Here is a 121,896-nt window from a genome sequence, read left to right as displayed (position 1 = left end):
ATTTTTTTGGGTATCCTTCTGTTGAACTGTCTGTTTAAAAGTAATTGAAGCATCAGACAAAAAAAGCTTTTGAAAATAATATTATATTTTGATTTAATATATTTGTAAACCTGAAGAGTCGGTGCCAGAGCCTCACCAGCCATGAACCTCTCTGCAGAAGCTTATATATAGACATCTGAGTTTTTTGTGCCCCACCACTTTTGTACATATAGAAACGCCACTGGTAATGTTTCACATTGCTCCACATGATGCCTTGACTACAAAGTCTTCCATGTTTCTACGTTTCTTCCTCTGCGTCACAGTTTCGGGAATATCAAGATCATTGCACAGAGCCTTGGTCTTGTCATAGACCTCATGTGCTTTCTCGTTACTTTGGTAATTTTTCAGTGTTTTCTCAACTGCTGTTTTGTAATCCACTGCCTGCACCAAGTCAATTGTTTCTTTCTGCAGGTATTTGTGCAGGCCCTGAGTGGTTGAGAGCAGTGTCTGGAACATGACAGCATGTAGATGGTACTGAATATTCAAAGCTTGCTTTCCAGTCCCTTTGCTAGAGGGGCTGAAAGGCTCCCTAAAGTCTTGATCAAAGCAGGAGGTCTTTGACATGCCCAGCGAACAAGTTGTTTGTCTCCTACCTCTAGCTGTTTCTGAAATGTTTGCAATCTCTGATGGTGGACAAGAGATGTGGAGAAGAAAGAGTAGAGACACTCCAGGAGATCAACGCAGGTGTGTGAGTTTTGTACACCAGTTTGTATAAGTTTAATGTTTCACACTGCTTGTGAAAAATATACTACCACTATACGATCACTGATGTTTTGTTGTTGACTGGACACTTATTTTGTAAAAGAGATAGCATGAGAGGATCTCTTAAGCAATGCAGCTCCTTTTTATATGCTGTCCATTGAAATGCAGGAAAGTAATCACCAGGTCTGAGTGATCTGTTGCCGAGGGGACACTACACCGGAGTTACATAAGCAGAGATAAAGTGCTATTTTGGGGGGAACTCACCTCCTCTAGGGTCCCCCAGGAAGATTTATTTTAAATGTTGAAGTTAAAAGCATCAATCTTGTGCACTTTGAGAGCAACATTAAGAGATATGGATACATCTCTCAACACCCATATGTCATACAAAATCAAAGAATCAGAATCAGAAACGGGTTTATTATTTAAAAACACTTCATTTTCCAATTAAATCATAAACGATGTCAAATTATTAGAAGTTGTTAGTAATCAGATTAAACAGAAACAAGGGATGGAAGGAGGAAATAATAATCCCTCATCTCTTGCTGTTTGCGGTTGAAATGATCTCTTTTGCTGGCCAAACATGTTGGATGGAAAGCAGTGATGTCTCACTTGCCTTGGCCCTGTATCTGCAGTCCCTAAATCAGTCATGTTACCCATTGACTCTTGTCTGTTCTGGTGTTCCTGTTCATTGTTGTCTCCATTGTCGTTCTTGTCTGTTGTATCTCCTTCTTGTGTGTCCCTTTCTCCTGTTCTCCATCCTCTACTCCGTTTGGCTCATCTGTGATGACTGTGTAGGTAAACACAAACAAGTATGTAAGTCAATCAGTTTCCAGCTCTGTCAAATAAATGAATTTCAAGATACACACATTTGTCTTCATTAAAATGAGTGTCACCACACTGTCACAAAATGTAATACTAACCAATTGAAAATAGTTACATGTACATTGGAAACCTCTTGTAGATATCAATGTTAGAGTAGGTATCTGCCAATAGGACAGAATCATTCCTATACAAATGCAGTTTGAGTAATTCACTTAATATATTCACTTACAACTTTAATATAGTCATTTTCACTTAATACTCTAATATAGTCATCTTTCTGCATTCAAAACTAAGGAAAGCTGTACAATTTGACATGATAATGAGGAAAAAAGGCCTCCGACAATGCAGATCATTTTTTGATCATATCAATTTTAAGATGGGAGTCAAGGCTTAATATTTGGGAGCATAGTGTCCCTTGCCCCTTTCAGGAGCCCCACTGGATTGGCTTTGATCTGAAATATATTTGTCTAAAAAGCTTGTTAGCTGGCTGTCCATCTCATAATGTTCACATAGAAACTAGCTGTCAATAGGAAATATCAATCATAAGAATTATATTTTCATGCAAAATCTGTCACAAAAAGAGGTTGCACATTTAAATGCAGGTGTTGTTATGGCAACGTCAGTGGCCAGACAGCCACATTTACTGCTGCAAATACGTTCAAACATGCTGTCAACTGTAAGGAAATATTTGTATGTATTCATGCAAACTGTGAAGAAGCTTGAAAATGATTTGAGTAAGAAAACTGTGAACTGTTTTTGGGGCCTGTGAACATTTGGTTTTGTGAGGACAAAGGAAGAGGGGGAAGGTGTGGAGTTAACATACAGTCATCTCAGATCCCTGTGATAATGAAGCTGAGCCACTGGGATTGGGGAATTTAAGCAGCCAATCACTGGTCTGGAAGGGAGGCGCAGATAACTCCTCCTTTGGTCAGCGAGGTATTTAGACAGGAACCCCGCTGTGTTCTCTCTCTCTCTTCTCGTGCTGCTTGGACTGGAGGTCTGGCGGCCTGTGGGCAGGAGCCAGGAGTAGGCCAACTCCTGACATTACACATATGATACGATATGGTTGTGTATGGTAATGTATTTGATTGTATTGCATTGTATATTACCATTAAAGTGGATTATTGTTTAACGGTTAAGTGTATGCTTTGGATTTCCTTCATGTAAGATAACAGCTTGTGTAGGGACGCGGGGAGATTTGGAAATGCGGCCTAGTTATCATTTATATCTCCTAACAAATGGTGATCTCGACGTGCCGAATAAACATGAGCTGTGGAAGGATTCAGGCGACCAGACTAGGTCGGGAACAAACACTTTTAGACGCCTCGGACAGAGCCCGGCGTTATAACTGGAGATCAAGGAATGCAGCGAAACGCGGACTTGGTTCGCCTGCAGCCCGCTATAGTATTAGCTAAAGAAATGATGTTGAACAAGGCTTATTAAGCTGAACATCGTCACAATTGTTCTGCTATGTATCGGTACTTATTTTATTTTATTAACGTGTGAATGACAAGCATTAAGAATAACAACAAATAGCTATTTATCTTGCATATTATCTCGTTTGATTATGAATGTAACGTTTATATAGTGGAACTACACTGTTTTATCAAAACCAAAGTGCCACGCAGTAACTTGGTAGGCCCATGCATGTATTTCAGCAGGAAATGTGCAACCTAGATTACATTTACCAACACAGACTATATAGAAATATTTGTAAAAGTTGTTCATGCGTTACTAAGTGAATATGGCATTAACCCTCCTGTTGTCTTTGGGTCGGTTTTCATGTATTTTTGAATAAAGGTTTCCTTTCGGTGATCCAGACAGGCTGGACCAGTGGGTGCTGAACATCCGGAGGAATACATGGACCCCCAACGTTTCTTCTCGCCTGTGCAGTGCACACTTTGAGAGTCATCCCTTCAGCACGGACTCATGGGTACAGATCCTTTTTTAAAAACAAAATAACTTGGTTCCATTTGTGAGTGTAAATTGTTGTTACTAATTAAATACATGTTATACATTATACAATGCTAAATAATTGTTATGGCACAGCTTGCACATCAGTGATGAGTAATGTTCTTTTTATTAAAGGCCAAATTAAGATTTTGCCAGTTAAGTAAAGAAAAATAGAAATCGATTTGTTTGCAAACCATCACATTTCTCTTCAATTTATGCAAAGACTCTTTATCATAGATAGAGAATTGCCATTTCCCCCCACATACTCTATGTTAAAAACAGATGAATTATATTACCTTTTTTTTTACATTATTTTAATAGCAACATTCATTCATCTGTTGTCATCTTATAACTTATTTATCTTAACAGCTATCACTGTAAAAAATAAATGATTTAATTTAATTTTACTATACAATATTTATCTTTACATTCTGTTCTTGCATATGTCTTATTATATTTACGTGTATATAGATTTCTGCCTGCACTAATTTATTATTCTTAATTTAATTTTGAATTTCTTTTATTGTTTTATGTCTTATATAACTGTTGCATTGTTGGAGGAGCTCGGGACAGATGATTTTCATTGCCATTCCCACACTGTAGCCTATGTGCTATGACATAAATCCTTTGAATCTGAATCTTGGAAACACGTAATTGTTGAATGGATTAACTGCATAGTTAACATGTTGGCCCTCTATTGTCTTTTATAATGCACTCTTACATTTAAAACAACATTATTCAAAAGAAAGTTGAATATCTACAGACCTCAAAAAGTTATTTTATGTGTTTTTGTTTATTATTTTTATTAGGGAAGGAGATGCCTGAAAAACACTGCAGTGCCCACCATTTTCTATTTCACCAATGGCAAAGAACAACAGCCTGAAAGGAAAAGCAGGGTGAGTAACAATGACGAGGTAAGTGACACTCCTAGTTCGACTGTTGACAGCAATGAGGAGGTTGCAGATGTCGACCATGGTAGTGGTGAAAACAGTCTTGCTGCTGATCAGAGCAATATCATTATGATACAAGGCATGCCTGAAGAAGCCTTTGTTGTTCCACATGTGGAGCATAATGACATTCCAACAGTCAATGCTTGTGAGGAGGATGTTGGTTTGGGCAGCAGCAGCCAACAAACAAAACAAATTGGAAAACAGGCAGACTCCGCCTCTGTTCACTCTTACACTTGGGCTTTAAACTAAGACGGGTCATACTGAATAGTTTGTGCACACATTTCTAACATGTGATCTTTCTTTCATGTAGGACGCTTGAGGGAAGTTGCAATGCCTCGGCCAATGGGATGTCTTCTCCACGTGAAAGAGATTGAAGGCATAATTTATAACTTGAGACAATTTTCCAAAAGTTATGACTTGTATTGGCTTAGGCAGTAATGGATTACATCGAACACGAATCAAGATCGTATTGAGAAAAATGAAAGTGTAATCCTTAGTTACATAGGAAGAGATGTAATCGGATTAGTTTTACTTTTTTTAATAATAGGGAAACTCAGGATTACAATCTTATTCAAAACCTAAAAAGAGCAGATAGTGGTTGTTGTAAAATGATCAAATGGTATCTCTTCTCTGGAAGCCGTACTGTTCTGGAGGATAATACTTTCATTGTGAATCTCTACACCTACTGCCTGAATCTGCTTTATGGTATTATATCATACATTTTAAGTAAAAAAATCATATTCATATTTCTTCTCTCCTGTGTTTATTTGCATTACATTTGATATTGAAGTAATCCAAAACAAAAAGAAAGTTATCAGGTTACATTACTTTTATATCTTGATACTCACATGAAGTTACTGGTTGTGTTTTTGGCAAGTAGCCCTCCCAAGCCTGTGCATAAGTTATATCATTTTAATTACTGATACAGTTGTTGCACATCTTTAATTTATTTTGTAGTGTACTTAAAGGGATAGTGGAAATTGAACCCGAAATAGTTTCGTTTTAACTTATATACAAGCATAATTACGTACCAAAACAATCACACCTGATTAAAAAAATATAATAATTGCCTTACGCATGTTAGAAGCACTTTATTGCAGCTTCCCCGAACTTTTTTAGAAACGAAATGATCGAGTCAGCCAAACCGGAAGTGAGGAAAACTCAGGAAGACGAAACAATAACAAACCATGTCGTCTATGCAGAATGAACGTGGAAGGGCAAATATACCAGACAAAGAAGAAGGATTGTACGAGGTATCCAGTGATGATAGCGAGTCAGAAACATCCTCTCGGCTTTCCTGCGAAAATGTAGTTTTAGGAACTGAATCTGAATCCGGTTCAGTAAGCGACGATGGTGAGAATATTGAGCCAGACGATGGACCATTACGTCCTTATTTGTTCGAGCCCGAGGTGATGGAGTTAGTTCACGGCATGGGCAATGGCGAGGATGACCAGGACCAGGTGCCAGATGATGCACCCCTACGCACAAATAATCTTGACTGGTAGGTCCCTAAGCATAGCTCACGCTAGGCGCTATATTATATATTGCAAAAGTTGGCATGCATGCACTGTAGGCCTATGGCTATGCCCGAGGATGACTGCATGTAGGGTACATTTCATAACATACCAGGGTCAGGTTAACATAAATTATCTTGTCACATTTATTATTGTATATGTAACAGCCGAGAGGAGTCACGGGCACTGAGGATGTAAGACGTGTTTCTCCGCTGCTCCTGAGAATGTGACTTAATTTCATAAATCCTGCACAATTTTGGTATTTTATTGTTGAAATTAAATAGAACATAAACTAAGGATTCGTCGTACGTGACTTTTGTTAACCAAAACAACCGAAATGTCTTCTGCTCGCCAAAAATCCGAAGCACAGAAAGGAGACCGCAGCAAAACCTCGCCTTTGCCTGACCCGGCTAACGCTACTCGAGGGGTGGCTGAAGCTAACGCACTCGACGCCGAACTTTTACAAAGTATGATGGACTCCCTGAAAGCCGACATTTTTGGCAAAATTGACTCTTTATCTTCCAGCCTACGCTCCGAGATTACCTCTGTCCGAAAAGAACTAAAAGAGTCAATAGGACCATTACAAGCTAAAGTCGAGCAACACGGGCAAACTGTGCTTGAGCTTGAACGAGCTGCTACTGACCATAGCGGCCGGATAACGGAGCTGGAAGCTACAGTTAGCAGGCTAACGGCTCAGGCTAAACATGCTGATGATCGGTGCGAGGACCTGGAGGGGAGATCCAGAATGAATAATATTCGGCTGGTGGGCATATCGGAGGGATTGGAGGGACCTCGTCCTACTGAGTTTATCGCCAAACTACTTCAGGAAATACTTCGCCTGGATGAAAAGCCCCTGCTAGATCGAGCTCATCGTACACTGCGGGACAGGCCCAGAGAGGGAGATGCACCCCGACCATTCGTCGTAAGAGTTCATTACTTTCACATTCGCAATGAGATCCTACGTCGGGCCGGGGAACTGTCTCCCCTCCTCTGTCAGGGTAAGAGGATTTCTATCTTTGCTGACTACACCTCCACCGTCGCTAAAAAACGAGTTGCTTTTGGAACTGTCAAGCGTCAGCTGCACTCATGTCCGGGCATTAAGTTTGGACTTCTCTACCCAGCGGTGCTCCGAATCACGCTGCCGAGCGGAGACACACATCGGTTTGAAGATCCTACAGCTGCAAATGACTTTGTCAATACAAAACTCAAGAAAGCAGTCACTCCAAATGCTGTGTGACGGAGCAGAGCCGGCTCCTTGTCGCACTTCTTTTTTTTGTTCATGACAACTTGGACTGCATCTCCCAGTAAGTCATTGTAGCTTTCCATGATAATTAGTCACTGACAACATGTCTAAACGTGTGACGAACGTACTAATGTTCTGTTTTATTTTGTGCGTGTTTACTCTTGTTTTACCCAGTCACCTTTCTCTTTGGGTAGCTTAGGCTGTGTTAGTAGTAGCCTAGGATGGTAGCTACGACGGAGCGTTTAGCAATTCCTATAAGGTTTGATCGGCGTGTCTCGCATGGGGAGGCACTTCTGCCAAGGTGGGAGGGAGTAACATGGTTCTTTTACCACAACGGGTTGTTCTATATTGTGTGTTTTGGTTTTTTTGGTTGTTTATTTTTTGTGTTTTTCGTGTCGGCTTGGTCTATCAACATTGTACATGTTGAAATGCTGTTATTCGTTATACCTCATTCTGCTAAATATGTTATATTATGCTTCACTCTTTGCCTCTTAAGATGCTTCTATGGTTTCACCTAAATTAATACAACAAGATGGAGAGGGGCTTCAATTTTGTACCTGGAACTGTAGGGGCCTTAACAATCCTGTTAAGCGCAGCAAAGTTTTGCACCATCTCAAGCACCTGGGTGCACAGATAATTTTTCTACAAGAAACTCATCTTAGGGTCTCTGATCAGAGCAGATTAAAGGCCAGTTGGATTGGCCATACCTACCACTCTTCTTTCACGGGGAAATCTAGGGGAGTAGCTATTTTATTGCACAAGTCAATTCCTTTTGTGTGTTCAAATGTGATGGCAGACCAAAACGGGAGGTACTTAATTGTTAGTGGTAAAATTAATTCTACTCCAGTGCTTCTTGTCAATGTATATGGACCAAACTGGGATGATGTGTTTTTTACACATTTATTTTCCATTCTACCAGATATATCCTCACATTTCCTTATTTTGGGAGGGGATTTCAACTGCTGGCTGGATCCTCAACTGGACCGATCATCGACCCGAAATTGTAAGCCGTCTAGGTCTGCCAAGGCAATTCAATCCTTTAAAAAACAATTTGCCATTTCTGACCCCTGGCGTTTTTTTAATCCCTCTGGAAAGGAATATTCATTTTTCTCAAATGTCCACCACACTTTTACTCGTATAGATTATTTCCTCGTAGACAATAGAATTCTTCCTTCTGTTAAATCAATTTCCCATAATGCGATAGTCATATCTGACCATGCCCCAGTCACTATGAGGATACATTTCACAGGGTCTGATAAAAACCGTGCTCCATGGCGTTTCAATAATCGTTTGCTTTCAAATGAAGACTTTGTGGAATTTGTTTCTGGACAAATAGATCTCTTTTAGTATAAACAAAACTCCTGATGTGTCCGCGTCACTGTTGTGGGAGACCTTAAAGGCATACATCAGAGGTGAAATAATTTCTTACAGCGGCTATGAGAGGAAAGTGAGGAGGGAAAGACTTAATAATTTAACGAAACGTATTGCACAGCTGGACGCAATTTATTCTGCTTCTCCTTCTCCAGATTTATACAAGGAGCGCCTCTCTTTACAAACTGAGTTTGAGGTCTTAGCTACGGATCACACAACAGAAATGTTACTGAAATCTAGACATACTTATTATGAACATGGGGATAAGGCTAGTAGATTGCTAGCCTATCAATTGCGACAGACATTGTCGTCTCACCAAATTCCCCAGATTAGGACCTCTTCAGGCTCGACGATTGATCCTAAGAAAATCAATGATGAGTTTAAAGATTTTTACGTATCGTTGTATACTTCTGAAAACACATCCGACTCTTCACACTTGGATAGTTTCTTTAACTCACTCCATATACCCACCGTTCACCCTGACTGTGTTGACGATTTGGAAAGAAATATTACTATTGAGGAACTGGCTACTGCAGCCAAGTGTTAAAACGGGGTACAAAAATACTGGACTCAAATGCGACGGCTCAGATTTTAATGAAAAAATAAAACAAAGTTTTAACAAAAAATCACTCAAGCGAGGACAAAACAAAACTTCTCGATTTTAAACAAAACTCTTCTCTCTGGTTTTAACGCTGGGTCTCTGGACATGGAAGCACACTGAAACAAGACGAACTGGCACAAGACAAAGGGAGACAAGGACTATTTATACATGAGGGAATAGGGACCAGGTGGGAACAATCAGGGGCGGGGCAGACACTGACGAGGACGGAAAATCACCCAAAGTGAGGAATTAAAAGGACCTGAAAGGAAAGACAAGAGGTAAGTACAAAATAAAACAGGAAATGGGAAAACGAGACATGACATGAAATAGACAGACAAGACATGAAGTAACAAGAAAACGTGACTCTACATAGAAACCTTACTAGACTTGGAATTACATACCTGACTAAACATGAAGTGACAGACGTAAAACAAACACGACTAACACAATTGACGAGACACCACAGTACCCCCCCCCCTCTAGGGACTGCTCCGGAAGTCCCAGGCCCTCCTGGATGATCCTGATAAAAGTCAGTGATCAAACTCCGATCTACAATGAAGCTTGCAGGGACCCATTGTCTTTCTTCGGGACCGTAACCAACCCAGTCCACGAGGAATTGTTTCCCTCGACCACGGTTACGGACTCCAAGCAGTTTCTTAACAGTGTAGACAGGACCACCATCAACCATCCGGGGAGGCGGTGGGGGCTTAGAGGCGGGCACCAGAGGACTCTCTCTTACAGGCTTGACCTTCCCCACATGAAACGTAGGATGGACTTTGAGCGACCTGGGTAGACGTAAGCGCACAGACACTGGGTTAATCACCTTAGACACCTGGAAAGGACCCACGAACCTTGGGGCTAGCTTTCTGGACATGACATGAAGGGGTAAGTCTTTGGTAGCCAGCCAAACGCTTTGTCCAGGCCTATAGGATGGAGCAGGTCTGCGATGCCGATCCACCACCTTCTTCATCTGGCTGGCACTGCGAAGGAGAGCACGACGAGCACCTGCCCAGATCCGGCGGCACCGACGGACCATGGCGTGTGCCGACGGGACCGTGACCTCACCTTCATTGGCAGGGAACAAGGGTGGCTGATAACCATAAACACACTGGAAAGGAGTAAGTCTAGTAGCTGCGGTGGGCAGTGTGTTGTGAGCATACTCGACCCACACCAGGTGCTTGCTCCACGACGCCTGGTTCTGGGAAACGAGACACCGCAAACAGGTCTCCAGCTCCTGGTTGATCCGCTCTGATTGGCCATTGGACTGCGGGTGGTAACCCGAAGACAAGCTGACGGTGGCACCCAGGAGATGGCAGAACTGGGGGCCTCGGTCCGATACGATATCCCTAGGAAAACCATGAATGCGGAAAACTTCACGTAACATGACCTCTGCCATTTCTTTGGCAGAGGGGAGCTTGGGTAATGACTTTCCTGTCAGACTACCGTTTGGACAGAGAGCCACAAGCAGGTGGTATAATGTCTGAGACCCTACCTCCACCCTACAGGGATAAAAGCTAGAAAATGTCATGTATGAGTATCTACTAATCCTAGAAGAAAACACATTGTTAGACATGATATTCAGGGAAAAGGAATGTTGGAAATAATAAATGTCAATTATTGAAAATCTTAAACTAGTCAACAAACCATGTTAGTAAACCCTGCTAATAGGAAGCTAAAACATGCAGGAGGAATAGCAGCAGCTCTGGCAAAGAGAATAGGTCCTAGCATGAAAGCACAGAGTGATAATATGATAAGGACTATTAAACTGTCAGAAGAAAAGGTGGTGATCAGATGACCCACAAATACTGGTTGTTTTGCAATGTACTTTGAAGAGAAAACCTAAGTGGGAACTATCAGCAGATATCAAACCCCAACAATATCTTCAAAACTAATATGAGGAAGTTTTTTTGCGAAGCTAAAGCTCAAATACTTTACCAAAATCAACTAAACTATTCTGCTCAATGAAGGAGCTTGCACTTTTGGAAAAATAAAATCTCCCCCTTTCTCTGCTCCCGAGGTGCTGCAGAAAAACCCAGCACACAGGGTCAGAGACAGGGTCAGAAAATCTGAGCAGACCACAGAGCGACCCATTAAAACTTTTATGGCCTCAGCACAGAGAGGAAGATCTGGAGACTGTAAGCAGGCTATCCACCCCCACCCCCACCCAGCACAAGGGGAATAGTGTTCCTCTCACCAAAGAACAAATCACCTCTTAACCAAGTCAGATCTAAAATAGACATAGCTCCAGTTGTTAAGAAAAGAGGGAGATTCAAAAAATTATCATAACACCAGAACAAAAATATCAATATCAAAAAACTGAGAGAATAAGAATGGAAAATGGAAGAGGATGATGTCAGATCCAGATGTGAAGTTTAGGACCACAGGTAGTAAGCCACACAGGGAAACATTGAAACCCTTAAAGAAAACCGCTGCTCCAAAGGTAACACTGTTTACAGAGGGAGTTTGCGAAAAGGTGACCAAGCAGCCACTTGGGCCTTTATAATGAAAACTAATTCAGGTGAAGTACTTTGCAAGCAAAAGGGTGCAATACCAGGTACAGCACAAACTGCTGAGGCAAAGGCCATTTGTTGAGGGACTTCTTTTTGCTAAACAACGTAAAATAACACACATCCGTATTGTTACTGATTATTGTTACAAAGCGGGTAAAGAAGAGCTTAATAACTGGGAACAAAGGCAGTTTACCAATGTGAAAGGTGAAGCACTTACACATGCCCTTCAAGTGAGGGTCTTATTACAGAGTTAAAGGCAGGCATGTACCTGGAGTGGAATCATGTCCGTAGCCATACAGATAAGATCAAATTAGACTATCAGGGAAATAGAGAAGTTTTACCTTGCTTAAAGCCGGGGAAGAGTTAACCACCTGACTTCCATATTCCCTAGAATATGGAAAAAGGGTAGAAGCATTCACGTACCCCCTGAAGAAGCTCCTCAGGTTGTGCGTGAACTACACAGCAGTTTAGGCCATGTGGGCTTAGTTCGAATGAGAAAATATTGCCTCAACAATAAAATACTCATACCAAAACTGCGAATGCACTTACAACACACACGGTCAACATGTCTTCAATGTGCAGAGGTGGATGGGTTCAAGAAAATTCATCCGGAACACCTTAAAATTATAAAGGAAGAACCACTAATCAGTTTTAGTGCTGACATAGCAGGTCCTTTTCCAACCCGCACTCCCAGTGGGAACAAGTATTTCCTTGTGATCTGAGATAATGGAGGGAGTCATAAACATGTCTATCCTCCGACCAGAGCAACTGGAACACAGTGTCTGCTGAAATGGCGGAACATATAAGTATGTTTTTCCTAAAAACTGAGAGAATAAGAATGGATAATGTAACTCACTTTAAAAATAAGAAAGTTTTGTCACCCTTGCAGGATAAAGGGATTCACACCTATCTGGTCGTTACCATATCAGGCGTTAGAGCAGCCACAGAGTGGAGTATACAAACTGTAAAACAAATTGGGACATTCCAATCAATTTGACAAGGCTGAATATATTCCTATATGTATGGAAAAGCTACCTAGGGCAAAGGTCAGGTCATATCGAACTATCACACCTTTTCTGATTAAGTTCAGAAATCGTGTATGGGTGACCAGAAAGGGGCGAAGTCCAGAGAAGGGTTAGCTTAAAATTAAATCAGACGGTTTGGATACAGTGAAGTCAGTCTCTGGGAACGTAGTTTCACTCCAGAAGAGAGGACTCACCCGAGCCAACTGAGTTTAGAATCCAGATAGGAATATGACTGCGGCCTAACAAAATCCACTGTTGATGCTATCAGTCTCACATCACATGACATGTTTTGCACACACCCGTGGCAGTTAATGTGCTTTCTTCCACAGGAGAGGATGGCTTTTTGTGGGATCTTCCCGCAATAATCTAGAATTTGTCTTGGTAAATTCGGTGCCAAGGGATATTTTATAGAGCAAAAGAGGGAATTTAAGTCTGAGTAACAAGTAATAGCTCAAATGCAAAGGATTTAGCAGTAGAACTGTTAGAATCTTTAGTGAATTATGCAAAGAAAGATGGCAAGACGAAACTCTGTCTATTAGCATATGGATCATTGGAGCTTGAATGGAGAATACCTCAGTATCAAAGAGGAAATGGGAAATAATCGTTGTATTATTTTTCTCATTGTTTTTTAATTTTACACTATTAGTTTTCTTTTCAGTTATTTTAATCGTTATATGCCTACACCCTACAACAGTATTCATTTAAATTAGATTTTTTTTTTTTTGAGCACATCTTCCTCCTTCTTTTTTGCTGGTTTTCACACAGCATGGAGGTGCAGGGCTGTCAGGTCGTTAAACTGATAAGAGTAAGTTATGGCCCAGTGCTTGAGAAAACCCTTGGGGAAGTTTTAAACTGAAAACAACTTTTTATGAATCAGAGAAATGATTTATACTTGATCTTAGCTATATTGTTGAGATTAATACCTCAGCAATCTACCAAGAGGATTTGAACCTCCCTAGCAGGGAAACTTCAGTCACAGTGCCTCAAGTGAAGCCAAGTCCTGGACCCAGGAAACCTGTGCAGCATGAAGCCAGCGGCTGAGTCACCTGTACCCCTGCCAGTGGAGGATGATGTTTCTTCCAGCTCTGAGGGACAGGCTGCATCTCTACCCGCTGAGCCACTCCGATCGCAGTGGATTTCCCAAAAAGGGACGACTACCTGATAACTGCATGGTCAGACATCAGACGCCAGGTAGCAGCAGCCCTACCTACCCCTGACACTGGTCCACTTCACTACGTGGGTCCACGTCAGCCACTGCAAGGTCGTAGTCACAGGCCAGGAGAGACGGTAGAAACAGACGACAACAAGTGACGTGCCAAGTCACCACCAGCACCACACTCACACTGCACACACAGGATGCCATGAGCGAGGGCCAGCTAAGCTGTTTCATATGCCTCTGGTTCCTCGTTTGTGCTATCATTGTGTGGGGCCTCATTGACCTTGTCACAAAGTCATGAGCGATTATTGACGAGGTCTAAAAAATCCACAACAACTGTCGACCGAGTTATCTGGCTTTCGTTTGGAGGTGTCATCCAGGGAGGAACCTCAACCCCTCCATGGTCAGGGTCAAGGATTTACATCAGATAGCAACATGGATTTAGGAGTCTACACTGGAACAACAGATACTGTAGGCCCCCCGTTCCTGCAAGTGTCAGGCCGAGTGGGGGTGCGCACAAATCTATGATCATCATGACTCTTTTTACTCGGGTGCCTGACCTGTGATGACGAGAACATTCCAGTGAGGTACTATGTTTTCGGCGTTCTCCACACCAGGTTCATCAAAAGGTCGTCCTGATTACACATGCTGAAGAACTTTTCATGATATTGATGCTTGAAGTTTTACGGATGTAATATGTATGTGTTTTTACGATTTTATCTGGTGCTGTTTGATAACTTTGCGTTTTAAAAAGAGGGTGTTGAGAACTTCAAAGTATGAAGTAAATACTTTAAACGACAGTTAGTTATAAATCATATATGATCAATCATATTCTTGTATGAACCCATAATGAGAATGCTTCTTGATGGTTTTTGAATATGTAGGTATGCTTACAATTTTATCTGTTGCTGTTTGATAACTTTGCGTTTTAAAAAGAGGGTGTTGAGAACTTCATAGTATGAAGTAAATACTTAAAACGAAAGTTAGTTATAAATCATATATGATCAATCATATTCTTGTATGAACCCATAATGAGAATGCTTCTTGATGGTTTTTGAATATGTAGGTATGCTTACAATTTTAGTTGTTGCTGTTTTATAACTTTGCGTTTTAAAAAGAGGGTGTTGAGAGCTTCATAGTATGTTGAATACTTAAAACGAAAGTTAGTTATTATCAAATATAATCAATTATATTCTTGTATAACCCACAATGAAAATGCTTCATATTTTAGGTTTTTCTATATTTACAGCATAAACAAAACAAAGTGGTTTGTTAAGTTGAGTGTAAGGCCTATGATTTATGCCCTGCTCTCTGATAAGAGAGTAGGCAGGTTCTTTCCTCTCCTCTCACTGCAGGGAGGGGGGCTCCAGACTTAAGCAGAAACACATGGAGGCCTCAAAAAGGTGGTTATGTCATAGTCATAGAATATGTCTAGTCATGTTTTGTTTTACACAAACTTGGGAAGGTGTGTCTTATGCCAGAGCCAATAGAATATGTTGGTTGGGTATAGAGGAGGTGTTTGTGGGTTTTCTATCCGGTTTTTTGAGCATATAAAGACTGGCTTTTTTGGATTTTCGGAGGGGAGAGGGGGGGAAACCCCTGGTATACTCTCTCCCGGTAAGCTCTGTCCTTTCAGAGCTGGGTTAGACGGCTCTCGGTAAGGTTTTATGCCGGAAGTTGCTATAACCAACGGAATCCATACATGGGTTTTATGCTGGTAGTTAATAGAACGAACCAGAATCCATACATGGACTTTTGAATGAATATGAATTAAGGTTTTAGATAAAAAATATATAACCCCATTTTGATATGTTTTGTATGATTATAATGTGTTAAAAGGTAAAGACTCTGTATTAGTTTGGACCTATTTTTCTTCAAATAAACTGATCCCACCTTTTGGACTGGGACAACTTAAAGGACATCTGTGCTCTCCTCTCCTGCTTCAAAGGTAAGATTGCACCCTGCCACACACATGTTTAGGTAGGAACACACCCCATTTACTGATACCAAAATCCTTCGGGATCGCTTAAACAGATTAAAAGAGTTGTCTGAATAGAAACAGCAGTTAATTGAACCTGGTTCTTCGGGGAGTTAATAGAGGTGAGATCTTGCTGACGTTTGGTGGATCTGAGCCAAGCAGTAAACTTACATAGACTCAGTAACTTCGGTCGGGTCAATTAGTGAGGTCAGAGTAATTTACCGGAATAAATTAATCGGGGCATCACCTAGAACTCTAAACAGTAGCCATCAGCACTGAGAATGGCAGCATCATCAAAATCCTCGTGGTGTTCAACTATGTAGTCAAACAGATCCTTAAAGGAATGGTATGCTCATGACACTCATTTTTAAATAATTATCATCCGATAAAACAGACCAGTCTCTGCCAGTCTTCTTCTTTTTTTTTTTTTTAATCCGATGACATTATCAGTGATTTTAAACTGATTATATACCGAAATAACATCAACACTGTGGGCGCCACCATTTTCCGGACGTGACGTAAACCATGCGTTTGGTTTTCGAAGACACGTTGATCTCCATGTTATTTACTGTAGTTTCTCTCTTCAAATATGCCTCACTGTATCGCGAAATATTGCCACAATTCTGATAGGAACAATCCACGGAATGCTCGGTTCCATCTGTTGCCAAAAGGTAAGCATAAGAAGTACATTCGGAGGCAGTGGCTAGCGAAATGTGGCCTGCCCGAACCGAAAGATTCCAGTTTTTTCCGGCCCCATAAAATCGTGATTCTATGGCCAGGGACAACGAAGCTGAGTATGCTACACTAGAGAGGGAATCGCTAGCAAGGGTGGTACTACATGCATACATATAGTATCTTATATCATCTTCCCATTATACACACATGCATTTCCAAACATTTGGAATACCTATGTTGCAAATGTATTATCTTTTCAATTTACACACGGCATCTATTGCACGTCTGTCCGTCCTGGGAGAGGGATCCCTCCTCTGCTGCTCTCCCTGAGGTTTCTCCCATGTTCCCTTTAAACTGTGGGTTTTCTTCGGAGGTTTTTCCTTGTACGATGTGAGGGTGCAAGGACAAAGGGTGTCGTATTGTCATACTGATATGTATGGCTGAATTCCCCCATCCAATCTCTTCACATTGGTCAAAACTTCTTCCTCTGCTGACGAGTCCGAACTCAAATACTCCGCCATGTTTCCGTGTGTTGACAAAGTGAACGCATGGATGACGTCACGACCATCACGTGACTACTGAAAATGGCAAAAATGGCGGCGGCCAGACGGAATATAAAGGTTTTGATAAAAAAGAGCTATAAAATCATTATTTACCGGGGAATATCGCTGATTTCTTCAGGGTATGGTTTAAACATAATGTTTCACTAAATACTGAAGTTTTGATTAATTATCTAATGAGTGGACCATTCCTTTAAGAGCATCCTTCTTTTCAAAGACAGTGCACACCAATCTTGATGCAAAATTCCACCTGGTTGGTGCCACTCGTGGCAGTCGCTTCTGGCATATTTCATCAAGCAGCTGCGTTCGTTTTGGTGATCTAGAAAAGAACGCAGCCAAGCCAGAAAGGTGTGAGAAGAAAATTCTGCATTCTTTAATTTTAGCTACACCTTGAGATAAAACCAAATTAAGGGAATGTGCATAACAGTGTATGAAAAGTGCCTGTGGGATATTTTCCTTGACCTTGGCTTGGACTCCGTTCAGCCCCGATGCCATAACGGCAGCACCGTCATAGCACTGGGCTACAAGTTTGTCCATGCATCCATGTTCCTCCAATAAATCAAGGGCCATGGCTGCTACATCCTGTGCCCGTTTCTTCCCTGTCACATCCTCAAATTTGACGAACCTCTCTTTTACACCACTGTCTGTTACAAAACGAAGAACAAACGATAACTGTGCAGCATTGCTGACATCTGTTGTTTCATCCAGCATTAAAGCTACGAAGGGTGCTTTACTGATTTCTTCTTTGATGGTCTCACCCATCACTTCGGCCACAGCACTTATCAAGTCGTTCTGTATTTGACTCGAGGTTCCAATGAACACCTTAGAAGTGGACAAATGGTAGTGCAAGTCTGGATCATATTCTGCTATGAAAGTAAGCAGCTCCAGGTAATTACCTCGATTGGCTGATTCTCTGCTCTCATCATGGCCCCTGAAAGGTAACTCCTGTTTCCCAAGGAAAATCACACAGTGGATCAGACGTTTCAAAATATCCCGATTTTTGTTCACCTTTTCGTTGTGAATGATCGTTTCTCTACGTCTCTGTTCGTCCAGCTGTAGATCAATCCTTGTGTCTCCAAAAGTCTTCATGGTGACCGTTGCCTTAAGATGCCCTGCTGTGTTTTGGTGTTTTTGTGCAGCCTTGGTTAAACAGCTCAGATTGTCGTAGACTTTCCAATTCCATGCCCCCTTTTCGGTCCCAAAAAGCAAGCACTCCCAGCAGTAGAGCCTTTTGTGACTAACTGAGCCCGTAAGCCACGGGTATCTTTCCCAGTTGCTAGCCTGGAAATGGCGAACATAGCCTTTAGCAACTTGATTCAGCTCCAGATTTTCAGGCGTTGGGCGCCCTTTTTTTACAATGTCCGTCTTTTCAGTGAATTGTCGTCTTGAAAAAGGAACCGACAATAATTCCGCAACATCTTCTTCACCTGTTGCCATGTCAACGTTAAACTGAATAAAACAGAAAATGAATTATTACGTCCCATCAATAGTATATCCTGTGTCTCGCACCTGTCAGAACTAACGGGCCTTCTAGCATACCCTGCACCGTGGGAAACTCCGAAAGAATACGCCCATTGGCTACAAATCAATATATGATTGGTTGATCAAACTGTCAATCAGAGTGTTCGCTCTCATTCAGTTCAACGACCAGGGCCTTCTATCAAGGATACAGAATACCCACAGACGCAGAAACAGATCTGATTGGTTGCATTTCTTTTCTAAAAAATGCGTAGTGCAAGGTCCGAGAAGGACAAACAAAACCACGTAACACTGTTTATTACAGATCAACAGAGATACGATTCTCATTTATAAAATGTATTTACATTTTATTAAATTGTATTTATATAATTAAATCGATAAATGTCTTTTTTTATCTGAGTTATCAGGGTATTCTCTGAATACCTTGAAGGCCCTGACGGTTCGCCACTGGCTTACATGTTGACATAACTTGTAAGTTTACTGACAGGTACATACCTTGTTCACCTGGCTCAGGTGGTGGCTCTGGGGTTGTTGTGTGAGCCATCACTTGAGAATTGCCGTCTTTTTTATTAAAGAAATGTCTAATGTCCATCTTCAGAATCTCCGCGTCCGGGGCTGACAGTTTAAAGTTTAAACATTGTCACAGACACAGAGGAGAGGTACGTACCTGTCAGCCAATAAAACACGTTTATTTCCATGCAACTCTCTGATTGGTCTGGTGGCGTCGTCTTGCGTCTGTGTTGCATTCACTGAACATGGGAAATTACAATTCTGCCGTCCGTCCTATAGGTAAAGTAGGTTAATGTATAATATTATTGAGGGAGAATTTGTCCGGGGCTAAAGACAAATGTCCCCAGGCGACGCCCCTAATCACGGTCCCTCTCTCTCCCTCTCTATCACACTAAATGCGCTCTTGCAACACACACACACAGAGCCGAGTTTGAATGACACAAGCACACGTGTATTTCCATGCAACTCTCTGATTGGTCTGGTGACTTGCCTCTGTTGCATTCACTGAACACGGGAAATTGTAGACCTGCCGTCCTCTCTTGTGTCATGAGGTTCACGTAAAGCACGGTTAATGTATTATATTATTGAGGTGTCTCAAATATACGTCAATCAAGTGGCACCTGCTAACGGGGTGGTGGATGATAGGTTTACATCTAAAAGCGTATTTTTCAAACATTTTAATTTTATTTTTCTTTCTTTTGTTACTTTTCTTTTGAACGGTCCGCGATCTACCCGCACCACACTTGCGATCGACTGGTTGGCGACCACTGATGTAGACAGACAGTCACCCTCTGTGAGGCAGAGTCAGATCCACATTTGCGCAGCGTTGCGTTCACAATACATCATTTAAAAAAAATCGCCAGACCAGCAGGCCACTTTTCATTCATTTCATTTCAAACCTTTATTTATTCAGATTGGTCCCATTGAGATCATAGATCTCTTTTTCAAGGGAGACCTGCAGCACTTAACAGGCCAGGCCATCGTGAAACCTCCAGATCCTCCCGATGGCCAGTCCGGGCCTGCCTATTACATACAGTGGCAATGTCTCAAGATTTAGCAAAATACACCTTTTTGAACATACAGTAACACAAATACTAAAAATCCACATAACAATAAAAAATCAAAAAGGGTCGGCACTTATTATTATTTATTAAAAAAAAGAAAAATTATCATTATTTATAAAAGATAAATAAAAGCGCCGCCGCTATTTGTATATATGTGGGAAACACTGAGTTATATGGCTTCCTTTTTACTCTATATGGTATGTAAGGCACCTAAAGCTGAATCTTTGTTAACCCTTGTTGTAGCCTACTACTGTTAAAAGTTATTATCGATCATTGATTTTAGACCATGCAAGCTTTTTTAATCACATAAACGTATATAGTTGCACACCGAGGTGTGCCCGTCACCAGACACACAGGATAGCCTACCTCAGATGTAACGTAATGTTCTTCCCTTTTTAGAAATTATAGTAAACCGAGTGCAATTAAGCTGGGTTTTCACATGTATGTACAAACAGTTGGGGCTTTGTTTACAAATGTGGTTTGTGTTCCAGCTGCCGATCAGCTGTGCGCAGCGGCTCCACTGCACCATGTGTGTCTCAACCATAGACTGTATATGGTCTCAACGCCACCGCAACAACTCGACCCACCACTTCAGACCCGGCGGCAGACATACGTCTCTGGGCGGGCATTTGATGTACCAGGGCGGGCCCACCCCGAAACTTACATTTCCCGGGAAAACTGAATTGTGAAAGAGCTGACATGCTGAAAACCCAACGCCTGCAGGGGGGTCTGGGGAGATTCTCCCCCAGGAGATTTTTTGAAATACTAACATAAAATACACATTCTGGTCCTCTCTTGAGAAGAAAAATAAATAAATCTATTACTACACAACATATTTAAAAAAAAATGAATGCCATTTCAGTTTTTTGTTACTTTGTTCTGAAAGCTGAACCTGCTGCTCCTCACAGAGAGAAGAGGGAAGAGGCTGTGTGAATTACTTTACATTGTGGATAAGGGTTGATAGCCCCCATTGTTCCGTGTGTCAAAATGAAAGACAGCCCACACATCAATCATCAAACCGTGGGGTCTTATTTAATTACGTGTTGATTTCTATCAACACGTAAATACAGCAAAAATATTCTCCGTCGGGACTTCCTGCAACAACACCACGTCGTTATCTTGATTCTGATTGGCCAGAAGACATTATCAAAGATGTTCTATTGAGTAGATGATCACTACGTGACAAAAGTTTTCAAACCGTTTCTAGTCTTCGGTATTTCCAGACAAGTGACTGCTGAAAACAATCTTACTAATGGCGCGTTTCCACTGCAGCGGGTAGCTCGCCTTAAGCGTGCCGAGCCGTGCGGGGCCCGTTTTTGGTTGCGCTTCCACTTGGCCTTGTTTTGGCCCGGGGCTACTTTTTCACCTTTTTTCTGGCCCGATTAAATCGTGGTTCTAGGGCCAGGAACAACCAGGCTGAGTCGGGCTGAGTATGCTAAACTAGAGAGAGAATCGCTGGCAAGGGGGCTACAACTACAACAAGATGAACATATTTGACTGTGATTTAATTGTAATACACGTTTCAAAATGATGCCGAAGTAACAACATACTGATACCGGTTAGTAAAAACCATGAATTAATGCTTTGACAAGTCTGCAGACAGACGGCAGGCGAAAAACTCTTTTAAAATGCGTGCTTTCTAAATGGAGCTTGGCTAAGCTAACGTTATATATGCTCCGACCGTCCACACTCACAACAACGGCCTATAAAGACATAAATAAACCAGCGACTGTATTCGCCATGACACAGGCAGTCTGTGGTTTGTACTTGTTTAACGTTTGTCTAGTTTCTGAACAGATATGAAGAGCTGTGAGCTCTGAGTGCTAAGAGCTAACGGCTGTGTTGTTTTTTGGGGCGCTCATTGAAGATGACGTCACGGCTCCGCCTACACTGCGTTACTATAGTAACTGCCCCAGTTCCTAAACTGTAATGGAAGCGCAGCATTAAAGTGAGCCGGGCCTAATAAGGCCTAACCAAACCGAGCGAGGCCTGCAGTGGAAACGCGCCATAACTGCTGTCTGTGCAATTTACTCCGCGCGAGTTGGCGGACTTTATTTAGCTTACTTTAAAATCATTTTTCATGGTGGGGCTAAGCCATTTATTGGTATGGCTGTAGCCTACCCAAGTATACCCTGGCGCCGCCACTGAACATAATAATAAAACAATTAAAATGTTGTATTCAGCCCTGATTAAAACAGCGGGCCCAAATCCTGGATGGCCGGGCCAAATCCTGGATGGGCGGGCCCGGCCCCATGGGGCCCGCCCATGACGCCGGGTCTGCACCACTTAAATGAAATAAAACAAATGTGTTGTGTTAAATCAGCTCTACGATTATCCAAATATATGGTGTTCTTAGTTTCCATAGCTCCTGTGTTTTACGAGCGACTTATCAAGTCTTGGCAAACGGCATAAAACACGATTAAACGTGATAGTGTAGTGCCGAGAGACGGGAGTCGGAGGCGGGGTATCAAAGGTACAAGCTAGACTTTTATTTTACAAATGTAAACAACTTCATGCCCGGGAAGCGAAGTCCGGCGGAAACAGGAAGTCTGGTTCACTAAAATGTCCGTGCGGAACAATACCTCTATGGAATGCCATTTAAGCCAATATTAAATAAATAAATATATACATAAATAATTAAATAAATACATATATATATAAATATGCCTATGAAATAAATTATAAAATAAATAAATTAGGCAATACATATGTATACATGTACATTTAAATACACATTTATTTATTTCATGGGACTTTTATTTCATAATGACACATTTATTTATTTCAAGAGACTCGTATTTCATAATGACATATTTATTTATTTCAGATGACTTGTATTTTATAATGACGCGTTTCTTTATTTCAAGAGACTCGTATTTCATAATGGCTTATTTCATATGACTTGTATTTCATGATCAGACATTTCCATTCGTTATATGCAAATGAACGGGGCGTGGTTAGCTCACAGGTCCAGAGACCCAGACCAAAGCAACAGCACCACACTGGCTACTCGAGAAGAGCAAGAAAATGGAGCAGAAGGACTATAAGGCAAACTACTAAATGAAAATAACAACATGGAAGACGTCGGTGGGCTCCAAGACTTAACTGGTTCTTATCTGGTCTGCTCTGGTCTTATCTGGTCCGCCCAATGCTGCTCTTCTGAGAGCAACCGCTCTGACAGCTCTCTCTAGTCTCTACTGGGAAACAGCTAAAAGTCCTTCTGGAGGTAAGCAACGCTACACAATTACACCCAGTCTGAGAGTAAAATATGTCTCGAAGGTTCGTTTTGCTTTCTGACAACGTTAAGTTAATGTTAACGTAACCTTACGTTTGCTAGGAGGCTATCGTTACGAGCTAGCTGTCTTAGCTAACAACAGTTAGCAGCTAACGTTTTCTGCAGTTTGTGTTGCCCCTGAAAAACGTGATGTAGTTATTTAAGGGTATGTTAAATTAACGTTATTTTACAAGTTGAGAGAGTTAAGTTGTGTTTAAAATCGTCAATGTAATGCACGTTAGAGGTTTTGTGTTGGACATGAAGTTAGCTAACGTTAGCTAACTCCACCAGGTTAGCATGTTAAGCTGTACTTTCTGTGGCAGCTAGCCTAATACAAAGAGGGGTTTTGTGCTTCATTGCAAACTTTTCTTTGTTAAAGGAATGGTCCACTCATTAGATAATTAATCAAAACTTCAGTATTTAGTGAAACGTTGTGTTTAAACCATACCCTGAAGAAATCAGCGATATTCCCCGGTAAATAATGATTTTATAGCTCTTTTTATCAAGACCTGTATATTCCGTCTGGCCGCCGCCATGTTTGCCATTTTCAGTAGTCACGTGATGGTCGTGACGTCATCCATGCGTTCACTTTGTCAACACACGGAAACATGGTGGAGTATTTCAGTTCGGACTCGTCAGCAGAGGAACAAGTTTTGACCAATGTGAAGAGATTGGATGGGGGAATTCATCCATACATATCAGTATGACAATACGACACCCTCTGTCCTAAGACCCTCACATCGTACAAGGAAAAACTTCCGAAGAAAACCCCCAGTTTAAAGGGAACATGGGAGAAACCTCAGGGAGAGCAACAGAGGAGGGATCCCTCTCCCAGGATGGACAGACGTGCAATAGATGCCGTGTGTAAATTGAAAAGATAATACATTTGCAACATAGGTAGTCCAAATGTTTGGAAATGCATGTGTGTATAATGGGAAGATGATATAAGATACTATATGTATGCATGTAGTACCACCCTTGCTAGCGATTCCCTCTCTAGTTTAGCATACTCAGCTTCGTTGTCCCTGGCCATAGAATCACGATTTTATGGGGCCGGAAAAACTGGGGGGAAATACACACTAGCCGGTACTACGCTATATGGAAAGGCCACCAAAAACTGTCCTGGACGCTAAAACGGGGCTAGCCGCTGCAATGGAAATGCGCTATAACATACCTTATTCTTACTCCGAGCACTACTTCTGCTCCTCCGTCGCTTCACACTTGCAGAGGGCGATTTCTCTACTGGCCGAACTGGTGTCCTGGTCGGTGATGACACCAGAAAGACCGATGGTACTGCATCTCCATTGAGTAATGGTTGTTCTTTAAATCCCATGTTATGTTTGATCATACTCTCAGAGTAGTCGTCCGGAAATGTGAAATGTTCGCTGCATACACGAGCCTGTGGATCTCTCGGTTCGGGCCGGCCACATTTCGCTAGCCACTGCCTCTGAATGTACTTCTTATGCTTACCTTTTGGCAACAGATGGAACCGAGCATTCCGTGGATTGTTCCTATCCGAATTATGGCAATATTTCGCGATACAGTGAGGCATATTTGAAGAGAGAAACTACAGTAAATAACATGGAGATCAACGTGTCTTCGAAAACCAAACGCATGGATTACGTCACGTCCGGGAAATGGCGGCGCCCACAGTGTTGATGTTATTTCGGTATATAATCAGTTTAAAATCACTGATAATGTCATCGGATTAAAAAAAAAAAAAGAGAGAGAGAGAGAGACTGGCAGAGACTGGTCTGTTTTATCGGATGATAATTTTTAAAAAATGAGTGTCATGAGCATACCATTCCTTTAATCTACCTGAAACTGCAGGGACAGTTTGTTTCTACTCAACTATACAGACCATTGTTGAGGAGATTCAAAACATACTGTACATGAGTTGGGTCCAACATATACCTTGAGTAATGTTACTTTGCTGCTAAAAATGAAACATCATTATCAGATGAGGACATCACCAAAGTGTGTGAGCCTGTCAGGGGATTTGATCTGTTCTCTGCATGTCCTAAACACTGCTCTGGTATTACTTATCTTGTAACATGTAAGTCTCCCGCTCTGGTCATCTTTCAGGCTTTGCATTTGAACTCCTATGACTGGTTGCGGACTTGAAGGGAACGCCTTCCTGACATCCAGGAAAAAGGTGAGATTCTAATACATTTGAATGCCAAAAGCAAGTTATTGTTTTTAACTTTTTAAATATGATTGTTTTGGGGCATTTCAGTTTTATTGGACAGGCAGTAGAGATCTACTGGAAACAGTGGAGAGGGAGGAGATGATATGCAGCATACGGCCAGCCGGATGGTTGCTGCTCCGTGTGGAACGTGTCCGATCAGGTAAAGCACGTTGGTACCCAGTTATTTATGGTGTTGAGTTTGAATTTAGCTTTTGGAATGTAATTTCCAACTGTGCATTGTAAAGACTGAAAAAACAGCCTCAGGTTAAGCTTGACATGATTTGGTCTTTCCCTTTAAGAAGGTGTTTGTCCTCCTGTGCTGTCTTATTTCCTTATCTTTCTTTCAGGTGTAACATCTACCAATGGTTGTACATGACAGAGACCTCCTCCGCCTCTTTGCTGTCTTACTAGTCAATCCTTCTGATCAGGTCCTTTCCTAAATAGTGGTAAGTTTTACAGTTCAGTGTACGTTAATTTAGTAACTTAATGCTTTACCGCTGTTGAATAAATCCTATATTGCTAGTCATTTTATTAAAACTACGATTTGTAAACTTTTTGATTCCAATTACAATAATCTTTTTGTTATAATTGTAAAACATATCTTAACATCCATCAGCAATCAATACAACAAATCATCCAACACTAAATAGAAGAAATCTGGACCTATTTCTTTTGATACAGCAGCATGTGTTGGGACTGCTCATTGATGTCATCAAGAGCCATTGAGTCTACCTTTTGTAGTCGGCCTCTCAGAATGTTTATCATTTATTTGTATTTTAACATTCCTATAATAATTAGTTTATTTATTGTTTTGTTCTTTATTTTTGTTGTGAGAATCACTTTGCAATTATTGTGTAAGTGCTATATAAATAGTTATACTAATATTATTGTTGTTACTATTATTAAGAATGTCTTCTTTGTTTTCTTTATTCATCGCTGCAGAAAGGATCATGCCAGCCCACATCAAACACCTGATCAAGAGCTTGTGAACCTCCCTGCTGCAGACGCCTGTGTGATATTCCACTCTGACTGGAACCCTCAAAATGACCTGCAGGTACGATATATATATATATATATATATCTGCTCTGTCCATCCTAAAGATAGTTCAATAGGGCTACAACAACAACAACAGTCTTTCCGTTTATTCCCTCGGTTCTTTAAGTGTATATTATTTTCCCACTTAATGCTTAAAAACGTTGAACAGCAGCTGCACATGATGCTCTTTTGACCCCTCTTTTAATTTTTTATTTCAGGCTCAAGCTCGGTTCGTCATCGTTTTGGCCAGTCTAAGGCGGTGAAGGTGTACCGTCTGATCACTAGAAACTATGAGAGGGAAATGCTGGATAAAGCTAGTCTGAAGCTCGGGCTGGACCGTCCCGTCCTGCAGAGCATGAGTGGCAACAACAACGGGGTGAGAAAAAGAAAATCTGTCATATTTCTAGATGCCAAGTCATGTTTGGGTCAGTCGCTGTTGCAGTACGCTTAGTTTATTTTCAAAAAGAGTTTTCTAAATCCACTTGTGTAAATGTCTAAAAAGTGTAAAATGTGTAAAAAGTATTTCTGGGCCAGTCGACGTCACAGACTGATAAGGAAATTGTAGTACCGCCGTTTGGACACAACGAATATTTTCCTCAGAGTCCGGCGCACTTCCTGGGGGCTTTGTCTTGAGGTGGAACATGCTTGTTGCCAATAGTGCAAAAAGAGTTTAGCATGTAAGGGCGGTAACACGAGCTATTTGTCTAAACATTTAGCAAAAGTGCTCCACATTCAGACGGAGGAATGCACCGGACTGTCTTTCTAGTAGCTCTGTAGCCCCATGCACGAGTAACGTTTCCACGTCAGGTGTTCTGTATGCTAGCAGCAACACACAAAGTTAACTCAATGATACAAACATGGCTTAATGATTAGAGGTAACTGAGTTATTTATTTTGTTAAAGTTTCAGCTATTCTGTTTACAGTTCTGTCATCACATTATTGAATATGATTTGTTAAAACATTGTTGTTTCTTATTTTCAGTTTGCTTCAAGCTGTGGCTGTACGAGAAAGACGTGGAGGACCAAGAGATGCTGGCCAGATTGGCAAAGACCGGAAGATACATAATAGAGAAGATAATGGGAATTAATAAGAAAAAGAAAAACATTTTTTATAATTTCTATGTTGCTGTTTACATTTTGAATTATATTTGTTATTTTTAAATCAAATGCATCTATTTTAAATCTGTGTATCTACCGTCCAATTGTTTTTCTTTATTAAACACGTAAACGGAAGAGCGTTTGAGAGGCCTTTTTGCTTTTTACCTTACTAAATGGTCAGTGCAACGGGGGGGCGGGGCGAAACTCACGGAAGTGATTTCAAAACAAAAGCGGTGATAATATTATAAACAAAGGGAAACGAGGTGAATTTATCGATCACAACGAAAACGGCCAAGACACATATTGAGCCCAGAAAATGGATGTTACTAAGGGCTGTAAATATAATAAGCCTATGTCTAAAATGGACAACATTGTTAGGAGATTTAAACTATAGGCTACAGCGATTCTACACTGCGGTCAACTCAGCCGTCTCTCGCGTTTTTTATCTTTCAAATCAGCTGATCTTCATTCCTGCTATATTTGACCAGTGATACAAATATGTTTTACCACAAGTTCTTAAGGAAACTGACACTGTTGGACTCGGTACTATTTTGACTTCTACCAGAAATAAAATGAAGTAGCCTACTTTTGCTGTGTAGCTACTTTGTGAGTAATCCTCTGTCAGAGTCCCCTCCTTAGTAGGCTACATAATGCATGTTTTCTGCTATCTTTGATGAATGATAAAAATATGATTTTACCATTAGTTCTTAATTAAATTGATACTGTTTGACTTTGTATTATTTAGCCTGCTACTTACAATACATTGAAGTACTTTTACTGTGTATTGTTTGAGGAATACTCTGTCAAAATCCGGCCACTTCTGCTAAGTTTGATGAGGGAATTATTTTGTGTTGCCATTAGTTCTTCGTGAGATAATTGATCCTGTTGGACTCAGTACGACTGAAACTACCCCCACAAGTACTATGAAGTACTTACTGTGTACTTTTCCAACAATCCTCTGTCAATGTCCCCTCCTGAGAACAAGAATGCATGTTTCTCTGCTATTTTGAATAAACGTTAAAAAAAACTTTCTTCATGAGACTGATATTGTTGGACAGAGTATTTTAAGAGGATGGTAGACTTGATACCAGCAATACTTCCAGTCAGTACTCCGGCAGCAGCATTTTTACCCCTTGGAAAGTCTTTAGAGTCTGGCCTGGATAGCTGGTCTATCCTTCAGCACACTGACACACTCTGTCACTCTTGTTGGCCTCTTATGAAGCTGCTGTCTTTTAATATATGATTATTTCTCTGCTCCTAGTTCATTCCTCGCAAATTCTGCACAGAGAGTGCCCTAACTTACAGCAGTTGAAAAGATTTGTGAAAGGATAAATTCTTCATGGGCTTCAATGGCTTTAGTAAAGGGTGTTTTATGGTTGCTTGTATTATCCTCAGATAGTGGTTTGTTTAAATAACTAGTGACATTTTATAAATATTGCAAAAAATGGCTACAAAATATATAACCTGGCCGGCTTAGCCAGTCTGTATTTCTTCAAGCACCACAAGATTCATAGTTTATAAAGTACAATTCTGGGTCATTGATTGTGTCATTTCTCCAAACACATACAGTAAAAATGGTGCAGGAAAAGGACTTTACATTGTATTATACTTAAAGACAGGACTATTCAGTTAAGAGAAGAGAAAAAGGAAAGCAAATTGTCATAATGGGTGATGTAACCTTAAACAAATCAAATCAAGTTTTATTTATATAGCACATTTATAAACGATTTTTGGTGGAGCCAAAGTGCTGTACATATAATCAAAATAGCCTACAGTAGAGACACTTTACAGCAAATACAACAGCACAGATTGTTCAGAATATCAGTATGAGAAAAACGACACCCTCTGTCCTTAGACCCTCACATCGTACAAGGAAACAGTTCCGGAGAAAACCCACATTTTAAGGGAACATGGGAGAAACCTCAGGGAGAGCAGCAGAGGAGGGATCCCTCTCCCAGGTCGGACAGACGTGCAATAGATGCCGTGTGTAAATCCAAGAGATAATACATTTTACAGCGTAGGTAGACCGAATTCAAAATGTAAACAGCAACAAAGAAATTATAAAAAATGTTTTTCTTTTTCTTGTTAATTCCCAATCTGGCCAGCATCTCTTGGTCCTCCACGTCTTTCTCGTACAGCCACAGCTTGAAGCAAACTGAAAATAAGAAACAACAATGTTTTAACAAATCATATTCAATAATGTGATGACAGAACTGTAAACAGAATAGCTGAAACTTTAACAAAATAAATAACTCAGTTACCTCTAATCATTAAGCCATGTTTGTATCATTGAGTTAACTTTGTGTGTTGCTGCTAGCATACAGAACACCTGACGTGGAAACGTTACTCGTGCATGGGGCTACAGAGCTACTAGAAAGACAGTCCGGTGCATTCCTCCGTCTGAATGTGGAGCACTTTTGCTAAATGTTTAGACAAATAGCTCGTGTTACCGCCCTTACATGCTAAACTCTTTTTGCACTATTGGCAACAAGCATGTTCCACCTCAAGACAAAGCCCCCAGGAAGTGCGCCGGACTCTGAGGAAAATATTCGTTGTGTCCAAACGGCGGTACTACAATTTCCTTATCAGTCTGTGACGTCGACTGGCCCAGAAATACTTTTTCCCATTGACTAACATGGGGAAAGAGACGTCTGTAAATCGGTGGATAATTTTTTTGAAACTAAATAAACTACCCAGTATGAACTATTGTATAGCCCTAGAATCATTAAGTCCTTAAAGCTGTAAAATGCACTAAAAGCCGAATCTAGATTTATTCTCTCTCTCCATTCATTCTAGTGAGCCGAGAGTGTGTGCTCGGGGGGGCGGGGCTTAAGGGGTGCTTAGTTCTCTCCGCCATGTGTTTGTGTGCGCACGCGCGTGTGTGTGTTGCATGCATGTAGCAGGTTCTGTGTGTAAACTGCCCACCCCCTCGCACACCGACAGGGGAGAGAGATCTCTCGTCTGGATTGGAAAGATCGAAAATAAATCATAGACGCACTTTGTAGTCTTATTGCATATTAGAAACGGAGTTGGCAACAGTAAGACTGCGATATAATGTTTATGTAGATATAATACATATGACATCTATTTTTTAAATGTCTCCAGCACCGATAAAAAGATCGATAACGTTGGACGTTAACGGTACCACGGTCTTTCATAATTCAGCCCCGGGGCCCATTTAATACCAGGGCTCGGTACCCATCCCTAGTTTTAATTATTACATCATCAATATTACATTTCAAATAACCAAGAACTTGGTGTCTCAAAAGCTCAAGTGGCTAGTGCTGCTATGAACATACCTGGTGATGGTGATGATGGTGGCTCTTCGCTGCAGGATCTGGTCCATGTCCTCCTAGCAGAAGCGATGGCCTTCGTCGTTCTCGTCCATGATGGCGGCGTAGGCTCCTTTCCTCAGCAGGTCCTCGATCTCCTTCTTGGAGAACTGCTGGACCGGCTAAAGGCGACGCAGAGAGACATTTACACAAGTGGATTTAGAAAACTCTTTTTGAAAATAAACTAAGCGTACTGCAACAGCGACTGACCCAAACATGACTTGGCATCTAGAAATATGACAGATTTTCTTTTTCTCACCCCGTTGTTGTTGCCACTCATGCTCTGCAGGACGGGACGGTCCAGCCCGAGCTTCAGACTAGCTTTATCCAGCATTTCCCTCTCATAGTTTCTAGTGATCAGACGGTACACCTTCACCGCCTTAGACTGGCCAAAACGATGACGAACCGAGCTTGAGCCTGAAATAAAAAATTAAAAGAGGGGTCAAAAGAGCATCATGTGCAGCTGCTGTTCAACATTTTTAAGCATTAAGTGGGAAAATAATATACACTTAAAGAACCGAGGGAATAAACGGAAAGACTGTTGTTGTTGTTGTAGCCCTATTGAACTATCTTTAGGATGGACAGAGCAGATATATATATATATATATATATCGTACCTGCAGGTCATTTTGAGGGTTCCAGTCAGAGTGGAATATCACACAGGCGTCTGCAGCAGGGAGGTTCACAAGCTCTTGATCAGGTGTTTGATGTGGGCTGGCATGATCCTTTCTGCAGCGATGAATAAAGAAAACAAAGAAGACATTCTTAATAATAGTAACAACAATAATATTAGTATAACTATTTATATAGCACTTACACAATAATTGCAAAGTGATTCTCACAACAAAAATAAAGAACAAAACAATAAATAAACTAATTATTATAGGAATGTTAAAATACAAATAAATGATAAACATTCTGAGAGGCCGACTACAAAAGGTAGACTCAATGGCTCTTGATGACATCAATGAGCAGTCCCAACACATGCTGCTGTATCAAAAGAAATAGGTCCAGATTTCTTCTATTTAGTGTTGGATGATTTGTTGTATTGATTGCTGATGGATGTTAAGATATGTTTTACAATTATAACAAAAAGATTATTGTAATTGGAATCAAAAAGTTTACAAATCGTAGTTTTAATAAAATGACTAGCAATATAGGATTTATTCAACAGCGGTAAAGCATTAAGTTGCTAAATTAACGTACACTGAACTGTAAAACTTACCACTATTTAGGAAAGGACCTGATCAGAAGGGTTGACTAGTAAGACAGCAAAGAGGCGGAGGAGGTCTCTGTCATGTACAACCATTGGTAGATGTTACACCTGAAAGAAAGATAAGGAAATAAGACAGCACAGGAGGACAAACACCTTCTTAAAGGGAAATGGAAACACTTTTCAAACTGCTTTCCATGCGACAATATTACCATTAGGAAATGTATTGATCTAGTCTATTTCCAATGTAAACGATCGAGATACGCGAATTTACTTTTTGAAATACGTGCCTAATGACCATGGGCGCTGCCATTGCTCCGGGACTTTTCCAGTGACGTCACTGATTGGGTACGGCTTCCTGGGCCAAAGCTCAATAACAAACAACATGGCGTGCAATGCACCAGTAGTTTACATTACAAGAAAACGGTCGTCGTCAGGAGTTTATTGTATTGCCCCAGGCTGCACAAATGGATTTTATACAAAGAAGGAAGAAGTACATTTCCATAGGCTGCCACTAAAGGATGAGAAGCTGCTCAAAGTCCAGTCTGGATGCCTGGTTCAATACAAAACATTGGATTTGAAGCCAGGATCTGTTCCCACAATATTCGATTTCTCAACGTATGCAGTCGGGAACACCGACCGTCCCAGCACGTCGGCCGCGCAAGACAATGACAGTGTCAACAAACGTGAAGTTCGAGCCACCAAACGAGTTGCTTCAGCTGCCGAGAGAGAGGTAAATATTGCAGCACTACCAGATTACTAGCTCACACATGTATTTACTGACACAGTGTGACCTTATTAATTAACGCAATCGCGTCCAAACTAAATGGTAGCTATTATGACGTACAATAGAGAATTGGGGGTGTTCTATAGCTCAACTAATTAAACTGGCATACACACGCTCATCTGTCGAAAACAGCCCTAAAAAGGCTAGTATTGCTATTGATGGATGGTATTGCAGGACCCAGAGAGCACAGAGCGGACAGCAGATAACGGAATTGCAGTTGTATTGCTTATAGATTATCAGAACATTTCAAAGGGGACACAGCCCCATTGGATATTAACCTATGGATTAACTACATCATCGTTTTTATCGTTGTAATGCCATTGAAGACCAGATTAGACCAGACAATGAGGAAGGTAAGCCGTTAGCCTGGCGTATGTTAGTACCTAGCGCCACTTGTTTTGATGTACGTTTTTGTGGATAACCTCGCGAGTTTGTATCTTCCAGTGTTGAGGTGGGCACCGTTAGATTCTGTGTCTCCTTGCGATCATAAACGATGTGTTGGATGTGCGGCTAGGATAAGTAATAAGGGAGCTATCGGTGCAGTAATAGGTTAGCATTTTCGCTCGGGGCTAATTCAGAGGCTCACTGTTAGCATTGTGTTTTTTTAATTTTTTTATTCCGGATCGTATGCCACTCTATTCGACCGAATCGGTTCATAAGCATAGGCCATGGGATGCCTGGTAACTGTAGATGCTTCCACATCAATGTCATCTCCCGACGAATAGTCAAATTCATCGTTCAAAACGTCGATTTCATTGCAAAATTCCTCCATCGCTGCCATATCTGCTACGTTGTGTTGACTTTCGGTGGAGCGAAAACACAGCCAGTGACGTCACCATTTGGGACTCCCCTAATGGCGGCGGCCTGGTCCCGGAATTCCCCACCCGGCCGGCGGATAATTAATTTTCTTTTGGCGAGTAATATCATATACAATAAATATTACGATCAATATCCATTGTAAAATGAATAAACTACCGGAATATTATAACTGTAATTGGTGTTTCCTTTCCCCTTTAAGTAAAAGACCAAATCATGTCAAGCTTAACCTGAGGCTGTTTTTTCAGTCTTTACAATGCACAGTTGGAAATTACATTCCAAAAGCTAAATTCAAACTCAACACCATAAATAACTGGGTACCAAAGTGCTTTACCTGATCGGACACGTTCCACACGGAGCAGCAACCATCCGGCTGGCCGTATGCTGCATATCATCTCCTCCCTCTCCACTGTTTCCAGTAGATCTCTACTGCCTGTCCAATAAAACTGAAATGCCCCAAAACAATCATATTTAAAAAGTTAAAAACAATAACTTGCTTTTGGCATTCAAATGTATTAGAATCTCACCTTTTTCCTGGATGTCAGGAAGGCGTTCCCTTCAAGTCCGCAACCAGTCATAGGAGTTCAAATGCAAAGCCTGAAAGATGACAAGAGCGGGAGACTTACATGTTACAAGATAAGTAATACCAGAGCAGTGTTTAGGACATGCAGAGAACAGATCAAATCCCCTGACAGGCTCACACACTTTGGTGATGTCCTCATCTGATAATGATGTTTCATTTTTAGCAGCAAAGTAACATTACTCAAGGTATATGTTGGACCCAACTCATGTACAGTATGTTTTGAATCTCCTCAACAATGGTCTGTATAGTTGAGTAGAAACAAACTGTCCCTGCAGTTTCAGGTAGATTAACAAAGAAAAGTTTGCAATGAAGCACAAAACCCCTCTTTGTATTAAGCTAGCTGCCTGGTGGAGTTAGCTAACGTTAGCTAACTTCATGTCCAACACAAAACCTCTAACGTGCATTACATTGACGATTTTAAACACAACTTAACTCTCTCAACTTGTAAAATAACGTTAATTTAACATACCCTTAAATAACTACATCACGTTTTTCAGGGGCAACACAAACTGCAGAAAACGTTAGCTGCTAACTGTTGTTAGCTAAGACAGCTAGCTCGTAACGATAGCCTCCTAGCAAACGTAAGATTATGTTAACATTAACTTAACGTTGTAAGAAAGCAAAACGAACCTTCGAGACATATTTTACTCTCAGACTGGGTCTAATTGTGTAGCGTTGCTTACCTCCAGAAGGACTTTTAGCTGTTTCCCAGTAGAGACTAGAGAGAGCTGTCAGAGCGGTTGCTCTCAGAAGAGCAGCATTGGGCGGACCAGATAAGACCAGAGCAGACCAGATAAGAACCAGTTAAGTCTTGGAGCCCACCGACGTCTTCCATGTTGTTATTTTCATTTAGTAGTTTGCCTTATAGTCCTTCTCCTCCATTTTCTTGCTCTTCTCGAGTAGTCAGTGTGGTGCTGTTGCTTTGGTCTGGGTCTCTGGACCTGTGAGCTAACCACGCCCCGTTCATTTGCATATAACGAATGGAAATGTCTGATCATGAAATACAAGTCACATGAAATAAGCCATTATGAAATACGAGTCTCTTGAAATAAAGAAACGCGTCATTATGAAATGCAAGTCATCTGAAATAAATAAATATGTCATTATGAAATACTAAAGGACGTTAAAACGGGGGTAGCCGCTGCAATGGAAATGCGCTATAACATACCTTATTCTTACTCCGAGCACTACTTCTGCTCCTCCGTCGCTTCACACTTGCAGAGGGCGATTTCTCAACTGGCCGAACTGGTGTCCTGGTCGGTGATGACACCAGAAAGACCGATGGTACTGCATCTCCATTGAGTAATGGTTGTTCTTTAAATCCCATGTTATGTTTGATCATACTCTCAGAGTAGTCGTCCGGAAATGTGAAATGTTCGCTGCATACATGAGCCTGTAAATCTCTCGGTTCGGGCCGGCCACATTTCGCTAGCCACTGCCTCCGAATGTACTTCTTATGCTTACCTTTTGGCAACAGATGGAACCGAGCATTCCGTGGATTGTTCCTATCCGAATTATGGCAATATTTCGCGATACAGTGAGGCATATTTGAATAGAGAAACTACAGTAAATAACATGGAGATCAACGTGTCTTCGAAAACAAAACGCATGGATTACGTCACGTCCGGGAAATGGCGGCGCCCACAGTGTTGATGTTATTTCGGTATACAATCAGTTTAAAATCACTGATAATGTCATCGGATTAAAAAAAAAAAAAAAGAGACTGGCAGAGACTGGTCTGTTTTATCGGATGATAATTTTTTTTAAATGAGTGTCATGAGCATACCATTCCTTTAAACTTGTATGGTAGTCAGGAGCATCACTTTCTAATGTATATAGATATATTTAGACGGAGGGGATCTAAAGTAATGCTTTAAAATGCAGATTAGATTAATTTCTACCACTTTCTTAAATTCATGGTAGTTTCAGTAATCCCCTGGTAATTGAGGACACAAGTTATCTAAATGACTAATGTCATCTTTATGGCTTTCAGAAAGGACAGGAGACCGACAGGTGACTATCAAAGGACTAGCAGCAGCAGCAGCAGGAGCAGCAGCAGCAGCATATGATGATGATGATGTTAAATGTGTTGTTTTAGGAACATCCATTGCAAATACATGGAATTCAATAAACATTGAATAGCATTTCATGCAGTTTGTCGGTGCCTTTCCCTCCGTGTTGTCATGGTGTGCTGTGCTGCCTCCTAGTCGCCACCATGGTTTGCTGTGCTGCCTGGGGATGCTCAAATCGCTCCGAGAAAGAAGTACGAATGTACGGCTTCCCCACTGACACAGAGTGGAGGAAAAAATGGCTGGCTCAAGTCAGCAGGAGCAATTTCACGACCAACAGCAACAAAATATGTGATGTAATTATATACAAACACTGCATTTGCACTTTTTCACAAAACGAAAACCACACCATTGGGAAAGCTTAATGTTTTGTTTAATACAAAAAAACAGGGAAAGGCTTGAAAAACACTGAGAGTTGAGACTCAGGGTGCAGGGTGAGGGTCTCAGTGCAGGTATTCAGGCTCCATTGAATCCCCCTCTGGTTCTTGTGCTGAAAGAGGGAGTAACAGACAGGAGAAAGGGTTATACACACACAGCACACCTATTGGATGGGAAATGCCTTGGGGAGATAAGGTGTTTACTTATATAAAACAGTAGTATTAAACTTACCTTGTGTTTTCACTCTCACTTAAGTCCCTCTCCCTTTGCCATCAATCCAGAATCAGCTGAGCTGCAACATTATACAGACAGGTAATAATCAACATAATCACAAGGACACAATATGGCTCTGCTAAAAACACTCACTCTTACACGCACCAAAGTTATATTTATCTAATATTTAACTCCCTCCACCCCCGCATACAATCCCGTTTAGAAGCCCCTCTTCTCTAATTCAACATGTTGGACGAAATGACATTAAGAGAACGGAATTTACAATTAAAAGGCTGTTCAACGTGTGTTGCTAACTTGATCGGTATGCTAGCTTAATCTGTTATCTGTAAACGTTCCCTAAATCTACTAATTTAGGGATAATCTACTGACATCCTTTAATACACATGTTCATTTGAATCAGATGTACTGATAATATCCGCAAAATAAATCTTTAAACTTCTTCTTACCTTTAAAAGTCCGTCACGAACGGTGTATTATGCAGCAACTCCACAGCTCTGCCAGCCTTGGCGCTAACTTCCGGGGAACGATTGAGAGGCTCCACGATCCGCCATTGCTGTAAAAAAGTGGTCCATTGGAGTGAACGGAGATGTCGTAACTCTTCTATTAAATGGCTCTGCCCCAACGCATAGATCCGTGGGTGAATAATGTCAATCACCACACAAGCCCCCCCAGTATTCACCCATAGTCAAAATTCTCGTGTCTGGGAGGAAGTACCACACGACCCCGCCGCGTACGGACCACAGGGGCCGAGGAGGGCGGGGCCTCAGGCGAGGGCAGGGGCGCCAACGAGGGCATCCCCACAGGGGGCGGGTCATGGGAGGGCGGCCCCGACGTGGGGGCAGAGCCAACTCCAACGGCCTGGAAACGTCCATGTGAGCAGGCTTAATCCGATCAACGGACACAGTCTCAGGCCTGCCACCAACGTCCACCACCAGGCTCTTGTCCCTGTGACGTATGACCCTGAACGGACTGTCGTAAGGGGACCGCGGTGGGCGTCGTGGCAAATAAAAACGAAATCCGCAGACCGTAATCCGGGGGACACCCAGAAAGCTGGGTTGCTATGCTGCGACGTTGGAACGGACGTGAATGTCCCGGCGGTCTCCAGCAGGGAGGAGCGCTGCTCGGCCGCAGACCAGGGCACAGTGGTGGTGGGAATTAATTCCCCGGGGACCCGTAGCGTCTGGCTATAGTCGAGCTCCGCCGACAAGGACTGCAGGTCTTCTTTGGGGGCACACTTGAGGCCGAGCATAACCCACGGGAGCTTATTCACCCAGTTGCCGTCTGTCAAGCCGGCACGCAGTGACGCCTTCATGGACCGGTGAAACCGCTCACACAATCCGTTGGCCTGGGGGTGATATGCGGTGGTGCGGTGCAGCTTGACCCCCAAACCCACAGCAACAGCGTTCCACAACTCCGAGGTGAACTGAGAACCGCGGTCAGAGGAGAGGTCACCCACGTGCCGATGAAAGCGCGGGCGACGTCGGAAGCTGACGTCGAGGCGAGGGGAACGGCCTCAGGCCAGCGGGTCGTCCTGTCCACCATCGTAAACAGGTAGGTGAAACTGTGAGAGGGGGGAAGCGGACCTACGAGGTCGACATTGACATGGTCAAACCTCCCCTCAGGAATCGCAAAAAGTTCAAAAGGGGCCCTAGTATGGGGGTAGACTTTGGCCCGTTGACAGGCCACGCACGAGTCGACCAAGGACCTCACGTCCTTCTTAAGCCCCTGCCACAAGAACAACTTCACGGACGGCTTCCTACCGGGGTGGAAAAGATTGTGAACCTCCTCAAAAACGGGTCGGCACCAGTCCGCAGGGACCAGCAGGCGAGGCTGGCCCGTGGAGACGTCACACCACAGCTTCGCGCCAGAGTCACCGACCGTGACCTCCTCCAGGCGTAATCCCGTGACCGAGGCCTTAAGGGTCTGGACCCCGTGGTCAGAGGCCTGGTCAGCGCCCATGCGGAGGTAATCGAGGCCCAGCTGCACAGCTCTGATGACCGCTCTGGAGAGGCAGTCCGCGACCACGTTAGCCTTGCCAGCGATGTGTCGTATGTCCGTGGTGTACTCGGAGATGTACAAAAGCTGGCGTTGCTGTCGGGCGGACCACGGCTCGTCCACCTTGGACATGCACAAGGTCAGTGGCTTGTGATCCACGAACGCCGCAAACTCCCGGCCTTCCAGCAGGAAATGGAAGTGGCGAACCGCCAAATAGAGACCAAGGAGTTCTCTGTCGAAAGCGCTGTACTTGCTCTCCCTGGGAGTCAACTGGCGTCTGAAAAAGGCGAGTGGTTGCCAGGCGTCCGAGGGGCGCAACGGAACCTGGTGGTAGCCCCGCACCATGTGGTGCTCTACCCCGTGTTTGGTAGTGGCAGCGGAAAAGGTGGGCTGCGTCAAGTCGGGAAACTCACTGAGAAGGTGCTGAAACTTGTCGCCCTGTGAGAGTGAGCTGGAAAGCCCGCTGAATGACGCTTCGCCGCGGGTACATGTGAACGAGGCAAACGTCAGAGCGTCCACCAGGCGGCTGTTCTTGATGTCCACCAGCAGTCCGTGAGCGCACAGGAAGTCTGCGCCGAGGAGGGCGAAGGAGATGTCAGCCATGACGAAATCCCACTTAAACCGCTGACCCTCGAAGCACAGGTCCACTGTCTTTGTGCCATAGGTGCGAATAGGTTCGTCGTTAGCGGACGTTAAAGGTGGGCCATGTCCCCCACCGGCGGCGTCCTCCACGGTAGCCGGCAGGATGCTCCGCTGAGCTCCTGTCACAAAGGAGTCTGCGACCAGAGAGGGTGTCCCTGATGAACAGGAGCCGGTTGGATGTGCCCACGCTCGCGGCCACTACCGAGCGTAGGCCTTGGCGTTTCCCGTTACCTTCTAGGTGCAGGGGGGACGGCACATCTTCGCTTTCGCCCCGTCGTGCGCATGGTAATAACACAGGCCAGGGCTGGAGTTGCTGACGTCGGCCCCGGAGCTTCTGCTAGGTGGCATGCCTGGACCAGGGAAGGCGCAGCTGGGTGTCGGGGCCAGCACCTCAGGGGCAAAAGCTGGGTTGCCAGGAAGAACCGGTCAGCTTCTTCGGCCAAAGCGCGGGGCTCAGTAATAGTCGTGTTAGCGAGCGCTGTCTGTACATGTGGCGGCATGTGCCGAAGAAACAGTTCTAAGAACAAAAAATGAGGTTCTTCCGTACCCAGCAGGTTGAGCATCATCTCCATGTGGTTAGAAGGCTTGTTGTCCCCCAGGATATGAATAGCGAGCAGGCGTCGGGCCCGTTCCGACCGTGACAGCTCGAAAGTAGCAGGAAAGCCTTGAACGCTGCATATTTATCCTGGGCAGGAGATGTAGTAATAAAGCCCACCGTCCGGGTCGCAGTGGAGCTCCCCAGCGCCGAAACGACGTGAAAATAGCGTGCTGCGTCGTCAGTCACTCCACGGAGGGCGAACTGAGCCTCCGCCTGAGCGAACCAAGCATGTCTCCCAAAACTCCAGCAGTTTGAAAAAAACAGCGTTATTTGCCATGCTCGGTTCAGTCTCAGATCCTTCAACGAGACTTATGTCGGGGTCACCAATGTAGTGACGAGAGACGGTAGTCGGAGGCGGGGTATGAAAGGTACAAGCTAGACTTTTATTGAGCATCTGAAAACACATGTAAACAACTTTATGCCCGGGAAGCGAAGTCCGGTTCACTAAAATGTCCGTGCGGAACAATACCCCAACCAATTGATCCATGGGTGAATAATGTCAATCACCACAACAGTATATAAAACCATGCTCGTATCTACAACTTATAGAAAAGCAAAACGGCGTCAGTTTAGACATAATTCTGTCCTCCTGCTTACCGCATCATTTGAGAAAACATTTCATAACATTAACACAACATATTCGAGGTGGTTTTCAATAACATATCCGTATTTATTTATTTCTCCAGGTGATGTTTTTGTGTGCACTGAGGAGTCTCAAACAGGCGTTTGTTTAATCATTTTAAGATTGGCTTTAATCAATGTTTGAAAATGAATTCTTCATATCTGATAAATGAGAGGTAACATTTTATATATGGTATTATTTCCACATATTTCTCTCCATCCTTCCTTCTGCCAACGGTGTCGCAGTTTCTCGTCTCTCCCGTTTTTGTGCTTAGTGCGTACGCATGGGTTAGAGTTTGCGTGGAGGACCGCACATTTTCCCGTCAAGTTAGTATTTCATAAATCGCAAACATTGCGTAGAAACTGGCGTATGCCATTTTTCGAGCATATATCCCTTTATAAATGAGGCCCCTGCCCTGGGCCCTCGCAGTAAACATGAACAAGACAAATATCTTCCAAATAGATCCAGTTAAATACCTTCACATTAGGAACTCTTAAAATAGAAAAAAACGGTACAGAATAAAACAATCTAGGCTTGAAATAAGTTCCACTGGGAGTTTTAACCCAGCAATAAATGAACTGTAAGAAAAAGCACAAAGGGCATTCTACTCAATGAAAAGTCAAATTTACATTCAAATCTAGTTTAAATTACTGGAACCCGTCCATAGGACCGATCATTCTCTATGGTAGTGAAGGGTTGGGCCCTCTCCCAGTTGAAATAATTTGTCTTAGTGAAGGGTTGGGCCTTCTCCCAGTTGAAAGTAAACTACATTATAAAACACCAGAAACCAAACTATATCACCAATTGAAACACACAAACAATAGCACAAAGCAAAATGCAGTGCTATCTGGTCCTAGAGAAGCTCTACCATGAACACTACAGACTCAGTGAGAACAGATTTAAAAACAAACATCCTGAATTTGACCAATCCCAAACTCCCCAAAAGAAAATCAAAACCTTCTTCTTGAAGGGAACCCTTGCTAAGCTAACTTTCAATAAAAAACTATTTCACCACTATGAGAAAACATCCAAATTAACTGAACCAAACATTTCCCTCTCATTTTAAACACTAGACCACGCCCCCTTTGGGGAGCAGCTCACCTGATCTAGTGGGAGGAGCCACGCCCCCCTTCTTCTTCAATTGATTACTGGCGGGCCGCAAACAACTTAAACGTGCATACTGCCCATGGATGTATAATAGAGTGCCACAGTGACTCGTCCTAAAACCCGGACGTAAGTTAGCATTTTACCACTTCCAGTTCCTTCGACAAAAACCAATGCAATTTCTCCATAGGATTTTGGAAAATAGCTCAAAAATAAGGTCTGCGGTTGACACAAATTGAAGAGACAGATCACGTTTTGTTCAGCCGGATAATATCCACATGTCTGCCCTACTTTTATAATTTTCGAATCATAAATCTAATCGATAGACACTGGTACTTGCGTACCATGCTGCGAATGGATCTGGCCCTTCCAACATCCAGGACATGGTTAAACCGTACACCCCAGCACGTGCACTCCGCTCTGCATCAGCCAAACGGCTCGCTGCACCCTCACTGCGAGGGGGACCCAAGTTCCCATCAGCAAAAACACGTGGGTTTGCTATCCTGGCTCCAAAATGGTGGAATGAGCTCCCCATTGACATCAGGACGGCAGAAAGCTCACACACCTTCCGGCGCAGACTGAAAACTCATCTCTTTCGACTCCATTTCGAGCGATAGAATTACTAACAAAGCACTTGTATACTAACAAAGGACTGGCTTATCTAAAGCCAGTTGAGTAGCACTTGAAATGTTTTGGCTCCATGAAACCTGATGTACTTATGATTCTGTTTTCTTCTAGTTTGTATCTTCTTGGTCGAATACACTTATTGTAAGTCGCTTTGGATAAAAGCGTCAGCTAAATGCAATGTAATGCCGAGACGCTTCTGAGCCACGATGGACACACACGCATTGACTAGAGTGGCCACGATCACTGCGCGGCACAGACAGCCCCACTGAGCAAGGGTTTGACAATTTGGTTTCAATTGCAGTATGAACATTTTAGCAGTTTTCAGAACTTTTGTTTGATAACTCTTTAACTACTTCAGAGGAACAGGTAAAAGGCCTACAGCGCCTGAAGTATATTATAAAATTAGATGTACTGTGCTGAATATCTTTATGTTCAATTTATGTTACTTGCAGACATTCATTGGTAAATTATAAAAAAAAGACAAGATTAAGGACCAAAAATGCACTGCTCCTCTTTATTTAGACACATCAATAGGACCACAACGTCTCTTTAGGCCAAAGCCTGATTGGATTAGCACCATTCCCACCACCAACATCATATTTTCTTCCTTAGCATCACATTCAGTTACACTGAACACATAAGAAGATGGCAGAGTCAACTAGAAATTAATTAGATAAATCAGACAATGATTAAGTTCATTATACGTAAACCCATCTAGTAAGTTGTCCAAAGCCTTCCAGAAAACAAAAAGGCACAAACCCCTAAGATTGAAATCAGTGACCTGGTGAATGTATAGGTGATGGAACACAGATTTATCAGTTTATCATTGTGGTAGTCACCCTTGCGACTATGATACTAGTAAACTGCATTCATGGAACATCAACTATATTTGGTTTATGTCAAGTCACAATTCCAATTGTATATATAGATAATGGCTGTGGGCACTGATCATACGATTAATGGGCTTCATGCTGAAAAAAGGCCATTGGCATGCAGCCTGACCAATATCTTGAAATGTCCATTTTTTTTATTGATGATTAAAGGGAACTGGTCCTCACACTGGAAGAATATAGATGTTCAGGTTGAATCCTGGTAGAGCAGGAAGCCAGAGAAGGTGCTGTACTTCCAGGTGCTTCCATAGATTGCCCCGCGATGCAAACGGAGCCACACTTGGTCTCCCTGAAAGAGGGGCAGGATAGCGTGGTTGCTGGCTGTCTCGTGATCTGGGGCCCCATCGTTGGCGTATGCAGAAACCATCACCTCTTCGTTGCGCATGAGGTTAATATAGAGAGGCACGTTGATGGCAAGCTTCAGGATGTGGAAGAGGAAGACATAGGTTCCATTGACAGGGGAGGTGAAGCGGCCCATGCTGGTGTCAAACATCTCTCCAAGGTTGCTGTGCAGTTGGTCGAAGGCAATGGGCTGGTCCAGATTGCCTGGGGCAAAATTGGCAGTGCGGGAGGCATTAAAGGCCACTCTTAATGGCTGGGAGAGTGGGTAGAGTTGCATCGGAAGCAGGGCTTGATGGTCACCGTGGGGAGAGAGAGGGACCTCCATGGTGGACACCGACAGAGAATCCCCCTGACCCGAGTCCACAATTGTAAATGCTCCCTCCCGGTCTGGGGTGCTGACCTGGGAAGAGTCACTCCAGGCTGCTACAGAGTCCAGACAAAAACAATAGTCAGCGATGACACAGTCCGGGGTTTTCAAACTCTCATTTAGTCTAGTTGAATCTTAGTTAAATCACATGTGAACACAGCAATCTTATTCTGCTGCTGACCAAAACAACCTCACCCAATCCTTAGAGACATGTACGTTTGAATTTGGAGAGGTGGACCAAGTCAGTTACTCTTTCAAAGAGGACTTTCACGACTCATTTTACACACGAATAACATTGGCTGATAAAATGTGTCAAGCATATCCCATTTTGTCTTCTGGCTCCAAAAGCTTTCCAAATTCAGAATGTATGCACTTCTCTGATCTGATATGCCCCATAAGCAGTGCTTATTAAAGTAAGCGTATCAATTCATTTAAAAACATGTATTCCTTCTAATTACCGTTCTTTAGCAAGTATTGATACAAAGTATTTTCCAAGAGGAAAATTATACTCGTTAGAACTTGTGATCTTACCACTCAAGTTACCTCCTCCACATCTATGGCCATGATGGTATCCAGCGTCCTGGAAAATACCAGAGGAATTTCAGAAGTGTATAGAATAGAGTTAACAATGTTGCGTGGCTGGGCATAGTCTGTTTTGTGACTCCTTGGTGGTCTGTAGCATGATGACCCACATTGGCTTTTTTCTTGTTCAAACATCGTCTGAGATACAAAATAGGTTTTATGATAATTCTGCCGATATGAACACCACATTTGGCTAACCTAGGACCCATCACCTTATGCATGTCCTTGTAATTTAGTGAGTGGAAATACATTAAGCAGATGGGACTAGGCAATGTTTGTTTAGTTTTGTTTAAAAAAAGGGCCCTGGTAAAGATGAAAGGAACCACTCTACACATTTATTTAAAGATAAAAAAAAAAACAATGGACGACTAAGCAAACAATTCACAATTCCAAAAGGCGAAATGTAGGGACAATTTTTCACAATAATTGGACAAAATACTTAAGCCTTGGGTAGGCAACATTTGAGAAGACGGCAAGAAGTTATATTTTCAAAATGATTCAACCAACAATCCCAGCCCATTGAGCCAACTCATTTCCAATGCAAGTAGCTAGCAACATTAGCTCCAAAGATTGCTTAATAATAGTATTCAGTAGTCAATTTGGCCCTTTGACTGCCTTTCCCTAAAGCCTTGGAACATGGCTGTTAATTCTCACAGTTGTTAAGTTGGCAGCTTTTGGATAAGCATTTGTTTGTCAGACTATTCCTAACAGCCAAGTTTGCCCATTTCATAAAAAACGGTAATTCACTTACTCTCGCAGCATAGAAGGTGGGGCCACAGTCCCTTAGATGAGTCTGGGGAATGTAGGATCCTCCTGAAGAGAATAAATCAGCAGAGGTTCAGAATTACCACATAGCTGTCACGAGTTTAGAAGCAAACATTTGATTTGATCAACATACCTGGTTGTAGTTCGTCTTCCGGGGGGAAAAACTCAGCTGGTGTTTGGGTACTGGCAATGCTGTACCTAGGTTCAGCAAAAACTGAAGAATCTGGTTTGTATTTAAATTCTCCATTCTGAGAAAAGGTAGCATTCACCTTGAAGACCTATAGTGAAAATAACATGGGCAACAAAGAATCAGATTCAATCCTTATGACTAAACGTTCTTGATCATACAGGCAAATCAACCGTCATGCTGCAACTGTAACTGGTGGACAAAGTTTTTACCGACTCGACACACATGTAGCCAATGTCTGAGGTAACTTAGACAGCCAATATCTGAATAGACATGTAAATGCATATAGTTTTAGAGACTGACAGAAATTGAGTTTGAGGAAACATTCTTACTATTCTGGCAAATCATAACCACAGCACCTTTTCTGAAAAAAAAGTAATGTTAGGCCAGAGACCGGGGCTACTGGAGAGAGGCCTTTGGGTGTCCCATGACTGTCTCCCTTGCATGTTGTGGCAATCCTTACTGCATCATAACTACAACCAGTCTGCCAGCTCCACCAACATGATACATGAAGTGCTTTGAGCGGTTAGTCAAAACCTTCATCGCCTCCTCCCTCCCTGACTCTCTGGACCCCTTGCAGTTTGCCTACAGAGCAAACAGGTCCACAGACGACGCCATCGCCCTCACCATCCACACTGCCCTCTCACATCTGGGCCAGAGGAACACATATGTGAGAATGCTGTTCATTGATTACAGTTCAGCTTTCAATACCATTGTGCCCTCCAAGCTGGCCATCAAGCTCAGAGACCTCAGGCTCAACAGCGCCCTCTGTGACTGGATCCTGAACTTCCTGACGGGCAGACCCCAGGCAGTGCGGGTGGGAAAAATCACATCCTTCACCCTGATCCTCAACACCGGAGCCCCCCAAGGCTGCGTGATCAGGTCTCTCCTCTACTCCCTGTTCACTCACGACTGCGTGGCCACATACATCACCAACACCATCGTGAAGTTTGCTGACGACACGACCGTCATCGGCCTGATCACAGACGACGACGAGACGGCGTACAGAGAGGAGGTCGAAAAACTGACATCTTGGTGCCAGGATAACAACCTCCATCTCAACGTCAGCAAAACAAAGGAGCTGATTGTGGACTAAAGGAAGCAGCAGGGAGAGGGACACGCCCCCATCACCATCAATGGGACTACGGTGGAGAGTCAGCAGCTTCAGGTTCCTCTGTGTCCACATCACTGGACTCTTCACACCACCACCATCACCAAGAAAGCTCGCCAGCGGCTCTTCTTCCTCCGCAGGCTGAGGAGGTTCAACATGGACTCCAGGATACTCGGCAACTTCTACAGGTGCTCCAGGCGCGCCGGATTCATTTTAGAAGTGGGGGGGCCAAAACGGTGCGTGTGTATGGCCCAATCCCAAACCACGCCCTACACACTCCCGCTCCGTGACGGAGTGAACTCCGTGGAGTGACACATGAGGCTCCCTCCTGTCAGGTGGAGGGAGTAAATACAGCGGCAAGCTTTGGGACTCCCCTCTCTCCGGCAGAAACAGGAAATGCCGTAACTGTATGTAACAACGATTTCAAATCAGCATCTCTTTGACAAAAAATGTAAATTATTAACTCAAATAAAACTCCAAACATCTTTCATTGTGTTGCTCTTTTAGTTTTAAACCTGATGTTTATAAGCTTCTTAGTTTTTGCAACAGTCTGTAAATATACACAACTTTATAATAAAATGCACACATTTACCTTTTTCTAGACTAAACACAGGTACGATCCTAAGTTAAAAAAATATGAGGTTATCATGAGGTTGTTAACATCGCAGTTTATCAGTGGATGTTTGCTGGAAGCCTGGAACTACTTGTAAACCGCGTGTTTCCTGACGGACACACACAGCGTTGAGACCGGTCAGGTACCGCTGGCTACAGGTAATGCAATTCATGACACTTATTTCAAGAAATGGACAAATTATTTATTTAACCGAACCAAACAACAATTCTTGTGAAAAGAACTTATAACGAGCTTGTTAACAGTAACACAAGCTGTGATGTCGTGTAATTAAAATCACATGACTAAAATGTCCAATAACAGATTAAAATGTCCCACAATACATTAGGGTAAAGCAAAAAAAATCCCCATGTGGCTAAATCTACTTCATCTTCCTAGATTTTGCCAAAGTAAACCTCCCTTCGCTCACTGGCAAAGCAGAGACTCCGGAGCACTTTTTTGAGGTCCAGGCCGTCGGTCAAATCTTTGTGGATGTGGAAGAAGAGAAGGTGATTTAAGCGGCGCTCAGACTAGTTGAACGAAGGAACGTCTTCAACCGACGGAGGCTGGAGAAGCTCCGCTCAGCTGTTGCATTGGACATCGTCACAGTCTACAGCCGTAGAAGCTTGTCCACTTCACTGAAGCGGGATTGCGTGCTTCGTCCCTGTGCCGCCAGCATGTCTGCGATTGTGGCCACCTTTGTCACCTGAGTGATGGGTCTTTCAGCGGTGGAAATCTTGTGTGCCTGCAAAACTGCTGGAAACAGTGACAACTGGGTGGACAGCCTTTCCATGTCAACATCACCTGTGTACATGTCGACCAGATTTTGGGGGATGTTGATGCTGCCGAATCCCGGGGGACTGTTTACTGCTGTGAGGAGTACCTGTTCCATGCTCACCAGCAGAAGCAGAGTGGGTTGGTGAAACCTGCGAGTCAGCTCAGAAGTGAGCAGGTCAACTACCTCAAAGAACTGGCTCCTGAAGTAGTCCTCTGGATTTTCCCACTGATGAGGTACATCTCCATCATCATAACGGCGTGGAGCACGCCGCCTTGGAGGAAGAGCCGGTGCCTGGACCAGGTCGTTCATGGTCGTTCTTTGGGCATCTTCAAAGATGCTGTGGAATGCCTCTGTGGACCTCAGGTTTGTGTAGTGTGTCTGGAGCATCTGCACTGCTGACTTAACTGTCTCTGCTGAGAGGTCTTTGGACTGGAGCACCCGAGCCACCTCTTCCGCAGAAGAAAACCGTTTAAGACACTTTCAGTCCAAAGAAAACACTGAATTGAGTCATCAATGCCTGCAGCCCTGGTACCTTTTTGCTTGCTTCTGTGTTCCCTCCCATTCGGATTATTTCATCCAAAGTGTCGTAGACGGCTTCATAATTGGCAAGCAAGGATTGTATTGCACTGCCTCTGGCTGTCCAGCGAGTGGGGCAGAGTGGCGTGAGGCCAGCACTGGCACCAGGAGAGGCAGCAGCAGCATCCCTAATGTTTTTAAAGATGGCAAGTCGTTTTGGTGAGTTGTTGATTATCTCATGTATGTGGTGAACTAAACTGAAAGTACAATGTTGCACTTTGAAGCAGCTTCCTGAAGAATTGGGTTCAAACTGTGATTTGTGCAATGCATTGAGACTGCTTTGAATGTCTTTAAAACGTTTGGCCACACCTGACATTTGTCCCTGTAGAACAGATGCGCTATCGTAGGTTTGCCCTCCATGTCACCAATGTCCAGGCCGCATCTCATTAACATGTCCTTAATAGTAGTTTCATCCACAATAACTGCATAGTGTTTTGCATTGCTTTTAATTTCAGTTAATATAGTGGTGAGAGACACCCGATACATTCGATTTATAAGTCGGAGACGTCGCGAAGAGACGGAGCGGCTCCAGCTGTTGCTGCCTGCTTTCCACCCGTCTGGTGTCTGCGATCTGCGGAGGCCTGCTCCCACCTGTAGAGTACGGCTGTGCTGAAGAAGTTTTTACCCCGGAGACGTCGCGAAGAGACGGAGCGGCTCCACCTGTTGTGTGCTGCGGTGTTGTGTGCTGCGGTGTCGTGTGCTGCTTGCTGAGGAGACCTTTCACCCCGGGGAAACCACGGAGGGACCGGAGAACTTCCACGCTGCTGCTTTCGCCTGTCCTTTGCTGCTGTGCTGATTTTGCTCCAGGAACATCGCGGATACTGTGTGCTGGTCTGGGAAAATGGCCCATATCGGGATTCTGCTGTGCCTGTTAACTGTTTTGGACTATGAGAAGATCTCTAGTCATTCTGAGGAGTCTACTGGATTCAGGTCTGTTCTGCCACCCGCAGTGGGCATCCCCTGCAAAGGTTCGGATGTGTTGCTCAAACAATTACCGGTTGCCTTGTCACAGACAATCTGCTCGACAAAATATGTTTGTCTTTTTTGTTTTCCTGCGATGATGGTTCTTCAGGACTGCTTCTTAAGCTCTAATCACACTCTCGCAGACTTTTCCGGTGATTCTAAACTAGATGACAATTTATGTGTGTCGTTTAAGAGGAAAAGATGCCTGGTTTTTTTGTTGCTATTACTGTCAGGAAATGTACAACAAGTAGTAGTCGCTACTCCTGCTGATTTTAAAGCTAGGTCTGGGTTGGGTTTCATCCACTTGAATGTGCGCAGTCTGTTAGGTAAACTAGATTTTGTCCGCATTTGGGCAAGCTCGACTGACGCTGACGTCATTGTTTTATCAGAAACATGGCGAAATATAAATAAATATATTTTGGCCTCTGACATTGCCTTAAATGGTTATAATGTGTATCGTTCCGACCGGCCTAATAAAGGTGGTAGTGTTGCCATTTATGTTAAGAATAAGTTCAGTGTATCCACATTAGTTTACAAATCTATTAGTAAGCAATTCTAATTTTTAGCCATAAATATAGAAGCGGCAACAGGTCATGGTGGTGGGCTGTTACAGACCCCCCTCAGCTGTCAAGGACTCCCCGTCTTCGCTAGCAAATATTTTATCGCAACTAGACTACAAGGAAATAGTGCTACTTGGAGATTTTAACTGGGACTGGTTAACTGCAGTGTCAGAGGATTTTAAAAACCTTTGTATCTCTTTAAATGTTACTCAGATTGTGGACAGTCCTACTCGCCCTAACATTAAGTCCCCTAATAAATCCTCCCTAATTGATCTAATTCTAACAAATGTTCCCTATAAATACTTATCTGTGGGAGTATTTGCGAATGATCTGAGTGATCACTGTGTTGTAGCCACAATTAGGGACACTAAGGTCCAAAAGGTTAAACCTCATATTATTATTAAGAGAGACATAAAACATTTTGTGGAGCAGGGTTTTGTGCATGATCTGTTTGGGTTTGATTGGGGTAAAATCGATCTGTGTGCTGATGTAGAAACCGCATGGTCTTATTTTTATCTTGGTTTTATGGAGATCATTGATAGACATGCACCCCTGCGTACATTTAGAGTAAAGGGACGAGACAATCCTTGGTTTTCTGCTAATCTGTCCAGTCTCCTTCATGAGCGAAACAAGGCCTGGGCAAAGGCTAGGAAATCAGGCTCACAGGTAGAATGGCTGCGTTCTAGGCAGCTAAGGAATAGCTTCACTTCACATGTCAAAAGTCGAAGTACTATTTGTCAGTTACCACAGAAAACCTAAATAATCCTAGGAAATGTTGGAAAGCCATAACATCAATATCCACCGGTGAGATCCGTAATGAGCTACCTCCGTGCCTTACCACAGCATCTGGCTCTATATCGGACAAGGCCACCATGTTAAATTGTTTTAATGAGCATTTTGTGTCCTGTGGTTCTCTATTTGATTCTGTTTCTAACTCTGCTGCTGTGAACACCCCAATCCGTGACTCTGAACAATGTGGTCTGGAAAACCCTTTCAGTTTTACTCATTTTACTGTTAATGTTGTTCATGAAGCCTTAACCAAGCTAGATCCTAAGAAACTGGCCGGCCCGGACAACGTAGAACCTTTCTTTTTAAAGATAGCTGCAGATTTTATTGCTCTTCCTCTCACTTCTCTTTTTAACCTCTCCCTCAGCACTAACACAATTCCAAAAGTATGGAAGTCAGCTTATGTCTTGCCTTTACTAAAAGGAGGGGAGGCAACTATAGGCCAATCTCTAAATTGTCAGTTCTGGCTAAGGTTCTTGAACGCCTAGTGAGTGAACAAGTAAAGGAGTTTTTATGAAAAAATGATATCCTGTCTAAACATCAGTCAGGCTTCAGAAAGCAACACAGCACCATCACTGCGACAATGAAAGTGGTAAATGACATTACGAGTATTTTAGATAAGCAGAGTTGTGCAGCTCTATTTATTGACCTTTCAAAAGCGTATGACACCGTTGATCATCTCATCTTAAAGCAGAGGCTAGCCAGTATTGGCCTATCCAGCCATGCAGTGGGTGGTTTGTGAACTACCTCTCTGAAAGGTCCCAATGTGTTCATTTTGATGGGCTGTCTTCTGAGTGGTTAAACATTACTAATGGTGTTCCTCAAGGTTCTGTTTTAGGTCCACTTTTATTCTCCATATATATCAAGAGTTGGTGAAAATGTGGATGAAGCTACTTTACATTTGTATGCGGATGATACCGTGATGTACTGTGCAGGTCCCTCCATTAAGGAGGCTGGTGTTAAATTACAGGCTGTTTTTAACATTATTCAGACTCAGCTCTCTGAACTAAAGCTTCTTTTAAAATGTTGATAACACCAAGGTAATGCTCTTTTCTAAAGCTAAAAAGACACCAGAGCCTGTTTTAGATATTGTTACTATGCAAGGACAAGTACTAGAAGTGGTTACCTGTTATAAATACCTAGGTATCTGGCTTGATGATTGTCTTACTTTTAAACTTCATGTCAATAACCTGCTTAAAAGCTGAGGGTTAGGCTAGGTTTCTTCTACAGGAACAAGTCCTGTTTCTCGCTTGAGGCCAGGAAAAGGCTCTGTGACCTTTTGACCTGTGCTGGACTATGGGGAGCTGGTCTATATGAATGCATCTGCCAATTACCTGAGCAAGTTAGTTAATCTGCATATTTCACAGAAGGCTCGTTTAGTGGTTCGGCAAAGAATTAACCACTTTCTGTTTTTGTACCATTCTGCGTTGAAGTACCTTTCTCTTTGCCCAAATTATCTAGCGGTCTCCTTTTTTTCGACAGTTAGCTGTACAGCTTTACCCGTCTCAATGTCCCGACAATAAACCTCCATGCAGTCGGAACCAGCCTGTTTCGGTTCAACGACGGCGGTGGTTTTGACAGGCTTCGCTGTTTCTATGATTGATGAAGGTCCAGGCTCCGGAGATGTGGATGTCAGGGATGTGACCTTCCAGTTGTTAAATGTAAGTTTAGATTGACTGTATTTAGTTTTCTTCTGCGCTGGTTCTTCTGACATGTTTACAAGTATATATTCTCTTTCTATCTAGGTTAACGGCTGACACACACAGAACAACGTAACAAATAAACAAATCTAAGCTTTTTTATTGGTTGTAATTTACATGGATACATTTGAATGGTGTGACAATGTCCTATTTGATTGGGTTAAAATGTACATATTCTTCCTGTTATGTCTGCCTGCTTTATTTTACCTAATGCAAAGTGACCTGATCCATCGAAATCAGTCGCATTGACTTGAAGACATATTTTGAGTTGTATATAGTGTTGGAAAGAGATTCCTAGCTTTCTAATGATATCAGGATTGTTTTTGTACTCCAAATATTAAGAAAAATACGTCACATTATATAAATGACTGTCCCTGAGTCCTCATTTTGAGAAAAAGGCCTTCAAAGTTTCCTCTTCTCTGGAATCCATCGATCTGATTGATTATTAGCAAATGATCAAAATACTACGGAGGGAAGATATTTTCCCTTGGATTACTGGTCTGGGGGAAGCCCGCGAGTGTGTCTGTGTGTGTATATACGTGTGTGTATTTTTGCATTTGTGTGTATTGTGTTTGTCTCCCGGGGAAAACACTTATGAGAAACAGCGTTGTTGTTACGCCTGCTGTGACGTCAAGTTACTCCGTTCTCCGCTTGTAATTATGCCGAAGCTTCAAAGCTGTATTTATCATCTGAATTTGCCGAAACAAGTTTAATATTCTGAAAGCCAAGACTTTGTTTATTTGAAATCAGATGAAAACAAACTGTAACGGACCCTGCCGTGTTATCTGATTACTATACGCCTTCCATTCATAATTTCAGCGGAGGGAGGGGAAGCGGTGCTGAGGAACAGCAGAGTGGCGAGTGAGAGGCGAGCTGTCATCTTCCCTTTACGAGTTTCAAAAATGCCTGTAGCTACTGAGATTGAATATAACAATCAAAAATAACAATATACACAGCTAGATCAGATCGCATTTTAGATGCGACTTTAGAGTAGAGGGGAATTATTGAAACGGGATTTGTACAGTGTTCCGCGGCATCCGCCGCTGCGAAAATGCCCTTGAGGTGCACCATAGAGAGTTGTGGTGACCACCTATTTTTACACTGGGTTCATAATTCACACATGGAACTACAGTTGGGGTTTTGTTTCCACACGGACATGTTATGTGTTGTCTATATATGTTGTGTGCCCTCCTGGCTTCTCCCTCTTCTTCCCGGACTGCAACCGGACAACATGACCTTAGTTACTTCTCAATAAAGTACCCTTTTGCACCTTCCTTGCACCGCCTCTGACTCTATCTCTCGGCACTACAGTATCCTGACTGGCTGCATCACGGCCTGGTACGGCAGCGGCACCACCCTCAATCGCAAGGCTTCACAGAGGGTGGTGAAAACTGCACAGAACATCACCAGGACGGAGCTGCCATCCATGGAGGACCTTTACCCCCAGCGGCTCAGGAAAAGATCCCTCAGGATTATCAAAGACCCCCATCCCCCCAGACACAAACTGTTCAGTCTGCTGCCGTCTGGCAGGCGTTACCGCAGCATCCGGACTAAAACCACCAGACTCAGGGACAGCTTCATCCCACAGGCAATAAGACTGTTAAACACCTGAAACTATTTCATAACATTCATCTGCTACTTAGTCATTATTTATCTATTATCCAATATATCATTCCAATAACTTGTATAGACTCGTATTGCACTATTCCACTTCTTTTTTTAAAACTATTTTTCTTTTTGTATTACTTTTAATATAGTATATTTTAACATTGTTTTAATATTGTCTGCTTATCTGTATTATTGTGTTGTATTGTTGGAGAAGCCTGTGACCTAAGAATTTCAACGACATAATTACTCTGTAGCTATGTTAGTTTGACAATAAAGAACCTTGAAATATTGAGATTCTACACAGCGCAAATATAATAGACATTTTATGACTTCCAATATATTTCAGATACCTGCAGACTTTCGGCCCTACATTGATTTCGCCCAAAAGAAAAATGATGTATGCTTTGGTGAAACTAACCTGCTGGATATTCTGAAACTGTGAAGAAGTCAGAGTTCGTCTGGAGGGAGGTGTGGAGAAAGTCCTTCCCTGAGGAAGGTTGACAGTGCACGACTCAACCCTGCTGCAGGGGGGATGCTTCTTTGACTCTGGAGTCTGTGGAATACCAGCATGCATTAAAAGCATAGAAAACACTTCACATCAGCCCAATACTTTGTCCCATTTACATAAGCGCAGCTCTTCTCCAGGCTGACAGGAATGGTGGCCTCCCTGCGGTACAGCGGAGGTGAAGGAAACCCCTTTCTTTCAGCTAGCTGTCGCGGCTCCTGCAAAGAAGAGACGGATTCAACCACTGAGAGACAGGATACGATTATGTTGCATCTTAAAAAGGCAATATGATGCTTCTTACATGAGGCAAGTCCAGTGAAGGAACTTTTAGTGCACTGGTCTCCAAGCACTGATCCCCATTAGTCTTACTGGCTCTGCGCTCAATAAGCCTGGGAGGCAGTGGGGTGGACTAAGTGGGGGGTAAATTAAGTGATGAATGGTCCAAGTCATTTTACATTTCATCAGAACCGAGTCAAAGACAGAAAACTGTCCGCTTACATGCATTTCTTTTGGCAGGACATCAACTGGACTTCCTAAGTCAGCATGTCCTGGTTAGAATATAAGTACAACGAGATTATACAAGTACAACGAGAATAGGAAAGCTACTCCTTTTAAGGTGCCATCAAAACATTCAGAAAATACATCATACAAAGACACGCAGCATTCATAAAATAACTAAATAAAGGGCAGGAAACTGAAAACTGTCTTTGCTTTAAAAGGTCTTTAGCGCCTCCCGGAGAGCAGCAGGTCAAACACGTGAAAACCGTGATGTGAACTGTCCTTTACGATGTTGGTGGGATCAGCAAGGGGAGAGGGCAGCCGATGATTTGTATGACTTTTGAGCCTCTTCCCGTGTGCCTCAGAGCAGCTGGCGTACTGTAACTGTTCTGTAATCAGTATGATCAGGCTCTGGGTGGACGGGCGGTAGCGGTTAGTTGAGGAAAACCAAATTAAGAAATTAATCAGTGAAAATCTCCAACTCTTAAAATGATGCGGTTACAAATTCATTATCATTGCAGCGATGATACATTTGCAATACTAACATGTGGTGAAAAAATGAGGACCAAGCATAAAAACATATTCCAAAAAGGTCATGTTAATGGTATGGTTTGAAAGAAATGCCAACGATTGTTATCAGTTTGGTTACTGAGGTTCACAGGATTTTGCAAGAATATGAACAGAGTTTCCAAAGAGGCGAATAGAGGAGGGCGCTTTTACTAAAAGAATGCAAAGGCATTTCCCCTCTTTGGTCCACGTTACCTAAAGGGGATGGAGACTTAGATGACCTCTGCTTCAGTTTTTGGTGGACATTGATTGGAGAGATCTCACCCTCTAGAAGAGAGTCCTGAACAGGAAAGAATCATTTTAAAACCTTTAACTTTCTGTATCACTTGCAAAGCTGATGATTACATACAGTGTTCTCCTCTAGAGTGGTTCATTATATTTTCATTTTTTTTCATATCACCTGCATAAAACTGAAGGAGCCATGGATCTTTGTCACAAGGTCCTCTAGGTGCTGTTTTCTGAGGAAAGGGTCTTTGGGTAAGGCATATGTAGAGTTGAAAAGCTCCAAAGGCATATCCATGTAACCTGCCTGTTGGGAAGAGTAACGTTAAACCAAAACAGACATCTCTACCCAACACACACTATTTGCAAACTAACCACTCGTACTCACCGAGTTGGCGGGTCGCACTCCTTTGGCTCTCCGTTTTCTCTGTGACACACACACACACACACACACACACACACAACCACAACCCCTGCATCAGCTGCTGTGGAACACCACATGTGCACCATCTTTGTTTATTTGATAGGGTTGTGGGTTCCTGAATACAAACAAATGATCAACTGCTACCATACCAACTTGCAAAATATCAATTTTCGTTTAGCTTAAAAATATCAAACGGACATTTTGCCAATAGACGTGGATGTAAGACACGTTGTAGCATTCACTATCAAACATAATGTGTGTTGTTGCATTTTAAAAAAGGTCTCCCATTATACTATTTTTAGGCATACATTATATATATATCAGATATGTAAAAAACATGTCTATGAAGTGTTTTGCCCAAAATGCCAAACAGATCATGCATTGCAGCATGCCTCATACTCGGCAGCGGCCGTCCCATGGGGCACTAGGGCACCGCCCCACCTCTCCCCACATTCTAGATTGTGATTAAAAAATATATTTTTTTAACATTTTATTTTACATTTTTTATGAACAAGGTGCACATTATATAGTTGGTGTCAGTTAAATGTATAATCTACGATAACATATCGATACAAATTGTTTTACGATGTCTAAAGTTATTGATGAGTCACGTGTCACTGCTTGGGGCGCATACATCTTTGCCCATTGTGCATGCGCAGTCCGCACCTCTTCAATACAAGTGATAGGAGCAGCTCCGAGTGCACCGAACTGCGCCAGAAGCAGCTGTTGACACACCAAAAACTAGGGGGCAGCAGGAGCGCCAGAGCGAGTGATTGACGTTTGAATGAGAGAGAATTAGACGAAGTGTAAACAAAACTAGATATATCAGGCAAACAAAACTAGAGTCCACATGGATGATGCTATGCAACTAGGGCTGCAACAAACGACTAATTTGATAATCGATTAATGAAACGATTAATCGATTATTCGGATCGTTAAGGTTTTAACTGTACTACTACTTATATCGATACTGCTTATCGATCCGGTCCTTTTAACGATAGTATTAACGGTTCTTTTGACAAGAAATAAGGTAAACTAACTAAACAAATTGTGAACAAAACTAACATCGCTTTTTATTTTTAATTAAATGCATAATATTTCACATCAAAAGAAACAACAATGTTTTAACAAATCATATTAAATAATGTGATGACAGAACTGTAAACAGAATAGCTGAAACTTTAACAAAATAAATAACTCAGTTACCTCTAATCATTAACCCATGTTTTTATAACTGAGTTAACTCTGTGTGTTGCTGCTAGCATACAGAACACCTGACGTGGAAACGTCACTCGTGAACGGGACTACAGAGCTGCTAGAAAGACAGTGGAACCCGCTGCATTCCTCCGTCTGGATGTGGAGCACTTTTGCTAAATGTTTAGACAAATTGCTCGTGTCACCGCCCTTACATGATAAACTCTCATTGCACTTTTGGTAACGAGCATCGTCCACATCGAGACGGCTAAAGTTTAACCATACCTCGGAGCGCATTCTCTCCGCCATCTCCTCCGTGTGTGTGTGTTGCTGCATGTAGCAGCTGCGTGTGTGTAAACTGCCCCGCCCCCTCGCAAGCAGGCGGGGGAGAAATCTCTCGTCTGAATTGGGAAGATCGAAAATACATTATAGACGCATTTTGTAGTCATATTGCATATTAGAAACGGAGTTGGTGACACTAAGACTGCGATATAACGTTTATGTAGCAATAATACATATGACATATGTTTTAAATGTCTCCTGTACCGATAAAAAAGAGCGATAACGTTGGAGCTTAACTGGGTGTAGAACACATGTGATGACGTCACCAACTAATCGACGACTTAATTAGTTGCCAACTAATTTGGTAATCGATTATAATCGATTAAGTCGATTAGTTGTTGCACCCCTATATGCAACTAGCCATGTTTAGGAAAGTAAACACAGCTGTCCAATGAGGGTACAGGATAGGGATCAGTTAGCATAATAAGGAGGTTGACAAAAGCAGGCACTCAAATAATAGACTGTATCAAGTGCTGTGTGACTTTGAGCTAGCCCTGCGTTGTAATATGACATGTTTTGAGTTTGTGTATAAGTTTGCTTAAATGTTGGTAGAGCCCCCCTGGAGAAAAATGCACCAGCCGCCACTGCTCATACGCCTCTATTTCAGCCCTGTTACAAAAGTGCTGAAGCGCCATAAACGTATAAACTATATCTTTAAAAGGCTGTTGGTTTATGATCACATTTGTATATGATAATGTATGAAGTCAGTCAAAAATAATCTTAGTTATCTGGCCCCAACAGAGAAATACCTTTCAGATTCAGAAATAATTGTTATAAGAAAAATACTGATCTAATAACAGAGTTTTGTTCTTTTATGTAATTTCCCTTTTCCAGGAATCACAATAGAAACAGTTTACCAAACTAATACATTTCTAATTTTACATCAAATGAAAGATATTTACAGTTAAGAATTAAATAATAATGAATGCCATAAATTATTAGATACATTTACAGTTTCTTTTTCTCCAGTATGATAGCTGTCAAATACATTTCTCACTTTTTCTAAGAGTGTACTTAACCCAATAAAGGGATTGATTCTCAAATAATCGGGTTATTACGTTGCAATAATAACTCATCTCTCTCCAGATTAATGTGGTTGGGTTTATTTTTCTTCTTTGCGAAACGTGTTGTGTCAAATGTCCTACTTGGGTGGCTGTTCAACACGGAGGACTAACTCGCGCAGTGCAAGTCGAGTAGCCGCATGCTCTCCTCTGTGACGAGCAGGCCGTCTGCTCAGATACAGCTAACCGCTGCCGTGATTAAACGCCATATCATGTTCCAACCACATCAAGCATTCTTTCTCAAACAGTATGAGCTCAAATGCTTTCTCTTTCGCGGGTTTACTACAAAGCCAGTACCTTTGTATATCCTGCTTTTTTACACATACTCTTTCCAGTAAAGCGTTAGCTGTGAGTGTTAGCGATGCTTGCTGATCATGACAGGTGCACCATGGAGACCAAAAACACATAAACAGACCATATTACTTCCAAAGCACGTTGCGCATTGTTTCTGACAGCGACGTGTTGATAGCGACGTGGGCGTAAAGCCAGCCCACATTTTAGTAATGTCGTCATGACGCAGCAAATCTGGATCAGCTCCGTTGTTCCCTCGTTTTTAGAGATGTGGGTACGGAGGAAAAGAGAGAGGGTTGTATGTTCTGACACTTTGTGAGTCTCCTCACACACCGTGAATATATTTATGTGAAAAATACATCAAAAAGTGCATTTTGCATAATAGGTGACTTTAACACTCAAGCCTGACTCTGATTCCAACGTTATGATACAGAACACCGAAGGTCTCATGCTGCCTCACCTGTTTGCAGCCAGCAGATTGTTTCTTGGTGGTGACGGAGCCTTTGGGGATGAAGGTGGCAGCCCCTCTCCATGGTCTGTGAACTGCAGCAGGGGGGGGACAGGGTCCAACAGATGAGTCCTGATCCCAGCAGTCAGGAGGCACCCGCTCCCTGGTCTGGAAGCCCCCCTTCCAGTTCTGAGTTGGAGTTTTCATATAAGTAAGGTACAGTCAGTTGAAAAACTGCCATCCAAATGAAGTGATTCCTGGGTTACAGGCAGCCTGAAATGCAGCTTTAAACATACAAACTGGATATCTGGCTCACCTCCTTGGAAACTTCCTTTGGGTTTGATGTGGCTGACGGGGACAAATACATATGAAATCCACCATATTCAAACAAGGCACACAGTAGTTTCAGTAGTCAATTCATCTTTATACTAGCATGGTTTTTAAGTTCAATTTCACCTATAGGGCTGTGGCTGTGGGCTCTCAGAGACTCCTTTGCAGGGTTAATGGGTGGAGATGGAAGACAAGTGAAGTACTTGCAGCTCATCAGCTCAGCGAGTTCTTCTTTGAACAGCTTATCTAAAGAAATAACAAAACACTGCATATTTTATTCTTTTTACCAGTTTTTCCTTTTCTGCAAATAAATTATCTAAAACAAACATGGCCATTTGGAATTTGAGAAATGTCAGTAGTATTTTAGATACGCTGATCATTTTGTAGGTTTATTTGTTTTCTTCCCAGGAGCTGTATGTACAAACACTAAGTCCCTCAGCTGGGATCTATGTCGCTCATAGAAGATATCGTCAGGTTTCTTCAACAGATCCGTTTGGTCTCAAAATGCTCTCCCTTCCCCTGAAGGTAGGTTCAGATGATGCAATCACTGAGGGCCTAAGATTACGCCAACATGGTGTGTAGACAATCCAAAGACATTTGTTAGTATGATACGCTTTTTATAATAGATTAGAATCCAACCAAGTTAGGTCCGGTACATTCTATAGAGCTGAAGGTGCTCATCACAGCATTTAGATTTTTCAAAAGACAATACGAGACCGTTTTTGGACAAAGGTCATACATTAAAATGGGTTACATTCTTTAAATTGAGTTAGTATCAAACTACTGGTAATAATCATATTTTATGAATTGTAAGGTTTCCTCTAAATAGAATGAATTATTATTAATTCAGGAAATGTTATATCTCGACTCAAATCTCAGGCTTTACATGTTGAAAAACAGCAACATTCTTCATACCTTATTAGAGCCTTGTGGGTCTACTGTCGGTGATTGCTGGCTCGGTTACTCACATGTGGATCCAGCCACCGGCTTGTCTTTCCCTTCCAGCAGGTCCAGGTGGGCCACAGCCGCCCGCTCCATCTGCTCCTCCAAACTACAACATGACAGCTGAGGTCATCAACATCCAACTCTTTATACCAGTACAATTATGGTATCATGTACTACAATTTGCATCAACTACTCTTAAAGGAAATGTAGCTTGAAGCCAATCTATGAGGTACATATTCTTGGCTGAGGGAATAAGTTGTATGAACTGAAGCAGTACTCCATAGAGAGGATCCTGACCTTCTACAGGTGCTCCATAGAGAGCATCCTGACCTTCTACAGGTGCTCCATAGAGAGGACCCTGACCTTCTACAGGTGCTCCATAGAGAGCATCCTGACCTTCTACAGGTGCTCCATAGAGAGGATCCTGACCTTCTACAGGTGCTCCATAGAGAGGATCCTGACCTTCTACAGGTGCTCCATAGAGAGCATCCTGACCTTCTACAGGTGCTCCATAGAGAGCATCCTGACCTTCTACAGGTGCTCCATAGAGAGCATCCTGACCTTCTACAGGTGCTCCATAGAGAGGATCCTGACCTTCTACAGGTGCTCCATAGAGAGGATCCTGACCTTCTACAGGTGCTCCATAGAGAGGATCCTGACCTCCTTCAGGTGCTCCATAGAGAGGATCCTGACCTTCTGCAGGTGCTCCACAGAGAGGATCCTGACCTCCTTCAGGTGCTCCACAGAGAGGATCCTGACCTCCTTCAGGTGCTCCACAGAGAGGATCCTGACCTTCTACAGGTGCTCCACAGAGAGGATCCTGACCTTCAGGTGCTCCATAGAGAGGATCCTGACCTTCTACAGGTGCTCCATAGAGAGGATCCTGACCTTCTACAGGTGCTCCATAGAGAGGATCCTGACCTTCTACGTGTGCTCCATAGAGAGGATCCTGACCTTCTTCAGGTGCTCCATAGAGAGGATCCTGACCTTCTACAGGTGCTCCATAGAGAGGATCCTGACCTTCTACAGGTGCTCCACAGAGAGGATCCTGACCTTCAGGTGCTCCATAGAGAGGATCCTGACCTTCTACAGGTGCTCCACAGAGAGGATCCTGACCTTCTACAGGTGCTCCACAGAGAGGATCCTGACCTTCAGGTGCTCCATAGAGAGGATCCTGACCTTCTACAGGTGCTCCATAGAGAGGATCCTGACCTTCTACAGGTGCTCCATAGAGAGGATCCTGACCTTCTACGTGTGCTCCATAGAGAGGATCCTGACCTTCTACGTGTGCTCCATAGAGAGGATCCTGACCTTCTACAGGTGCTCCATAGAGAGGATCCTGACCTTCTACAGGTGCACCATAGAGAGGATCCTGACCTCCTACAGGTGCTCCATAGAGAGCATCCTGACCTCCTTCAGGTGCTCCATAGAGAGGATCCTGACCTTCTGCAGGTGCTCCATAGAGAGGATCCTGACCTTCTGCAGGTGCTCCATAGAGAGGATCCTGACCTTCTACAGGTGCTCCATAGAGAGGATCCTGACCTTCTACAGGTGCTCCATAGAGAGGATCCTGACCTTCTGCAGGTGCTCCATAGAGAGGATCCTGACCTTCTACAGGTGCTCCATAGAGAGGACCCTGACCTTCTTCAGGTGCTCCATAGAGAGGATCCTGACCTTCTACAGGTGCACCATAGAGAGGATCCTGACCTTCTACAGGTGCTCCATAGAGAGGATCCTGACCTTCTACAGGTGCTCCATAGAGAGCATCCTGACCTCCTTCAGGTGCTCCATAGAGAGGATCCTGACCTTCTGCAGGTGCTCCATAGAGAGCATCCTGACCTTCAGGTGCTCCATAGAGAGGACCCTGACCTTCTGCAGGTGCTCCATAGAGAGGATCCTGACCTTCTACAGGTGCTCCATAGAGAGGATCCTGACCTTCTACAGGTGCTCCATAGAGAGGACCCTGACCTTCTTCAGGTGCTCCATATAGAGGATCCTGACCTTCTACAGGTGCACCATAGAGAGGATACTGACCTTCTACAGGTGCTCCATAGAGAGGATCCTGACCTTCTACAGGTGCTCCATAGAGAGGACCCTGACCTTCTTCAGGTGCTCCATAGAGAGGATCCTGACCTTCTACAGGTGCACCATAGAGAGGATCCTGACCTTCTACAGGTGCTCCATAGAGAGGATCCTGACCTTCTACAGGTGCTCCATAGAGAGCATCCTGACCTTCTACAGGTGCTCCATAGAGAGCATCCTGACCTTCAGGTGCTCCATAGAGAGCATCCTGACCTTCAGGTGCTCCATAGAGAGGACCCTGACCTTCTGCAGGTGCTCCATAGAGAGGATCCTGACCTTCTACAGGTGCTCCATAGAGAGGACCCTGACCTTCTTCAGGTGCTCCATAGAGAGGATCCTGACCTTCTACAGGTGCACCATAGAGAGGATACTGACCTTCTACAGGTGCTCCATAGAGAGGATCCTGACCTTCTACAGGTGCTCCATAGAGAGCATCCTGACCTTCTACAGGTGCTCCATAGAGAGCATCCTGACCTTCAGGTGCTCCATAGAGAGGATCCTGACCTTCTACAGGTGCTCCATAGAGAGGATCCTGACCTTCGACAGGTGCTCCATAGAGAGCATCCTGACCTCCTTCAGGTGCTCCATAGAGAGGATCCTGACCTTCTACAGGTGCTCCATAGAGAGGATCCTGACCTTCTCCAGGTGCTCCATAGAGAGGATCCTGACCTTCTCCAGGTGCTCCATAGAGAGGATCCTGACCTTCTACAGGTGCTCCATAGAGAGGATCCTGACATAAGGCGCGTTCACACCGCAGTACTTTTCCCACTTTAGTTCCGATGACTTTCGTGGGAGAAAAAGGTTCCTACGTCTGATTGGCTGGGCGGATTGCCCTGTAAAACTCCCAAAAAGTTTTGTGAAGCCGCCATTTTATTATCCTCGCATTAGCATTATTAGCATTAGCATTAGCATTAGCCCAGCGCAGAAACGCAGAGAGACTAACTTATGGCAACACAAAATAAAACATGGGAGCGGTGGAGATGAGGAGGTGTCGGCGTTCTAGCGATTTACTCGGAAGGCTTCAGTAGAAGCTGCTGGGAGTCCCAGCAGCTTCTACTGAAGCCAGTCCCCAACTCCGGGGACTTCCGGTCGGGGACTCTGGGCGGCAGTATACGCCGTGAAGTGGTTTGCGGCCTGCCAGTAAGCCCAAAGCAGAAGAAGAAGAAGTGACGTCAGCGGCTTCATTTGCCTAATCCCCCCTCAGGGACTTATTCCGGTGTGAACGCGATCTGTACTTAGTTCATGAGAACTAAAGAGTTCTCATGAACCTTTGTGGGAAAAGTACTGCGGAGTGAACGCGCCCATTAAAGAATATACATCACCTAAAACAACAGAGATATAGAGTGCTGCCATTAACCTAACCTCAGGGTGTGATCTCTCTTGACTCCCAGCAGGGTGGCCAGCTGACTCAGGCTCTGCAGCTGCTGGGCCGTGATGAGGGGGGCCTGGTTGCGTCCAGCCAGCAGGTCTGTCCTGATGTGCTCCAACTGCATGATGTGGAGAAGGTGCTGGAAATGCAGCACAGAGGTCAGATTCCTCCTCTCAGTGTCCACCTTTGCCACTTTGTCCTTCCTCACGGCCTTCCTCTGGGCTCTCAACAACTGTAGAGGCAGAGGATTCAAGGAGCCGTTTAAAAACCTGCCATTGAACGTGTTACAAAAGACCTTTGCGTTTCAGACTACAAACTGTTTACGCAACGTTGTTAACCCAATGTTTAACTGCAGGATATTAGAGTACAGATCTCAAGTGAAAAGGCTACTCAATCCGGAGGGGTTTTAAAAGGGATGTTGTGGACAACAGCTTTACAGATTGTATAAAAGACACTTGGAGTAAAGTTTAATTTGGAATATTGGAATATACAAGTGAAATATGATTAATAGTTGTGTGCTATAGAAAAGATGAATAATGACTTTGTTTCTCAGATTTGCGTGTACCTAATGTGCAAACTTTAAGTTCCAATAAGTCCTCATTCTTTGAGCAAAACAAAGCACAGGCTTCAAACAATCCTTAACATGCCATTCAATCCCATCCAATACCCAAAAAGAAATCAAAAGTGAATGGTAGTCGGATTGCCAAAGACTTACATTCTGAGTCAATTCATCCAGGGTTTTGTGCAGCTCCTGTGCGAATGCCAGGTGATGAAGCACCTCCTCGTACTTTTCCGCCGCCGCCTCGAAAATGATAAATTGGAGAAAAAAAGCCAATGCACAAACCCCAGACAGAAACAGAAGATAATATGCTTTGGGTGCCAGTTCATAGCCAGGGCTTACCATCTGATCATGGTTAAGTTCCTCCCCCCAGGTCAGCCTCCTCTTGTAGTCTTCAAGTTTCAGCTGTGGGCACACAAGAGACTTTACAAAGTCCAGGTGCCTGCCAACTGTCTACTGAAACTGAAATCAACACTTACCTTCTTTTTCTCCAAGTTGCGGACTTTGTTTTTTAAGCAGATGAGACCATCTTCGATGTAGAGGTCATAGCCGTAGTAGACAGTGGAGGTCTCCATGCTGAGCTGCTGGGTGCTCAGACCCAGGGGCGAGCCCCCCTTTGGGCCATCAGCCACCACAAGGTCCCTCCGTCTGTCCTCCCCGTCCTTCAAGTGCTCAGGTGGTGTGACATCCAGGTTAGGCGAAGGAGACAGGTGCACCATGGTGAGCTTTCAAACTGGAAGGTTTACACCTTTTAGTAAGAAAAAGAAAAGAAACAAATGCAAAATGTACGGGCTCCCTGGATCTGTGCCCTGAAGCTGCTGGTACCGTATCTACCAGCCATCCAGAGCAGACGTGCTCCCACTTTTCCCGTTTTAAAATCTTGTTTAAAGACCCACTTATTCTCCCGTGGGTTTGCAAATCATGTATAAGACCGGTTGGTTTGTGCTTTTAAATGTGGGTTTATTTACTCATGTTTTATATTGTTTTTATGTCATGTACGGTATGAAAGTTTCCAGACTGTGGCTTTAAGAATGTTTTATGCAATTATGATGTTTTTATATATCGATTGATGTACAGCACTTTGATCAACTCTGTTGTTTTTAAATGTGCTATGGAAATAAAGATGGATTCACTGTATTAACAGAACCACTGAACAGCGGAGTCGGAAAGCGCCAGCGCCACACACCAACAGAAGCACGATGCAGGAGCACGCTGTGTTTGTTTAACCCCCTCAATTCCACAAATGTTCCACAATTATAAGAGACTAATTTACACAGGTGACTGATTTGGATGTTTCATCGGTAACGGAAAAAGCTCAATCTCATTTTAGAAAACAGCTTATTTCCCATTGAAGGTGCGGTAGGTAATTTTGGAGAAACCAGCTCGAGTGCACTAGAATTTGAAAATACACAACCGGAAAAAATCTGCCTCTTCCTCACAGAGCCCCTCCTCCAACACACACGAACGCGCACATGACCAATGAGGGCACGAGATAAGTTTGTGCCCAGATGGAAGGCTGACAGGCAGGTAGGCCATCCAGTTACTTTAGCCGGGCCGGCTCAGATGATTGGTCGTGCTTTTTACAGTACCACGGCTTCCACAGATGACATTTTTTTATGGAGTTTTTGTCAAAGCACTTAAGATATTCATTGCTATCGGGATGTTAAGAGCATTCCATGGAATATAACAAAAAGTGTATCTCGAGCCGGTTTCTCAAACTTACCTACCCCACCTTTAAGTAACAGACTCATTTTAAAATCATCCATAAATATCTACCCGGTTTCTGAATTTAAGATTTAAATTCGAAGTGGACCCATGTTCTTTTTGTAATTTTCAAGATGAATCATTGGAAGATTATTTTGCCCTTTTTCTAAATTGTTTGTCTAATGTGTGAGTTGGTTGTTGCTTAGAGTTACAGATATTCCTGCTTCAAAATATCACATTTAATATATATATGGAATCTTTCATGTGATTTGGTTTATTATAATTATTATTTTGGGTAAATACCATATACACTGCTGTTAATGGAGTGGTAGCAAGCCATCCTTTCCTCGTTGTATTAATAAATTAAAATGGTCTAAAAATACAGTCCTGGAAAATTGGTAAAAATGTTAATAGTGAATTTCTACGTTTGTATTATTTTAAGTAAGCTCCTTAATGCTTTTGTGTCTTTTTTGTTGTTGATGCCATGCTGCCATTAGTGATGTTATGTATTGCGCCGAGGCTTCGGAGCGTGTGTCGAGTAATCCCCGAAGCTTTTTGTGAAGCTTGTATCGAGGCTTGTATCGTTTTGGGCCAGTGACGTCATCGATGACAAACGAAGCCTAGCTGCCTGTCGATACCACGTGACTGCTTCAGGAAGCGATTCAGAACGGTTGAACCCATGGTTGAACCACAACGCTCATAATACCCATGGTATAATAAGAACCATGGAATGGAATGGAATTAAAAGAGCTCAGCCCCTCACTTATATAGATGTCGGAACATGTCATAAGTATAAATAGATACAAGCATGAATAAATGTAGGAATAAAAACATGAACAAATAAATGAATAAATACAGGAATAAATATTGTGCAGTGTTTTAGGGCTGTCCCGAATACCATTTGTCGGGCTCCGGATATTCGGTAGTAATCAGCAGCGAATATTCGAATATTCGGTGCGGAAAGATTTTTTTTTTTTTTTAAATAAAAAAAATGTTTTACAAAAAATGTTCATAACACGCTCCGAGACACCTGACAACATGCTGTTAAGCAGAAGTGCAGAAAGAGCATACTATTACGATTTATATTTATTTATTGTCTCAGTACTCGCATACATTACAACTAAATGTGTCCTCTGCATTTAACCGAGCCGCAGTGCAGCGCCTGGGGACCAAATCTGGTTCCAAATTACGTTTTACAACCTGAAGATACAAAACACATATTTATGTTATAACAACAACGCTTTTAATAACATAGCCGTAACAGTAGGCCTAACAGTGTAATACTTGTTACCGATACAGTAAACAGTATTTAAATAAATGAAGAACGAAAAATAAATGAACGAACTGTATGCCAATAATTGCCTTAGTCCCAGATGTTCCCACATTGCTACTATTATTTTCACTATTCGGATCAAATTGAAAAACTAATATAAAAAACAATTCGGTTGCTTGCTTGCAACTATTTTCCAAGCAAAGTAAGTGCACGCTTTTATCATGTGTAACGTTACTGTTTAACCGGCGGATAAAGCAGCTTCATCATGGCAACTTGACAACAGCTAAACTAAGCTAAGCTAAGCTAGTACTTACAGCATCAGGTGACTTTTCAGAGTTGTTGTGCCACCGTGGTAGGCCAGTTTCTTGTCGCATATTTGGCACACTGCCTTCTTCTTACCATCGTCCAATTTAAAATGGTCCCACACAGCTGAAGTCTTCGGCATTTTGTGTTCAGGTGTGTGAACCGAGGTGAAGCGTGCCGTTTGCGTTCGTGACTGTGTGAACGCGATGTCAGGAGCACAGGCTGAGATTGTATATATTTCCGCATTTTAACAGTGCAATTCAAAAGTATAAATATAGTATAAGAATATGGAAATTCGCCTTTATTGATGGCATACATTTAGGAAAAAATTTGAATTGAAAATAAATAAAAAAACGAAAATCCGAATAATGAAATTAAAACCCGAATAGTTGACCAACGAACGAATATTCGGGTACAGCCCTACAGTGTTTTCAGGGACATTCAGTGTGTGTGCTGTGGCTCAGCTGGAAAGCAGTTGACTCACGACCGCAGGGTTCCTGGTTCAACGACTGAACAATACATATTTTTTGTTGTTTATAAAATCTACAGCTAAATGAGATAATGTAGTTAATAAATGTATTCTTTGATATGGTTTAGCCTTTCTCAAGCTACAACATGGTTAAGTTTATGAATATTATTAAGGAATTAAAATCCCTCTTTGCAATGTTTAACAGCCTCCTTAGGCTTTTCAATCACAATCATTCAACTGGAATAAAAACAATATTGTTAACATGAAAATATGATTTAATGTTCGTTGTTTAGAGTTATTCTAAAGCTTTACTCAATGGGAACTCGGTATGAGAGAGCACACTGTTGAGATGTCCAATCTGCCTGTTTTACACACTTTGACCAACAGGGGGGTTCGTGTTCAAATGAAGCCCATGATGAAGCCTCATGAGATGAACCCTTTTGCGAACCAATTGTCTGGAAAGCTTCATAAGGCTTCATCTCGCCATCACTAGCTGCTATCATGCTGCCGATGTCCTGCAGTCCAGTTTAAATACACACACTTTGCTGCACAATCCTCCACTGGTTCAATGGCAGTTTAATCACCAGCTTCAGCAAACAAACCCCACGCCACGCCAATGGAAACCTTTGACTCACCTGAAGTGTTTCACGCGCGTGCAGACTGAGCCCCTCTCACCGGATGTCTCAAAGGGCCTGTTGGTGTCCGCTCAGACCTTTATATACCATGCCGTGCCGTTACACTGCGTTACACCGACGATCCAGCCTGATCACATCCGGTCCTGGCACCTGTCACCATAGATATATATAATAAACACTAGATGACTCACCCGCGCTGCTGGCCAATGGAGACCGACGTTGCCACTTGGCCGCCATCTTGCTACAGGCAGTGCTCTCATTCATAACATTATGGTTTACTATTTAAATAACCATAGCTTGCTCAATTTTCAACCAATTTTCAAACGGTTTGGTTTTTTTTAACATCAAATATGTAGTTATGATACTGCATACTTATAATCATGGACTTTCATATGAAAATAACATTAATCAGATAAAGCAATAGCTATACACACACACACACACACACACACACACACACACACACACACACACACACACACACACACACACACACACACACACACACACACACACACACACACACACACAAGGTATTTATATTAAATATTTGCCGGTCTATATATTTCCATTTATTTTATTATATTGTTAATATTTAAAATAAATTATAAAATTAAAATACATTTATATTTTATATATAAAAATCGGTCTCATGTTACCACTCTGTAAGCCAAGAGTTGTTAATTTAGCAATGCCTTAGCTTGAAGAACAGGGACACAACTAATGACAATAGCATATGTTGGTATATTATTTAGATATTCACACCTTTATCAGAAGAACCAAACCAACATAAAATGTGCTCACAGACAGGCCAGTTCTGTCTAATTTATCACAATTATTTTTGACATGAGATCTTCATATCATCCTAGTTTTGTATTTAGTTTCTAGATTTGTAAACAAATCCAGAACCTTTGAAATATGTTATTGAAAAAAGACCAAGAATAATACAAACTGTAGGATACCATGTGTCCTTTTGTGTCCTTCTGTAGTCCATTTGTGGTTTGTCTTGTCTCACCCCGGCTGATATATCACAAAATCCACTGTTTAAATTGTTCCCTATATTGCCCCTATGCCCCTGTAAGGTGTCCTTGGGTGTTATGAAAGGCGGCCCCCCAACATAAATGTATTATTAATTATTAAGAAGAACAACTTGGTGTGGTGTGGAGGGGATGTAGGAAGCAGGAGCAGGTGGGGAGAGATGGGGCTTCAAGGTTCAAGGTTATTAGGGCCTGAGCACGTAGTGCAAAGACCTATTGAAATCGTCAGTATTATTATTCTTCTGTTACCGGTTCTGCACTTTCGACCTGTTTTTGAGGGGGTTATGACACTATTCATGTAGCGACATTTGGCAACGCCGCCAGGACCGGTGAAAATGTTAACATTCTGGATTCGATGGGAGAAAATGTTTCAACTTGCTCTCTAGCGCCACCTGTGTAAATTCAGTGTTTCCAAAAATTTACAAAGTCGCAGCGTAAGTCTGACGGACCTGAAATTTTGCACACTTATCCGGGTGGAGCAGCTCTACATATTATCCTCTCATATTCCGAAGCTCCGCCTACTTTGATTTTTTTTTTTAAATTAGCATAATGTGAAAAACATTGAAATATTAACTTAAATTCCAATTTCTTGATTTTCCAAACCAAACTTAGTGCACAGCATCAATGGAGGGGCAGACACATTACCGTACAAAATGAGCACGAGGTGTGGAAAAATGTGGCCGACATCAATCAAAACGTATTAGCAAAAGGGTGTGGCCTACACATAAATGCTCACAATTCATCCAAAATGTATCCAAATATCACATATTTCGGTGTATAGGTTCAGTGTGTCTTGGGGGATAGGCACAACAAACAATGTTCATTTCGAACAATAGGGGGCGCCAAAAACACAACTAATTTATATCTCAAGAACCGATGGACTAAAAAAATATATATTGTCATAGACATACTGGCAGGGTAAGTATAAACTGAGATTTAAAGGGTCGCAACCAATGAAAAATGTGGGCGTGTCCTATTCAGTTTTTTCTCGAAATCGAAGGGTTAAAAAATGTACCGAGCCATAAGTAGGGGAGAAAATGAGTTACGGCCTTTAAATTCGGAACACATGTCACAGCCCACAACCTTTTCCAGACTGTAGAAAAAAATCGGACGTTTTAGCTAATATGTCTCAGTAGCGCCCCCTATTGTGCGGTAGTCAAATATAGTTTCTTCGAACTACCCGAAACTTGGCACAGAGATTCCTCATGGAAATGCGGACATATTTAAAAATGGCTTCCATTATCTCCGCCCCCCATGAAGTCGGCCATTTTGAAATATGTCCATTTTAAGCGCATTTTCGCATACTTGTCCTAGGAAAATGATCGGAAAAATTTCAAACCAGGACAAGATCAGCCCATATCCAATGTGATGCTAAATTGCGAATGAATAGTTGACTGCTCAAACGGGGAGCTCGTAAGCTAATGGAACATGTACCAATTTTGACGATTTAAATGCCACAAAATCGCTAAAATGACTTTCGGACGCAAAACTTGGAACACACGTCACAACCCACGTCTTTTTCCAGACTGTACAAAAAAAATGTACATTTTTGTACACCAGCTCAGTAGCGCCCCCTATTGTGCGATAGTCACATATAGTTTCTCCAAACTACCCCAATCTTGCCACAGACATTACTGATGGAATTGCGGACATATTTCAAAATAGCTTCCATTAGCCCCGCCCCCCAGAAAGTCGGCCATTTTGAAAAATCTGTGTTATTCATGTATTTTAAGCGCTTTTTCGCAAACACCTCCTCGGGAAAAGATCGGGAAAATTCCAGTCCAGGACAAGTTAAGCCCATATCCAATATCATGTTAAATTGCGAATAAAATAGTTGCTAGCTCAATCGGGGCGAACGTAAGCTAACAGAGAATGTACCATTTTTGACGATATACATGTCTCAAATGACTCCAAACTACTCGCATATAGTTTTCCAGATATTCACGAAACGCTGTATACACATTACTATTATGATGGCACACAAATTTACCAGCAACAACTCTGCTTATTAATTTCCCACATTAACCATAAACACCCAATACATATAAAACTCCTAAACAATGTATGGTGAAATGTTTTCCATCTTTGTTTTTCTATCTACGACTACAAACAGTATTTCCACTACAAGCACAACAGTAACACATATTTCTATGCAATACAATAGAACAGTATGTGTTCACAGCCAATCCATGATTTAATGAGTATTTCCTTTGTGCCAAGAGCTGATTTAGTATATTGCATCAACGACCTTTTCAATTAAATTGACAATTCTTTTGTGTAATTAATAGTGTGTGAAACCAGGCAGAGTGAGTGACATGGTGTTCATTTCCACTATGCCAAAGCAGTTTACAGTTGCTGACGGTGTAAGGTAATATATATTGTCCTAAGTAATTGTATGTAGCTGTGTTCAAAGGAGTACACGTTACAAGGCCGTGCGGGGGGAGCTGCCAGACCCAGATGTCCTCAAAGTCAGCGAGGTATACAAGGACCTCTCAGCAGACATCTCACCACGAAAAAAAAACGAATGGCTCACTACTCAACTCAATCTTGTGCACAGAGCCTATAGAACACATAATTTAAACCAGCAGGATGTAAACAGAGGAGAACAGCCGGTCTGATTTAGTGCCATGTGATTATCCTGTAATGAGTAACATACACAGTGTTGATCGATATAAACTATATAAACAGTTCATTTATTGTCTCGATACATGTGTTGTGTAAGACATTTGAATCAATTTGATACGTCAATATTAAATGTACCTTTATTTTGAAAAACTTTATTGTGAATGACAAACCGGATGTCACATTTCCGGTATTTCCGGTTTAGGGAGAGACTTAATTCAGGTAGCTTGCCTTGGCTGTCTGTGTGCGCGGAGGTTTTGTCGTCAACAGACTCATTAAACTACCCACTTCTCGGTACATAGAAACCCTGCTCCACGGTCAAACGTGAGTAATATCGCAATTGGTGTGTTATACTGAAATGTGTTGACCTATACTTTATTTATATATATGCATGCTTTTCATTGGAACACGCGGTGGGTGTGTGCAGTGCTAATGCTAATACCTAGCGCCACTTGTTTTGATGTACGTTTTTGTTGGTAACCTCGCTAGTTTGTATCTTTTAGTGTTGAGGTGGGCACCGTTAGATTCTGTGTCTCCTTGCGGTCATAAACATGTGTTTAATGTGGAGCTAGGATAAGTAATAAGGGAGCTAGGAGTGATTTTCGGTGCAGTAATGCACCTACTTGAACCGAAATGTCTACATGCATAGCAGAAGATGGCATCTTTTTTACATGAATATTCCAGCCAATCTCTGAGCGGTTTTTCGCTCGGGGCTAATTCAGAGGCTCACTGTTAGCATTGTGTGTTTTTTGTGAAAAAATAAATGAAAAAGATCAGTTAAATTAGTTTTTTCCAGTTCTATGGATATAAAATATTCATAGTTTATTAAATATTAAGCTTCCTTAGACGTTGTTTCCTGAAAATGACGCGATTACGGGTCCGTGGGGCCTAAGACGATAACAGAGTATGTTTTATTTTTATTTTATTTATTTTTTCACAACAGTTATATTTGGATGGAATGAATACCTATAGTGATAATACAAAGTAATAAAATGATTTTTACAGTGAAAACGTTCAAATGGAATTGATGGTTCCCAAATTACCCAGAGGTGAGGTGGACTTTATTTTTCTAAACCTCTCTTAAAAAGGTCAAATTTCACTTGTTCTGCATCAATCTTGATACAGGGTACTTATTATATGTTATAGTTTGGATTCCTAAAGCTTTTAGTCTACTAAACTCATCATTCAAGGGTGGTTTTCACTATAAGTAATGGTTTTTTTTTAGGCGGTCATTAGAATTGACATGTTTTTACTATGTTCCATCTCAATTTACTTTAAAATAAAAACATCTCTATTGTACGGTGGCCCTGAAGTGCAAGAAACCACAGCATTTCACAAAACACAACAGAATTTCACAAAACACAACAGCATTTCACAAAACACAACAGCATTTCACAAAACGCCACAGCATTTCACAAATCGCCACAGCATTTCAGAAAACACAACAGCATTTCACAAAACGCCGCAGCATTTCACAAAACACCACAGCATTTCACAAAACGCCACAGCATTTCACAAAACACTGCAGCATTTCACAAAACACTGCAGCATTTCACATTGGACGGAAAGGGTATTCCTTAGGGAGAACACTTATTGTTTGTGATATTGTTTGTGGACAGAGCCAGCCAGAGAAGCACTGCTGTGATTGGTTGTTTTTGCTGCCAATCAAGAAATGACTTTGTGATTGGACCAACACATCAGCCGTTAGCTGTTAGCACACACTCAGAGCTCACAGCTCCTCATATCTGTTCAGAAACTGGACAAAAGTTAAAGATATGCAAAACACAGACTGTCTATGTCATGGTGAATACAGTCGCTGCTTTATTTATGTCTGTATGATGTTGTTGTGAGTGTGGACGGAGCAGCTACAGGTTAGTTTAGCCTGATCGATCCGATTCCGATAGGATTTACATGGAGATCCGGCCCGCCCCCTCTCCAGCGTCTTTTTTGAATCACAGGAATAAACACAGAATTAATGCTTTATTAATTCATGGTTTTTAAGGGGCTTATCTCCATGTAAATACTATGGTAGACTACCCAGTTACTAAATCAGCCTACTATCACCTAAAGAACATATCTAGGATTAAAAGACTAATGTCACAGCAGGATTTGGAAAAACTTGTCCATGCCTTTATCTTCAGTAGACTCGACTACTGCAATGGTGTCTTCACAGGTCTCACTAAAAAATCTATTAGAAAGCTGCAGCTGATTCAGAACGCCACTGCTCGAGTCCTCACTAACACTAAGAAAGTGGATCACATCACTCCAGTTCTGAAGTCTTTACACTGGCTTCCTGTGTGTCAAAGAATAGATTTCTAAATACTGCTGCTGGTTTATAAAGCACTGAATGGTTTAGGCCCAAAATACATTACTGACCTCCTGCTAAACTATGAACCATCCAGATCTCTCAGGTCTTCAGGGACTGGTCAGCTTTCTGTCCCCAGAGTCAGAACTAAACATGGAGAAGCAGCGTTCAGTTATTATGCTCCAAATATCTGGAACAAACTCCCAGAAACCTGCAGGTCCGCTGCAACTCTGACTACTTTTAAATCCAGACTGAAGACTTTTCTTTTTGTCGCTGCTTTTAATTGAACTATTCATATCTTAAACTGCACTGTAACTTTTATCCATGTACTATTTCTTGTAATGTTTAATTGAACTATTTATATTTTAGACTGCACTGTAACTTTTATCCATGTACTTTTTCTTGTAATGTTTAATTGAACTATTTATATTTTAGACTGCACTGTAACTTTTATCCATGTATTTTTACTTAATGTTTATTTGATTAGCTTTTCTTTTTTAATGCTTAATGTCTTTCATTTTTTTTTTTGTAAAGCACTTTCAATTGCCTTGAGTTGAAAAGTGCTCTATAAATAAACTTGTCTTGCCTTGCCTTACCCAATATTCGCATCGCTCTAATCGCTTGAGTTTCACCGCAGCTGTCAGCTGTGTTTGCTCCTGTCATTCAAACAAGACGCGCTGGAGAGGGGGCGGGAAGTATCTCCATGTAAATCCTATAGGAGATACCAACTACAACAAAATGAACATATTTGACAGTGATTTAATTGTAATACACGTTTCAAAGTGATGCCGAAGTAACTAATACTGATAACGGTTAGTAAAAACCATGAATTAATGCTTTGACAAGTCTGCAGACAAGACGGCAGGCGAAAAGCTTTTAAAATGCGTGTTTTCAGAATGGAATCGGATCCATCAGGCTAAACTAACCTGTAACTGCTCCGTCCACACTCACAACAACGTCATACAGACATAAATAAAGCAGCGACTGTATTCGCCATCTGTGGTTTGTACATATTTAACTTTTGTCCAGTTTCTGAACAGATATGAGGAGCTGTGAGCTCTGAGTGTGTGCTAACGGCTGATGTGTTGGGAGGGACCGGTTGGGACATATTGCGCTGTCGGACGTTGACCAATCACGAAGCGTCATTTCTTCACTGGCAGAGTGTTCTCCCTACGGAATACCCTTTCCGTTCAATGTGAAATGCTGTGGTGTTTTCTGAAATGCTGCGGCGTTTTGTGAAATGCTGTAGCGTTTTGTGAAATGCTGTTGTGTTTTCATTTTAAGTCATACGCTAATATTAACCAATACACAGCTTCAATTATTACTTTACTTACCTTGACCACATAACAGCTGTATTGAAGGTTTGCTTTTTGATCAATAAACACAACAACAAAAAGCAAACTCCACTGGTATGGAACATACATGGCCTAATATCAAGAGGAGATGCGTTTATTGAGTAAACAAACAGTCAAGGGCAGAACGTCTGCACAACCCACTGCACCGCACGCCACGGTTAACCTGTTAAGCCGGCGGGGACCCTGTTTTTTTTTTCCACGACACTGTGTCTCAGAGCATCTTAATATTTAAAAACCTATTAATGTGTTATACCAGATTAAAGAGAAGAATCTCAGCTAACTGACGATAAGAACTATTTTTACCGAAACAAAACAAAAGTCTCACAAGAAGCGTTAGCATTAGCCCTTAGCTAAAACGGGCAGATGCTACTTCCGGTGCTAACTAGCAAAAACGACATTTAAAACTTAATGTCTTCTGCACAAACTACATATCATCTGAAAGCTGATACTCCACAGATTATTTTTGTTATAAGTATCATCACTGTAGGACACAAACTCACTGAGCTATCAGCCAGAACAGAGAAGAAAAAAAACAACAGTTTTCAAAACCATAACAATAAGTATGTCTTACCGTTGCTGTTTTGTGATCAAAGCTCTTGTTCAAGGGAATAAAAACGCTGCTTAAGGTTAATCCAATGTCTCTTAGTCACTTTAAAATGGTTCCTGATCATCTATCATTACATTCATGGCAGCAGAGTAGGTATAAAGTGTTGCAGTCCCGAGCTAATGCTGTCTCACGTGCTGTTTACGCAAACCTCTCTCTACTTGACGTAAGTGTTTAGCGGGACTTACTAACTGTCACTCGATTCTATTGGCTCCAACGGTTCAGAAAAGGTGTCAATCACCCAAATCGACCAATGGGTTCCAAAGATATGATCCTGCGTAGTATAAACTACGCCCGCTCCATTACGCATTACGCAGCCAGAAGGGAGAGCTTCACCACCGAGGCGAGCAGGTGCTAGAGATGCTAGCTGACGATAGCGGGGCTTTGATCATACCAAATGACTCTTCGTCGGATGATGAAGATCTCCTCCAGCCAGACCTGGATCCGGACAGTAGTGACTCGGATGTTGAACTTCCACCACGGGAAAGGTATGTAATCTCTCTGTTTTTATATATTATGTGGTTGGTGGAACTGCGTCACAGTGCTAGCTTAGCCAAGAAGCTACAGGAATGATTAGGCAAAATGCTAAATAGTTTTACTTGTCTTTTTGGAGTTACATTTTCTAAATGAATGGCCAGTGAATGAATATACATGTGTTTACTTATTTATTTGGTGTAATATTTCATTTATAGTCCAATATTATCCTATAAATATAAGCCAGTGAATTAATCTAATCTCTTTGTTTTTCCACATTTGTTAGATGCAGCAGGACAAAGCCACACACCCAGAAGACTGTCAGGGAGCAGCTTGCTGCAGAATTGTTGGAGTTTGCTGAAGGCCCTGCATCTCCACCACCCCCTCCTCCACCACTCACATGCATGCCCGAGTATTATGGGGAAGACGCAGTCCGGCACACGAACGTTTGAGAAATTACGAACGGCTCATTTCGGAGGACACGCGCACATCTGCTTGACGCCCGGACGACCAGCGACCCTCCCCTACAGGTGCTCGGACGCGAAGGCCCGCCCACAACTGCGTGCACGTCTGTGACCGCAGTTTTAATTTGTTTTAAATGTGTCTTCGAGGCCCGGTTTTATACGGGGGTGCATAAGGGTGCATTGCACCCTCAGTTGAGTCGTTATGCACCCTCATTTGAAAAATGAAAAGTGAAAAATATTACATATATAATAATAATAATAATAATAATAATAATAATAATAATAATAATAATAATAATAATAATAGTAGTAATAAGAAGAAGAATATTAAGAAGAAGAATTTAGTTGAAATAAAATCAATTGGAATTGTGGTTAAATAACATTGCTGCATTTATTTGGTCAATTTAAACGTAAGTAACGTTATTATGTCAGGTGCGTGTGACCTGTGCCGCTGCGCGTTCGCCATCTGCAAGGTTCTTACAAAGCTATCAGTGTCAGTGATGGACATCAGAAAATGGTTAAAACAACCAGCCCTTATCGCCAGCAGTAACACTGCATCTACTGCAGGTAATAACAGTTCAGATCATGGGGACATTACGTTACCCGCGGCCACTGTCGTGGACAATAACGCCGGACTCGCCGGCTTTGCCCGCCTCGCCCACAGAGGCAGAGCAGCCGCAGCCGTCTTTGTTGCCCCAAACACCGCCACCCCTCGGCGGCCCGCAAGTGCCAGAGGACCTCCTCGGCAAAACAGAGCCTGCCCAGGTATATTTAAAAAAGTGCCCAACTCATTTTGCAGCTCATGGTTTCAAAACAGAGATTGGCTGGAATATTCATGTAAAAAAGATGCCATCTTCTGCTATGCATGTAGACATTTCGGTTCAAGTAAGTCAGATGCCTTCACCACAACTGGCTACAACAACTGGCGCCATGCTCTTATAGGCTACGTGATAAGGGACTGGGAAGGCATGAATCAAGCAAAGAGCACATAGATCCATAGATCTCTTCATTTTGCTCTCAAAGTGCACCAGATTTATGCTTTTAACTTCAATATTTAAAAAAAAAAATCTTCCTAGAGGGTGTTAGGTCCACTCCCCACTTATAAAAATAGCACTTTACCACTGCACCCTCTCTAATCTCAGATGCACCCTGAGTCATTTTGTTCTGGAACCGGGCCTGCTTGGAGATAAGGACCAGCTGCACACAATAAAATACAGTATAACACAAAACCAATAAGACACACGGTGACACATGGCACACCAAATATCAATCATCGTCCAGCCTCAGCTTTGGTATTCTTTCACAACCATGTTATGGGTTTATTAGATTGAGCAAACATAAACATATGTGGTGATTAAAGAACTCATTATACCCTACTGTCCTACTAGGGCATTGCGTTCCAAGAATGCAGGGTTGTTGGTTGTTCCTAGAGTCTCTAAAAGTACAACGGGAGCCAGAGCCTTTTCTTATCAAGCTCCACATTTGTGGAATCAGCTTCCAGTTTGTGTTCGGGCGGCAGACACCCTATCCGTTTCTAAGAGTACGCTTAAGACCTTCCTTTTTGATAAAGCTTATAGTTAGGGCTGATTAGATTCAGCCCCTAGTTTTGCTGATATCGGCTTAGTTTGTCGGGGGACATCTTACTTCTTCCTTCTCTCTGTCTGTACCTGTGTACTCTCATGTTCCCATTAACCCAGCTTCCCCACATGTCTTTCTTTTTGGTGTCTATATACGCCGGGATCCGGAGTCATGGATGATCCTGCGGTCCTGTGTCCTGGATCGCGAGCCCTGGATCGCAAGTCGTGGCTGTGGTCCTGGATCATCGGTCCTGGATGGATGTTATGGAAATCTAGGACCCAAACACGGCTGGAGAGTACAAGTCAAGTGATCAAAACAAATAAATGGTGAATCGAGAAAAGCTGTCTTTTGGTTATTTATTTGAAGCTTCAAATACACGATACAATAATATAACTATGTCACAAGTCGGACAGAGTATAAGATAGTCTGCGCAAGAGTGCACAGAACAATGAAAAAGCAGAGATTATATAGGAAATGAGTGGGAACGTGAGAAATCTGGATTCACACAGTCACATATTGTTATTAGACACCTGGCCTTGAGCGGGAGATAGCATAACGGTTCTCAGAGCAGGGAAGTTCGTGTGTGACTGTGTATGAGTCTCCCAGTAGTCAAAGCAGCTCTGTGGCCTTGACGCGTCTGGGAATAAACCCTAAGAGAATATAATAATAAAAGAAAGCACATCAGGAAATAAGAAGCATTTGGTTTAAGCATATGAAAGATATAATAAGGATGATATATTAGAACAATTTCCACTACATTCTCCCCTTTTGATCATACTTGATCAATAAAAAAAAAAAAAATGATAGGATAGACTGATATAACACATCAATGAATACACTCCATCGCTGGTTTAAGTAAACACATCACAAATATATCATAGAAAACTGGCTGTTTTTGTGGAGGACAGACTCCAATATAATGTAAGCATAAGAGAGGAGATACACACATGATTATATTGATAAATCGGAATCAGACTCTTCTGATTCTAGCTGATCTATCTCACTGTGGCGCAAAGGATTGTCGTGTAATGGAATAGGAGTATACTGAACGAAAGCTGAGGATACCATGCTGGAAACGCACTTCTTCAGTATTGGGATAATCAAACAGGTACAACTGATTAATAGGCCAAAAATGATCGCTTTCATGTCGGCTAACAGGTTGTTAAGATGCAGCACAGTGTCAGTGATGGTCTTGGTGGCGTCGGGAATGTAAGTGCAACAGGAGTCACCGATCACATGACACAGGCCACCCTTTGAGGCGAACAAATTGGTGCTGCATGAGCATGTTCCTAGAGGCTATTATGAATGGGGGCAATGCCTGGAAGCCTTGCGTCGTCTCCTAAGTGAGATTCTCTAGCCGGATGTGTAAGGTATCTATTTTATGGGCATTGTTTACTGTATCCCACCGTTAGCTCCAGCGGACGTCAGATCTCTTTTTACCTTGTGGTGGTCGGGGTGTTGGAACTCTGGGTAATGATGTGTCGTGTACATTAAGGACGTGAGTACAGTGACTGCTGGATTCAAATCCACTAGAGTGCATGTACCTATCCAGAGGGGAGCCAGAACTTGATAGAGCTTGTCGCCGCACAACCAAAAGTAATCTTGTGGCGCGTTAAACCCAGCATCACTGGGCCAGGCCAGTTGGAGGGAAATATGGTTAACATCAGGGAATGCTACGTTAGAAAGGATTCTTTCAGGGGCACCAGATATGTGACAATACGAGATTTTGTAAGCACCGTAACTGCACGTGTTCCGTAGGATACGAGTACAACCAGTAGTAGTGCCTAGGGAAAAATAAGGTGGTGTAAGAGACGTTTTGTGGTAAACTCTCTGGATGCAGAGGTTATGTTTCATCCCTCTCAAATGACTGGGGTGCACATGGCTGACGGGTTGGTACTTTGCGTATGTGGTATCAAGCGTGGATGCACGCAAAGAGGAGTTAGACCGATTGCTGCATGGTGGGGGAAGCTGCCTAGCATAACGCCACTCGGTTACGCTGTCTTCACCCTTGATGGGCCTTGTCAGAGCCATAAACGCACAGAGGTGTTCAACCTGGGTCAGAGAGCGCGGACGAACTGGCACGGACATTGATGAGTCCTGGGGGAAAAGGGTGCATGCATAACATGACCCATTTTGTCCTGCGGCCTGCAAGAATGATCTCAGAGTGTGCCACCAGACGTTACCGGTGATCCCATTACTGGTCTGACCCACATCAATGTTGCTATGGTCGTTATCGCCTATGTATAGATTAAATGTAGATGTACCTATTGAAGGATAAAGATAAGGCAAAAAGTAACTGTGAATATAAGGTATAGTAAATCCTGTTATAGGAAACGCTAAAAACATTGAGCTGTCTGAGTGGAAAAATAACGTGTTAAAGTTTACTGCTGGCCGGCTACATCCTGTTATCTTCAAGGACAGAACACCATGGTACGGTATGTGGGCCCCTGAGCCACACCAGGTGCAACTGTCTTGTGAGAAAACCAGTTAAAACAGGTAATTAGGAAAAGGGAGTATGGCCCTGGCCGTGACCTTAGCTAAAACTGTGTGTGGCTGGGCAGAAAAGGCAGATTGCAGCACAGAGAGCACTAAAGGTGGGGGCTTCACAGCAAATACTATAAAGAACAAGATATATTCAGAATTCGGGACTCACTTCAACTGGGATCTCACACTGACGAGCTTGTCACGGTGGGAACTCAAGAAGGGGTCCAAGGCTGTAGTGACTGTACAGTCAGAGTGTACTGTACTGTCTGTACACCATGTATTTTCTACAACTCTACATGTGTACATTATACAGTACATACTACATACATAGTGATGTACATACACACTGTTAGAAATTAAAATCAATGTTGATATGGCGTAATTTTGAATTAAATACACTATTTAATTTAAATCAGTTTTATTCTGAAAACACCGAAAGTTAACACTATTAACTTAATACTTTTATTCTGAAAATTCTTCACTTCCGGTTAGCATTAGCATGTGGCGAAATGCTACGTTTTCAAACTGTGAATCGAAGGTGAAATGACATGTGATGTTGTACACTGAGCACACTGGGATTAGCACTCATGTATTGACGCTGAATAACATTTATCAGGGAATGTTTAAATAACAACAGACACCAGAATATACGTAAGTGCTAGTTTTTTTGCGAGTCCAAGTACCGGTTCCCGACGTTCCGGTTTTAACCGGACTTGAACCGAAACTTTTTACAAGTCCAGTACCGGTTCGGCGTACCGGTACGCAGCACTAGTGGTGACTAGGACACGTCACTTGTTGTCATCTGTTGGTGACTCGGACACGTCACTTGTTGTCATCTCTTTCTATTGGTGACTTGGACATGTCACTTGTTGTCATCTGTTGGTGACTTGGACACGTCACTTGTTGTCATCTCTTTCTATTGGTGACTTGGACATGTCACTTGTTGTCATCTGTTGGTGACTCGGACACGTCACTTGTTGTCATCTCTTTCTATTGGTGACTTGGACATGTCACTTGTAGTCATCTGTTGGTGACTTGGACACGTCACTTGTTGTCATCTGTTGGTGACTCGGACATGTCACTTGTTGTCATCTGTTTGTGCCTCGGACACGTCACTTGTTGTCATCTCTGTTGGTGACTTGGACACGTCACTTGTTGTCGTCTCCTTCTACCGTTTCTCCTTTCCTGTGACTACGACCTTGCAGTGGCTGGCGTGGACCCATGTAGCTCTCTCGGCGACCTTGACCGCTGTCTGGGTGACGAGAAGCACCTGGTAGGGACCTTGCCAACGATTGGATTTCCAGCTCTTTCTCCGGAAATCCTTGATCAGCACGAAGTCGCCGGGTTGGAGATGGTGAAGTGGACCAGTGGCAGTCGCTAAAGTGGATGATAGGTTAACACAATATGACAACATAGCATCCTCACACAAAGTTGTGGAGGGAAGAGGACATCCTGGAGCCTTGAGTCCAATCTGTGGAGGAGCCCCAAAAAGGATTTCAAATGGGCTGAGTTGACTCCGTGTTCTTTTCCGCATCCGCATGTACATCAGCACAATGGGCAGAGCTTGTGTCCATGACAGACCTGTGTCTGCACAGCATTTTGCTAGTTTGTAGAACTGGTCTACCAGAATTTTGCATAATGCAGATTAGGCATGCTTCACAGTGATTTTGAGCTGTTACTGTGAACCCCCTTGTGAACCACTCCTGATTTATAGACTCTAACATCCCCCCTTTTGACACATGATCCCACCCGTGTGTCAATTTAGCGAAATGAGGGAAAAAATGTCTGGGAAGACATGGATTGGAATTTGGGCCAACCCAGATGCTGGATTTTGGGTCAAAAACAGCCCCAGCAGCCTTCCATTGAGCCTTCTCAACTGGCGTAGCTAGCTGCTGCATGGAAGTCAGTGATGACATTTTGTCAGTGAAGGAGGAGACAGGGATTTTAACAAATGAGTGTGCGTGAGGTGCGAGAGGAATCAGGGCTGCTGCCTTTGCGGCTGAGTCAGCAGACGCATTTCCCAAGGGAAACATTTACAGACTGCAACCTCAGATTGTGGTGTCTAGACAGTTGTGTTAAGTTAATTTATTTAGTTCAGTCCTTTTGTCTTTTGCCTTGTCTTGTGATTTCCTGTTTTATTTTGTAATAACCTTTCCCTCTCGTTTCAGAGCATTCCTGCCCTGGTGTGTTTTTCCCACCAGTGTGATTGTCAGCCCCTCCCTTAATTGTTGCCACCTGTGTCCCCTTACCTAGTGTGTGTATATATAGTCTGCGTCTCCCTTTGTCTTGTGTCAGTTCGTCTTGTCAAGCCTGCCAGTCATCCCTTGATCGTGTGAAGTATATTTTTGATAGTCATGTAGATGTTTTTTTGGTTTAGAGTTTTTGATCCTCCAAGTGAGCGTTTTGTGTTTTGACCTTAATTAAAAGACCTTGTTAATTCTGATCTGTTTCTGGTGTTGTGCATTTGGGTCCTGAGCCTCGTGACATTCTTAACAGTACGAACTGACCAAAGAATGGACCCAGCCGACCCAGACAGGTTCAGAGCAGCTCTGCGCTCACAAGGCACGCTTTTGTCTCAGCATGACGATCAGCTGAAATCAATTGACCAGGGAGTGAGAGAATTGAGTGGTCGTCAAGAAAGCTTCCAAACATCTGTGAACAGCCAAGTAAACCACCTGCCAGATCAGCTTGTTCGTGTCCTTGCCCACCTGGAAGCTGGATCTCAAACTGTTTCCGCGGCTGCACCCCTGCCTGAGGCTGTGAATCCTGTGATCCCAGGACCTACTCCTTCTTCATGCTCTCGTCTCGCATCTCCAGAGAAATTCTCCAGTGACTCAGGTGACTGTCGTCCTTTTTTAGTCCAATGCGACCTGCATTATCAACATCAGCCTTCTGCTTTTCCAACAGACCAGTCTAGAATAGCTTTCATGATAACACACTTGACTGGTAGAGCAGCAGCATGGGCTACAGCAGAATGGGCTAGAGACTCTCCCCTTTGCAGATCACTTGGACTGTTTACTGATTCCCTTAAAAAGATTTTTGATCGTACAGCACCAGGGAGAGAAGCGGCTAAAGCTCTAGTCCAACTCAAGCAAAGAAATCAAAGAGTGTCTGATTATGCCATAGAGTTTAGGACAATAGCAGCAGACAGTGGCTGGAATGATCTGGCCTTGCTGGACGCCTTTGTAAATGGACTTTCAGGCCTTGTCAAAGATCACTTAGTCCCATTAGATCTTCCAGAAGATTTAGACTCTGTGATTGCTCTGGCTATACGAATAGATAATAGGCTCTGGGATAGACAAAAAGAAAGAGAACATCCTGCAGTTCGTTCACCAAGCTCCAGGGGGCCTCCTCGTGGCATCCGGATGGGGGAGGATTCGTTTCCAGGGGTCTGGATCAAGCCTCCTTTGACAACGCCATCCACCACATCAGAGGAACCCATGCAACTTGGCCGAGCAAGACTTTCACTGGAGGAGCGAGAACGGCGCCTCCGCCAGGGCCTGTGTTTCTACTGCGGGCATCGTGGACACCTGATGGCCGCTTGCTCACTAAAAGACGGGGCTCCCCAGGCAAGAGGAGGGCGCTGGTGAGCCGACTAACTTCTGACTACTCTCCTCGTACGCTGACTCCTATCCAAGTAAAATTAGGTAAGAACACCTTAACACACCCTATGATTTTAGGCTTCCCATGGTTGAAAAGACATAACCCTCACATTGACTGGCGTTCTGGTAGGGTGAAGGGGTGGGGAAGAGAATGTAATCATACATGTTTGGTTTCACCAGGAGAAGTTGAAGGGCTGTCTGTAGGAAGGGTTACTTCAGGTAGTGAGGTGGAGACGAAGGAAGTAACTCATGACCATGCCTCTGACTTACCAGACCTGCCCAATGTTCCCTCCTGTTACCACAACCTGAGGGAGGTTTTCAGTAAGACTCGGGCCTCTACGTTGCCTCCTCATCGACCTTATGACTGTGCAATTGACTTACTACCGGGTGCCCCCATTCCCAAGGGACGTCTATACTCAATTTCTGGTCCTGAAAGACAATCTATGACGGATTACATTGACTCATCTCTGAAGGCGGGCCTCATTCGTCCATCGTCATCTCCTGCTGGCGCCGGATTTTTCTTCGTGGGTAAAAAAGACGGATCCCTCCGACCCTGCATAGACTACTCTCCCCTGAATGATATAACGGTAAAAAACAGGTACCCTCTCCCCCTCATTTCCACTGCTTTTGAACTGTTAAAAGGAGCTAAGATCTTCACTAAACTTGACTTGAGGAATGCCTATCACTTGGTCAGGATAAGCGAGGGGGACGAATGGAAGACTGGATTCAATACCCCCAGTGGCCACTATGAATACTTAGTAATGCCATTTGGGCTAACTAATGCTCCTGCTGTATTTCAGGCTCTTGTGAATGATGTGCTCAGACAATTTTTGAATCATTTTGTGTTTGTCTACCTGGATGATATATTGATATTCTCTCCTGATGAAGAGTCCCATGTTCAGCATGTCCGCCAGGTCCTCCAAGGCCTTCTGGAAAACCAACTATTCGTGAAGGCGGAGAAATGTGAATTTCACAAGACCACTGTCTCATTCCTGGGCTTCATCATTGCTCCGGACCAGGTCAAGATGGATCCAAGCAAGGTCAGTGCTGTCGCAAATTGGCCCACACCCACCAACAGGAAGAAGGTACAACAATTTCTCGGTTTTGCTAACTTCTACAGACGTTTCATAAGACATTTTAGCTCCATAGCTGCACCTCTCCACTCACTCACCTCAACCCATGTTCAGTTTTTGTGGACTCTACAGGCCGACAAAGCTTTCCAGGAATTGAAAAGACGGTTTACCTCTGCTCCTGTTCTCATCACTCCTGATTCACTACGGCAGTTTGTGGTGGAGGTGGATGCTTCCAATGATGGGGCTGTGTTGTCACAACGTTCAGCCAAGGACAGCAAACTTCACCCATGTGCTTTTCTGTCACGTAAGTTAACACCTGCTGAACGCAACTATGATGTAGGCAACAGAGAACTTTTGGCAGTCAAAACAGCGCTTGAGGAATGGAGACACTTTCTGGAGGGGTCAGAGCAACCATTCATAGTCTGGACGGATCATAAAAATCTTGAGTACATCCGAAAATCTAAGAGACTGAACTCACGTCAGGCAAGATGGGCTTTGTTCTTCACTCGTTTTAACTTTTCCTTGTCATTTAGACCCGGTTCACAAAATGTCAAGCCAGATGCACTCTCTCGTGTTTTTGATCCTGAACCCTCGGCAAAGGAACCAAAGCTCATCCTTCCACTAAACTGTGTGGTTGGAGCGGTAACTTGGCCAATAGAAACAGAGGTGAAACGAGCTAACGGTGAGAGCCCGACACCTAGGGGTTGCCCCCCAAATAGGTTGTTTGTTCCTCAAACTGTGCGTCCTAAGGTCATTCAATGGGCTCACACCTCGCTGCTCACCTGCCATCCTGGGGTAAAAAAAAAACATGTACGTCATCAAGCAACGGTTCTGGTGGACATCTATGGAGAAGGATGTCAAGGAGTATGTAGCCGCCTGCACCATCTGCGCCAGGAATAAGACCTCTTCCAGGCCCCAGATGGGTCTGCTCAGGCCACTGCCTATCCCCAGTCGGCCCTGGTCCGACATCTCAGTGGATTTTGTCACCGGACTGCCAGAATCCAAAGGTAACACCACCGTCCTCACGGTGGTGGATAGATTCTCTAAAATGACACATTTTATTGCTTTGCCTAAACTGCCATCGGCCAAAGAAACGGCTGAAGTGTTGTTGCACCATGTTTGTCGTCTCCACGGTTTTCCCAGGGACATCGTGTCAGACCGGGGTCCTCAGTTTGTCTCCCGTTTCTGGAGGGAGTTTTGCAGCCTCATCGGGGCCTCTGTCAGCCTCTCTTCCGGCTACCATCCCCAATCAAATGGACAAACGAAGAGACTGAATCAAGAACTGGAAACCTGCCTCCGGTGCCTGGTGTCCCAAAACCCAGCTTCTTGGAGTAAACACCTCACGTGGGTAGAATACGCCCACAACTCATTGCCTACCTCTGCCACCGGATTGACCCCGTTCCAGTGCGTCTACGGTTACCAACCTCCCATGTTCTCCGAGACAGAGAAAGAAGTCATGGTTCCCTCGGCACACGCACTAATCAGGCGCTGTCATGGCATTTGGGCTTCAGCACGTCGGGTCCTCCTTAGGACTTCGGCCCGCATGAAAAAAGCGGCTGATCGGCATCGCCGTCCTGCACCTGTGTACAGACCGGGTCAGAAAGTGTGGCTATCCACCAGAGACTTGCCCCTGAACGTAGTCTCTAGGAAGCTGGCACCAAGATTTGTAGGCCCATTCACTGTGGAAAAGTGTATTAACCCTGTGTCTGTTCATTTGCGCCTGCCTAGATCACTCAGAGTCCATCCAACATTCCACGTAAGCAAACTCAAGCCGGTCAAGGAAAGCAAAATGGTTCCCGCTTCCAAGCCCCCCCCTCCTCCCAGGCTCATAGATGGAGGTCTGGTCTACACTGTCAAGCGTCTGCTGAAGGTCAGAAAACGAGGAAGGGGTCAGCAGTTTTTAGTGGACTGGGAGGGTTATGGACCGGAAGAGCGGGAATGGATCCCGTCTAGCTTCATCGTGGACCAGAACCTGATAAAGGATTTTTACAAAAGCCATCCTGAACTCGCTGGGCCGTCCGTAAAGGAGGGGGTACTGTGGTGTCTAGACAGTTGTGTTAAGTTAATTTATTTAGTTCAGTCCTTTTGTCTTTTGCCTTGTCTTGTGATTTCCTGTTTTATTTTGTAATAACCTTTCCCTCTCGTTTCAGAGCATTCCTGCCCTGGTGTGTTTTTCCCACCAGTGTGATTGTCAGCCCCTCCCTTAATTGTTGCCACCTGTGTCCCCTTACCTAGTGTGTGTATATATAGTCTGCGTCTCCCTTTGTCTTGTGTCAGTTCGTCTTGTCTCGTCAAGCCTGCCAGTCATCCCTTGATCGTGTGAAGTATATTTTTGATAGTCATGTAGATGTTTTTTTGGTTTAGAGTTTTTGATCCTCCAAGTGAGCGTTTTGTGTTTTGACCTTAATTAAAAGACCTTGTTAATTCTGATCTGTTTCTGGTGTTGTGCATTTGGGTCCTGAGCCTCGTGACATTCTTAACACAGATGGGAGCAGAATGGCGTCTAGTAAGCCTGCAACCAGTACATGGTTAAGTACTGGTTTGCCATCAGATTTCAGAAATTGTCTACACTTCCAAATAGCCCCAAAATCGTGTACTACCCCGAAAGCATATCGTGAGTCAGTGTAAATAGTCACGGTTTTGCCTTCTGCAAACGTGCACGTGGAGTACAGCAGAATCTGAAACAACAGAAAAACCCACCCGATTAGTGCCCCCTTGGTCGCGAGAGGCAGACCCATCAACATACAAAATGAGGTCAGCGTTGGTCAGAGGAACGTCTTTTAAGTCCAAACAATAAAAACCTGTCTGTCTTTTAAGTCCGGTCTAGGTGTGCACACAATGGAAAGTACGTCAACCGTCTTCAGGCAATGTTCAAACTCAATGAAGTCTCTCCTTTTGAAACATGTGTTGAAATAAACACCTGCAGTTCAAAAATAAAAAAATGAATTGCCTAATATTTTTTGTTGTGGAATCAATTAATTTCTTTCTTTAAAGGCAAAAACATGAAAAAGCTAAGAGAAAAACCCTATTGATACAATATTATTTGGAGCAACTTAATTTATAAATGGTTGTCAACTTAAAAACATGTGTTCATGTTCAACATGTGGTAATTAAGTACATACAATTTAAGATTATATTTAAATCATACGGTAAAACAAGTTGGAACTTTGGAGTAATCAACTTAAAAACTTGTGTTTATGCTACCAATTATTAAGTGGTAATTGAAAACACCTCTGACTGCAGAGGAACAGCCTTCTCCCCTAACCCAAATAACTTTGTTGCTTTAACAACATTTCAATAGAAGTTGTCTTAACTCAATAACCATCGATGCAACCTAGTGCCTTGATTTTCTTTGTTAAGCCAAGGCATTTGTTGTTAGAGTGTACGTAGACTGGGCCTCCCATATAACCTGGCTGAGCCGATATAAAAACCAATCAGCAAATAACTTTTCAATACATTGATTACTATTTTTGAGGTACTTTTAGGTTGGAAGTGAACATAAGTCATAGGTACATGATGTACTTTTCCTTCACTACATGTATGTAATACCTTTAGTTACTTCACAGATGTGGATGAATGATGTGAAATATAATCAAGTGATAAATCAGACTTTAGTTCCACCTGGAGTAAATCCACAAGCTACCCTGCAGTCTACAAAGTACTTCAGACTAGCTGCACCTTCACCAGCTTTGAGAACACTTTCATGATCAATCATTATAAAACATATCATATATATTATTCTGAAATGGACCAATCTGCACAACGACTACTTTTACTGTCTTTACTTTCACTCTATTCTGATAATACTTTTCTACTTTTACTTGAGGAACATTTTGAATGCAGGACTGTTACTGTAACACTCTGGTACTTCTACTTTTACTCAAGTACAAGATCTGAGTACTTATAATTTCACTACAAGATCTGAGTACTTATTCCTTTACTCAAGTACAATATCTGAGTACTTCTAATTTCACTACAATATCTGAGTACTTATTCCACTTCTGGTAGTGTATTAGTCTGAATTGTAGCTACAAAATCACACAGAGCTGAGTAAAAATAGAATAATATGTACACGTGTGTACAATGATTTGTAGGTAATTTTGACTACTCAAGACACCTCACTTATACATCTTCAAAGTATTGGCTTTCAGAATATTAAACTTGTTTCGGCAAATTCAGATGATAAATACAACTTTGAAGCTTGTAACGGCATAATTACAAGCAGAGAACGGACTAATGTAACATCACAGCAAGCATAACAACAGCCGTGTGTTATGAACACATACGCAAGAATGACATCATCTGTCGCTTAGTGACTTTTTTAACATTTAGTCTTAACACAAACGTGTGAATGTGTAAGGTTTACCATTATATTCAAATGTGAACAAAAATTGGCTGTCTTTGTGTTCCGGAACACTGGAAAAAATGCATTTGAGACATCTATGACAGTAAATATGTTGCAGAGGCTGGAACTTTTGGAGTAATCAGATAAGAATTCCGGACGAGCGTGCATGCACAGCTGCATTTACATCGTAAATCCTGGACAAATCTCCACTCGTCAGGAGGTTTGTCTCTGATCTTTTGACACTGGAATCGTTACACGGAATAATGACCCCTTGTTTAAGCAGAGAGGTAAACACTGGCCGAATGCCATCAACAGCTTCACGTTTCAATGGGTACGGTACGGAACGTGGACATTAACCCTACGTCATATCTGTGAGCTGCCCAGAGTGAGTATGGCACATCTGAAAGCGCGGCAGGAAGCTCAGAGATATGAGAATGACCTTATCCTCAACCAACAGCAATGTGCGCAGAACGGCTACGTTCGTGCACATTTTCATTTGATACACGTCACGTGACATAGAGTACATGACATATTCTGTGTGTGTAGGTGCCCAATCAGTGACTGACTCCCAATCATTAACGATTGGACCCAAATCCCTCCATCTATCAGTGGGGCCCCCTGGCTAGTGAAATGTGTGGACCGCCCCTGGGATTTGACACAGCTGGTTGTGTCTTGTGTGTGTGTGTGTGTGTGTGTGTGTGTGTGTGTGTGTGTGTGTGTGTGTGTGTGTGTGTGTGTGTGTGTGTGTGTGTGTGTGTGTGTGTGTGTGTGTGTGTGTGTGTGTGTGTGTGTGTGTGTGTGTGTGTGTGTGTGTGTGTGTGTGTGTGTGTGTGAGTCTAACAGAGATAGCGCTACCCAGCGAATTCCAATACATTTTTAAACATGAGCTCATCATTCACACATTCTAACAATAAAACTCTCATCATAGCATTTACACGGATCTTTCAACCACGTTAGCAGTACAATGCAAAATGAGAAGCCTCCACACAGCAGGTGGAAAAACACGTTGACCAGTCAAACGCAACAACTCCTGAGAATCAGGATATGTCAGCAGCCCATTGATACACATTCACCAGTTCTTTATCATCAAATGACACTTTTTGAACCATCGTAGGAGATGGCTGTCGGACTTTAAGACCCTCATTTGTGGAAAAATGAGGTCCAAGCCGAACCGGAGAATCAGATCTCTGCCCAGTAAATGTATTGGGCAGGCAGATGATAAAATAACTGTTTTTTACTGATGTGGGAAATGGATTACTGTCATCACCGTTATCTCCACTCTGAAGTGGTACAGAAACTTCTCCTTTATAGTTACCCAGCACATGAATACATCTATCACTACATTTGCATTCAGGCAAATCTGCCCTTTTTTACCACAGAATGTGTAGCCCCAGAATCAACCAAAAATGTGTGGGACATTTCTTAACGCAAACATTCACTGTCATATTTCAAATATGTACCCTTTTTAATTACAGACATGTCCTCTAATTCTTCTAATTTCTCAATAGCATGTATGATGCGTGTGTGTGTGTGTGTGTGTGTGTGTGTGTGTGTGTGTGTGTGTGTGTGTGTGTGTGTGTGTGTGTGTGTGTGTGTGTGTGTGTGTGTGTGTGTGTGTGTGTGTGTGTGTGTGTGTGTGTGTGTGTGTGTGTGTGTGTGTGTGTGTGTGTGTGTGTGTGTCACTTCCCTGGTTAGATACTGCTGGCTGAATTTCCGTCTCGCTCGATTGGGCCCCTTCCTTGCTGTCCCCCTCTGCCTCCACTCACTGTTCTGTGAGCAGTCCCATAATCCAATGTTCAACACTTGAAACATCTTTCGTCAATCCCTGGTTTTCTGCTGAGCTGTCCAGTCTCCTTCATGAGAGAAATAATGCTTGGGCTAAGGCTAGGAAATCAGGCTCAGAGGTAGAATGGCTACGTTTTAGGCAGCTAAGAAATAGCTTCACATCCCAAATAAAAAGTGCTAAATCAAAGTACTATTTGTCGGTTACCACAGAAAACCTGAATAACCCTAGGAAATTTTGGAAAGCCATAAAATCGATTTCCACTGGTGATATCCCAAATGAGCTACCTCCGTGCCTTACCACAGCATCTGGCATTATATCAGACAGGGCTACTATGCTAAATTGTTTTAATGAGCATTTTGTGTCTTGTGGCTCTCTGTTTGGCTGTGTGGCTCCTGTGAATGCTCCAATCCTTGACTCTGAACAAAGTGGTCTGGAAAACCCTTTCAGTTTTACTCCTTTAACTGTTGGTATTGTTCATGAAGCATTATCCAAGTTAAATCCTAGGAAACCGGCTGGCCCGGACAACGTAGAACCTTTCTTTTTAAAGATAGCTGCAGATGTTATTGCTCCACCTCTCACTACTCTTTTTAACCTCTCCCTCAGCTCAAACACAATTCCAAAAGTATGGAAGTCAGCTTATGTCCTGCCTTTACTGAAAGGAGGGGAGGCAACTATTTTAAATAACTATAGGCCAATCTCTAAATTGTCAGTTCTGGCTAAGGTTCTTGAACGCTTAGTGAGTGAACAAGTAAAGGAGTTTTTATGTATAAATGACATCCTGTCTAAACATCAGTCAGGCTTCAGAAAGAAACACAGCACCATCACTGCCACGATGAAAGTGGTAAATGACATTACTACTATTTTAGATAATAAGCAGAGTTGTGCAGCTCTGTTTGTTGACCTGTCCAAAGCGTTTGACACCGTCGATCATCACATTTTAAAGCAGAGGCTAGCCAGTATTGGCCTATCCAGCCTTGCAGTGGGTGGTTTGTGAACTACCTCTCTGAAAGGTCCCAATGTGTTCATTTTGATGGGCTGTCTTCTGAGTGGTTAAACATTACTAATGGTGTACCACAAGGTTCTGTTTTAGGACCACTTTTATTCTCCATATATATTAACAGCGTAGGTGATAATGTGGATGAAGCTACTTTACATTTTTATGCGGATGATACCGTGATGCATTGTGCAGGTCCCACCATTCAGGAGGCTGGTGTTAAATTACAGGCTGTTTTTAACACTATTCAGACTCAGCTCTCTGAACTAAAGCTTCTTTTAAATGTGGATAAAACCAAGGTAACGCTCTTTTCAAAAGCTAAAAAGACACCAGAGCCTGTTTTAGATATTGTAACTACGCAAGGAACAACACTTGAAGTTGTTGCCTGTTACAAATACCTTGGTATCTGGCTTGATGATTGTCTCTCTTTTAAACTCCATGTCAATAACCTGCTGAAAAAGCTGAGGGTTAGGCTAGGTTTCTTTTTCAGAAACAAGTCCTGTTTCTCGCTTGAGGCCAGGAAAAGGCTCTGTGACCTTTTGACCTGTGCTGGACTCTGGGGATCTGGTCTATATGAATGCACCTGCCAATTACCTGAGCAAATTGGATGCTGCGTATCACAGTGCTCTGAGATTTGTCACAAATTGTAAAGCGCTTACACATCACTGTACACTGTATACCAAGGCAGGTTTACCATCTCTCTCTGTACGGAAGCTCAGTCACTGGTACACGTTTATCTATAAAGCTTTGTTGGGTAAACTCCCGTATTATATCTGCTCTCTGATAACACAGAGAGTTGCAAGCAGCTATTGTCTGAGGTCACATGATGTAGTCTTGTTAGATGTGCCAAGAGCAAGGACTGTCTTCGGTAAGACAGCTTTTATGTGCGCAGCTCCACTTGCTTAGAACAATCTTCAGCAAGAATTGAAACTGAGCAATCTCATTCCTCTGCATGTTTTTAAAGCTAGGCTAAATGAAATGCTTGCTGATACAATGGGCACTTGTAAATGTCTATAACTATGTATCCTGTAAATATAATGTATAATGTCCTTTATTGTTTTATGTTTCATGTGGAACCTATATGCTGCAGGTCTCCCTTGAAAAAGAGATCTATGATCTCAATGGGACCAATCTGAATAAATAAAGGTTTGAAATGAAATGAAATGAAGGTCTTGCTTCTCGTCCTCTGTCTCGGAAAAACCTCCTCTGCCTCTCCCTCGGTATTGTGAGCGGCCAGCATTTTGTTTAGCTTGCGCTGTGTCTGTGAGTCCGTTGAGAAAGGCATTACTGAGGTTTGTTTACCAAACACCTGCTTGGTCTCCTATGGCATCGGGTTTGTTTATCCCGCTGTTGTCGAACTTGGAGTTGACGCTGACTGCATGGCTGGGGCTTGTAGTTGAGGTGGTTGAGGTGTTCCAACCAGATTGCCAGGGTTGTACGCCGGAGGAGGGAAGGGATACCCAGTCGAGGAGAGGTCATTCAGGCCTGCAATGGAAGGACACAGAGATGTCTGTGGTTTACATGTCTTTTGGAAATAATGTATTTCTTTTCTTCACATTCATTTTCAACCTTAATATTTTATTTAATGCCCAAGGCATTTTGTTTTTACTCCCCAGTATTATAAACACTTTCTGTGAGTGTCCAGTTTTCTATAAGTCTTTTACTTTAATTGTACTCTTCTTTTTCATCCCATCTCCATACTCTTGTAATTTATCTCCCAGGTTTTTGATTTTTATTTTACTCAAAGAACCTCCCTTAGGAAATCCGAACATTTCCGTCCATATATTTAATTTAGACAGACTTCCTTCACCATATTTTGCTCGCATGACATCAACAATCGGACCCTCAGGAGGCTGTACACACCCCCTCCCCTGCTTTGCTTCCATAACAAAGTCTTTAAAGTGTTACCAAAACACTCCGTGTTACAAAAACACTATTTTTCATCCGTCGATGCCAGATATTACAAATATCTCTGCTTTCGAGCAGTCCCTCTCATAAATGTCATGGAGTTTAATTACGTTTAACTTTAAACAATTTAGACTTTGTACACCTCACCCGTATTGAAAGCCCTTTGAGTTCGTTGGATCTCGTGAAGTCAATCGGTTCCACCCCTCGCGCTGGTCCCCTCGTCCCGTACGGTTTTTGTCGGGGTAGAGGAGGATCCAAGATCCCGGAGCTAGCAGCCACCAGCGTCCGGAGGTGTCCCCGATCGAACATACAGAGATCCTGCCGACAACGCCATTTGTTATGGAAATCTAGGACCCAAACACGGCTGGAGAGTACAAGTCAAGTGATCAAAACAAATAAATGGTGAATCGAGAAAAGCTGTCTTTTGGTTATTTATTTGAAGCTTCAAATACACGATACAATAATATAATTATGTCACAAGTCGGACAGAGTATAAGATAGTCTGCGCGAGAGTGCGCAGAACAATGAAAAAGCAGAGATTATATAGGAAATGAGTGGGAACGTGAGAAATCTGGATTCACACAGTCACATATTGTTATTAGACACCTGGCCTTGAGCGGGAGATAGCATAACGGTTCTCAGAGCAGGGAAGTTCGTGTGTGACTGTGTATGAGTCTCCCAGTAGTCAAAGCAGCTCTGTGGCCTTGACGCGTCTGGGAATAAACCCTAAGAGAATATAATAATAATAAAAGAAAGCACATCAGGAAATAAGAAGCATTTGGTTTAAGCATATGAAAGATATAATAAGGATGATATATTAGAAAATGTCCACTACAATATCCTCGTGGATTCATCTTCCTATTATACACACATGCATTTCCAAACATTTGGACTATCTATGTTGCAAATATATTATCTTTTCAATTTACACACGGCATCTATTGCACGTCTGTCCGTCCTGGGAGAGGGATCCCTCCTCTGTTGCTCTCCCTGAGGTTTCTCCCATTTTTCCCTTTAAACTGTGGGTTTTCTTCGGAAGTTTTTCCTTGTACAATGTGAGGGTCTAAGGACAGAGGGTGTCGTATTGTCATACTGATATTCTGTACACACTGTGAAGACCACTGAGACAAATGTAACATTTGTGATATTGGGCTATATAAATAAACATTGATTGATTGATTGATTGATTGATCCCACGGGTTCTTGTTTGCAGACAGCGGCGATTGGAGCATCCGTAGGCTGCACAAAAGTCCGGCATAGTCAGGTACTTCTGTAAACACAAAGCCAGCAAATTCCTGTATCATAATGCAAGATGTTTTTAACAAGCCAAACCACTTGGAAGAAATCATGTGTAACTTAAGTTATGTTGAAAAGAAAGAGCAGTTCTGCCTCTCCCACTGGTGTAAAGTTGCTGGGTCAACTTTGTAATACTAGGTCTCACTCACAGCCTCTTGTTATTAGCCAGCTAATAAATACAACCACATACACAAAGAAAAGCTGCAATTTCAACATGTCCAAGCATCCTGTATCATAGCCATGCTAATAATGTTTATAATAAACCAAACCGTTTGTAAATCAGTCAAGATTTCAGCAAGTTAAGAGTATTTTTGTGCAGATCACTCACCTTACAACAGCTACCATAACGCGAATCAGAGTAACTGTTGACTGTAGCAAGATGGCGGCCGGTCAGCTCCGCTGGAAAATCTCCCATGAGCCATCTAGTGTTTATATATATCTATGACTGTCACGATGAGAGAACCTACTCCGTTCCTAAAACAATCCGACAGGATTTCGTGGTAAGTGGTCCGGAATAATGACTGTAAATGTATTTGTAAATGAAAACCGTTACAGCTGGTTGCCTGTTTACCTACTTGAATTTCAAATGCAATGCAAATAAATACACGAGAGAAGAAATATGACTAGAAGGGCTTTTACTCAAGTGTATTATGTGGGACAACAGAACAAAGTAAACCTAAAAGAAGAAACTAAAATATTTTGAACCAAATATGTTTCATGTTTAATGTTCATCGATATTCAAAAAAGAAAACCCGCCTTTCATTTGGCATTTCAGTCTCTAAACATTACAGGTTATATTCAGTGGCGGCCGGCTCATAGGGGCGCTAGGGGCGCCGCCCACCCTCTTCCCACATGTTTGATTGTCATAAAAAAATATATATATATATATATAGGCTATATAGGCCTATATTTAAAAAAATATTTTTTTATTTTTAATGAACAAGGTAAATATTATATAATTTGTATCAGTAAAATGTATAATCTACAATAAAATCTCGTTTAAAATTGTTTTACGATATCTAAAGTTACTGATAAGTCACATGTTTCCTGCCTGGCCGCAGCGTGTATCATTACCCGCTCTCGTCCGGGCGGTAGAAAGGAGCCCTCAGCCAGAGCAGCAGCAGCCAACAAGCTGAATGCTGCTATCCGTATACTATGCCGCCGAAACATAATTTCAGCCAATCAGCGTCGTCAGATCTGATGCTCAAAGGGCGCCGTGTCAGCGCCCTGGCCTGTGTGTCTGTGAGTTGTTTGGACTCGTATCCAGTGATGTAGTGGGCGTTGGACGCGGGGGTACGCCGTACCCCCACTTATTTGGAGCATGATCTTTTTTGTAATAGTCTAATAAATATAAAATCATTGCCAGTCTTATCAGTTGCAAGTGTGTATTTTTTGTAATAATGACAAAAACATAATACATTTCACAGTAATTATAATAAAAAATAAAAACGATTTCCTTAAAGAATTATGATTAGTCATCAGGCTCGTGACCCCGCGGCGAGCTGGGGTGTGTCAGTGACACACCCACGGCCAGCTTACCGCCCGCCGCTTTTGCGGCAGCTCTTTCCCTCAAGAACGCTAACGAAAAAGCTCTATAATGGCAGGCAAACATTTTTTACTTGACTGCTTTTCTAAAAAGAATATAATTCACAAGAAGAAAGAGTCTAGCAGCACCGAAGCTACAAGTGAAGCTACTACTAGTACTACAGTACATCATCAGAAGAGCCGCCTAAAGACGTGGATAATGCTAGCTAACGTGCACGTTAGCTGCGCTAGCAACGTTCCCCTAGCTAGCTCAAGCTCACCTTTCCCAGAGGTATGGACGGAGGAGATGTGGCGGAGGAAACAAGAGACATACCCGTGGATAGACTGCAAAGCTGGGAAACTGGGCTGCAAAGTTTGTTCATCCATATCTGATGTATCAGTCTTCAAAACGCAAGGTGTGTGTGAAAAAAAGCAGCGCTGTCTGCTTATTTGCAATGTAGGCTAGGCCTAATCAGAATAATTTCCAGTCCAGATTCAATGTTTGCATTAGTAGGCTATATATATTTTTCGTTTTGTTTATTTAATAAGTTAATTTCAGGACAACTTTGGGAATTTTGTTTGTTTGTTATGAGTTTTAAATAGATTTTGAAAGTGGAGATAGAGAGAGAGAAAAGCAGCGCTGTCTGCTTAGTTGCAATACTGTAGTTTATGCAATTTAGGCCTCTACATTGTTTATGTAACGTATGTGCCAGTGTGTCCATGGTTTTGAGTCTGTGTGTGTCTGTTGAGCGCAGCGCCGTCTGCTTTTTGCAGTACAGTAAGTAAAGTAGGACTAAGCATACCGGTAGTTTCTGTGGACCTGTCTGCCCGTTTTGTGAGTGCACTGCGCGTGTGCGCACTTGTTTGGCATTGTTTGGGATTACCTAATTTAAAATAGCGTCCCCCCAGTAAAAAAATCCCCACTACACCACTGCTCGTATCCAAGGTGACGCTACAGTAGTTGTCGAGGTTGGCTGCGTCTCGGTGCTAGTGGGATCGCCGGAGCTGTAGATTAACATTTACATGCTTATTGTAGTTGTAAGGGCAATGCCTGTAGCACCATGGAGCATATGTGTGGGCTGGACCTGTGTTTTACAGGAAAGGAGTGAGCAAAGTGTGGAGTTGTCGATTCTTGTTCCGTTTCCATCTTCCTCACCCTCTCAAACTTTGAGTTGCGCGCTGCTAAAGAGACACGCTACCATGGAAACCAAACAATGCTGTATTAAAGTCCGAGTGGAAACAGTCGTGAGTAAATCTGATATTGTCAGAAATCGGGAGAAAATATGACCCCGGGAAGAAACCGGGGGGAGGGCAATGAAATCGGGGAGTTTCCCGCGAAAATCGGAAGGGTTGGCAAGTATAACACACACACACACACACACACACACACACACACACACACACACACCACACACACACGCACACACACACACACACACACACATACACACACAACATACATACCATGTATACATCACTTCGGGGGACATTACATTGACTTACATGCATTTCCTGGAGACTTATTCTAACCTTAACCATAACCAACACATGCCTAACCCTAACCCTTACCCTTACCCTAATCCTAAACCTAACCAAGTCTTCACCCTAAAATTAATGATTCCCCACCTCCAATTTGTCCCCATAAGGGAAGCCAGTCCCCACACGTGACTATGTAAACAGATTTAGGTCCCCACAACAAGTATAGTAATGCTAGACCACACACACACACACACACACACACACACACACACACACCACACACACACACACACACACACACACACACACACACACACACCACACACACACACACACACACACACACACACACACACACACACACACCGCGCGCGCACACACACACACACACACACATCATTTTCGTATTTAGTCTCCTGATTTTAAATGGGAATTAAATCATTTGAGTGTTCCCAAAGCACCAGTGTTCTGCAGTTTGTGTGGGCCCACTGTACTGTTGCAACAGTTTTGGAAGATTCATAGCTAACCACACTGAAGATTATGGATTATCTCATATTTTTAAGGCTCAATGTGTCCTACAATACAGAATACAGATTCTAATAGTCAGATATAGATATACAGATACTAAAGATACTACAGATACTAAAGATAGGCAGGTACTTGCTTTCAAGCAGAACACAGGGAAAAACAAATTTAGCGGGAGTGTTTACGTGTTGGGCGTAATGACGTACAACGGCCTCGACAATTTCTGTAGTCCTATTCAGCCACTCGGTAACAACCATCGTCTTTCAGACACGTAAACTCTTCAAAAATCACCAGTGGGATCACTGCTGATGTATTTAATGTCGTAGAACAAAACGTGATTTATCTCTTAAATTTGTGTCAACCACAGACCTTATTTCGAGCTATTTTCCAAAACCCTATGGAGAAAATGCATTGCTTTTTTGACGAAGGAACCGGAAGTGCTAAAATGCTAATTTACTTCCGGGTTTTAGGACGCGTCACTGCGGTTCTCTATACTGTCAACTTCTAATTTTGGGAAAAACGAAAACGTCTTTTAAAACTACAATTCCCAGTAGAGACGTGCCATAGAGAACATGTTGCGCAACACAATAGCCAGCATGTGTAGTTCTCGGGGGGGCAGTGGAGTCCAGTTTTGAATAGTCTGCCGTGGTTTCGTTCCATTACAAAGAGCTTGACGCTCGGCGTAACCTTGGCGCACTGCCACTCCAACATCGAATCCCAGAGCTTGAAGATTAATCACGGGGTATCGCTGCTCTGAGGCAATCTGTAATCAGGCTGCCTGCTGGTCCAGAGCTGGAGGAGGTCGGGCAGGGCTTCCAGCAGTTGGCCAACAGCCCTGCATTCAGTTCATTTGTGGATGCCGTTGACGGGTGCCACATTAGGATCAAAACCCCATCCGGACCCAGTGGGCAGGACTATGTGAATCGGAAGCTATTTCCATTCATACAGCTGCAGGCTGTCTGCGATGGGAAGGTGAAATTCATACAAACTTTCCGTCGGGGTTGTTCTTGTGTGTCAGTCATCCACACCAATCAGAAGTGCTGTGCTCCACATGTAGCAGCCATTGTTAACCAATCAGAAGTGGCCCATGATAGAAGGTGATTGACAGATTGATCCAATCACCTGCCAAGTATTTTTGAAAGTGCCTGCCCTTTCCAAATGGCTTCCAATAGAGCTTTCCTAGATGGTTTGGTGAAACAAACCATCTGAGTCAGGTTGGTAATGCTCCATCACATGTTTTACATCTAAAACGGTGAGTCTTAGACTGAAGCTTGACTTTAAAGCTACCCAACGGAAGTTTCATGTAAGTTTAGTTATTTCACTCGTAGCTCTGGCTGCGGGGGTGCTAGAGACGGGAGCACGTTGATACGACCTTCCTAGCCGGAAATATGGCCGCATTTTACAATAAACTTCAGTTGGGTCGCTTAAAAACAAATATCGCAAATCGAATCGCAATATCTGTCAGAAAAATCGCAATTAGATTATTTCCCAAAATCGTGCAGCCCTAGTGGCTACCCCTGCATAGTACACCCAATCACCATCGTAACTCCGTATCGGGAGCCACTACAGGGGAGAGTACAGATCCGCTTCAACGGCTGCCATGCCAAAGCGCGCAGCATCATAGAGCGCGCTTTCGGGCTACTGAAGGGGCGATGGAGGTGTCTCCTGTCGAAGTCCTTGGAGGTGAACCATAACTTTTGTCCCTGCTGTGGTCACTGCATGGTGTGTACTACACAACCTTGGCATTACTAACAAATTTGGTTTTTATGTTACCCGTTTGTTTGCTTGACAGAAGAAAAATGCATTTACTGGCCAGATGCATTACTCTGTTCTCTTGTTTGTGCCATTTATATGCCTTATTTCCAATTTCACCTTGCTCAAGTTTATTTAGAGCAAAGGACTTTACAGACCCATGTCTTTATTACAAATTGTATGTAAAATAGGCCATCACACAATTTCGTCAGAAACTGTTACGTTTAGTGTTGAAATTGAGCCATGTTCAGTGATACAATATTGTTATGCTTTGACTGAATGTTAAAATAAAGAAGAGACATGTGTTAGTAATTTTACTTATGTAGGTTTTGAGCTACATTCAGTAACATGACTCCATTTTAATTGTTATATTATTTATTTAATAAAACATCCCTGATATTGCTTTTGTATACTTTACACACGGTTGGTTTATGCGCAGAATGATTTGAGGTGGAGATTTGAAAAGCGGAAATTGATGTGGTCATTATGAGTTTCAGTATGACAGACAGTTATACCTTGGGTTGCACAATGACTTTAAAAACGTTGGCGTTTTAGTCATGTCACAATCATAAAATGTATATTCAGCTTTGTCTAAAATAAAGATCTCCTTGTATCTTTACAGTAAACACATTTGTTGTATTTTTTCTGTATTTCTACTTGTAAAGAAGGCGTCATGCTTGATTTAACCCTTGTATGTTGAATGGTGTTCGGGTCTGTGGGATCCGTTTTCATTATTCATCTAAAGAAAAATAACATGATAAATCATTTTTTCGCACTCACACTCAATGGCCTTGGCTCATTTTCTGTGAAGCACATCAGAACACATTTTCAATGACCACCCACTGTACTTCCCCCCCCCCCCCCTTCACATTTACATTACATACAGGGTGTTAACAAAAGTGTGGACATTTTAGGTCCTGTACACCTGTGTGTGTGTATGTGTGAGGCTTTTGTGTTTCTGCCCCTGCCATTCCCACACAAGGTTGCAACATTGTTGATAAATTCAAGCACCGACACCTGTCTGCTCTCACATTCCCGCAGTATGTCTTGCGGGTACCAATCTTAATTTTTTTCACATTCTATCCCAGCTGCAAATTTGGGGCGAGACACAATAAATAAAACGTTGCCAGTTTGGGTCCTTATCACAACTGATCAAAATGGCCAAATGGTTCTCTGCTCAGAGAACCATTTGATGATCATGAGGAAGAGAAATAGGTTTTAGAATGTGAAGATCACATTTCTGAGAATTTTGAGTCTGACAGTGACTTTGAAGAAGAGGATCAGCATCAGCTAGTTACAGCCGAAACAAATAAGTAGCACTTTAATTCATTTATGTGATTTAACAAATGTGAAAGGGCAAATATTAGCCATAAATGCTGTTTATATTCCTTGGAATTTGGATTAAGTAAGCATCTGTTGAGTATTTTAAGTGTGTTGAATTGTGTTGAATTGAAACCCAAAAAGGCAGCAGGGCCACCAGACCCATCCACTGGCTGAATAACAGATAACAGAAATATGAACACACCACACAAGGGTTAACGTCAAACTTAAATATGTATTTCAAAATTAAATATTATCCAAAACATCACATACAACAAATGAACAAATCCAAAGCAAAAGACAAAACAAACAGACACTATTCTTTGCGAAGTAATTGTTCGAAGAGCTCGAGGAATTTCGTGGAGGTTTCCTCGGAGGCTGCCTGCTGTCGGTTGAAACGGTCCTCCTCCTTGACCGCCTCTGCCTCCAGGAACCGTATTAATTGGGATGTGCGGTTTTTTTTAGGGGACGGGGACCGGCAGAGGTGGATGGCTCAACATCCTCCTGGCTGTCCGCGCCAGACTCGGTGGCCTCCTCATCCTCCACTGTGGCCTGGCTCTGGACAGCCTCAGTGGATGTTGAGCCACTACCAGAAGCCACAGCAGCTGTGGCAGAGTCCATCAGGAAGGGAGGGTCCATGGATGGCCTCCCACCGATAGCCTCATGCATGGCCGTAAAATAAGGCCATGTGGCTGCTGTGGCCTCTCCCCTGTCGGTCCCTGTCCCGGTTGGGGGGCATCTCAACTCCTACAAAAACACAAACGAGAGGTAAAATTACACAACAGCAGCTATGCTGAGCAGACACAACCATGGTTTCACAGGCACACATGAGTACAACTAATAAATTATAACATATTACCTTATATTTTCGTTTCAAATTGTCCCACTTGTTTCCGACCTGCGTGGGGGTTACTGCGGGAGTCTCACAACAATAATAAGAGCGCTATTGAGAGAGATGAGGAGTGGCATTTACAGTGGCCAATCATGCCCCTTTCACACCAACGCGTTTTCAGCTCCAGCTCGGAGCTGGAGCCTGAAAAGTGCCGGTTTTTCCTGTTCACACCGCAGAGGCGCCGCCTCTTAGCTCCGGAATCCGGTTCACTTCCATCTCCAAAAAAATGTTGGTCTAGACGCAAGAGCTTCGGAGCTAAGAGGCGGCGGCGCTTACGTCTCTCTTACGTCGAGGCGGGGGCAGGGGCGGGATCAACCTCCTGAACAACAACAAAATGCCTGCGTGTGATGTTTGTAAAGTTCCAAGTAAAGTCGTCCCTTGTAAAGTTGTCCGATGCCTTTCATTTCATTTCGTAAGAGGATAACCAAAGCGAACAGTCGGCCATTGTTGTTGTTGTCGATGTGAGGGATTTCCGCGCGGTTTGGATTTTATGAAGCAGGCACGTAAACGGTGACGTCATGACGCAGCAGCGGGAGCACCAATCGGGCTCTGGGCGGTGTGAACAGAGCAGGAGCAGAAAAGGGAAACCGGAGCTGAATCAGAAAATCTCTAGCTCGGAGCTAGAAAGGGAAAAGCGCTGGTGTGAAAGCCGCATCAGAGGGGTCTCAAACCGGATACATCACACGGGATGAGCGTTCCCAACCAACTGTTACGGAAATCTTAGACCCAGTCAATACTGTGGAGATACACGAGTCAGAATGATCAAACAATAAATGGTGCAAACAGAGTTGTCTTTCTGGTTATTTATTTGAATATATTCAAAGACACAGGTCTCACAGAGTATAGGATAGTCTGCAGGAGTGTGCGCAATAGTCACAAAATAGAAAAGCTTATATACAAGATAGGGCGGGCAGACAGAGTTTTGTGTAGCTAGGCGGAACGCCTCAGAAATCTGCTTTCACACGGATGTATTGTTATGGGAGTTCAAACTTTGTGTGAGACACCTGTGTCCTTAAGCCGTAGCAAACTTTGTGTGAAAAGGAGTAGTTTCAACATAGTCTGCCAAATCAGCTCTGTGGCCTTGAAGCGCTTGGGAATAAAAACCCTCTTTAGAGTATGCAGAGAAAACAGCACATATCAGGAAATGGTATAGTTGTTTTAGACAATGCTTTTAGAAGCATTTGGTTTTACCATATAAGGTAAGATAAAGAAATTGCCACTACACAACCAGAATGGTTTAAAGTTAAACTAAGGAAGTAGACGTAACACATACCGATAGCAGCACTGTTTGTCCAGCGGCTTAACGGTATAACGATACCGTCCAATCAGGTACCGGTATTGACTTAGTACCGGTTCTCGATACCCATCCCTAGTCAGGACTACCGTGGGGTATCGTCTCGACCTCCTTGGTGTTAGAGTGAAGCCAAGATCCTGCTCTCGTCCACTGATGGCCTTCCTGAGCGCATAATCCAGGACTATGATGAAGAGGAAGGGGGCTAGGGTGTCCCCTTGCATTACCCTAGCCAGGATGTCAAACTCCTCGCTGTTGCCATCTGGGGTCACCACCTTGGCCCTTGTTCCTGCATACATGGTCTCTATTGCCCGGAGTAGGTTGGGAGGGACACGTATGCCTCAAGGATCTTCACCATTGTGCTTCTGTGGATCGAGTCAAATGCCTTTTTCACCTCCTCGATCATTCTCCTTAGTGCCAAGATCTGGGCTACAGTGGTTCTCCCCTCTCGAAAGCCATTCTGGTTCTGCCTCAGGTGAGGGTCGATGGCGTGCCGTATCCTGTTCCGTATCATCCGGTTGTAAACGTTTGCGGTGATATATGTCAGGCTGATGCCTCGGTATTTGTCTGGCTTTGAGGGGTCTCCAGCTTTAGGCACCGGGATGATGTTAGACAGAGACCATATATGGAGGTGTGTGGCGCAGTGGATAGAGCCTTGGTGTTGGGTTCAGGGGGTCACAGGTTCAAACCCCACTGCAGTCAGCATGTCGTTGTGTCCCTGGGCAAGACACTTCACCCCAAATTGCTCCTGTGGGGATTGTCCACAGTATTGAGTATGTAAGTCGCTTTGGATAAAAGCGTCTAACAATTAACATGTAATGTAATATATCAGACTGCATGTTGTGCAGTAGAGCGATGTTGCAAAAGTCTAGGATGAGGACATCGAGATCACAGTTCTTTAAGACCTCCGGGGGTATGCCATCCGGCCCAGCACTTTTGCCCTCTCTCACTGTGGACTTCGCCCTGGCAAGCTCACTGGCTGTGAAGGGACCATCATCGATGGGCAGGTTCTGGAGGAATGCTGGTATACTTTCCTCAGCTCCATCCGCTGTCATGCCCAGCAGGCTTTGGAAGTGGTTGAACCAGGGCGTCACCCTCTCCTCGGGGCTGTGTCCCTCAACCTGTCCCTCCTTAGTCCTCTTCCGCCCAGTCATCTCATTGATGACCCTCCAGGCCTCCCCATATTGCCTTTCACCTTGCGCTGCCTGCACTATTCACACACTCTCCATCAGTTCCTCCCCTGTGATGGTGTTGTAGGTACTGAAGAGAAACTGTTTGGCTTCGTTCAGTACCCCACGTCTCTCCAAGGTTGGTTCACGCTCAAAGTTGAGGCGAGCTTCCTCCACCCTGGGGACCCTGAGGCTCAGTCGCACCCTCATGGAGACCACGCTGTTATCAGAGCCCACAGAGCTGAACGTGCTGTACGGTTCAGCATTCAGGATGGAGTTCCTCCACTTTTGCCTCACAAGTATGTAGTCCAACTGACGTAGCATACCTGTGGCTCGATCTACCTGGGTCCATCTCTTGCCTGTTCTTTTCCGGAAAATGGTGTTCGCTGCCAGTAGTTCATGTTCCATGAGAAGGGCCATGAGGTATGCGCCATTGCGGTTGGTAGAGTCGTGGTATGGGTAGGGTGCGTCCTCTGGTCCAAGCCTTGCGTTGAAGTCACCCAGGATTGCCAGGAAGTTGTGCGCTGGGACATCTCGGACTGCTGTTGCAAGGTCCTCATAGAACTTCTCCACCTCCTCAGATGGTGCCACGCTGGTGGGTGAGTACACGACTATGACTGTTGTTACTGGGTTGCCTGAGAACTCTGCAATAAGGATCCTATCGGTGTGATGATAAACCAGACGGAGAGCCTTACGCGCCAGAGGACCCAGCATTAGCCCTACGCCCCCTGTTGCAGCCTGGGCCTGGTTTCGCCATGCAGATACAGTGATGAACGTGCATCTCTCCACTCTGCGATACACGATCCGGTCATCAGTGTGCACTCTTCTGTGTTCCTGGATTCCCAGGATCTCCACTCCCCGTTCCTCAGCACAGTGTGCTAGTTCGACCAATCGAGCTTCTTCTCTCACTGTACATGCATTGAAGGTTCCCATTACGAATGGGCTCCGATAACGCATGAGTGCATTGGACGGGGTGCTGTGATCGGACAGGACCCCCCCTTGCTGGTTTGGGGTCCTATCGTCATGTTGTCCTCCGGAAGGAGGACCAGCACCACCATCCGCTGCGATGTTCCTGCGGACTCCCGCCGTTGGAAGTATAGGATTTGGAATGACTTTGTTCTTCATGGTTGGCTTTACTATGCTGATTAAGGACTGGGGTGCGCAACTCCTCTCAGTCCTGGTTTTAGTTCAGAGTGTCCTTCTGCTAGATGGGTTGCCTTCCATGGCTATGAGCCCCATCTGCCCCTGCTATTTGCCCATATCTGGGAGTTTTTATTTGACGCTTTTTTTTACAGTTTACCTTAAAATTACAAAGACATATCTTAAAGTCTTATAATAGTAATGCACTTTTATATTACGAGTTACATATTTAATTACAGATAATAATTTTTATTTTACGTACATCTGCATGTATTTTCTGAAAGTGCAAAAATACTGTAAATATTATATAGTAAATTTACTTAAAATGAAATAAATGTTATTTGTTGTTATTGTCAAAATACTTAAAATAATGTTTTGGGTTGTTAATTTATAGTTAACGACTGTTTCCACTCGGACTTTAATAGAGCATTGTTTGGTTTCCATGGTAGCGCGTCTCTTTAGCAGCGCGCAACTCAAAGTTTGAGAGGGTGAGGAAGATGAAAACTGAACAAGAATTGACAACTCCACACTTTGCTCACTCCTTTCCTGTAAAACACAGGTCCAGCCCACACATATGCTCCATGGTGCTACAGGCATTACCCTTACAACTACAATAAGCATGTAAATGTTAATCTACAGCTCCGGCGATCCACTAGCACCGAGACGCAGCCAACCTCGACAACTACTGACGACGCTGATTGGCTGAAATTATGTTTCGGCGGCATAGTATACAGATAGCAGCAGTCAGCTTGTTGGCTGCTGCTGCTCTGGCTGAGGGCTCCTTTCTACCGCCCGGACGAGAGCAGGTAATGATACACGCTGCGGCCAGGCAGGAAACATGTGACTTATCAGTAACTTTAGATATCGTAAAACAATTTTAAACGAAATTTTATTGTAGATTATACATTTTACTGATACAAATTATATAATATATACCTTGTTCATTAAAAATAAAAATATATTTTTTTAAATATATTTATTTTTTTATGACAATCAAACATGTGGGAAGAGGGTGGGCGGCGCCCCTAGCGCCCCTATGGGCCGGCCGCCACTGAATGAATACATCCTATTAAAACCTGTGTGGCTTATATGATAAGTCTAATTAGTACAAGCAGCATAACGTTTCACCATGTAACTAAAGATTGTAGTCAGGGAAATCAGTTTGACATATTGAACTAATAACAAATAACCTCTGCCTGGCAGAGAACTCTGCTCCATAGCTTCTCTTGGACGTAAAATCACATGTACATTTTACATTTATATTCAATTTAATATTCCATCCCTCACATACTTTTGTATATATAATAACTTATATTTTGTTTTTCTTGTTATGCTGCTGCAACACAAACATTTCCCAAATTGGGATCAATACAGTAATATCTTATCTTAATTAAGAAATATAACTATTATAATTAGTGTAGCAGCTGACACCTATTTTCAACATGGATTAATCTACCTTTATTTCTTTAGTTCAATTTTGATCTATAAAAATGTCAAAATAGTGAAAATGTTCACGAGACTTATCAAAGTGCAAGGTTATATCTTTTGATGTTTTTGTTTTAGCCTATGTACTGTATGTCTTAATGCTCTTATATGTGATGGTGTGACTTCCATGAAACTAATATTTTATATCTTCCCAACAGACGAGCTGACAGGAAGCCTAACACTCTAACAACCACAACATTGCAAAGGCGAGTAAATGTAAATTAAAAACGATTCACAATTTCTTAATTTCTTCTTCTTTCTTGCAGTGAGGTGAAGCTGACCTTGCACTTGGTGCCAGTAAGGATGCTCCTCACGCAGGCTGAATGTTACTCTTCCTTACTGACACAGAAGCCCTTGATTTGCAATGCTTCACTACTTGTCATTTCCCTGGCTCCGTAGGGACACTTTACCTCCAGCACAGCGGGAGACCCTTCCAGACCATCTGGAGATGCCCCCAACACTCCTGATTGAGAGAGCCACAAACCTGACTCATGGACCTGCATCTGGGTTGCAGTGGTGAATGCCCTGACGCCCTCACATTCATTCATAGTCCCCCACTGTACAGACAAAACACCATCAAGGGCCTGTTGTTGCCCTAGCACCCTGGCACTAAGGGAAGCAGTCACACGCTTTGACCTCAGGACAGCTCCAACGTTGCTGCCAGTCAACCTTCCTTTCCTGAACAAATGCCAGTTTGGGTTGGTTCGCTGACCAGTGGTAGCCACCTGAATTGCCCTCTGTTGCTCCTCAGACAATGCCATGCTTGCCACAATTGCCTCAGGTCCCTGATGCCCAACAGATTTGATAATTTCAGGAACAGTAAGTGTTTCCAAGCTGTAGTGTTCCTCTTCTGGCTCGGGGGAGAGAAGCCAAGAAACTCCTGAGAACCTGCCCCCGAGTCTGTTCCTCAGCCAGTCACGATCTTCGGAGGTGGGCTCTCTTGTCAGCGGGTTGAATGAGTTATTGGTTGGAGGAAATAGCTCCTCCACTGAATGCGTACGTTTAGCTGCCGTTGGCTTCTTCCACTGACAGGGGGTGTCAGCGCAGCTGAAACTGTGGATGGCAAAGATGGCTAATGAAGCCGCATGACTGCATTTCCATTCTCCACGTGGGCATTCACATTTTGTGGAGAGAATTCCCTCTTCTCTTGTAGATACCTGTGGTGCTGGGATTGTTTTATTATTTAAAATATATTTACATTTGTAATGCCTTCCCAATTATCCCTTTTAAAAGAGATAATTATTCAAAGTGTTGTTACTTTAAAGTGTTGTTACTGACCTTTTTCTCTTTTATTTCCTTTCCCTCACCTGTAACTGCTGAGACCCTGAGGAACATGCACACTGACCTGCTCTGGCAACCTGATTTCCACTGTACGTAATAGTATTTGGTTATGGTAAATTATTTATATACATCAAAGGCACAATGCACCCCCCAGAGACACACATGTATTGAGTGTGATATTTTGCATAGGTCAAGTGAAATCATCTTTACACACTAGAAAACTGTAGGAGCGGCAACTTGTTTTGAAATTGAATTTTTAATATCCGATAATGAAGTTGATCTGTTTTCTTTATTCTTCTCTCTTCCCAGCTCCATCCATCACCGTGCTCTGCTCCTGCAGGTCCTGCTTGCTAATCAATGCTCATATGTTTTTACACAATTACAAACAAAGTCAATGTATTGTATGACATGAAGTTGTGCTTCATTCTGAGTCGATAATACATTCATTCTGCCTTCAACTGCACAATGATTGTGGACTGCACCGACATCCATGTAGCTGCCCCCCAGTAAGATGAACCAAGCAAAGTTGACATACTCAACATACAGCTGTGCTCTTAAGTTGACATGAAGAATTTGTGAAATATTGGTAATAACAGGTTTAAATGATTATTAGTAATTAATCATATAATTTTCTCATTGTAGACGAGCAGACAGGGAGCCAGATGAGAAAAGCAGAATATGCAGCTGCCATTTTCCACATGGAAAAGAGAAAGGGAGATTAGTTGTTTTCAAACTGGTTCATGTATCACTTAGTTTACTGAACCGTGATGAATGAAAGAAATTAGTGAGGTAGTGGTTTAAAGAAGTTACAAAGACATTAATATATGAGTAATTAGTATATGAGCTAGTGTAAACACAAGCTTCTGTCAATTATGGATCATTCAAACTATTTATATACAAATATGTAATAAAGTTCTAAAACAAGTATTCGGTATATTCCTTGATAGCTTTTGGAGAAGGTTGTTTTTAAGTTTACTAAAAATCTATCGTTTCAACTCTTTCACTTTATAAAAAGGAACAGGTGAGTTTCTTATTCTGTCAGTAAATTATCCAAATGAAATGTTTTTCATTATTTTATTCAACCCTAAACAAATTGATTGTACCTTTTAATAATGACCTTACATGGTCGCCAAAGTTAAATTAACTTCAGAAAATCAAATCTGTTCTGAGAAAAAACTAATAAATGTTTAAAGATAGGAACTTGCCATCCCACTGAAAATCAGTCCGTAGAGATTTAAAGGCGTTGTAGTTCAGTCCAACGTTTCATTTGGATTAATTTGACAACAGTCAACTATTTTCATAAAGAATATATATATTTTTCAAAATCAACTTTATTGTCAATCTTACTCAGTTTGTGTTTATAGACAGAGATCAAAAAGACGTTTCCAACAATCCCAAATACGAAAAATTAAATTATACAATTTACAGATATGTATACAAATATATATATCCTATATACACCATCATGTATAATGATGGTGTATGATGTAGAAGGAAGTGTGGTAGATAAGGTAAATATAGAGGTAAGTAAATATAGAGTTACATACAGATCCATGTTACAGCAAAAGATGGAATAACTAAGAAGCACGCGGTATAATAATAATTACATGCAACAATTAAATAACTGCTCAGCATCTCCACCACAATCCCAATCTGCTGTGTCCTGTTTTCCTCCCCTTTGCATAATACCCCATCACACATACGAAACACAACGCAGAGTCTGAGGGTGTTAAGAGTATGTTTATTTAAATGTCCTCCTCTATTGGCCAACACGGGGAGCATATGCTGGGTGTGGAAGTTCTCCAGGAGGAGGAAATGTCCATGCCATGCAGGGTCTTTGGGGATGAGGATGATGATCGCCTCCTTCGTGGTCCACACAACAAAGTAGCAGAGACTCCGGTCTGTGATGTGCAGCTGCCCTTGGACGTGCAGCTGCCCTTGGACCTGGTGCCAGTATGGGTGATTCTCCTTGAGAATATATGACCCACCCTCCTCACGGAGACAGAAGGATGGTAACTGGACTGCCTCCGCGATGGTCATGTTCATGTCACTAAAATCCTTGAATCTACACCGGAGGACCGAGGATCGAGGAGCGATAATGGAGGAGCGATAACCGAGGAACCACCAGACCATCCTCCAATGAAATCCTCAGACACTCGCCCCGCCCCCTTACTGTGTATCGCTCACTGATTGGACGATGCAGCAGTAGCGTGGCGTGGGAAAAAAAATTAGGGGAAGCCAATAATACGTCCTTTCTTTTGGGTCAGGGTGTGGTGGTCAATGTAATAACGTAACCAGATGAGTGATTACAGCACCCGGTATAATTTTAGACACATTTGTATCATACAGATGCAGGACTTACACACGCCTGTTATCTAACCGACAGGTCCGCACGCACTCTCCAGCCCAAACTCTTATAAGCATTCATTGACAAACTACATCAGGAGACCTTTCACATTTTACGTCCGATTCGCTCCTTTTTTCCTCGCTGTACACAGCTCCAGTTTGGGCATTGGCCTGTCATCAGATTTTATTTGTTGTTGCTGCAGAAGTTTAGTACAATTATTTTTTGATTAAATACTCCAAATCTCCACCCTCCATAATTGCACTTTCTAAAGGCGGTGAGAGTGGTGCAGTGACGCTATCTATCTTCTATCGATTAGATTTAAGTAGACATGTGGATATTATCCGACTGAACCAAAAGTGCATTTATCTAACAGGTTCGTTTTCCACTGACCTTATTTCGAGCTATTTTCCAAAATCCTATGGAGAATTCCCATTGCTTTTTTGTCGAGGGAAACCGAGCGCAGCTTACTTTCGGGTTTTACGACGCCGTTTATGGTCTCCGGTACTTCCTGTCCAACGCCTACTGCATGCACAGCGTTAGAAAATCGGGCCTTCAAACTTTTGTCCAAAAAAAAAAAAAAAATCCAATTTTTATTCCAATTTTTTTCCTTCACTTTTTCGCGACCCACTCGAAACGGGTCCGCGACCCACTTTTGGGTCGCGACCCACCAGTTGAGAAACACTGATCTAGAGTTTCACTCTTTGTAAAATACTCAATGAGAATGGGGGAGAGACGGGCCGGCAGCAACACACAACAAAGAATTTCCGAATCTAAACGAAGTGTTTTTATTTATTTATTAATATTATAACTACAATCCGAAAAAACAGGGGAAGCCTGGCTTCCCTTGGCCTCCAGGAGAAAACGCCACTGCGATCCAGCCAACACATCCTCACTCCCAGGTCGGCCTATGTTGACGTTATGTCAAGTCCCCTGTGTCGGTTTTTTCCAACGCAAGGGGGGGGGCCTTAGAGTCCATTTTCAACGCAAGGGGGGGGGCCCTTAGCGTCCATTTTCAGCTTTCTGGGATGTCCATATGCTTCTATGGATGCTCATGGAAGCACGGCATTCGTTTGTGTCGACTGCCCTTAAAGGCAATGTGAGCGTCCATTCTCATTGGATAACAGAGAATTGTACACCCGGAAGTAAGTATTCCCCTTACTGACGATTGATTTTACAGGGATATCTGCACTACTCATCGACTAAAAAACACCAGATTATCCTCGTTAATTACACAACATTGATTGGTTTAAATTGTGTGCAATGCTTTTGTATTTTTCCCCTTCGATTCGGAGAAACAAATCTTTTTTCGGAGTAAAGGATGGCAGAAGACACTACACTACCCAGAATCCCCAGCTATCGTTTGGACTACACCATGTGCTCTGTTTGACAAACCCCGTGATAGTCCTCAAGCTCTGTGATTGGAGAGTGTGCTCCAAGGGTTACCGAGCCTCGAACAGCACTTGAAATGGGATGGAACCACGGCAGACTGTCCAAAACTGGATTTGAACGGGTCCACCGCGTCCCCCCCCCCCCCCCCACCCTGTCCCCAGAACTACACATGCTGGCTATTCTGTTTCAACATGTTCTCTATCTATGGCACGTCTCTACTGGGAGTTGTAGTTTTAAAAGACGTTTTCGTATTTCCCATAATAAGAAGTTGCCAGTATTCAACTGTGTACATCCCTGGAGGTTTAGGGGATAGGAAACACTCAAATTTAAAACATATAATTAATAAATGGGTGAAAATTGCTTGTGCCCATAATGGGCAGTATTAATATATATACACACATGCCAGCTAAGGTAAGAAGAGCTTTATTTAACAGCTGGTCTTATGTGTGTGACCCCTGTTGTTAATTGATAACATTACATTACATTAATTGATAAGCCTGAAACATGCACTTGTCAAGGTTCAGATGCACATTTTGCAAATATGGCAGAAGCCATCGATCAGATAAGATATATATATATCTTATATATAAGATATATAAGATATACTTTATTGATCCCAAGTTGGAACATTTGCGTTACATCAACATGTGTAACAGTTAAATATGCAGTTGTGTTTATTTGAAAATCATTTAGTATAATCACACAAATTCTGTGTTTTATATTCAACAATTCTGTGTTCTTTATTTATTGATTGTTCAATACCTGACAAGGCCGGAGATGAAATATCTACATACATCTATAAGAGTATAATACATTATGTATAATATCAGTTAAAATAAGTGCTTCAACATAGTTAACATTGCTGGAGGTATGCACAAATATTGATAGATGTCTTGTAATGCACTATTGAGGAACCTGCAACCCAAGTTTTTCATTCAGTGCAGAACTACACCACAGTTGTGTAGGCCTATATGATATGTCAATAAACCTTAGAACATCTTGAAATCTTGAAAGGGATGTGCAAACTAGTCATTATATACAATCTTTAATTAACTATTAGTAGAGAATAACGAGTAATGAATATACTTTATAGGGATCCTATTAATATCTAATAATAAAAATAATGAAATTCAATAACATGCTTTAACCACTAGGTGTCCCTTTATATCAGCTGTGCACCTTTATGGTGTAAATACAGCCTATCTACCAATTGGATCAAATATAAAAGTGAGCCGAATTAGTGTTGATACTGCAAGGAGACGCATTGTGTGAAAAGAAATGTAAGATGTTGTTTAATGGCTGATATATTTATGATCCACGTCACGTTTTCAGTTCCTCATGTTTGTCTAGAAGTCTTCTCATCAGGGCTCTATAAATACAGAACTACGGCAGATATGTAATATTTAATGCAGTCGAACCGTGTATTACAATGCCGTTATGTGATGACTTTCAAAGAGAAAAGCAAGCACACTCGGAATAAAGCATTATTTTTTTTTAATGTTTTCGGTCTGTTTCCGGTATTTGTTAATGACGATGTGGTCTGAGATGTGAGACTGGAATTGCACATGGGAAAATAACGTAGGCTATCTTTAGATGCGGATTTTGTTAAACTAATATGTTTGCGCTGTGGACCAACACTATACATTGACGGGGAAGGGGGTAGCAATAAAGATAACACCATTAAACAGTTACACAACATAACATAAATAATATCGATAGCAGCGTCCCTAGCAACCACCTTGGTAACAATGAAAACGTTATGGATGCAATTTCCTGAAGTAATCTTCGTAATAACTAGCAAATGACATCAAAACGCATTTTAATGGCCAAACTAACTTTAAAATAGGCATTTTACACCGAGAATAAAACGAAGTTCGGCCATGTTTTCTTTTCTGCAGGGAGAAATTTGAAGATCACGTGATGTCAAACAGAGCACATGAGAGGCTTCTCAATACTCAAATTTCCCCTCCTCGACTCCCCTCCTCGACTCCCCTCCTCGAGACTTAGACCCGCCCACAGGAGATGCGAGCGGAGGACCGAGGAGGGGAACCGAGGAGAGAGGAGGGGAAGCAGCAGACGTTTAAAGAAATGAGAACTCCTCTCCTCTGAGCGGTCATATTAAAGCGACGTCCGTTCATTATGACGTGGCAACAGCTGCATCAGCTGTCGAGTGTTTTGTCATATTTTATAATCTCTGTTAGATCAGCTGAACATTGTTCCCCCACATATTTTATTTGAATTCATTGAGAGTGCGGTATAATGAGACAATAACAGGCTACAGATGCGGACACACACACACAAATATATTTATATAAATATATACAATTTAAAGTATGAGAGCACTCTCATAATAACGTAACACAGTCAGAGACTGGATATACGCCCCCCCCCCCCCCCCCCCTCTCTCTCTGGTCGCTGAAATGGGGAATTGAAATTACGGGCCAAAAGTTGTATTTGCAAGTATTAAAAGTAAGGACATCAAACCAACTGAGACCCGTCTGTCCGCGGCATCTGCGCACTGTACAACACACACCTACACACTGTACAACACACACACCTACACACTGTACAACACACGCACCTACACACTGTACAACACACGCACCTACACACTGTACAACACACGCACCTACACACTGTACAACACACGCACCTACACACTGTACAACACACACCTACACACTGTACAACACACACCTACACACTGTACAACACACACCTACATACTGTACCACACACACCTACAGCTGCTAAAGCATAATCAGGCTACAGCCGTTGTGTATTTTATTATGTGAAGCACTAAATGGTTTTAGAAAAATATGGACTCTTTGTAGATATCTACTAAACTAAAGCAAATAAAGAGAGTAGGCCTGTTATACTGAGTGATATATATTTTACACACTGCTCTGCTTTCTGCAGGACCTCACAGCTGTTCTCACTGTAAACATCGCGTTGCGATGAGAGCAGGTTCTCAAATAATATCCAGGGGATGCATGCAGAGCTGTCATTGGCTGAGATAAGTCCGGCCGTGCGTCACGCCTCCACCGTTCCCGGAAATGCATCCGCGGAGGAGCCGTGGAGGAACCATCAGTGTATCCTCGGTTATAGCTCCTCCAGAGAGCCTCCTCGATGCTCGATCCTCGATGAGACGTCCTTCAAAATGGCGCGCTGAAATTCATTTCCGGGTCACTACCGGAGGACCGAGGAGTCGAGGAGTCGAGGAGGGGAAATTTGAGTATTGAGAAGCCTCTATGGTGTAGTGCAAATGATAGCTGGGGATTCTGGGTAGTGTAGTGTCCCCTAAACCTTCAGGGATGTACACAGTTGAATACTGGCAACTTCTTATTATGGGAAATACGAAAACGTCTTTTAAAACTACAACTCCCAGTAGAGACGTGCCATAGATAGAGAACATGTTGCGAAACAGAATAGCCAGCATGTGTAGTTCTGGGGACGGGGTGGGGGAGGGGGGGACGCAGTGGACCCGTTCAAATCCAGTTTTGAACAGTCTGCCGTGGTTCCATCCCATTTCAAGTGCTGTTCGAGGCTCGGTAACCCTCGGAGCACACTCTCCAATCACAGAGCTTGAGGACTATCACGGGGTTTGTCAAACAGAGCATATGGTGTAGTCCAAACGATAGCTGGGGATTCTGGGTAGTGTAGTATCTTCTGCCATCCTTTACTCCGAAAAAAGATTTGTTGGAAAAAGCCGACACAGGGGACTTGACATAACGTCAACATAGGCCGACCTGGGAGTGAGGATGTGTTGATGCAGCGCATGCACTGATCTGATGCTTCTTGACATGAGAGCAGTCACTATCTATTATACATTATTATTATATTCTATTTAGCCCAACAATATAGTTAATTTCAATCAATAGCTTGGGTCAAATGAACAACCCAGTGAATGGTTTATATTTAAGTGATATAGTTAATTTCAATCCCTAGCTTGGGTCAAATAAACAACCCAGTGTATGGTTTATATTTAACCCAGTGATATAGTTAATTTCAATCACTAGCTTGGGTCAAATAAACAACCCAGCACATGGGTTAAAATTATCCAGCCCAGCACATGGGTTAAGAGACCTTTATATATATACCCAGCGCGTGTTCTGTCCTATAGTGACTCAACAGCTGGGTTATGATTGGGTTATTTTTTAACCCAGTAGTTTTAAGAGTGCATGCTTCTTTCTTGACATGAGAGCAGTACCCCAGCGGAGTGAAGAAAATACATGAAACTCACGTCACTCCTCAGTTTAGACTGACTCGACCAACAACCAATCACATGAATCTCCCGCCCCTGACACACAAGCAGCGGTTTGATTGGCTAGAGCTTGTACTGGCATATGATTCGATTGACTGACGCCTCGCCTCGCGTCAAAAGTTGAACATTGCTCAACTTTTGCAGCGAGCCACGCCAGCTACGCTCCACGTCGCTTCCCACGATGCATTTCGGCTAAAAGTGACGTCACCCCCATTCAAAGTGAATGGGGAAGCGTCAACGCACGCCGCTGTGTGGACGGGCCGGGGATAAGGTGAGAAGTTCGGTCATCAGGGAGGGACTCGGAGTTGAGCCGCTCCTCCTTCGTGTCGAAAGGAGCCAGTTGAGGTGGTTCGGGCACCTAGTTAGGATGCCACCTGGGCGCCTCCCTACGGAGGTGTTCCAGGCACGTCCAGCTGGGAAGAGACCAAGGCAAGGCAAGGCAAGGCAAGGCAAGGCAAGGCAAGGCAAGGCAAGGCAAGGCAAGGCAAGGCAAGGCAAGGCAAGGCAAGGCAAGTTTATTTATAGAGCACTTTTCAATGCAAGGCAATTCAAAGTGCTTTACAAAAAAAAAAAAAAAAAATGAAAGACATTAAGCATTAAAAAAGAAAAAAAATACATGGATAAAAGTTACAGTGCAGTCTAAAATATAAATAGTTCAATTAAACATTACAAGAAAAAGTACATGGATAAAAGTTACAGTGCAGTTTAAGATATGAATAGTTCAATTAAAAGCAGCGACAAAAAGAAAAGTCTTCAGCCTGGATTTAAAAGTAGTCAGAGTTGCAGCGGACCTGCAGGTTTCTGGGAGTTTGTTCCAGATATTTGGAGCATAATAACTGAACGCTGCTTTACCATGTTTAGTTCTGTCTCTGGGGACAGAAAGCTGACCAGTCCCTGAAGACCTGAGAGATCTGGATGGTTCATAGTTTAGCAGGAGGTCAGTAATGTATTTTGGGCCTAAACCATTCAGTGCTTTATAAACCAGCAGCAGTATTTAGAAATCTATTCTTTGACACACAGGAAGCCAGTGTAAAGACTTCAGAACTGGAGTGATGTGATCCACTTTCTTAGTGTTAGTGAGGACTCGAGCAGCGGCGTTCTGAATCAGCTGCAGCTTTCTAATAGATGTTTTAGTGAGACCTGTGAAGACACCATTGCAGTAGTCGAGTCTACTGAAGATAAAGGCATGGACAAGTTTTTCCAAATCCTGCTGTGACATTAGTCTTTTAATCCTAGATATGTTCTTTAGGTGATAGTAGGCTGATTTAGTAACTGTTTTAATGTGACTGTTGAAGCTCAGGTCAGAGTCCATGACTACACCTAGATTTATGGCTCTATCTGTTGGTTTGAACATTGCAGACTGAAGCTCAGTGCTAACTTTTAAACGTTCTGCCTTGGCTCCAAAAACCATTACCTCAGTTTTATCTTTGTTTAATTGGAGAAAGTTCTGACACATCCAGTCATTGATTTGTTCAATGCACTTACTCAGTGTTTGAATTGGAGCATAGTCTCCTGGTGAAATTGTTACGTACATTTGTGTGTCATCTGCATAGCTATGGTAACTTATTTTGTTGTTCTTCATTATCTGAGCCAGTGGTAGCATGTAGATGTTAAAGAGAAGAGGCCCCAAGATGGAGCCTTGAGGAACCCCACATGTCATATTTGTCAACTCAGATGTGTATTTACCGATAGAAACAAAGTTGTTTCTGTCCTTTAAGTAGGATTTAAACCAATTTAGAACTGTTTCCGAAAGTTTTCCAGTCGGTCCAGTAATATGCTGTGGTCAACAGTGTCAAACGCAGCACTGAGATCTAATAATACTAACACTGAAGTTCTGCCACTGTCTGTGTTTAAGTGGATGTCGTTAAAGACCTTTACAAGAGCAGTCTCAGTGCTGTGGTTTGGACGAAAGCCTGACTGGAACACATCGAAACAACCATTTAAATGCAAGAAATTACTCAACTGTTGAAAAACAACTTTTTCAATGATCTTACCTAGAAATGGCAGGTTTGATATGGGCCTGTAATTGTTCATTACTGAAGCATCTAGATTATTCTTTTTTAAGAGCGGTTTAATGACTGCAGTTTTCAGGGCCTGTGGAAAAATACCTGAGTGAAGAGATTTGTTTACTATATGAAGTAGTTCTGAGGCCATGCAAGGCAAAACATCTTTGAAAAATCCTGTTGGAATAATATCAAGGCAGCAGGAGGAGGATTTCAGAAGTTGTATAATGTCCTCCAGGTTTTTATCATTAATCTGATGGAATTGTGTCATGATGTCTGAATTGATGTTAAGTGGACACAGAGACAACACATTTG

The 121,896-nt window shown here is 42.8% G+C and overlaps 3 protein-coding genes and 2 long non-coding RNA genes across 9 annotated transcripts; 1 reads left to right on the top strand and 4 right to left on the bottom strand.

The window, feature by feature from the left end:
* Positions 1-1,138: 1,138 nt before the first annotated feature.
* On the bottom strand, positions 1,139-25,022 carry LOC139432975 (uncharacterized). Its single transcript, XR_011642544.1, has 2 exons — positions 24,601-25,022; positions 1,139-1,528 (listed from the first exon to the last, which is right to left on the bottom strand). It is a non-coding gene; the product is annotated as an uncharacterized lncRNA (long non-coding RNA).
* On the top strand, positions 15,465-28,793 carry LOC117439305 (uncharacterized). 2 transcript variants are annotated; one of them, XR_004551143.2, is made up of 7 exons: positions 15,465-15,834; positions 25,512-25,581; positions 25,663-25,774; positions 25,962-26,060; positions 26,557-26,668; positions 26,876-27,026; positions 27,632-28,793. It is a non-coding gene; the product is annotated as an uncharacterized lncRNA (long non-coding RNA). The 2 variants fall into 2 exon arrangements; XR_004551142.2 differs by having other exon boundaries at positions 15,466-15,834; positions 26,869-27,026.
* A 623-nt stretch (positions 28,794-29,416) lies between these two features.
* On the bottom strand, positions 29,417-35,603 carry LOC117439304 (chromodomain-helicase-DNA-binding protein 8-like). Of its 4 annotated transcripts, none has more exons than XR_004551141.2 (8): positions 35,162-35,603; positions 34,423-34,492; positions 34,230-34,341; positions 32,305-32,403; positions 31,697-31,808; positions 31,339-31,496; positions 31,047-31,201; positions 29,417-29,902 (listed from the first exon to the last, which is right to left on the bottom strand). XR_004551141.2 is itself a non-coding variant. In XM_034075194.2 (8 exons), the coding sequence occupies exons 5-7, from the start codon at positions 31,705-31,707 to the stop codon at positions 31,100-31,102; spliced, it is 264 nt and encodes an 87-aa protein (XP_033931085.1). In that variant the 5' UTR covers positions 31,708-31,808; positions 32,305-32,403; positions 34,230-34,341; positions 34,423-34,492; positions 35,162-35,560; the 3' UTR covers positions 29,417-29,902; positions 31,047-31,099. The 4 variants fall into 4 exon arrangements, 3 of the variants coding, with proteins under 3 accessions (XP_033931085.1, XP_071057920.1, XP_071057921.1); XM_034075194.2 differs by having other exon boundaries at positions 31,339-31,489; positions 35,162-35,560; XM_071201819.1 differs by having other exon boundaries at positions 31,339-31,489; positions 34,230-34,328; positions 35,162-35,560.
* Positions 35,604-43,256: 7,653 nt separating this feature from the next.
* caprin2 (caprin family member 2) lies at positions 43,257-69,916 on the bottom strand. Its single transcript, XM_034112417.1, has 20 exons — positions 69,794-69,916; positions 65,889-66,157; positions 65,752-65,814; positions 65,566-65,652; positions 64,844-65,082; positions 61,423-61,505; positions 60,581-60,700; positions 60,441-60,472; positions 60,137-60,313; positions 56,753-56,791; positions 56,543-56,671; positions 56,338-56,422; positions 55,576-55,625; positions 55,379-55,486; positions 55,197-55,295; positions 54,991-55,125; positions 45,827-45,971; positions 45,680-45,741; positions 44,878-44,926; positions 43,257-44,402 (listed from the first exon to the last, which is right to left on the bottom strand). Exons 2-20 carry the CDS (start codon positions 66,126-66,128, stop codon positions 43,825-43,827), a joined length of 2,520 nt encoding a protein of 839 aa, XP_033968308.1. The 5' UTR covers positions 66,129-66,157; positions 69,794-69,916; the 3' UTR covers positions 43,257-43,824.
* A 29,421-nt stretch (positions 69,917-99,337) lies between these two features.
* LOC117468456 (craniofacial development protein 2-like) lies at positions 99,338-108,797 on the bottom strand (the record flags this gene model as incomplete). The annotated part of the gene is made up of 2 exons (XM_034112582.1): positions 107,850-108,797; positions 99,338-99,346 (listed from the first exon to the last, which is right to left on the bottom strand). Coding segments are annotated over exons 1-2 (957 nt in total), but the record flags the coding sequence as incomplete, so codon positions are not given.
* Positions 108,798-121,896: the final 13,099 nt, after the last annotated feature.

The sequence above is a fragment of the Pseudochaenichthys georgianus genome, chromosome 23 (genome assembly GCF_902827115.2).
Source record: "Pseudochaenichthys georgianus chromosome 23, fPseGeo1.2, whole genome shotgun sequence".
In the NCBI taxonomy this organism is placed as follows: domain Eukaryota; kingdom Metazoa; phylum Chordata; class Actinopteri; order Perciformes; family Channichthyidae; genus Pseudochaenichthys; species Pseudochaenichthys georgianus.
The sequence above is the reverse complement of the archived record's forward strand: the minus strand, read 5'-3'. Positions and strand labels throughout refer to the sequence as shown.

What these genes read in the sequence shown, in the direction of transcription:
- LOC117439304 (XM_034075194.2), bottom strand. An exon ending in TGAGTGGCAACAACAACGGG is followed by an intron (nt 31,202 to 31,338) that starts GTGAGAAAAAGA and finishes CGTCGCCTTTAG; the next exon opens with CCGGTCCAGCAGTTCTCCAA.
- caprin2 (XM_034112417.1), bottom strand. Translation starts at nt 66,128, where the DNA reads ATGGTGCACCTGTCTCCTTCGCCTAACCTGGATGTCACACCACCTGAG. An exon ending in AAGAGAGATCACACCCTGAG is followed by an intron (nt 61,506 to 64,843) that starts GTTAGGTTAATG and finishes GTCATGTTGTAG; the next exon opens with TTTGGAGGAGCAGATGGAGC. An exon ending in CTTCACTGGACTTGCCTCAT is followed by an intron (nt 55,296 to 55,378) that starts GTAAGAAGCATC and finishes TCTTCTTTGCAG; the next exon opens with GAGCCGCGACAGCTAGCTGA.